The 113,667-nt window shown below is 31.7% G+C and overlaps 15 protein-coding genes and 1 long non-coding RNA gene across 23 annotated transcripts; 7 read left to right on the top strand and 9 right to left on the bottom strand.

The window, feature by feature from the left end:
* Positions 1-442: 442 nt before the first annotated feature.
* LOC108338256 (auxilin-like protein 1) lies at positions 443-6,752 on the bottom strand. Of its 2 annotated transcripts, XM_017575029.2 has the most exons (7): positions 6,230-6,752; positions 2,196-5,386; positions 1,968-2,065; positions 1,821-1,886; positions 1,650-1,739; positions 1,247-1,423; positions 443-678 (listed from the first exon to the last, which is right to left on the bottom strand). In XM_017575029.2, exons 1-7 carry the CDS (start codon positions 6,586-6,588, stop codon positions 643-645), a joined length of 4,017 nt encoding a protein of 1,338 aa, XP_017430518.2. In that variant the 5' UTR covers positions 6,589-6,752; the 3' UTR covers positions 443-642. The 2 variants fall into 2 exon arrangements, with proteins under 2 accessions (XP_017430518.2, XP_052736250.1); XM_052880290.1 differs by lacking the exon at positions 443-678 and having other exon boundaries at positions 1,030-1,423.
* A 4,688-nt stretch (positions 6,753-11,440) lies between these two features.
* On the top strand, positions 11,441-14,380 carry LOC108338733 (proteasome subunit alpha type-1-B). The gene is made up of 2 exons (XM_017575794.2): positions 11,441-11,902; positions 13,712-14,380. The coding sequence occupies exons 1-2, from the start codon at positions 11,552-11,554 to the stop codon at positions 14,198-14,200; spliced, it is 840 nt and encodes a 279-aa protein (XP_017431283.1). The 5' UTR covers positions 11,441-11,551; the 3' UTR covers positions 14,201-14,380.
* Positions 14,381-16,803: 2,423 nt separating this feature from the next.
* On the bottom strand, positions 16,804-20,598 carry LOC108337689 (uncharacterized). The gene is made up of 8 exons (XM_017574263.2): positions 20,314-20,598; positions 19,812-20,084; positions 19,515-19,586; positions 19,381-19,419; positions 19,007-19,114; positions 18,321-18,418; positions 18,060-18,174; positions 16,804-17,233 (listed from the first exon to the last, which is right to left on the bottom strand). Exons 1-8 carry the CDS (start codon positions 20,464-20,466, stop codon positions 16,985-16,987), a joined length of 1,107 nt encoding a protein of 368 aa, XP_017429752.1. The 5' UTR covers positions 20,467-20,598; the 3' UTR covers positions 16,804-16,984.
* Positions 20,599-30,792: 10,194 nt separating this feature from the next.
* LOC108337560 (uncharacterized) lies at positions 30,793-32,075 on the bottom strand. Its single transcript, XM_017574116.2, has 4 exons — positions 31,914-32,075; positions 31,629-31,747; positions 31,308-31,450; positions 30,793-31,184 (listed from the first exon to the last, which is right to left on the bottom strand). The coding sequence occupies exons 1-4, from the start codon at positions 31,963-31,965 to the stop codon at positions 31,049-31,051; spliced, it is 450 nt and encodes a 149-aa protein (XP_017429605.1). The 5' UTR covers positions 31,966-32,075; the 3' UTR covers positions 30,793-31,048.
* Positions 32,076-38,582: 6,507 nt separating this feature from the next.
* Positions 38,583-39,902, top strand: LOC108337045 (F-box protein PP2-B10). The gene is made up of 3 exons (XM_017573481.2): positions 38,583-38,886; positions 39,070-39,188; positions 39,351-39,902. The coding sequence occupies exons 1-3, from the start codon at positions 38,635-38,637 to the stop codon at positions 39,757-39,759; spliced, it is 780 nt and encodes a 259-aa protein (XP_017428970.2). The 5' UTR covers positions 38,583-38,634; the 3' UTR covers positions 39,760-39,902.
* Positions 39,903-46,543: 6,641 nt separating this feature from the next.
* Positions 46,544-47,937, top strand: LOC108337354 (F-box protein PP2-B10). Its single transcript, XM_017573859.2, has 3 exons — positions 46,544-46,915; positions 47,099-47,217; positions 47,380-47,937. The coding sequence occupies exons 1-3, from the start codon at positions 46,664-46,666 to the stop codon at positions 47,786-47,788; spliced, it is 780 nt and encodes a 259-aa protein (XP_017429348.1). The 5' UTR covers positions 46,544-46,663; the 3' UTR covers positions 47,789-47,937.
* Positions 47,938-57,486: 9,549 nt separating this feature from the next.
* On the top strand, positions 57,487-60,829 carry LOC108338224 (tubby-like F-box protein 5). 3 transcript variants are annotated; one of them, XM_052880344.1, is made up of 6 exons: positions 57,488-58,041; positions 58,366-58,481; positions 58,580-58,777; positions 58,894-58,981; positions 59,702-59,834; positions 59,923-60,829. In XM_052880344.1, the coding sequence occupies exons 2-6, from the start codon at positions 58,467-58,469 to the stop codon at positions 60,608-60,610; spliced, it is 1,122 nt and encodes a 373-aa protein (XP_052736304.1). In that variant the 5' UTR covers positions 57,488-58,041; positions 58,366-58,466; the 3' UTR covers positions 60,611-60,829. The 3 variants fall into 3 exon arrangements, with proteins under 3 accessions (XP_017430472.1, XP_052736304.1, XP_017430473.1); XM_017574983.2 differs by having other exon boundaries at positions 57,487-58,041; positions 58,366-58,777; XM_017574984.2 differs by having other exon boundaries at positions 57,488-58,481.
* An 81-nt stretch (positions 60,830-60,910) lies between these two features.
* Positions 60,911-63,114, bottom strand: LOC108338223 (uncharacterized). The gene is made up of 2 exons (XM_052880343.1): positions 62,944-63,114; positions 60,911-62,833 (listed from the first exon to the last, which is right to left on the bottom strand). Exon 2 carries the CDS (start codon positions 62,815-62,817, stop codon positions 61,063-61,065), a length of 1,755 nt encoding a protein of 584 aa, XP_052736303.1. The 5' UTR covers positions 62,818-62,833; positions 62,944-63,114; the 3' UTR covers positions 60,911-61,062.
* Positions 63,115-65,074: 1,960 nt separating this feature from the next.
* On the bottom strand, positions 65,075-67,607 carry LOC108338682 (pentatricopeptide repeat-containing protein At2g37230). The gene is made up of 2 exons (XM_017575717.2): positions 66,458-67,607; positions 65,075-66,262 (listed from the first exon to the last, which is right to left on the bottom strand). The coding sequence occupies exons 1-2, from the start codon at positions 67,481-67,483 to the stop codon at positions 65,222-65,224; spliced, it is 2,067 nt and encodes a 688-aa protein (XP_017431206.1). The 5' UTR covers positions 67,484-67,607; the 3' UTR covers positions 65,075-65,221.
* Positions 67,608-69,715: 2,108 nt separating this feature from the next.
* LOC108337799 (U-box domain-containing protein 5) lies at positions 69,716-72,021 on the bottom strand. Its single transcript, XM_017574394.2, has 4 exons — positions 71,602-72,021; positions 70,887-71,072; positions 70,612-70,719; positions 69,716-70,339 (listed from the first exon to the last, which is right to left on the bottom strand). The coding sequence occupies exons 1-4, from the start codon at positions 71,698-71,700 to the stop codon at positions 69,908-69,910; spliced, it is 825 nt and encodes a 274-aa protein (XP_017429883.1). The 5' UTR covers positions 71,701-72,021; the 3' UTR covers positions 69,716-69,907.
* LOC128197654 (uncharacterized) lies at positions 70,611-71,086 on the top strand. The gene is made up of 3 exons (XR_008250285.1): positions 70,611-70,739; positions 70,846-70,889; positions 71,000-71,086. It is a non-coding gene; the product is annotated as an uncharacterized LOC128197654 (long non-coding RNA).
* Positions 72,022-72,787: 766 nt separating the features above from the next.
* Positions 72,788-74,149, top strand: LOC108337885 (uncharacterized). Its single transcript, XM_017574481.2, has 2 exons — positions 72,788-73,349; positions 73,605-74,149. The coding sequence occupies exons 1-2, from the start codon at positions 73,105-73,107 to the stop codon at positions 73,813-73,815; spliced, it is 456 nt and encodes a 151-aa protein (XP_017429970.1). The 5' UTR covers positions 72,788-73,104; the 3' UTR covers positions 73,816-74,149.
* A 7,060-nt stretch (positions 74,150-81,209) lies between these two features.
* On the top strand, positions 81,210-86,201 carry LOC108337068 (sugar transporter ERD6-like 6). The gene is made up of 18 exons (XM_017573510.2): positions 81,210-81,519; positions 81,603-81,665; positions 81,767-81,856; positions 81,939-81,998; positions 82,147-82,212; positions 82,300-82,365; positions 82,442-82,517; positions 83,272-83,336; positions 83,853-83,945; positions 84,059-84,139; positions 84,223-84,307; positions 84,646-84,692; positions 84,779-84,841; positions 84,934-84,993; positions 85,109-85,174; positions 85,269-85,328; positions 85,543-85,657; positions 85,733-86,201. The coding sequence occupies exons 1-18, from the start codon at positions 81,328-81,330 to the stop codon at positions 85,843-85,845; spliced, it is 1,461 nt and encodes a 486-aa protein (XP_017428999.1). The 5' UTR covers positions 81,210-81,327; the 3' UTR covers positions 85,846-86,201.
* A 1,895-nt stretch (positions 86,202-88,096) lies between these two features.
* LOC108338049 (3-ketoacyl-CoA synthase 4) lies at positions 88,097-90,117 on the bottom strand. Its single transcript, XM_017574709.2, has one exon. The coding sequence runs from the start codon at positions 89,836-89,838 to the stop codon at positions 88,297-88,299; it is 1,542 nt and encodes a 513-aa protein (XP_017430198.1). The 5' UTR covers positions 89,839-90,117; the 3' UTR covers positions 88,097-88,296.
* A 6,097-nt stretch (positions 90,118-96,214) lies between these two features.
* Positions 96,215-101,536, bottom strand: LOC108338050 (uncharacterized). Of its 5 annotated transcripts, none has more exons than XM_017574712.2 (11): positions 101,356-101,536; positions 101,171-101,242; positions 101,029-101,103; positions 100,296-100,379; positions 99,510-99,590; positions 98,974-99,043; positions 98,756-98,847; positions 97,855-97,896; positions 97,648-97,728; positions 96,871-96,967; positions 96,215-96,290 (listed from the first exon to the last, which is right to left on the bottom strand). In XM_017574712.2, the coding sequence occupies exons 1-10, from the start codon at positions 101,380-101,382 to the stop codon at positions 96,896-96,898; spliced, it is 696 nt and encodes a 231-aa protein (XP_017430201.1). In that variant the 5' UTR covers positions 101,383-101,536; the 3' UTR covers positions 96,215-96,290; positions 96,871-96,895. The 5 variants fall into 5 exon arrangements, with proteins under 5 accessions (XP_017430201.1, XP_017430200.1, XP_017430199.1 ...); XM_017574711.1 differs by lacking the exon at positions 96,215-96,290 and adding an exon at positions 96,610-96,772; XM_017574710.1 differs by lacking the exon at positions 96,215-96,290 and having other exon boundaries at positions 96,610-96,967.
* A 4,323-nt stretch (positions 101,537-105,859) lies between these two features.
* LOC108337811 (protein RADIALIS-like 3) lies at positions 105,860-107,383 on the bottom strand. Its single transcript, XM_017574410.2, has 2 exons — positions 106,849-107,383; positions 105,860-106,359 (listed from the first exon to the last, which is right to left on the bottom strand). The coding sequence occupies exons 1-2, from the start codon at positions 107,118-107,120 to the stop codon at positions 106,335-106,337; spliced, it is 297 nt and encodes a 98-aa protein (XP_017429899.1). The 5' UTR covers positions 107,121-107,383; the 3' UTR covers positions 105,860-106,334.
* Between the last annotated feature and the right edge of the window lie 6,284 nt (positions 107,384-113,667).

Genomic DNA, 113,667 nt, shown 5'->3' with positions numbered 1-113,667 from the left:
TAATTTGATATACTTCTTTTTCAAGATTTAATTTCATTTACTTGCTTTCATAAGTAAAAGTAGCTATATAACAAACTTCGTCAGTTTTTAATGTTACCTATTTTTCAATACATCACAATTATTCGATAAATTACCTTTACACCGATTTATAATATTAACTTTCTGATAACCATTTATTTCCTCCAAACACAATAATTTATTCCATTCAACACACTTTTATAAGCAGCTCTCCCGAGAAATTTTTCTGTCAATTTGGGTAGACATGTTCTGTGACTTCTAAATTGAGAGAAACAGATGGTTGGCGAAGAATTATGTTCTAACAAAATCCAGAATAGTTTCTAGCATGTTTATACTGTCAACATTTTTCAAATTTGATATATGAAAATGGGGTTAAGACTGATTCAGCCAAGACTACTGTTACTTTGCTAATCAGCCAGCTATCTTCTGGATAAATTATTCTATAATTAATTAAAGGCCTGGAATTGGTGGAACTAAAAAATAAAAATGTAGTACAATAGATGTTGAGCTATACAATAAAGTTCCACTTGCAGACCATGCATATTTGCTGATTTCTGAGACTACTTTTCATACATATAGTAATAATGCACTTCAATCATGAGACAACCCAGCACTAAGCACTGTTTATCGTTCTTCCATGTTAAATCTGTTCCAAGCTTCCTGGGGACAATTAAACAAAAATTCAGAAACATGCATTCATAGACTTGAATCCTGCTCCAGTAAGAAAGATATCGTTTACAAAACTGGTCGTCTGATTCCTAACAGTGACAACGTGTCTTAGCTCAACCCAGGAAACACGGGAAAAATATACTTTGTTTTACCCTGTGAATTTATTTTGTGAGATGATTTTATTACAATTTAAACGATAAAAGGAATGTCTGATGTAATTAATGTTTTAGACTGATTATGGTAGCCAAGTTATGTACAGTATAAAATTAGATTTTGCACATGAATATAATTGTATACTTCTTAGAAAACATAAATTAAAATAATAGTTTTGCTTCAAGAAAATTTATTTTATATTACATGGAAACGATATCATATATTGAATGTTATTTACAAACTCAGGTCTCATGTTAGTAAAAGTACCATGGAAAGATTCAAAATCCCACTTACAACTACATATATTATGCAATAAAAAAGGTGCAAGGGAACTAAAAAGATTGTAGGTTGAAACCATGGTATCAGCAGAATTGTTAAGAACTAAAAAGAACAAATGAAGCCAAACCTTTAGAAGATCAAAAACCTTCTCGCAGATGTACTTTTGTTGAATGCTTGCTCCCCGCTGCTGCAGCTTGTCAGGATGCACAAAAAGTGTAGCTTTACGATAAGCTTTCTTTACTGCAGGGGTGGTTACTACATCTGTCAGAGGAATCGGTTGCCAACCACTGTCGGGGCCAAGAATCTGCATAAGACAAATTTGATAACGAGTAAGCAAAAATTTCCTCTAGGTCTTGAAACAACTGAGTGCTTTCAAAAACGATATATTTTTATGTCTTTATTTCCCTAGTTTAAAGTGATTAGTTGAGTATAGGAAAAGAAATATATAAATGGGAAGTTCTTATCTATCATTGCATAACAGTCACAAAATATGCACAGAGCTTAAACAAAGTTAGGATGTTTACACATACATATTGTAATGTAGAAAGCAATGCCCTCAAGTTTCCTGTTTTTCCACTTGACCATCTTTTAACATCTGCATCAAGAATTTCTGCTACCCTCTGCAAAAAAACAAAAAAAAAAAGATTTTGTAAGGCATAATTGGAAACATGTGAATCGCAAAACCTTGATAGAAAAATTACATTTCTCTCCTCTTGCTCCTTCTGCACAAGCCTGTCACGCATATTCTTTTCTGCAAGAGCATGTGCCTGCATCCGAAACAAAGAATGAACAAACAATTTGACAACTTAATTTGTACAAGAGATATTTGGCAAAACCAGGAAACATACCACGCGTTCCCCTATTCTCTGATGCCTCTCAAATCTAGCCTTACATCTCTGAGCAGAATCGCCATTAGCTCCATCAAATACATCAGTAGAATCACGAACTTCAGGAAAATACAATTTGTACAGAATCAATAAAAATTTAAACAGAAAGCACATAAATACAGAATATATGATACAAGATAAAAGATAGGGTCAACTACAGCGCAATCAGAACATGTTAACATTACATACCACCATGGCTGAAAGATTTTGATTGGAAGTTTTGCTTCATTGCATTATCACGGGAAGCCACAAAGCCTGCAACAGGTTTATCAGACTTATTTCTTGCATCAGAAGCAGCTCTCTCAGAAAGTGCCCTTTCTAGGGCCCGTGCCCGTGCCTCTGCAGTTGCTCTCTCCACAGCAGCACGCTCAGCTTTAAGTTTTGCCTCCAAAGCAGCCTTCTCAGCTGGGGTCTTCTCATTTGCCTGACTATTGGTTTTTCCTAGCCTTTCTCGTCCATCAGAAATGTTTTTCTGACGTGCTTCTGCAGCAGCTCTCTCTACTGCCGCCCTTTCTCTGGCATCAGCAAAAGCCCTTTCACGTGCTTCACGAATTGCTCTTTCTACAGCTAATTTCTCCTTTTCTCTTTCTCTTTCCCTCTCTTTTGCTGCATCGAGTTTTTTGAGGTGTTCCTTTTCCTGCTCTTCCTTATGCAAGTTGTCATTTGCTCCCTTCTCGTCCATTGCGGATACTTGATTACTCTCCCTTATATTGATGTGACTTGAATCAACCTTCTCTACTTCTTTGAAGGGACTCGATTTCCAATCAGATGTACTAGGTATCTGGGATTCATCTATAATGTCTTCATTGTCAAACAAAATTTCCCCATTAGAGGAATTAGACCTATTCTCATCCAAATCTTCCTTTAATGCATCTCTAGTCTCCTTTGCATCCTTGCAGATTTCAACAGACTCAGGAGTTGTGTCTTCAACAGGCATTTCCAGATTGCAGTAATTTTCTGACTTTTCCCAGCACTGATCTATGTTTTGCCTAGCCTTTATGTCGGTGTCACCACTATTTGTAGCAGCACCTTCGGAAGTCTCTCTTTCAAATATATTTTGTATTTGATTGTCTGCTTTGTTTAGTTCAACGGCAACTTGAGTGAAGGAATGAGTCTCATCTGTATGTTTATCACGGAAATCACTTGTCTCCTGAACGGGGTCTGTTTCTTCATATCTCTCTTGTTGAAATGAAGCACTACTTGCTTCCGACACACCATCTACCTCATCATATGAATGAACCTTTAGATTTACTTCCAAAGTTTCCTCATTTTCAGTGATTATATCAGCTCCCTGAGTTTTGTTCAACTTCTCAGTTTCATCTGGCTCATAGCTTGAACTGGTTTCTGTGGTATTGCCAGCTTTCTCTGCTTTTACCTCCTCGCAACAAGGATCAGATAGAGTTACTCTAATAACTTCAACTGGCTCCTCGTTGTCTATCCTTTCCCTCGTATTTCCATCCATCAGTTGAGTGGCTTCTTGAAATCCATTCTCACTTGCTTGGGCATCAAGAACCATGTCATTTCCATCCAATTTACTTTTCTTATTCTTACTATGAATATGGTCCACGATTTCCTCCTGCACATAGATACTGCCAAAGGTATTACCAGTGGCTTCTCTGGCTTCTCTCTGACAGGAATGTTCAGTGTCTTGACTGATATCCAGAAAACCAGAATCATTTCTTTTCTTTCTGTCCTCTAAACACCCAAAGTTCTCTGTCGCTTCCTCCATACTTGTCAAATTTATGGCATGATGACTGCACACACTCTCATTGTCAAGTGGCTCCAGAATTTCTGCTAGTTCACATTCTTCCAGCTCACTGAACAAATCAACTTTATTCTCACTTCCTTTTAGCTCTTCAGTAATATTCTTCTCAGCCTCTCGCGGTTCCTGAACAGCTCTCAAATTTATTTTGCATTCTTCCAGCTCAAAGGACCCTGCACATTTGTTGCCATCTTCTGGCTCACCAGAAACTTTTTTCCCATTACCTTCTATTAACCCTTGCCCACCGACATTGCTTCCATAGTCTTCCGGATTATAAAAAGATTTAACCCTATTCTCAACTTCCCCATTTTCATTAACCTTCGGACCATTGTCCATTAAACCATTTTCAAATACCTCCTGAATCAGTTTTGTCTCATCTACTACCGTTTGACTCCTATGTTTAGTTTCCCGGACAAGTTCTACATATGCACTTGCTTCATGGTCTGCATGAACCTTCTCTTCATTATTCTCCAGCCCCCAATATTCCCTAACCATTTCTATTTTTTCATCAGATTCTTCAGGTTTTTCAGGGGTATTCCTATCTGTTTTATTAAAGTACTGCTCTTTCTTGTTATTTTCTGCCTCTTTCTGCTCAAGTATTTTTCCCTTATGATTTGATTCTTTTTGTTCAACCTCTTTCTCATGTTTTGCTTGATCTGATTTCATCTTCTTCTGTGTTTCGCGTACAACTTCTTCAGCACCAGAGGTTTCTTTTGTCCCCAGATCTGGCCTCGCTTTCTCTATTCTCATAGTTGACCTCCCTACCTCAGAAGAAGAATTTAGAGAAGTATCCTTTTCTCTTAATGTTAGCTTTGCATCAAGTTTCGTTGTTCTAAGAGTGACTTTAGCGTCTCTTTTTCCATCAGCTTTCACTTCAATGTTAGACTTACGTTTCACACGATCAGGAAAACCTTCTTTCTTTCTTCTCATCAATTCTTTTGCAACCTTCATTCTTGCTTGAGCCTCTTCCATTGCCTTTCTTAAAGCAGCTACAGAAGCAGCTACCTCATCTGAGTATGGTGGCGAATCAGCACCAGCTACACCTTCGGATGAGCTACTCTTAGATGCCTGGAATTTGATTGGCGTTGATTTCAGAGCATCACCTTTTTGTTTATTTAAGTTAGATTCTGTAGTCTCTGATCGAGGAACTTTGACATTATTTGTTCCATTACTTCCATTACTGATCTCACATGCATCAAAAAACAGATCAATAGAACCAGATCTATTTTTAACTTTTACGCCATTGTTGGTGGAAGACTGTTGCTTAGAATTATCAGGTGAAGCACTAGTATACGAATTGGTAGAATGTGCAGCTTCTTTTATTCCCTCCTCGACATGGCTACCAGAATAAGTATCTTGTGCTACTGGTATAGACTTATTAGCTCTGTTTATCTTCATTGGCTTGACTTCTTCGATTAATCGAGTGTAAGCAGGGACAGCCTGGAGTTGAGCTATATGTGTTGTCCCACCTGTTCCATTTTCACTTCCTTGGTTAACTTTATGATAAGACATATTGACCTTTTTGGCATCATGGGATGACCACGATTTCACTGGAATTTCCTTCGAACAAGTATTAAGCTCTTGCTGGAAAGATTGGTTTTCTTCTTTGATCTTACTCCTACAGAATAATAAATGCCAGGAAAACAATTAATGTTAACATCGCCGTCCTAAGCAGCCTCTGAGAACTTGGTTAATTACCGATGCTACATAATAGATTTGCACAATAAAGGAATTTTTCCAAAGATCTCCATCCTCCCACAAATACCAATATATGAATTTGATTAATATTCACATCCAAGGCCCGTTGTTGGGAATTTTTCTAAATATCATATAAATGTGCACCAAATATGGTACAATACAAGCATAAATTCACCTTTAACGCGTACAAAACCCTATTAGTAAGATCGTGATGCCATACGCTAGCTTCCCTTTGCAACTAAAAACTGATTCGTATATTTCAAGTAGTTGTATTTGAAAAGTTGTCTAGATTCCGATTCCCGGCTTCAATTCCAAACTTTAAAATTATAAATCTACCATAAACCTTAACCTATAAGTTCTCCTCCACTGGTGAAGTAGAATAAAAGGAATGCCAAAAGGGCTCAACCAGTTCTGCGAAACACTAGATTCCCATTGATTCGTTTTTTTTAAGTGACTAAAAAGTAAGGTATTATTACCTTTGTTGCCCACTCACTTGCTCGAGAGCACGACAAGTAATTAAATAAATAAAAATAGCAAAAGAAAATGCAGTTTCTCTTCTCACAGAAAGAACTCACATGACCGACAGAGCGGTCAAAATGGAAAGGATGCATAAGCAAGGCCAGTTTTAAAAAACAAATATTCTCGAATCGAATCTGGATTCCAAGCAAAACACCAACACGCAAGCACATTCACTATTCCAAGTCACATTAAGTTAAAACCCTAACAAAAAATTAGAAAAAAAAAACGCAGCAAGCAAACTCACCGTATAGCGAAGCTATCTTTCTCCACAGGCTCAGCCACTAACTCCTCGAAAGGAACGGCAGCGTCTAGACTCCCAAACCCACCGAAGACCGTCGAGTAATCGACCCTCGAGCGCCCAACGTCGTCGATCTTTTTCTTGCTCTCGTTGAGTTCCGGAAGTTCCAGAATCGGAATAGAGGAACCGAGCGAAGCTCCGGCGGCGCCGAAAATCTCGCGGTAATCCTCGAATTGAGAGGAGAAAGTCGGAGCTCGGAGCTTGATTGGAGCGGCGAAAACGCCGTCGTACGCCGATCTTCCGGAGACGCCGTAGCCGTTAGAGAGCTTCTTCGTGAGAGTCGCGGCGGCAGTTCCGAACTCCATGACGGAGACGTTGACGGCGAAGTTCTTCTCTTTATTCTTCTTGCTTGCGTTGCTTCTCTGACTTTGCGAAACTGGTTCAGTAAGAGTCAGAGACACAAGAAGAAGAAAACTTGTGAGAGGAAGAAAAATGAGTGAGAAGAGTTTTTATTCCAACGGAATGAGAGGGAAAAAAAAATCGCAGTGTAACCGTCGAAAAAACACGATCAACGTGTGGGGCACGCACTTGCAACCGGCTGTTTCGGTCTCTAACTCGGAGCTGTTCTCCTCTGACTCTGGGCGGTGTTATCGATAGGTCCACGGGTGACTGGAGGAGCAGGTAAATGTCATAAATATTTTTAGGAAACAAGGGTATGTCTCCTGTGTTGTCGTTTTGCTGTGGAATAGTTCAGAGTCCAGTCAGTACTATATAACGTCACTAAGGGGTAGTTTCGGAACTTCAAGCAAAAAGTGAGGTAAGGCATCTTAATTTGAGTTTGGAGTTAAACTTTTTTTCTCTTAATTTATTGTAAAATGTTATGTTTTATTTTAAACTAAATAATAAAATATTTTATTTTTATTTTTTATGAATACTATATAAAAATAATTTTTAATAAATGGTTAAAAATGTTTTTGATTTTTTAATTTTTAATAAAAATTAGAATTAATCTCTTCAAAACGTTTGACTAATTTAGTTTATCATTTCTAGAACAATTTGAATTTAATTTTTTTAACCAAATTTTGTTAAATTTATTTAAGTTTTCATAAATATTTCTCAACTAACATGTAAGAAAAAATATGTCAGTGTAAACAACTTAAATACTATCATGAAATGCGTTTGAAATGTTAATTAAACTTAAAAAAATTTGATTAAAATAACTAAATCTATATATTTTTAAAATTGAGAGACTAAACTGGATCAAATTTTAAAGATAAACTAATTCCAATTTTCACTTAAAGTATTCTTTAGTGACTTTGACATTACATCAAACTACATATTTAAAACGTATTTATTATTAAGACTACGGAATATTTGCTAACTTTGACATTGAAGTACAAACGGAGTGATTTGATCCTATTAACCGAAAATTTAAAATGTCTCAATGAAACACGTAGTTATCTCTATAATGTTTGAGTGTATGTGTGTTCAAGCTTATACGAATATTTATTCATTTTTCATGGTTTACTATTTTAATTTTTTAAATACATTTGGTTTATTGAATAATTTATCAAATTTATATTAATTTTAATTTTATAACTTATTTTTAAAACACATATTTGATCCCTTCTAATTTTTTCTAATCTTTATATAATTGTTATATAAGATTTTAATTTAAAATATATACAATTATAATGTATGTATTAATATTTGATAATTAAAAAATATATTATTTTGACATTAAGTTGCTATGATATTACGTTTCATTTTATTATAATTTTTTACGTTTTTAATATTTAATTAATATTTGGAATAAAAAATTGTAAATATGAATATATCTAAAACCTCCTGGATGTCAAGAACCCTTAATAAAACCCTTCCAGTGATGCCCTTAACATATAAAGGGTAGTTTGGAGATTTTACATAAGAGTTGCTGTGTTCGTTGAACGGGATTTTATAGATGAGTTGGTATGGTTTCTTGGGTTGCTTGCTGAATACAGCTGTCGCTACCTAGTCATTCCATTATTCATTGTCAATGGACACAAACACCGACATCTTCTTGTTTTTTTCTTTTCTTTTTTAGATAAAATTAATTAATGTTACTTTTATTAACTAATTATTTAGAAGGTTAAATAACTTTTAAGTTTCAAAATTTTAATACACAATTTAATTAGTTTTTATTTTAACATATTTCAACTCAAATATAATGTAGAACATTAAATATAAAAAGAATTTAAAGTTGTTCAGTTATAAAAAAAATTATTATTTTTATTTTAGAGACTAAAATATAATAAAAAAATTAATTTTACATTTAAAAACTAAAAATATATTTAATTTATATGTAAATATCACATCAGCATGTATTTTAAGATATATAATTTTGTATAAAAGTGTCTCATCGTTAAAAAAAATTGTGAAAAAATGTAAAAGAACTTTGACGAAAATAAAAAGTTGTATAATTATAATATTTAAAACCTTTACTTTTTTTCTAACAGGTGAAAAACCAAAGTTACAAAATTAAGACATAAAAAATATTTGAATTTTTCATGATTGTATTTTTTTAATACATGACCATGTAACGGTGAGAAACAGTACAGCAATATTAATTATACACGGTAAAATATTGATTATATAATTATAACAACATTGATGAGTAACAAATATGATGAGATGATAATTAAATATTATTGATTGTGTGTTTAATTTTATTGTATGATTTAATGATTTAATGATTTACAGAAATAATTTATAAGGGGACATAAAGTATTCTATAAAAGGGTTTTTAATTTAGTAAGTTGAGTATTCAAATTCATAGTAAACAGTGCACACACGGTTGTCTTATTACAATACCTTGTTTTGCATGCACATGGTATTCAATAATCCATTACTATTTTAAATAATACAATAATTACCCTATTGAATAAATATTCTTGTAATACATTATTTTGAAAAAGACTTCATGCATAACCACTTAACTTCTTAATACATAATACATTTAAATTCACAAACAATTAAATGAATACGCATTAATAAAAGTTTATATAATGAAAATAATTATGGTTTCGGATGTTGGATTGAATTAACACTTCTTTATATTTTTCTTTCAATACTATACTTAAATTAATTATATAGACGAGTTTTAAATTCACAATAAATATAATAACTTATATATTTATAATTTAATATAGATTTTTAATTAAAATTAATCTAATCACAATTTAAAATTTAATAAATATATTTTACCTTTAAATACGTTAAATTTATAATATTAATATCTAATAATAAAATAACTGATTAGATTATTGAAAAAATGTTCAATTTGTAGAAACTTAGAATTTAAAATAACTTTTTTCTCTATAATTCTTTTAGAAACGTTGACCAATAATCAATAACTCATACAGTATAATTAATAAATATTTAATGTGCTTTCCTTTTTATATAACTTATAGATATATAAGACTGAAGTTACAAATATATAAATCGATCAGTTTATAATTAATATTATATTTCAGTTTACTTATGCTAATCTATTCATAAGTGAGTTATCTAAATATTACATCTTTATTTCAGGGTAGTTTTGGATGCAAACGTTTAAATACCAATAAATTATAGAAATGTATATTAAAAGGATATTGGTAAGAATTATTTTTCTTTTTTGGAAAACATTTATAACAGTTACAAAGTCTGCAATACCTTATCAAAAGTGTAATTATTGGCACCCAATTAGGAACAAAAACTATACCAAGAATAAAGGTATTGATAAAAAAAATATTAATACTTTGTAATTTATTTTAAAAATTATATATTTTTATTTATATTCATAAAACTAAAGTTCATGTTAAATAAATTAAATATATTTAAAATATAATAAGTTTGTTTGTACTAATTTTCTTGGTATGTCAATAAACAATGTGATATGTTACCTATTGATTAGTTGGTTAGACAAGCTTGATGAAAATGATGTTGCAATTTTGCCTAAAATTAAAGCTACCTTTCGTCCTCTCGTTTAATTTATTCTTCCTTAATTTTTATATACAAATATATATCATCACAACTTAAATGTACGCAAAATCACTCACTTCAACATAATGGATATTTGTTTTGATACAACTAAACTTTTGAAAGGTTTTTAAGTAAAAATTTTGTATTAGTTTTTATGATGCTGTTCTTGTTTTATCTTTAAAATACATTTATATTGATATATTAAAAAAGTTAACATATTTTAAAACGTCAAAACTAATGTCCATAAATAGAGGAAGAAAAACTAAAAGAATCTAAATTCCATTTTTTACCAATTTGCCTTATAAATTATATTTAAAGATAGTTTTGAAAAAACACAGAAATCAATAAAGGAAGGCACAACTACCATTCCACATGAATAATGCAATTCCAAAGAACATTATAACACACAGCTACCTAAATAAAAAATAAAAAAAACAAGACAGCAACAAAAACAAAGGAAATTCCAACCAACTAGTTAGATGTAATTGTAAAGTGAATTTTGTTTTCCTTGTAATTCTAAACATTTGAGAAAGTGGATACACAATAATGATGAATCAACATCATAAAGCTAATGAATGAAGAAGATACCAAGAAAAGAGTATTTGAGAATCTGGAATTAATGATAACATTGGTCGTGTCCAATGTCTAAAGCAGCAAAGCTCAATGCCACTTTCACTTTTCTTTTAATCAAAATAACATAAATAAAATAATGTTCCACATGCATGTGTGTGCCAAATGCTTTAATCAATAATTTATAAAAATATATTTTTTAAAAAATACTTCATGAAATGATAAAAAGAAACTAATCATAGTTTATACTTTTATATTTTTCTCCTAAAAAATTCATTCAAAATATATCCTTAATCCAAAGTCCGTAAGGCCCAATACTAAAAATATTCGGCCTTTTTCTTTTTACACCCTATTATTAAGATACTCTATTTCATTGCACTATGTTGTCATCATAATATATCTTGTAGCCTTTAGAAAAATACAAAATCAAAATTGGCTAAGTATAAATGATTTAGAATAGATTTGAAGCAATTTATATATTATTTTCAATTTTTCATTCTACAACCTGAAATGAGAAAAACAATAATTTTGGAGGTGCGGGAAGAAATGGCCAAATCTCAGTCTTTATTTTGGGCCGGCCTAATGTGTGGTAACCCAATGGGTTTGTGGGCTAAACAGTGAAAGGTGGGTTTTCTTGTCCAACAATGAAGGCAGAAGAGGAGAGAGAGTAAGAGTTCTTGAGAAAGAAGAAAGGTGATGTAATAAAGAGAGTGAAGAAGAAGAGCTTTTGGTTTTGGTTTTGATTTTGAATCGACAATGTTCAGAAATCAGTACGACACGGACGTGACTACATGGAGCCCGGCGGGGCGACTGTTCCAAGTGGAGTACGCGATGGAGGCGGTGAAGCAGGGCTCGGCGGCGATCGGTCTCCGATCCAAGACGCACGTGGTTCTCGCATGCGTCAACAAGGCCAACTCCGAACTCTCCTCGCACCAGAAGAAGATCTTCAAGGTCGACAACCACATCGGCGTCGCCATCGCCGGCCTCACTGCCGACGGCCGCGTCCTATCCCGATACATGCGATCCGAGTGCATCAACTATAACTACACCTACGAGTCTCCTCTTCCTGTAGGCAGACTTGTTGTTCAACTCGCCGACAAGGCACAGGTCCTCATTCCCTTCCCTTCCCTTCCACTTAGGGTTTTGTTTTCTTCAATAATTACTATCTCTGCGAGAATTGAAACTACACTTCTAGGGTTTGCTTTTCTTCAATAATTACTATGTATGTGAGAATTGAAACGGCTATTCTAGAGTTTCGTTGTTGAATTTCGATTTTAGGTCATGGGATTAAACTGGTGAATTGCGTTTGTTGAATTCGATTAAACTGTAAATGTCTGTTAGTTTCATCGTCATTTTTTTTTCATTGATGTTTTTGTTTCTATTGTTCCTAAATTGATGGTGATTCGTTGTGTAAACTATAACTTACTGTTTACAGCGAATTTCTTTTCTTATGTTTTATGGTGTGTAGTATAAATTATCTGATTTCTGTTATAATAATAATATTTAAAATAGTCGCCATCCTGCTATCTTGCTATAGCCTCTTGAAATTTTTTTGTGTGTGCTGCCCTTTCAGATTCTTACTGTATTTGAAATTTGTGTGGTAGAGGCTTTGGATTCTATTTCTGTCGGAAACTTAAGTAGCACACAGTACCACGGAGGTTTCTGCTTGCAGTGTGAAGGATGATAGTATTCCTGTTTACATCATTGCAAATTATGCAGTCGTGTCATAGTTATTCATGTTTATAAACTCTGCTTAACTTCAGAACACTATCCCTCAAAGATTGCTCTCTTCTCTGTCTATCTCTCAAAGGTTAGATCCTTCCCTATGTATAGGTGTGTCTGCCTCTAGTCATAACCGTCCCTCCCTCCCCACCCCCTCCCCCTCCTCATCCTCTTTAAGCTCAGGGTACTCTCGGTTTAACACCCAGAGCTCAGCCCCGACAGGTTGTGAATCTAACCCACATAATGTCGTACCCGAGCACACCGAGGTACCGAGGCTGGTTCCCATCTTAATGTTGATTCGCTCCCACAGGACACATCCAGTCATTGTATTTCAGATTTTTTGTGTGGTAGAGGCTTTGGGTTCTATTAGTGTTTGAAATTTAAGTAACACACAGTAGCACTAAGGTTTCTGTTTGCTGTGTGAAGGATGATAATATTCATGTTTACATCATTGCAAGTTATGCAGCCGTGTCATAGGTATTCTGTTATGCAAAATCTATGTTGAGAAGGCTGTTTTATGAAGTGAAGTAGAAAACAAATTATTGTGATGGTCAAGTTGTCATAACTGGCACGTAAAAGACCTAGTTGAATTAGGTTCAAGCTGTCGTATGTAAAAAAAGAACTTGGATTTTACTTACTGTGGTTGAAGGATCTTTCTGTACATAGAGATAGAAAATCTGTTGAACAAATTTTTTAGGAGAAGTAACCCTTCCCCTCTTTTTTTCAGGCTCTTGAATGTAGCTGCATTATTGGAATCTAGCCTGTTTAGTTCACAATCAACAAAATATTGGAATTGGATTAGCTAATCTACATTTTGTTTGGAGAAAACTTTTCCATAAGCGCTTATAGTGGAGAAAAGTTAAGAAGGAAAAAAAGTAGTTTCCCCATAAGCTTAAATTAGCTTATGCATTGGTTAAAAATCAAAATTTGGAAAAGTTAATTGGAAACAAATTCTACAAATTAGTTCCATGTGTAAACTAATTTTAACTTATAAAGAAGCAAAATTCCTTTTAACTTATTTTTTTTCCTCTTAAAAGTGTTCGAGGGAAGTTTATCCAAACATTATTTCTATTATATGCAGTTATACTTGTGTAATTTGTGCTTTAGTCATAAGAAGTTGAATAAATAAGGTATGGGTTCGAACTGAAAAGATATCTTTTTAATCAGTGTTCGTGATGCAATTTTGAGTTGCAGGTTTGCACGCAGCGATCATGGAAACGTCCTTATGGGGTTGGCCTCCTGGTAGCTGGATTAGATGAATCAGGAGCTCACCTCTATTACAACTGTCCCAGTGGAAACTATTTTGAATATCAGGCTTTTGCTATTGGATCTCGCTCTCAAGCTGCAAAGACATATTTGGAACGCAGGTTTGATAACTTCATGGGCTCTTCTCGAGAAGATCTGATCAAAGATGCACTTATCGCAACTAGGGAGTCCTTGCAAGGTGAAAAACTGAGGAGTTCTGTATGCACTATTGCTGTGGTTGGAGTTGGTGAACCATTCCACATTTTAGATCAAGAAACTGTTCAACAGCTGATTGATACTTTTGAGATTGTGAAGGAGGATGAACCTCCAGCTGAAGAAGCTCAGCCAGCAACCGAGCAGGATGCTCCCACCGACCAGGCATCTGGTGCAGATCAAGGTGCTGCTGGAGACCAAGGTGGTTCTCCAATGGAAATTTGATAATTTAAAATCAATTTCTAGAGGTCTTGAATACCAATATTTAAAAATGAGTAGGTTTCATATTGTTTGTGTCATGGGATAATCTTTCGTTAATCTGTTTGCTTCTGCAATTCATCCCTTAGTGATCACTGTAAACGATTTAATTGCTGTTTCATGACAATTTGCAACAATTTTCTGAAAGTCTGGCTGAAAAATGTTGGATAAAACTGTTCAAACTTAATTATTTAAGAAGTGTTTTATAACCCTTTTAGGTTCTTTTTAATGGTTAAAATTTGTTAAAAATCATTATTTTTCCACAATTTTTTATTTAAGGACACTTTCCAATGTTTGTATTTTTTAAAATAAATTTTATTGATTGTGAAATTAGAAAATGAATTAAAAAATGTGGTGTTATCCCTCATTTAATTATTTTAAGAACATTACATTTCAAATAGTTGAACTAAAACATTACATTTCAAATAGTTGAACTAAAAGTTTTCTGTGTTCAGTTAGTTGGTTTTTTAATGTTTGTTTAAATATTAATTCGGTTTGGATTGTTTAATTTAATTTTCATTTTATTTTCGTATTTTATTTCGTGTTTAATCAAATTTTAACTTTTGTTAATTTTGTTTAATTTAATATTTTTATTAATATTGTTTAAATAGTTAACTGTAAACGTGGTCTATGATAATATATGATATTATTATTTTTTTATTTCATGGTTTATTATGATATTATACTTTTTTTATTTCTTTATCAGCCTCATTTGTATTATTGTCTTTCTCAACTTTTTCTTTATCGTCTTTATTATTGAAATCTTATTTATTTTCACAATTTTCATAATAGAGGAGGAGACGAAATTGAGAAAAATACTTAAAAACACAATGAATGTGTAGATTTTTGCTTAAGAGGAAGCAACTTTATCACCAAATTTTGGTTACAATTGCAACATTCTATTCGATCATAGTTATTAGAAATGATTATGGAATGGTGTCCTTGAGAGAAAAGTTTAGGATTTTATGTATTTATATTTTCATATTCAATCTATAAATCACTCACTTATTCATTATAATTATTTGATTAACTGATTAGAAATAGAAAAAAATGGAAGAGATGATGAATGGTTGGATGAGAGGTATTTGAAAGGATGAAAGTAGATAAGTGATTAAGAAAAAATAAGAGAGAGTATGCGAGGAAGAGGATAATAGAGATGAATAGAGTGATAACGGAGAGATGATGAATGATTTGATTATGGAAATGATAATATGATTTGATTATGGAAATGGTAATAGAGGTGAGGAATATGATAATGATGAAGGTAAGAAAGATGATAATGTATGAAGGTGAGTGTGTGATAAAGAAACGAAGGAGGTGAAGTGTTATATTATAGTAATGGATCACTGTAGCGTTAACATGCATAACTTAGAAAGAAAAGAAAAGAAGAAGACAAAAATGGATATAAAATTAGTATTATTTATTTATTTACTTTATACATTGAATAAGAAACCAATGCATATTACAAACAAAGTTGGTGTTTCGGTTTGCGAGGTTGAGGTTAACAATCTTTCAAGTTTCGTTTGTCCAACTCCTTATCCTTATCACTGATCATCTTCATTCTGTTGGGTCGTAGTGGAAGATTACCTGCATAAGACACTCTTATGTCAAAGTTAGTAAAGATTCAACTGTTTTAGCAATAAATATGTGTTAAATGTAACTAACCTACCATAATACCTTAAACTTGTATTTATAGATTTCGGAATAGACTTTAGATTAATATTAGTCTAATTATGACTCAACTAATAATAATCATATTTTAGTTTAAATTAATCATCATCAATCATAATTGTTATATAAGATTGACCGCTCGATTGTCATCCGATCGACCAGTTCAATAGATGTTCTTGACTAATAAAGTCATTCAATCCTAAAGTGACTAGAGAATTATACATTAAAGTTGGTGTTTCCTATATATTAATTTTGAAATCCTATTTTTTTCTCTTCTTATATAATTATATAAGGCTATTAATCAATATTCAAAGACATGTTTACAAAAAGCTAATTTTTCTTTTATCAATAATGTGCAATATTTATTTATTTATTTTTCTAACTATTAAAAACAATTAATATTATTTCATTCCACCATATCTTTACTAAATCGCATTCACCAATAATTTTTTTAAAATTCATTTCCTGCGAAACCATAATGGTGTTGTAAAAATCGGGTTTTATGGCCCTTTGGCACATAGCAGTACAAATAATCATGTATTAGTTGAATTTTATAATAATAATTATTTCAATTTTACAATTAATATCAACAATACCTTATTATAATTAATTGATAACAGAGTTTATATACTGATCATGCATAACTATCAACAGAATGGAGGTGGCACTCAGATGCTAAATTTGTGAGAAGAATGACACTCAACAGCAGAGCAGGAATGTGTTGCTCAGCGCCATGTACTTTGACTGGTTTTCTCTTTTTGACATTCCTCTTGCTTTTAGGGTCTTTCAATTCTTTGTTGTGGTGTATAAGTTTTATTTAATTGTTCTTGGTACACTCTTTAACGTATGTTTGTTAAGATGTGATGGTGGATGTTTACATGGTTAAGTTGGACATGAAATGACTTGTGAGTATGTGATATATATATATAAAAATTTGAATCCATTTGTGTAGAACTTGCTTAGGCTTGCTTCATCCATTAATGAAAGCATTTCACATTTAGAAGAATACAATTGCTGGCATTTTCTGACAAGAGATGAAATGTAAAGGAAAAAAGGAAAAGAAAAGGAAGAAATTAGTGTTCATTTGGCAGTATTTGGCGTGAGAAGATTCATGATCTGCATGTGTTTGTACATCCAATGAAGATTGTCCAATGTGAGTTCACCCCCAAGAGAACGTACAACAGACCCACCACTGCATGCTCCCACTTGGCAGCACTCTTCAAGTGACATACCTTTTATCACTCCATACAAAAACCCACTTGCAAACAGATCCCCTGCTCCTGTTGCATCTTTTGCTTTTGCTTCTCCTATCACTGGAACACGTGCAATCTGACACATTCAAACACAACCTTAACTTTCATTACGATAATAATCATATCTTAACACAGATTGTTTAACAACATTTTCACCAATGATAGACAATTCATGGTGTCATAGTGCATAATATGTCAAGGTATGTGCAATTTATGTATTAGAGTAAGTATTGCAAAATGTAATGTATCATGATTGAAGAATGACTTCCACAATGGGAAGACTACTCTTTGACGAGACAGATGACTCGAACTACAACAATGAAAAGATCTTTGGAGTGATGGATGTTGAAAATCCCACATCGACTAAAGATAAGGCCGAATATATAAATGAGAACAAACCTCACCTTACAAGTCGGTTTTGTAGGATTGAGTTAAACTTAAAATCCACTTCTTAACAATGGACAATATCGAGAAACAGAAGTTGATGGTCTATACATTCATGTTAGCTGGGAAGGCAGAATATTGACGGAGGAGACAACATATGTATTGTATTAAAATATTTTTTTCCCTTCCTTTCATTAAGACTTCATCATTCCACCACTTTTCCTCCTACAACACCATTTTCTCATGCTTGCTTCCTTCCTTTCTTCCTAACTTTTCCTTCAACAGATATTATCAAACACTTTCCAGCACTATACTTGTTCCATTCTTAGTCTCATACTAATTTGATCAGCTTAATAAAGACATATTAAGGAATAAAGTGAAGTTTTCTAAATTTTAGTTAGCTTTCTTCACTTACATACACCTATTGTTTAATTTCCCTATGTAAGAGTTTACAATTTTCAATGGTGCCACTTGGCTAATGTGCAGATCAGAATAACTTTACAACATAATTTACAAACCTCGTTTCCATGTTTAGCAATGCATCCGTTAGAACCAAGTGTTACTACTGCCCATTGGCAGTACTTGGCAAGAAATTCTACTGCAGTTTCTGGATCAGCATTCTGTTCACCACCCCTGAATTAATCCATTGTGTAAAGTGACAGAATGTATATAAAAAAAGAAGAAAAAACTGCAGATTACTTAAGTGAAACTAAGACAATGAATAACATGGAAAATGAACATCTTGGAACAAAACTGGGTTAAGTAAAATTGACATTTACCTTAGAAGCTCTGTTGCCTCATCCTCATTGGCAAAACAAAGGTCAATGTTCCCTGACTCCAGTAGCTTCAGAAGTGGTTCTTTGAAATTCCTGACCATCTACCCAAAATAAAGAGGCTACATAAGATTAAATTTACATAGCTGATGCTAAGGAAACCACAACTTTCCATTTTTTTTTTCATGAGTTTGGAAAATTAAAAATGAAATTGGAATAGTTTATTCCGTAAATTACAAAAATGAGTTAATTGACTTAAAATTTACATATTTAAGATAAGTCGATACGAGTCGTGACAACTTTTTCATAAGATTTTGAAAATGTGACGCAGTTATGAATTACACCGACTTTGGTTCAATTAAAAGTTATTATTATTGTGAACAACATCTTATAAATTGAAAGTCATTGTTAGCGACTTTGGTTCAACATATTTACAAAGAAGGTGTTATGAGTTATAACGATTTCACTTTTTCAAAATTTTCTGAAAAAATCATCACGATTCATGATGACTTAGTCTTGATGTGTGAATTTTAAGTTAATTATCCAATTTTTGAAATTTACAGGGTAAACTACCCATTTTTTAAAATTTTCCCATGAATTTTGATATTTTCTACCTAATAACTTGTTTACACAAACATGAAACATGATATCACATTTCATAATTGTTTATGCAGATAGTTGCAGTAGAATACCTCAAAACTGGCCAAATCCAAAGAAACTAGAAGACCTTCCTGCTTTGCTAAAAGAATGGCTGCTTGAATTACTTCCAAATTAAATATACCATATCTTAACACCAACCACTGAAATGTCAATATATCGAAAACTAAGTTAAAGTGAATGCAGAGTATCAAAAACAAATTCACTCTTATCCTATGATCTATTATGCTGGAATTTACATTGCATGAACAATTAATTCAGTCCTAAAAGAAACTGATGAATGTAATTCCTATCATGACAACAAGAATCAGATCAATATTACAGTGACAAATGAAATATACATGATAACATAATAACACCAAAATGTTAAGCATCCATAATATTTCAATCAATTGACAAAGGCAACAACCTTGGAGCCCTTAAAATCTTCTTTGGTTAACTCTTCCGCCTGCAAAAAGAAAGCAGAGTAATTCTCAAACATAACACAATTCAACTCGAACTAAATGCATGTATATTTGAGACACACACAATGAAGTCATGTACCTGAACTTTCACAGCAGTAGAGAGACAGGGTCGCATGGTTCGGTTTCCCAAGTCATCAACCAAACAAACACACTGTGTCAGATAGCTAAGCTGTTAGATTTCTACTTTTGAACAAAACATTTACTGATACAATAAACTATACGACAAAACTTTGATATCGATCCTTGTAATCAGTATTCTGTTGCTGATCACCGAGGTTAAACTCTTACTTGGACTGAAAAACAACTCAACAATACCAAAAAGCATTTAAGAAAATGTTTCTAAGTTTTAAGCAAATATTTGTGATGTTGAGCAAACCTGTGCTGTATGTCCTTTCTTCTTCCTGAGTCTAGAGAGGTCAACACCATTGAAATTCATGTTATGGACAAAGAACTCTCCTTGGTCATCATCTCCACAAGCCCCAATAATTCCACTAGAAATCCCAAACCCACTTCTCAGCCCTCGAACCGTGTTTGCAACACTACCTCCAGCCAAGGTCTTAACATTTGCAGCAGAAGGGTCATCATCATGGCATGAGAGAACATGGATTTTCACCTCCCTCAGTATATTTTCAAGCTCTACAAGCTCAACCTACCATCATGAAACAGATTTTCATGTCATGTCATGTGATGAAGGATCACAGCAGAATACTTTAACAGAAAAGCTATGCTTTGAAAATGTAAGCATAAAAAAAAGAGAAGATTGTAAGAACCCACCTAGCGAAAGTGATAATAAAAGCGAAAAAAGTTAAGAGTGAGAGTGAGGAAATGAAAAGGAAGTAAATTGGTGATGAGGGGTGTGTGAGTAGTAGTAGTAGTACAGGTATGGAGCCTCCATGTTCACCGGAAATTTGATGAAGCAAAGACCAATCCACTCTTGCCACGTGGTCAATCATGGCTGAGGGTTGCAGTCCCAGAACAATGGGTGCCTCTGCAACTGCAACATCCTTCTTCAACAATGCTCCTACTCCCATCTCACACTCTTCTTCTTTGCTTCTCTCTCTGATCCTTTCTTCTCTTCTCTTCTCACCCTTTTCTGGATTCTCACACACACACACCTATATATATATAGTAACAGCACGATGACGCCGCAGCATTTTCCGGAAATCGCGGCGTTCACTTTGTAAATTTTGTTGAGTTGATGCAATCTATAAAATATACTAAACTAGCCTGTAGCCTGTGAGCCGTGCGTACGCATAATAATAATAACCATACTGATAATAATAATAATAATATTAAAAAATAACAATAATAAAAAATAACAGGCCTAGTACTTCTTTTTGATCCGGATTATGTTCAAAATTGTCTTATATTTTTTAAAAAATAACAAATGATCCCAACATAGACAAAACATGATGAGGTGTCCAATTTTAATGATTGCGTGGCATTGTCAAGAGGTATAAAATAAAAAATTGAATAATTCTTTAAAGAAAAATAAATAATTATTAAAAAATTAAATAATTACTAAAATGTTGAATTGGGCGAAGATTCCTTTTAATTTATAATTAAAAAAATGTATGAAGAGTTAGGGTTTCATTAACCAATGTAAATAGCAATTTCTAATTACCTCTAATCTTAATAGGTCATTTAATTAAAATCACTTTAACTCTAATTAAATTTCTAAAAGTTAATTTATCATCAGAAACCTAGTCAAGAACTTGTCTTTTTCTTCACAATTTTCTTTTGTTTCTTTCACGCTAACAACCTAACCCTGAGTTCTTCTTTCTCGCGGACAACTCTACTCTGAGAGTTATCCTTGTCTCGAGCAAAGGCAGAAGCCTTGTGGCGGCAAAGACGACAGAGATGAGGGAGCGCAACGCAGACGGCGTTTTTGTCTTCTGTGGTGGCTGGCGGTAAGTTTGCGAGGGACCGTGTGAGGAGATCATGTAAAAGAAGGTCGTGGTGGCTCGCGGTGACACAATCTGACGAGTACTGTGGCGGAATCGCGAGGCCCTTCGTGGCGCAAGGAAAACCCTCTTCTTCTTCTTCTCTGTTTTGGGTTGTTTCGCAGGAAGCGCAAACACGACCTCTTCGCAGCGCAATGGTCATGGCAAAGGCGGGTTGTTTCTTCGCAGAGGCGAGTTGTTTCTTGACCACTTTTTTCTTACACGAAAATTGAACTCCTCCACTTCTCAAATAAATGAAATATTTTGACAGATTTGTGGTATTTCAAAATTTGGCGGATGATTGAAGATCTTGTGAAAAGTAACTCCATAAATAGATTAATAATTAATAATCTTCTAAAGAAATGAAATTAATATTACATAAATGAACAACTCATAAATGTATGAGGGATTTTTATTTGGAATGCAGAATAGAGAATCTGAGACAAAGAAGTAGATTGAGTGGAAAGTTGTTTACTCCTGAATCTGAACCGTCTCAAAACTCCTTTGAATGGAAGCCTTAACAACATCCAATCTATTTTTTTTGTTACAATTTTAACCTCACTGCCACGCAACACCGTTTAATTTTTGACGTCGTTAGCAAAAAGGATTGACTTGACCCGTTTTTTCAAAAGTTTGGATCATTTGTTACTTTTTAAAAAAAGGTAGAACCATTTTGAATACAACCCCTATTTCGAGGGACCAAAAGAGGTATTAAGCCATGATAATAATAATAATCATACTGATGATATTGATAATAACAATGTTAATTGTAATATGAATGCTAATAATAATAATATTAATAACGATCCAGGAAGAGAGTACACACATCTGATTCAATCCCAAAATAATTTATACAAAATTAGTACAGAATGTTAAGGCTGATGCCCTGGATCATTTTGATAGGCGAAGTGCCAAGGCTGATGAAAATTTGAGATTGATAAGATCGTCTCTTCCTAAGGCAGTTGAAGCTTGTGTTGATGTTGCAGGTCATGAATTTGACATTTCACACCAGCGAACTGATGAAAATCTGTTATGATCGATCGCCTGATTAATGCTCACCAACATCTGCTTGCTCTGAAAATATCAGAATATCTTGGAATGAATCAAGAGGTGGTGATAATGCACTGGGCATGCTCAAAGATAACTGCTTCATTGGCAATTCCTGATGTCTTATTGGGAACTCGGGAAAAATCCGATGGCAAGCAAAGGATCTCCACTTCATGCTCCTCGAATAAAACTTATTGAGCAGACATAAAGCCTTTTTGCTAAAACCTTGAATACAAACAAAGTCCCACATCGGATAAAATACGAAATAAACATGAGTTTATGTACACATAAGATATCTTCCTTAATAAGAGACCTCAGACAATATCTTACTAGTATGAAAATCTATAGATATGTGTGTATATTGAACCTACACAACAAAACAATAGAGCATATCTTTGAATCTAAGGCAGCTGAGGACCATGCAAAACTATTAAGAATTCAGCATGAACTTGTGTACATTGTGAAAAAAAAAATAATGTATCTTATATGCTTTAACTAGGGTTCTTCCTCTTAAGGAATTTTAGCGAGGGTGCAAAACACGTAAATTCTTCTGTATTTGATTGAAAATTTGGGAAAGGGAAAATAAAAAATGTTAAAAATCATTCGTTTAACACACATAAATCTTTTATATTTCATAATATTCTTACTTACTTTTTACTTTCTTTTTTTTCTTAAAAATTACAAAACTTTATACTTTTAAAACCATTTCACCGTTGTTAAATTAACTCATGTTATCATTTCTCTACAGCTAAATCAGTTTTTTCATGGACAGAGTTAAAAAAGTGGACTACGAGAAAAGAGAAAAACGGAAATGACAAAAAGAGCATAAAAAAGGACAGCTGTCATCAAAATAAGAATGGGTACAGGAGTAATTTTCATAATATATTATTTTCTTATATGTATAGTAGATTGTATTTTGGTAATATATTATTAAGCACAGTCTGCATGAAATAAAATATGAATGTGAAGAATGAAAATTAATTTCAGGTGTTTATTTAATTTATTTAAATTTTAAGACTAAACTAAATTTTTCATATGCATAAGAAAAATCGAAAGAGAATTTTGACTTTTTTTCAAAAATTATAAATCTCAAAAAGAATTTCAATTTTTTAAAGAACAATAAAATAAACATAAAAATAAAACAAAGTATATTTAAAAAAATAGATCTATTATAGAAAATTTATTTCCAATAAAGGCATCTTAGAGAAACTAAAGTGATTTTGCTATTGATAGTGGATTTATAGAAACAATAATCCTCAAAATATAGTTAAATGTCAAATCTTTACAAGAATAAAGATAAAAGTTTCGGCATGGAATTAGTCGTTTTGAATTTTATGTATGTTAAATTTATGCTATTTGAATATTATATTTATATTTCATAATAAAGATAAAAAATTTTAAGTATTTATACAAAATACGATATGCTATTTGATTATTTTATTTTCTTTTTTAAAACTTATTATTGTTAATAATTCACTTTACATATTTTATCTGAGATAATGTCTTTTTTATGAATGTCTGTAAGTATTTCCATTTTATGAAAATTTGACATAGATATATGAGGAGGAATATAGCAGATAGAATGAAATGTCTTTAAAGAAAGTATTTATCATTTTATATTATAAAGAAACATTTTTTTTTTCTCTTTTCAATTGTGAAGTGACGTTGTTTCTACACTTATTTAATATAAATATATTTGTTATGTAATTCCATTAGATAAAAATATTTTAGAGGTCTTAATATTTAAGATTTTATTATTTTTATACTAAAAAAATGTATACATACTTTATATTAATTAATTATTTTTATAAATATAAAAATTTACTTTTTAATAATTATTATTGAAATATTCACATTAATTAAAAATAATATTAATTTATAATATATAAGTAAATGTAAATTTTATATTATAAGTTAAGTTTATAACGTTGAGTTTGACTTTAAATTCATTTTTTAATATAGAAAATCATAAGTTAAAATATAAATTTGTAAAATTTTTTATTTATTAATTAAGTTGTGTGGAAGTTCCATAATTAAATATCAAAACTTATTTTTAATAAATAGATAGATACAAATCAAGTGGTAATTTTTTTAAGAATTGAATTAGATTTAAGTTTAAACTTTGTTTTTTAAGTATTATATTACTTTTTAAAAGTGATTGTTAAGTATTTGTATTATGTATAAAAAAAATATTTATGGTGAAATATCAGAAAGTATAAATTTGTCACACGTGATCATATTTGATTACACCCTTTAACGTAAGTAAACAATAACATTGATACCGTTGTGATTATTTGAAAAAACATTATTTTCTGTGTGGTAATATAATAAAATAAACCAGCAGAAATCAAGGACCAACTTTTTGTGCTTTTGTCCAACCTTTTTAGATTCCCATCAAATTGTACCCTATAATAACACAATAATTTTGTATACACATTTAGACAATTTTATTTAATTTTAACTAAGCAGCGTATTATTTATTATTGGATATTATTATTATACACTTTCATGATGAACCTTTATCATTTTCTGGAAAGTGATCAATAACTCCTTTTAGTCTTTGACTATAGGAATTTGGCACATGGCTCCTATTAGTCACATTTAAAAACAAACGAGCATTGAAATATATATATATATATATATATATATATATATATATATATATATATATATATATATATATATATATATATATATATATATATATATATATATATATATATATATATATATATATATATTAAAAATTGGGTGATTCGATAACGGGTGAAATAGAAATGTCCAATAAACAGAAAATATCATTAGGATAGACTCTAACCTGGCTTTGATACCATATTATAAGTGGACTTTAAGCATAACTCAACTCCACAAAACCTTATAAGGTGAAGTTTGTATGTCACTTATATATTATAAGTTGGTCTATCTTTAGTCGACGTGGAACTTTCAATAATGTAGTAAATACAAAATCATATACCTCTTTCATTTCTAAGTCTTTCATTACTTATAAATTTTGAGATTGATTTTTTATTAATGTTGGCTAATCACAATTCAATTACGAATAATTATATTTTATGTTGATCAATATTAAAATTAATATATTTTAATTTAATTTGTTTGATGATCAACTAGATTCACTCGTGACTTATCAGATAATTCAAACTATGATTAATTATTGGATTCGTAATTGATCGCACAATCATAGGATAATTTACGAGTGAGACTACGAAATAATTTCACCAAACTATATGAGTGTTTTTGAAAAAAAAAATTGAGATTCAAATTACCTTATATTTGTTTATGAGAATTTGGCTCGATGCTTGTTGGAATATTTGTTTCTGACAAATAAACTCTGAATATTTGTCGATTTTTTCACCTAAAAAAAATGTGATGAAAATTTCTGTAGAAAAAGTTGAAAGAATTTGAAAGTGGAATCTCTTTATGGATATGGGGTGGTGAGTGGTGTGTTTGAGAGAAGCACGATGAATGATTAATAGGCCGAAATGGATCTCAATGATTCTACTTAAGATTCGTGCCACGTCACTTAAACCTACCTTTTGGATTCTTCCACAGTACTTTAGTCAAAAAAGTAAACAAATAAGAGACTGAGACAGAAACGTACCACTGCTGCGCCGAAAACAAATTATTATTTAATTTTACAATTAATAGCTACTTCCATACATATATTTTGTTAATTTTAGTATATAAATTTGACTTTTTCTTAATTTTTTAAATTCGTTAAAGTAATTGAAGAAATGTATGATATTTAATAATTATTATGCTTGTTTATTAAAAAAAGTTAACTTCCATTCTTAATGAAGAAAATTTTCACTTAGACAATTAAACCTAAATGATATAAGTGAGTTTGGAAAAATTGGTTCTTTTGCATCACAAGCCTTTTGGGATATATATATCTATATATATCTATATCTATATATATATATATTATAAAAATAATAACAAAAAGAAAATCAAAATAACAACAAATCTAAAATTTGGAAATATATAAATTAATTATAAAATTAATAATTTCTGTTTCATGTAAATATTAGTGTTACATAAATTATAAATGAATTAACTAATCATACCTATTGTAACATTTTCAATATCTCACACTTGAAATTTCATATATTATATATTGTAACATTACATTTACGGTAGGTCCCGTAATTTCACACTTAAAAATTCATAATTGATATATGAATTTTACATATTTTACGCTCATATTTGCAAATTCTTAATCATAACTTGAGTTCTTCTATCTCTCCCTTCTTGGGCACTGAGTCAGACGACGTTCCTTCATCTGCTCCCGTATAACGAATTATACGATCATCGCACATATCCAAACACAAACAAGTAGGGGTGAGCTAGACATAAAAGCATGTTATACAACCTTACACGACATACAAAAATAATTCAAACATGGTAAAATGACATAATAGGACTTGTTACTTTATAAACCGACTCGACTTGTTACTTTATAAACCGACTCGTCCGGACTAGAATGATTACCGAGCTATGGCGGGTCTTGCACTCTTGGTGGCTTATGAAACTTGGGCTCCCCCACCTTACCACACTCACGAGGTTAATCCGTTATCACTCACCCTGGGCCATACTGGAAGCACCCAAGACTAGGACCTCCTGCTACTCCTCACCACATGGTTCAATCCTCTCTACGTGAGAAGAAAGACCATTGGAGTTTCAGGATGACCCCCAAGACTGAGCTACCATGCAATCATTCTACACACCACCACCATGTATCCTCTCCTTGAGGATCATGGAATTACGTCAATGAACCATACTGTTACTTTGAAACTTAACCCACGACATGAATAACCAGATACAATCATATTATCACAATGAATCCAACATATCTCATATATTCACATACTTCCCACATAAATCACATCATACTATGCATTTCAAACATTCCACTCTTCAAAATACAACTACACATACAATTTAAGAATATAATTATTCAAGAATTTACTCAATTCCAATAAATTTACTATTTCGTAAAATCATTAATCATCACTCATATCATTAATTAAATATCTGAACCCATCAAACTAATTAACAACATGTTTAGATCATGTGGTAAAATGTTTAGTCAAATCCAACGGTTAATAAGGTAGAACTCATAATTTTTGTATAAATGGTCCAAAACAGAAATTAAGCAATCTTGAGATCCTTGAGAAGATACGAAATTAATATCTCTAAATCTGTAACCCTAATTTCCAATCAGAACGGTCAACGTAATTCACTATGTGTTAGACACTACATATTAAAATTTCAGGTTGATCTAACGGTTAGCTAGATAGATATTGAGGTTTTACCGAGGTAACTCAGGGACAGAATTTTAAGTGGTTTTCGGTTATACTCAAAATGCGGAACGAATTTCTCTAAGCACTGACATCTAATTACAAATCTGAACGGCGAAGATGACTTAATATGTCTTATGAACTATATACTAAAGTGTGGGCTCAATGTAACGGTAAATGAAATATATATGAAATTTTTACCATTATAACTTAAGAACAGAAATATAGTGTTCATCAGATATTTCAAACTTTCGAAATTTCTTTCTCTAAACATAGACCACAAACTACAAATCTGATCGGTCAAATTGTATTAATATGTCTTAGGGATCATATATCAATTTTTGAAGTTGATCTAACGGTCAAATAAGTCAGAATCTATATTTTACCGAGACAACTTAGTAACAGAACTACAGGGGTAACTAATTTACTCAAACATACAAGATTTATTTCTCCAAGTACAGACTTCTATTTTCAAATCCGAACGGTCAAAGTGTAGTAATAGGTCTTAGGATTCACATATTAAAATTGTAGCTAAATCCAACGGTGAAAACAATTAATAGAAAACTTTCACCACAATAACTCGAAAATAAGAAATTATAATCATGAAAACCAAATTTACACAAGTCAATAGATAACTACCATTACCAAAATTTTAACATATTCATAACTCATATTCATGATCATAACATGTATACAAATCATAGATAAGAAGGATTTAGCTCCCCTACCTCAAGACTTCATCTCGTGCTTAGAAATTGTTCCCCGAAAACTTCCAGAATTTTCTCTTTGCAACTAGAATTTCCTCAACTCTCTTCTCTCAAAATTTTTCTAAATTTTTGGTACAAGTTTTAGCCTTCACATGCTTGCAATTTATAGTCCAAAAATTTTACTATTCATCATTTTTTTTAATATTATTTACTATTTTAATTTCACCACTTACATAATGGATTCACCACTTACATAATAGATTCACCACTTACATAATGGATTCATCACTTACATAATGGATTCACCACTTACATAATGGATTTCTTAATAATGATTTCACATTTTATAAACTTATTATATTTTTCATTCACAAAGAAATTTACTACTATTAGTAATAAAATTGTTACTATTACGGTAAATATTTTTATGGGTCTTACACCTATTGTTTCGATTCGATACATGAAATGTGTTTTGATTCGATACATGAAATGTGTTTCGATTCGATTAAGTAGATATATTTCAATTGTAAGTTTATTTCTATTGGCATAATTACAACATTTTAAATAAAAATTACAAAATTTATTTCTATTGGCATAATTATTGCAATACCTTTTAGAATAAATCAAATCATAACGTGTGCATTGAAAGTTCAAATTAAAATATGTCACGATAAATTAAATATTGAGTTATAATATTTAGTTATGAAATATTAATTCATTTTACAGTAGTAGTATTATTATTATTATTATTATTAAAATTAAAGCTTGGCACATAGCTTGACGAATATAATACACATCTCTTATTTGAATTCTTATTTGAATAATATATTTGAATTTATGATTTATTATTACTTACTAATATGGGTTGTGCTTGATATTTATAGCAAAATGTTTTTAACGTGTTTACTGATTTATTTGAAATGAAAATCAAGTCGACATCTTAATGTGATTCACTATGTTTGAAAATGCGAAAGCAATAGCCCATAAACAACTTGAATCCATTGTGGGAACCATCAACCTTTCGGAGAGTTACTTTTTACACCACCACACATTACTTCCTATACCACCACATTTTTTTTAAATTTTAAATTTTTTTTTTATATTTTAAAATATCCTATACTTCCTCTTTTTTTCTTGAACGGACGTCGACATCTGAAGAAAAAATTCTTCAACGAATGTACCACATCCATTTAGTTTTTTTTTTAAGTTTTTATTTTTTTTAAATTTTTAAATTAATATATAAATGTTATTTATTTTTTTTTAAAAATTATTACTTAATTATTTATAAATTAATTTTATTTTATTTAACAAAATAATTATTATTAATTTAATTTATCTAGTGTTATTTTAAATAATAATTAAATACTTTTTAAAAACTTATTAAAACAGATACGGATGTAGTAACATCCGTGAAGATTTTTTTTTAAAGTTTGTAGTTTTTTATTTTTTTATATTTTAAATTAATATATAAATATTATTTAATTTTTTTAAAATTATTATTTAATTAATTATTAATTAATTTTATTTTATTTAATAAAATAATTATTATTAATTTAATTAATGTATTATTATTTAAACAATAAAATAGTTTTTAAAAATTTATTAAAACGGATGTGCCAACATCCATGAAATTTTTTTCTTTTTAAATTTTTAGTTTTTATTTTATTATATTTTAAATTAATATATAAATATTATTTAATTAATTTAAAATTATTACTTAATTATTTATGAATTAATTTTATTTTATTTAATAAAATAATAATTATTAATTTAATTTATATATTATTATTTAAATAATAATCAAAATAATTTTAAAAATTTTATTAAAACGGATGTGACAATTCGTTAACGGATGTCGTCACATCCGTTGAAGATTTTTTTTTTTTTTAAATAAAAATAATAAATTAAAATATAAAATATATGAATGTACAGATGTTAACTTTCGTTGAAAGTGAAACGGATGTTAACATCCGTTTTAGAGAAAGACAAAATTGATATGAAGTAGTGTAAGAAACATCCAGTAGTGGTGGAGGAAGCCAACCTTTCGTATACATGGACAGCCCAAGCCCAATCATTTAATTAAACGAGTGAAGAGGCGTCATCATGAAAACAAACTTAATTAATAAGCTATAATAGAAATTATTTTATTAATACTCTTTCATCCTAAATAATTATTTTATTCATACATGATATTTAAATTTATTAAAACATTAACTATAACTTCGAAAATGATAAATAAGCCAACAATTTTTTTTTTAATTTTTTTTCTCAAAAGAATGAAAAGGAAAGTAACATAAAATTTCCAGAAGGATAACAAAGAAGTTATATATAGCAGTAAATAATTAGCAGATCAAAGTCATTCATTAATTGTTCAGATCATTCCATTACCATCTTCAAACAAACCAAACATTTCAACTTCAGAAGTTCTTTCTCCATTTGTGCCTTCAATTCTCCCAAACCAAAAACACACACCAAATCTCTCATAACATATAGTTCACTCAACATGAACAACACCAACTAAACCCACTAATAACATCATGTTATATATATTATATAGTTTTTTATGCAGACACCAACACCAACATCATGATATATATATCAAGCACTAATTCCATTTTGAGGGTTAAATTTTGATGATTCCATGTTGGCAACATGAAACTGTGATGTGTACTTGTATGATGCAGCTTCATTCACTGGAGGTTCATTCAGAAATGCCCAGCTACTCCTGGTCCACCTGCATGCATGCATGCATATACATCCACATATTAAAACCATAATTAATTAATTAACTAATAACAGTATAAAATTGGATTAGTTCTACAATTAATATTGCAAAAGAAAAGGTTCATATCATTACCAGCCATTTTTCTCGATAAGCTGCTCCAAACTTGTATCAAAAATCTCCTTATTTACGTTTTCACGTACACGTGTCACTGGCATGCTCACTGATTTCTGAAACTTCCTCTCAGACTCTGTGTTGTTCATCCTGCCCTGTTCATTCTGCATCAGAAAAATCACAAACCAGAAAAGGGAGAAGTTAACAGACATGTATAAATACTACCATAAACTGATATGATCATGCAGTTTAAAGTTTATATGCAGAGATGCAGAATCATAAAAAGTTTCTTTCTTTATCTGATAAATGCATTTAACAAAAACTTATGCAGAAGTTTGAAACCTGAACAGTGTGTGGTGAAGTGGAAATAGCAGTAAGGTGTTCTTCCTCTATCTTCTTCTTCGATTTCCAGAAAGCGTTAATTTCATCTTTGGTCAGTGAACGGTTCCTCTTAAGTGTGGCTGAAACATTCAACAAAACCTCATCAAAAATCACCATTTTTTACCATTATTAAACAGGCTTAAACACAAAGCATAAAATTTATCAGATATTAATATAAATTATGGATCTTTGTTTAAGTTAATCCGACACGACACGAAATCAAAAATTGAATTATAAGTTAATTACCTGACTTAGGATCCACATGGGTAGAGTCCCATCCTGCCATGAGAGAACCCATTGTGTTGTGAAACTGTGAGTGAAACTGTGAGTAATATATCTAAAAGGATAATTAACCTACTTGCTCATCATCACGGCTTTCTAATATTTTTATATTGTTCTTGATGACAGTGATGATATGTTTCTTTTTCCTTTGTTCTTATCTCTTCTTGATTTTTTCAAGCGTGATGAGAAAAGATGAAGTGGGTCCCACATCTTATATAATACTTTTTCATCCTATGATTTGATGAATAGAGTAAATGAATGTTCTGGACTTCAATTAATGTCGCCCATAGAATAGAATACAAGGTGGCGATATTAACGCTAATGTTTTTGTTTTGATCAACCTTAAACTGAATGTTCTATATTTTAACTGTTTTTTTCTTGTTTGGAACTGGTCATGGAGACACATCTGAAGTGTATATTGTGATTATATTTTATTTTCACAATAAAATAGATAAATAAATGTCATATACTTTTGAGAAAAAAATATAAATAATAACATTATCTGATAAGGCTTTGTCATTGGATATCTGAATCTGCACATACGACAAACAAACATTAATAATAACATTTCTTTATCGATAAGATAATAAAACATTTTTCAATAAATTAAGATCTATAAAAAGATTTAGGTCCCACCTTAATTAATTCACAAAGTATCTAAATAAATATAAGCTATATATTGTTAAAAATAAAGAATAGGTTAAAATATTTCAAAATGTATTATTATTGTAATTGTTTAAAGTTTCATTAAAAGGAACTATGTTGGTGCAAGTATGATCTATGATAATTGAGGTATATGCAAATGGAACCCACTTGAATAAAAAATCTTATCTTCAAGAAAATATCCTTAGGGGCAGTCCCCACCTCCCTTTCTTTTTTTCTTATTTTTGTTTTTACTTAGTTTTAAATGTATAATTATCAACTTGATCTATTATCTAAATTATATTTTGAAATAAAGTTGTGTAAGAGGTTATTATTCACTTAAAAATTTAACAGATAAACAAAATATAGTGAACCAAAAAAAAAATCATATAATAGAATTTATGAAATAATAATAATAAAAAGTTAAGATTATTTGCAAAAGAAAAAGAAGAAGACAAAATTAGATTCATTTTTTATTGATTAAAAGATAAAAATTAAAATGATTATATGAGAAAAATTTTGTAAATTAACTTTTGTGTTTTTTTTTATAAAGAAATGAGTTCAATGTTCTGAATTTATTCATTTTTTCATAACATTTAAATACAAAATATTAATTGGAAGATACTTATCATTAAATAGTCAAAGGAGGAAAGTAAACTATCAATTAGTTAAGTTGGGAAAGGGGAATTTGCTTAATTGTGCTTTTATTTGTGAGAAAGATGAATGTAAATTTTCTTAGATTGTATATCTTTTGAAAATATAAAAGATTAAATTTTAATTTTATTCTAAAAAAGCTTTAATTTAAATATTTTGATATTTCTCATATGGGATTAAAGGCATTATAGGGATGACAACGGGTCGGGTCGGACACGGATAGTGTCTATCCGCAACTCGACCCGACAAAAATAAATCCATCCACTATCCGATCCGTTACTCGCACGGATACCCGCTTAAAAAATATCCGCGGGTATTTTAAAACCCGCGGATACCCGTGGATATCCGCGGATACCCGCAAATATTTAAAAAAAAATATTTTAATAAATTATTAAAATAATTTAAATAGAATTACAAAAAATATATAAAATATAATATAAATTAAATTAAATATAAATATAAATTCAATTTTAATTAAATTTAATCTTGTAAAATATAAATTAATGTTAATTTTAATTAAATTTAACTTAATAAAATATAAATTAAATTTTTATTTTTTATTTTTTGCGGGTAGCGGGTATCCGCGGATACGGATAGTATAATACCCGTACCCGACCCGTTTATAAGCGGGTATTAAAATATCCACTACCCACGGGTTGCAGGTAGTAAATATCCGCGGGTATCAACTATCCATCGCCGATTTTATCCGCAGATATCTGCGGGCACGAATTTTTTTGCCATCCCTAAGGACATTCCTTTTTTTTTTAATTTAACTAATATATATATATATATATATATATATATATATATATATAATTAATTAATTAATTTTATAGAAATTTTTGAATTATAGCATTTTTTTTTAAATTGCATAAACCATTCATATAATTCTTTACAAATTAATGTAAAAGAGAAGATGAAGAGAATTTAATAATACTAGGTGATTCCATTCATTGATAAAACCATATTGTCACCAAATCACATACTTAAACCCTCTTTTATTTTAATCAAACTTAAAAGTTACTATAAAAAATAATAAATTTAAATTTTAAAAAAAAAGTAGTTTAAAAGGAAGTAAAGTATAAATATTTTATTAATTAAATTAAAAAGCTTATAAGTGAGTTCATTTAATTATTTGATTTAATACTTATTTTGTCCTTCGATTTGTAGGATGTGTTCAAAGTTATCTTATTTTTTTTCAAAAATTCACTAACATTTTATATTTTGCAAAAAGGGTTCACGTTAGTTCTTTTTGCTTACGACGTTAAAAAAGCTAACGATAGACTTGCCTATTGTCAAAAACTTGATGACTTGTATAATTATTGTTGACATGGTAGTGTGAGGTGTTTAGCCCCTATTTGACCAATGAGAAGATGCCACGTGGCAAATCCCTTTCCACCCAAAGTTAGGGCTTCACAATTGCAGAATGGGCAAGTGCTTTCTCTGCGTCGTCATGAGAACTTGAGGTTCTATCACGAATTGCCATGGAAGCGTGATTCAAGTATTCACAACTGCAGTGTGATTGCTACGCAAAGGAGAATGTTATGGCACTACGATTCGGTCCTCACGATGTAAATGAGTTTCTGGTTCTATTTTGGATGCAGGTTTGATGGCGACACTTGCGAGGAGAATGGGTTTCGTGCATTTGCAGGTTACACAAGAATGATGAACTCACGAGGAAAAAGATGCGATTTAGGGCTTCTGTTTCTGAATTTTTGTGTTTGATTTGCAGGTAGTGGAGATTGGTGGAGGAGCTTGCGGTGTGGTTGGCATGGTGGCGACGCTAGGGTTCATGGCTACAGCGCTCGCGAGCTAGGGTTCATGGCAGCGGTGCGATTGGGTTGCTCTGCTATGCAATTTGGGAGTTCAAAAATTGGGAATTTTTCTGAGTTTTGTTGTGTCTGAATCGCGAGGAAGAAGAAGATGTTGATGGTGTCCTCACGACAACCTGAAAGGTGTTTTAGATTTTCCACGTCATTTTAACCCTAAATGTAATTAACACCTCAAATGACCTCATAGTGTCACGTCAATAATAACTGAACAGGTCATCAAGCTTTTGCCAGGGGAGCAAGTCTGTCGTTAGCATTTTTAACACCGTAAGCAAAAAGAACTAACGTAAATCGTTTTTGCAAAAATGTAGGAAGTTAGTGAACTTTTGAAAAGAAATATGATAACTTTGAACACACTCTACAAACGGAGGGACCAAAATAGATATTAAACCTAATTATTTTTTATAAGATTTATTATTTTTCATGGATAAATTAGTGAGAAAATTCAATAACAATTAAGATGAATCAAATTCATAGAAAACAATTAACATAATCTCTACTCAAATTAAATAATCTAGTTCGACTTGAGTTAAAAATGACATTTTAAATGTTTGAAAGTTTATTAAGTAGAGATTAACTTAAAAGGAGTCAAATTGTTCGATCAAAGCTCAAAGGGCAAGCTTTGGATGCTGATACAATGTTGAACGTCATTGTAGTGCCATCGGGCACCACTAAGGTAGTGACCACTGACTTAGGGGAATCAAACACCACTTTTGGATTGTTCGATGCACTCAAATCAATGGGTTCCTGGGGATTATAACATTGGGTGCCACCCAATTTTTTTGGTTTGTGTCATCTTAAAAAAAAAGAAGAGATTTTCGCTTTGTTAACCATTGAATCGAACTGAAATTTTGACACTTGTTCCTTGACACATGAATTGTTACTTTGACCTATGAGATATTTATTTTAAGGTATATAGTTAGAAAAATTAGAAATTTATGTTTATCTTATTTTTTAAGGTTTATCTTTTGTGAAAATAATTTTTTATTTGTGATTTTGGTTAGATCTTTGATTAAAAGAATGTATGTTTAATTATAGAATTGTTTATGGATTCATTAATGAATATGCATGTGTATAATGATGTATGAAACTGTGATGATGATTGATTTTTTAATGATATGATCATGTATGAAAATATATGATGCTTGTAATTAATCATGGACATGATATTACTTAATATGGATGAATACAAATATGGGTGATTGTTTGGTATATGAAATTTGATGTGGAATCATGTTTAGGGATGAAAGTTTGAGTTTGATGTAATTCACAAAATCTTACAAGGAGATTCTATGGTAGCATTCCTTTAATGTATGCATTAATGTATGCATTAATGTAAGGATTCAAGTAAGGAGATATTCTAGTATTTTAATAATTATTCACGCTTATATAAAGTAGAATGTTTTATATGATAAAAGTCATAGGAAATACTAATCTAAAGGCAGAATAATCATCTGAGATGTAAAAAGGAATTAACCTTATAACTGATATAATAAAATTCATTGACAATTATTTTGTAAAACAGTAAAAACCATTATAAGTGCATTATAAGTGCATGTCTCTAGTTATTCTAACATTAAATACATATATCATAATAATTTAGTAGAAAAAAGTCTTTTGATTATATGATTTGTATCTATATAATTGTTTGAATTGTTTGAAGGACATGAAATTGTGGTACAGTGTTATTAATATATGATACTTTTTATGTAAACTAGTTTAGCTTCTTTGTCTTGTTTATGTTTATCTTTTTATTTTATAATAATTATTTTATGGGTGTGAGTAAATGAAAATACATGTATAGAGATAATATATAAAAATACCATTAGAGATGAAAAATTAAGAATTAGAGTTAGAAAATACTTCAAGAGAAAAGTGATTAGATTGGTATAGACATTTTTATTGTTTTAGTATAGTTGAATAAATAATATATATTTGTTGTATTAATATATTTTATACATGTTTAAATATTATTATAAAATATCTTATTTTATAGTTTTATCATTTTACAAAATTTATAGAATACTTTAATTATTGTCGGGATCATTTGATAATACCTAACTCTCATAAACATGAAGAAATTATCACTGCACCGGAGTTTGTATTAGATTAAAAACAACAACACCTTTGTGGAATTAAAAATATTTTCGCGATTCATAATTTAAAACTAAAAAGTTTAGTGTCGAATTTATTGTCGAATAAATTCACTACAGAAGTTTAAATAATAAAGCTTAAATAATAAAGCGCTACAGAAGTTTATTGTCGAATTTATTTATGCACAATAATATTCATTAAAAAAATTAATATCCAAAAAAGTTCTATTAAAATCAAACATGAAAAATAATTGATTTTAGAAATAATAATAATTCTTAAGAATGTTCTTTTCGATGCAAAAATATATTTTTCCAAAATATAAAAATTTTATGCAACCAAAAAAGTTAAATAATTCCCAAGATCCGTGATTCTCAAAATTAAAGTTCATCAAACAGATTCATTGACTTTTGATGTATACTTTAGACTAAATTGCAATTTAAGGTGAAACTTTTGATACTTTAAAATAGTTTTATGCGTTTAATTTTGTATTTAATGAGTATTATTTCTTAATTGAAAATTTAGTTGTTAGAGGAATTCCTCCTTATCCATATTCTTACTTAATGATTTTTTTTTCGTCTTCCAACTATAAATAAAATAAAAATCGCCATTAAATCTTCAAAGCATTTGAAAATGGATTCTGAGTGGAGGCTCACGATACCTTTCTTTCTTTGGGGAAGAAGAAATAAAGTAAAAAAATAAATGGGAAACTCTTTGAAAATGTTTAATAAAGAAATAAATAAGAGAGAGAGAGAGCAATTTAAAAGTACAAAATTGACTATTATTTTATGTTTTTATTACTTTACATGTTTATCTTATTTTACTCATATGTTTCCTAAAAACAGGCCGGGCCCACCGATTTCTGCCATAACGTAATATGGAATGCCTTATCCAAGATGCTAACCTACCCACAGTTTCTTTCAAGTTAAAAATTGGAATAACTATTTTTTAATTCTCAAATTGAATTTTGACAAAGAAAGCTCAAAACATGCACCGGGAAGAGTTTTACAAAGAATGTATCCATTTATCTATAGGATATAGGAAGATGGCACTTTAATATCATACTTTTTTATATCTATTTGATATCATTTTTCACCATTTTTTTTACTTTTTTTTAATATAAAAAATACATTTTATCTTTATAAAGATTTTGAAAATGCTGGTGAAATGGATGAAAGAAACTTTTTCCTAATCTATAAATTCAAGTACATAAATGCTCAACTCATTAACATAATTGTCAAAGCTGTACAACAGCAATTGAATAGCTGACCAAGTGAAGTACTCAAACAAAGAAGAAAAAGGCAACTGATATAAGCAATAGAGGTACAAGCATCAGCATCATCATTCTTAGTTGATATATATATATATATATATATATATATATATATATATATATATATATATATATATATATATATATATATATATATATATATATCTCCATTACTGGAAGGAAAAAGAAGAAGTCAATGGAGTTTGAAGATTTAGCAGAGGGATGCATTGCAGAGATACTGTCACACACGTCTCCCATGGATGCATGCAAGCTCTCCTTAGTTTCCAGAGGCTTTTGTTCTGCAGCTGAATCTGATTTTGTGTGGTCTGCTTTTCTCCTCAACTTGACCTCAATCATTCCTCCTTCTTCCATTCCCTCATCCAGTTCTAAGAAGGGTCTCTATTTCAATCTCTGCAACCACCCCACCATCATTGATCAGGGCAAAAAGGTCAGTACATAACACTTTATTATATTCTTTGAGTAATCCTTGTTCATGATTTTGATCAAACATAATTTGATGATCTGGGGTCATGTAATAATTTCTCATGAATTTGGTTTTGATGTTTTTAACAAAACCAAGCATTTCTGGTTTCAAACTGAATGAAATGTGTTGTCTCCGAAATTAATACAGAGTGTTCAGCTGGACAAAAGGACAGGGAAGAAGTGTTACATGCTTTCTGCTAGAAATCTGGACATTGAATGGGGTGATGATGTTCACCATTGGGATTGGACAAGCCTGCCGGAGTCCAGGTAAATTGATTGATTAAAGTTTCGAGAAACATTTTGTTTGACACCTTAATTTTAAGGTTTTACAAGTGTTTGTTGTAACTACCTCGGCTATGTTTGATTGTGGTATGAAAAAACACAACTTTGATCAGAATTTAGGACATTGAGCAATTGTTGTGTTAGCAGGTTCGAAGCGGTTGCTGTTCTTCGTGCTGTGTGCTGGTTTGACATCAGTGGGAAGATAAGCACGGTTGGTCTGTCATCAGACACTCATTATGCAGTATTTCTGGTGTTCAAGATGATCAATGCAAGTGGGTTTCACTACCATCCGACAGTGATATCAGTTGGTGTTTCTGGAGGCAGTACCAACTCCAAATATGTTTGTTTGGATCTGAACTTGAAAGATAATCGCTTAATAAAACTACCATGTCCTAAAGTGAGAAGTGATGGGTGGTTGGAGATTGAGATGGGAGAGTTCTTCAATTCAGGCCTAAAAGAAGAACAAGTGCATGTGAAAGTCATGGAGACAACAAGCCATATTTGGAAGTGTGGTTTTGTTCTTGAAGGAATAGAAATTAGGCCTAAACATGTCTGATATGTGAAGGATGAAAACTTCAAAAGAATGCAGAATTCTCAGTTTATTCTTTGCTTTGACATCTTTTTTCCCATAAGCATTGTACAAATATGCAAAGTATTATTTTATTGTAACATTTTATTTAATATTTATTGTTAGAAAAATGATCTTCTAACAACTTTGTTTTGACAATTTTTATAACATAATCTATTATCAAAAAATGGTTAAAAAAAATGTTATAATTCGGAGTCCTTATTGTTATTAGTTTAATATAATGTTTGAAGTAGTTGTAAAGTAGATGTTTGTTAAAGAAAAAACTGATGTATTTCAACAAACTGGTGAAGTCACCAAGTGGTTAATCTTTGACATTATTAAATGGTTTTTTTTCCATCAAATGGGTTTGGTGTGTTGCGATGATTGGGCCAGTGATTGGACCGCACCGCAGCACAATCAAATGCACTGAATCAAAGAAGTTACTTTCTGCACCCCCTTCAATTTCTATCCGCACCAGACAATATTTGGAATTTCAATTTTTATTTGAAGACATTATGTTGTGCTGGTGGCTGAAACTTGGAAGAGAATTACCCGACAAGGGGTGGTGGAGCTCATGAGAATGTTTCAAAATGGTAAAGTTTAGATTAATATGCTTCCAGATTGGTATTTCTGGAAGTGTTGGAAGAACATTCTAGAAAAGAAAATCTATATACAATCCAATAAAAACATTCTAAAAGTATATATTTAATTTGTTCTCTTATTTACCAAAATCCGAAATAATAAATGTGTTTTTTCTAGAACACTCTAATTCTTACACATTAAAAGAATTTAATACATTTTTAAATATTAAATTATGTATTTTAAAGTTACAATAAAGATACCATAGAACAAAATAGAAAATCCAAATTCCCAGCATCATTGATTGGTTTGGATTTCGACGTCGGTGGGGATGATAAAAAAAATCATGTTTCTTGTTTTTCCAACCAAGCAATTGCGACAACATAAGAAAAAGAAAATTCCCAAACTCTGAATCTGACTGTTGAAAAAGAAAATTCATCTTTGTAAATTGGAAAAGTGAAGCATCAAAGCAAGCAAGAAAACCAAATATACAAATACAAAAGGTCTATTTCTGAAAAAAAAAGTTGAAAAATGATGATTTGACAACTATTTCTCTATATATAATCAATTAACACGTTTTTTATGACAACAATATTATTTAAAATAATTAATAGAAAAATAAAAGGTAATTAAATAAATAATTGAAAAATTTAAGCATTAAATTCGAAATAGAGATAAGTTCGAGCCAAGTTCCTTGATGTTATTGTTGAAAATATGGAAAATGGCAATATGAGGTACACTAGCATGCTGAATACAACGAATGAGAAAGCTACAAAGAAACGAGGTATGAATGGGACGTAAAGTAAAAGGCATCTTAATGAAAAACATTTTGGGGTGTTCTGACAGCAAGCATATGTTTGTTTTAATAAAGGATTTAAGTGATACTATAAAACGGAAAAAATAATGAAGAATAAAAAAATTAAATATGTTTGTAGTTTTTAAATTTAGACTTCATATTTTAGTATAATAATGTTAAATTATTTTTACTTTTGATAATTAAATAACATTTTAAGTTAATATTTAGATTAAAACATGTTAAATAGTAAATGTAAATAAATTAAATATAAATCTGAAATATATTTTGACAAATTAAATTAAAAATGTCTAATACAAATTGATTAAAAAATTATATTTATTTATTTTTAAATTCAAGGATAAACTGTATTAAAATTTAAGACAAATAAATTCAAATTTTATGTTAAATATTAAAAACTAAAAACATATTTATCCTATTAAAAAATAAAGATAAAATATGTTTATAGAATTTGGTTGTGTTTCAAATTTTAATATTTTTTAACTTGAAATTTTAAAAATAAATATTAATATAAATTCTAATGAAAAGCTTAAAAAACCTATAATTTGTTTTAAAACATTTTATTAAACCTACTAATAACATTAATGTTTCGATCTTAAATTTCGTAAATGATATTATTCAAATCAATTATCCTTTATTTCAACCTCTTTAAAATATTTGTTCGTCATAATTTAATAAATATTTATAAATATTGTTGATAGAAACAAACATATTAAAAGTAAATTAAACTTTTTTATCTTTTATTTCCTTCATGATCTTTAAATAAATTTGTATATAATTGATTATAACAAAATCTAATTGATTACAAAAATGTATAATCGATTTCGTCAAACCTGTACAATTGATTATTAGTTTATATACTTAGTTATTATTATACTTTATTAAATATCTATATTTTATTATAAGAAAATAAATATCTATCATTATAACCTTTTTATCTAAATCTTCCTATTTTAATAATTTTATTTATTTATAAAAGCACACCTTAATGACAAAAGAAAGAAAAGTAAACAAATAGTACATCTTAGTATAGTAACGCAATGTAACAATGAAGCTGTATTATTATTATTCAGGAAAATAATATTTTGATAACATTTTTTTATAATATTTTAATATATTATTATTATATTGATTAATGTTAATATTTATAATTATTATTATTGATTTTGTAGAATAATTTTAGACTAATCATATAATGATACCATGTTAAAATATTGTCAAAAAAGTATTTTGAAATTAGTGTTATTCTATTATTAATTGTGGTTGAAGGATCACTGTCCTACTCAAGCGATGAATGAATTTACTCTGTCCTACACTGCCATCACTCTCCTTCACACAATGAATTTCAGTACTTTTTTCTAACTTCAAAATTGAATGTCACATACCTATAAGAATGAAATAATTATAAAAAGAAGTAAAATTTTATACTTTCAAAAAATAAAAATATTAAATAAATATAAAAAAAATTGTGTATGTTAAAAATATCATTTCTGCCGGCAGAAAATGAAGACATCCATCCTAGTTAAGGATATTATTCTTAAAGCAAGAATCCACTCTAGAAAGGTTTATTCTTGATTTTTTTTTTTGGAGAAAAGAATGACATTATTGTAAGAACTTGAAGAAGTTTTTAAGAAATATATCGAGTATTTCATTAGAGTTATCGTATGAAAAACATAAAATAATTAATACAATCCTATTTGTTACAAAAGAAAATGGAATCACTGTTCCACACCGAATGTTCCAGCCACAAAAAACATAAAACGTAAAAATAAAATCCCTAACAAAAATAAAGAAGATAAGATATACTAATATTAGCAAATATAGCAAAAATAGCAAAAATAATAATACTTAATGTTGAATGATTTCGTTTAATCTAACAAAAAAGAGTTTAACTACATATAATGACATAACAACAATATGACACAAACTATATGAGAACGTTTTGAAATTTCTTCGTTCAATGATCTTTTGTATGTTACTGAAACTTCTTATTTTGTCTTCTTTAAAAGTCTCCTTCCAAGGGCTGGAAAGTTCCAAAACCAGTACTAAAGTATGTGATAATAAAAAGTGTATTTTTTCAATTTAAAAAAATCTAGTCACGATTTCTAATATTTTAGATAGGTACATTGATATATAATATATTGATTGAATATATTAAACTTGTTAAGAATAATAAACCTAAGTTTAACTTTTACATTACATAAAAAAAAAAAATTCAACCGTTTATGAGTTAATAATTAAACGAGAGTAAAAACATGTATTTCTTTTGAAAGAAAAAACGATGGAACAGACACTATATATATGGAGAACCGGAAAAAGATGTAAAGTGTTCTTCCTCTTTCATTTTCTATTTCCAGAAAAGAACATTTCATTCCTAAAACATTCTTAAAGCTTACCTTCATCAGAAATTAGCATCTTTTTATTAAAATATTAAATATGAGTCTAAGTTTTACAGTAACATTTTGTTCACTTAAATGGATTTGGAAGAGAATGATTGAATGAATTTGACAGGATTTGAAGATAAATTTTTTGTTGTTTATTTGAGTGTATTTGGAGATAAATAAGAATAAATTTGGAAGTAAATTTTTTTAATTTCTCACATCAATCAAATCCTACACTAATTCTTATAAATTTTACTTCCAAATCCACTTTCACTTACTTTCAAATTCACTTAAATAAATAACAAAAAATTTACCTTCAAATCCTTTCAAATTCATTTAATTATTCCTTCAAATCTATTCAAGTGAACAAAATCTAAATAAAATTAAAAAAAAATAGAGTATCATATAAAGTTAAGATTTATTTACCTGTTGTGTTAAAGTTTTAGATAAAATGTTATATAAATCTTTTATATGATTGGAGTAAAATTTAATTGATGTTATGTGAACTTCCTTTTCAGTAATATCAAAACTTCTCTCATGGATTAATGGCTAACTTTACAACAACAAAAAAACACAGCCTTAAATTTATTGACACCTTCGAGTACATGTTTGGTTAGTTGTATGAAACTTGCAATAAATGTTTCAAACAATTTTAACACAAAGTCAGACATTGACTTATAATTTACCTGACTTAGGATCCACATCTGCAACAAGAGAACGAAAGCATAGTACTGTGAGTAAAACCATAATGTCTGAATTTCTGAAAAGATAATTAACCTACTTTTTCATCTTCAAAGGTGTATACTAACTTTATATAGTTCTTGATGGCAGTGACGAGATTCTCTTTCTGTTCATTGTTCTTATCGCTTCTTAGATTTTTTTATGATGAGAAAAAAAGATGAAGTGGGTCCCAATTGATGTGTAACACGATAATATGAATCCAGTAATTGAATAGTCAGCAATCCACTTAAAACATGGGCAGCCAGAAATCAATAACTTTTTTTCAACCTTTTGAATTTTCATTAATTGCTTTACCAATATAACAAGAGTATCACGTGATATTATTAATATTATGTGTAATTAAAATTCACATTATAGTTAAGGTGATGAGGAGTTTATAAAATTATAATTTATTTGATATTTAATTGAATTTAGATGAATAGATGAATATGAGTGTAATCAATGTAAGATATCTGCATAAAACAAATGTTTTTAATTAAAATTTATTTAACCAAAAAAGTGAAAGGTTTAGAGTGGAAAATAGGTTTAATTTTTAATTTAATTCGAATTTTATTTTAATTAAAATTAGAGATGACAAATGAACCATTTCTTTTTTTTTAACCTATTTCACTATTGATATTGATATATAAAAATGAGTTGTGTACCAGATGACTCTGGACAGCACGAGACAAACACATGGGACGGACGATACCTCTCAATATATCCAAACTGGACGGTCGTGACAAGTAGGTCTCCAGGTGTGATTAAGGTAAAATACAGATTAGAGGATTAAACTCTTGATTGGGCCGTGATTAAGGTCTTGCTAATCCTAGGCTCATGACCAAAATTATAAATACAGGTCAAAGTAAGAGGTATGTAGATTCATTAATTACACATTTATTGCAGCACCTAAACAACTGATCGAACCTTTCACCTTTAACAGGTACACTCCCAGGCGTACAGGACGCACGAATTTTGATCAACGGAAGAAAGGATCACGGAAATACCGAACGAGGCAGTGGAAAATACACGGATTTAGGTGACTCGACTCCATAAAAAACAAGTTAATTGAGTTGTTTTGTCATAATAAAATAAGTTAAAATTTGTGAATTTTTTATTAACGAATTGATTAAAAAGTTATATGATAATTTATTTTTAATTTCTTTTCAATTTATTTATTTATATAAATAAATATTACAAATATATTAAATAATATAAATATTTTTAAACTTTTAATTGTTTAATTAATATTTTTAATTAGATAAATTAAAATTATTGTATTTATATATAATTATTTTATTATAACTGATAATTAATACTATTGTATATTTTTATCTTTAAAAAGATATAATATACAAAATATAATATTTTTTAAATAAAGGAAGTTCACCGAAATTTGTTTTTGACCTATCAATTTGATAGATTAAGGGATCATATTTAAATAAGTTAACAGATTAAACATTTTTATCTGACCTGTTTATTTTGGACAAACTGACATACTAATCCAGAAATATTGGTCCACTTTAAAAACTCTAATTAAAATACCAAATAGCAAGAAAGTGAATGAGTACTAAAAAAAATAATTTTAATTACGTTTGTTTTAATTGGATACTAATTAATATTATTCACAATACACATATTAAAGTAAATTTTCAATTATATTAATTTTTAATTAGATCTATATTCTATATGAATTGAATTCGTCTATATAAATAGGTATTACAGTGGGCAGTTTTAAAAAACACAATAATTTACGATTTGTTCGATTATCTAATACATAAGTTTAAATTAGAAAATAAAATATACAATCCTAATATCTTAACGTAATGTTATGAAAAATGCAAGAGTTTTTATACGTTAATAAAAAGATAGAATATATAATCTCTTTGATTAAAAAGAGTTGAGAGTAATTTATTAAAACTAAATACCATTAAAAATATTTATCATTAAGGTGTTAATATTACATTATGACTAATTAAAGTTTGTTGGAAGAAAGCTTGACCATGACAGGTGTAGGAGTTATCAGGAATGGTAATTCGTCAACATCAGTACGAAGGTGGGACCCACCAAAATAAAAGAATCTTATCTCCAACAAAATATCCTCTTAGCCACCGGTCGCCACCTAACTATGCTCTTTTCTTGTTGTTTTTCTTTTACTTTCTTTTCAAAATAAAAAAGATAATTTTCATTTCATTCACTATTTTTAATATATTATTATATTATTTATAAAATGCTATGATGTATAAAAAGTGAATTTCTTTAAAATTTATTAATAAATCCCAAAGAGATTATTAGAAATGCCGTGTCCCCCACATTTTGTTCTGAGAAACATGCCAAACAAGTTAACAGAATTTTGAGTCAGAAATAGATTTTATCTGGAAAAGCTTGATAGATATCAATGGAGTTTGAAGATTTGGCAGAGGGATGCATTGCAGAGATACTGTCACACACGTCTCCCATGGATGCATGCAAGCTCTCCTTAGTTTCCAGAGGCTTTTGTTCTGCAGCTGAATCTGATTTTGTGTGGTCTTCTTTTCTCCTCAACTTGACCTCAATCATTCCTCCTTCTTCCATTCCCTCATCCAGTTCTAAGAAGGGTCTCTATTTCAATCTCTGCAACCACCCCACCATCATTGATCAGGGCAAAAAGGTCAGTACATAACACTTTATTATATTCTTTGAGTAATCCTTGTTCATGATTTTGATCAAACATAATTTGATGATCTGGGCTCATGTAATAATTTCTCATGAATTTGGTTTTGGTGGTTTTAACAAAACCAAGCATTTCTGGTTTCAAACTGAATGAAATGTGTTGTCTCCGAAATTAATGCAGAGTGTTCAGCTCGACAAAAGGACAGGGAAGAAGTGTTACATGCTTTCTGCTAGAAATCTGGACATTATATGGGGTGATGCTGCTCAACATTGGGATTGGACAAGCCTGCCAGAGTCCAGGTAAATTGATTGATTAAGGTTTCAAGAAACATTTTATTTGACACCTTAATTTTAAGGTTTTACAAGTGTTTGTTGAAACTAGCTCAGCTATGTTTGATTGTGGTATGAAAAAACACAACTTTGATCAGAATTTAGGACATTGAGGAATTGTTGTGTTAGCAGGTTCGAAGCGGTTGCTGTGCTTCGTGCTGTGTGCTGGTTTGATATCAGTGGGAAGATAAGCACAGTTGGTCTGTCATCAGACACTCATTATGCAGTATTTCTGGTGTTCAAGATGATCAATGCAAGTGGGTTTCACTACCATCCGACAGTGATATCAGTTGGTGTTTCTGGAGGTAGTACCAACACCAAATACGTTTGTTTGGATCTGAACGTGAAAGATAATTGTTTGAGAGAACTACAATGTCCTAAAGTGAGAAGTGATGGGTGGTTGGAGATTGAGATGGGAGAGTTCTTCAATTCAGGCCTAAAAGAAGAGCAATTGCAAATAAAAGTGATGGAGACAACAAGTCATATACAGAAGTGCGGTTTCATTCTTGAAGGAATAGAACTTAGGCCTAAATATGTCTGATATGTGAAACGAGTTGTTTGGCCAAAGAAGAGTGAAATTACAAAGAATTCATACTTGCTGTTACCCAATTTTTTTTTTCATATTTGTATTTTTGTATACCCTTACATTGAGTTACCCTTTTACCAGAGTGGAAGATTTTTTATTACCCATGTTTTGTTTTGCTCCAGAGCTTTACTTTCCTTGCACATAGCATCATGGCATTGAGGATCATTCATGGCATCTTTGTAGGTTAGAGGTTCAACACTTGTAGTACTAACAGATAAATCAGAACACAGTAACATAATTAGCTATGGGATAAGAAAGAGGTATGAGTTGTCACCCTTTGTCCTCCATAAAAGGAAAAGCATAAACTTTGTTGAGCAATTGTTCCATTGGAGGGTGAGAGGTGGATCAAAGTAAGGAATAAAGGTACATCCTTTAACAAAAGGGTAAACATCTTATGAGACTTGACATTGGATGAGTTTCAAGATAGACCCCACCATTTCTGATAATGGGGACATTCAAGGAAGATGCATTTTCTCTGAAATGTGTGTGTAATTTGGCAAGCTGTGAAATAGCATCTCTTATGGAATTGGCTTTATGAGATGAATTACAGTAAGCACACATTTTCAAAAAACCTTGGGGGAATCAAAGTGTAAGTCTTCTCAAATTGTGAAAAATTGTGTAAGAGAATCACTCAGGTCTCATTTGGTGCTCTGTCTGGGAATTCTTTCCTCTAAAGAACCCTAAAAACTGACAGAAAAATGAGCTTACAGGTCTGATATACCATTCCTTATCATACAAGTTTAACTACAGAGACTTCTGTAAATTTTATTTGTGAAATTGTGTTCTTAACATTGATAGAAATCTTTTAACCAATGCAACAGTCTCAGTTTTGTTATCATGTTGCAATGAGTTCATGGTAAGGACTTACTGCACCCTATCGAATTTCTTGGTGCACCCTTTCAAAAGCCTCCTGAAATATTTTCAGGATTTGTTTTAATGATAGAGTGTTGGAATATGGTGCAGGAAGTAATAGCCCGAGTTCAAATTTCTCACTGCAATAATTGGGCTTGGGCTATAACAGCCCAAACATCAATAGGCTATTTCTTAATTTCCTTCGCTCCCACATAAAAAACTTTCCCATTTTCCCCTTTTTAGAAATCATTCGGAAGTCCTTATTCACTTTTGGATGGTGAAATTTAAAAGTCAAAAATAAATTTTGAATTATACAACGTAAACAGCTATTTTTTCCCCTAAAAAAACCTTCCAAATTATATAATTTGTAAGTAAAAAATAACTTTTAAATTATGCAATCTAGAAGTTAAATAACTTTCAAATTACAATTTAGAAACCAAATGGCTTTTGGATTGTGCTATCGCAAATATGTAATCCAAAGGATATTTTTAAGAAAAAATGAGTTCCGAATTTATAGTTTGAAAGATATTTTTAGCTTTTATATTACACAATCTAAAATTCATTTTTCACTTGGATTGTATGATCTAGAAATCATTCTTTTAAAAAAATATACTTTCAAATTGCATAATTTAAAAATAGTTTTTTATCTTTAGATTGTAAAAGGACAAAATGGGAAGGTTTTATATGAAAATATAGAATGAAGTTTATGAAAATTTAGGAAGAAATGACCACATCAATAATAATATATAATAATAATTATTATTATGGAGAATTTAATTAAAGAAATAGGATGGAGCCATGCGGGAAAATATAGTAAAAATGAAAAGAAAGCAAGAACATTTAACCAAATATATAGAAACAGAATTTTGTTGTGTGTTGTCTGTTGAAGGTAGCAAAAATCCGAGGATGTGTCCTGAAGAAAAGTGGTATTAGATATATGGAAGAAATTGTTTGTTGGATGTTCAACAGAAATCAAACAATGAATAGATGGATCACACAACATGGTCGTCAATGGCTTCGTGATGTAGTGTATGTCTAGTCACTGTAACAGGCCATTGTAAATTTCATCCTCTCTCACAAAATGCCACTTTTTAAAATTTAAAATAGTATTTTATGATACTATTCCTTTTCTGTTTCTTATTTTGCCTTATTAGTCATTTGGAAACAAAATTAATGAAAAATTAGGTAACTTGATTGATGGAAAAATACTATATTATTTCAAATATTCATACAGAAAAGAAAAGAAAGGAAACAAGCAATTTTTAATGAATTATAAATTTATCCTTGTTTTCTTTAAAATATGATAGAATTTTTTTAATAAAATTTTGTTCAGATGAAATAGAGAGAAAAAAATATATAGATAGATTTTTTTTTAAACGTGTTTAGTTTGAATAAAAGAAGGCAATAAAAATATTTTTTTTCCACATTTTAACTTGTATAATTAAATTATGATATTAGGTTAAGAAATCGATTTTAATTTAATTTAGTTTTATTAAATTAGTTTACAAAATGAAGTTTCCAACCATTCACATATTATAAAATTATTATATTTTTAATTGACATATTTACATCATTGTTTTTACATATCTTCTATTATACATTGCACTAAACAAAGGATTCGTGAATCGCCATGTTATGATTGTTGGGGTATTGATGTTAGACCTTACAATTTCATATTTAGAATTTCCTTTAAGGATGTCCCATGGTTTTTCTAGTGAACAAGCAAAGTTACCCATATAATGTGTCAATAGAGGAAGCGAGTTTTGTTAGGATGAACGGCAATTGAAAATGGTTATTTGTAGTTGTGATTGGTTAGAAATGCTTCCACTGAAGGAAGAATTTATCTATGTGGAAGGGATTCATCCTTGAAGGGGAGATTGTTGGGAATCTAAGTCTCACATTGAATAGAAATGAGAAAGTAGGAAACAATATAAAGATGATAGACCCATTAATCCATTACCTTAAGATTTTGGATAAAAAGTGGTGTCAATCTTTCATATGATTGGATTCAGATTTTATTGGTGTTTGTGACTATATAGTGAACCTCCTTCTTAATATATTGATTGTACCCAATTTCATTTGTTTCAATCTCATGTCTAGAATATTTATAACATGTAACTCCTATACTTGTCTTCCTTACCCTGCATCTTTTTATTTCTTTCTTCTTTCAATTATTTAGTGACAAGTGTGTTCGATAAGAGTTAATCTACGTATATTTATATATAAATTTTTTTAATAATTAAACCAGTATGATAATTAGTTTATAACATATATTATAATTAACGTAGACATAGACAATTGTGCCACAATTATTTCCAGCATAGAGGACAAGCTAATGTCTTGAGCAGGTCGCAGAATCTATCAAAGATTAGGTTGGAAATTTGGTAAAAGGGGCCATCTTTCTTGCTTTCTTATGACACAATTTTTTGAATCACCGAATCTCTTCTAGAAGAGATTAATTTAAAAAGAATATGGCAACTTAAAATTTAATTTTGAGGTAACTTTCAAAAATAATGTATACTTCTTAACTTTTATAATTTATATTATTTTTAATTTTTAGAATTAATTAATAACTTATTTTCTATAATTAGTTCTTTTCATTTGTTTTATTCTTTATGTTTTTTATTTAATTAATTTTTAATAAAACTTTATATAATTTTTTATTTTAAATTTACATTAACATTATTTAGGAAGTGCTACCTGTAAAATTCTGAATCATGTGACGAGAGGTGAGAGGTGAGATGAAGAGATAGAAGAAATGGAAGAAGTATTAGAAGATAAATGAAGGCAACGAGAAACTATAAAAATATATATGAATATTTTAATATTCGATTTAGAAAATGATATTGACATCACTAAAGAAAGATAAGAACATGAGTGATAAATTTATATAAAAAAATATTCTTTATAATTATATTTTCCTTCCTATTTGTTTTTTTTTTATTTCTTTCTTTTCCTTTTCTCTTATATTTTTTTTTCTCGAATTTCTTTTTCTATCAACTTCTTTTCTTTTATTTCTTTTTCTCTAACACCTTCCTTCAATTTTTTTCTCTTCAATTTCTCTAAACTATTTTTCTCTCAACTATTTTTCTCTATTTCTCTCTCTCTTTCAGTATGATTTGAGCATGTTTTTGCATTACAATTGTATTCTTTTATAAGATGAATCAAATAAAACTATTTATATTCCAAAATAATTCTCAATGACTAATATCTACTACCCACTAATGTTGGATGTAATCATTATATGATGAATGATTATTTCTTATATTTAATTTAAAGATAAAAATTATAAGAAAATTCGAAAGATTCATCAAGAAGAAAAAAAAAGAATTTCAAGATAGAAAATAACTTATATTTAAACAAATAACATATTTCAAATGACGTTGATGTTAATTTAACTGAAGAAATATATTATGTATTTAAAAACAATACGAAATTATATTAATTTTTTTATTCTTAAAATAGAGATTGAATTGAGTTAAATAAATATTAAACTAAAACAAATAAAAAAATTAAATATGGATCAAATTACTAAACTGAATTTTTAAGAGTATGATATAGTAGTATTATTTTTTTAGAATATGTTGAAGAAGAGAGATGTATTTAAAGAATAATATTTTGATATACACGTCAATATTATGACAATAAATACGATACTAAATATACAATAAATGTCTTATACTCTGAGACGATTATTGTAGTCCGTATATTAATTCTTACTTTTATGTATTTCGAAGATAAAATCTCATTCTTTAAGTTTGGTTTAGTCATTCTCAAATGCAACTATTGATAAGTATAAATACGTAATTCTCATGCTAATAAATAAATTTGAGGAGTGATGACTATTTTGAAAAGTTCTTGATAATTTGAAAGCTAAATATATTGTTCCATTAACCTTTTGTTAAAAAGTTGTTCCATTAACCTTTTGTTAAAAAGATAAGTAAGCTATTACATAGCCTTTTGAAATTTAGCAATTATAGTAAAAAACTACTAAAAAGTTACAAATGATCTTTGAGTTTGACCGTTAATCTCTTCACATATAAAACAAAATTTCTAGCAAGTGTTTTTACATTGTGTTCACATACAATATAACAATTTTTTTTATGATATCTTGGTAGAAAGTGAAATCTTCCATTATTATTCATAGCACACTATTATCACAAGAAGGAAGTTTTGTTTTTATTTTATGCAAGAAAAAAACAATAGAAAGTAGGATAAAAATTATGGGTAATGATTCACTTACATGGGAGCTAGGAAAACAGTTTGTGAATGGACTGAAAAGTCAAAAAAATTGTATTATGAAAATAATGAGAGTTGGTGAGGGGAGAGAGATTAGGGTTAGGGTTAGGGTTTGGCTGCCCAATCATATCCATCATGCATGCCATGCTACTCAAAATTCATATCAAATTAAAAAAATAAGGACCAAAGTCTCTTGTTTCAACACAATTATATCTTCCAACGTAATGTCATCATGGTCTATCATGTCCAATACCATCTAAAACTTTATCAACATTAAGAATAATTAAGAGTAAACATATATGATTAAGAAAATGTCAAGAGGTTACTGTTTACAAAATAGACCAGAAATATTAAAAGAATGTTTTGATTAATGTTGCTTTCCTTTTTAAAACATTTTGTTCAAATTTTGCTTTTCTACTTAAAAACATTTTTTAAAAATTGTAAATATTAAGATAAAGGGTAGGAATGGTAATGCACTCTAACCTTTTGGCCTACCTGCATTTGGTATGTAAAAGCTCATTTCATATAAGAATTACAAATTAATTTTGTTGGTTAATCTTGTATAATGATTAGTCTAAATTATAAAAATATTGTAGCAATAATTATGTTTTAATTTTTCACATCTTTCTGCACTCCATAAATCATTTATTGATAATAAAATTGTAATAAACATTAAATTAATATCCACGTCAAATAAAGATGTCAAAATTAAACATTTCATAAAAAAATAAACATAAAAATAAATTATTGTGTAATCAATCAATGCTAAATGCATACATGAGAAATGGCTTAGAGATTCAAGCACAGAGTAAAACAAAATAAAATGTAATAAAAGAGTTTTTTCACGTTCATGCTAGACATTCTTGCTATCACATGAAAATTTTACTAAAAAAATAAAAATAAAGAATCATATCAAATATATGATAATTTTTTGTAATAAATTCTTTAAATAAAATCTTCATATTTAAGATAGCTCTTCATATTCACTTTGGAATAGAATATTTAAGTGTTTTATCTTAATGGACTTTGTTCCTTTATTGAATATTTTGACATTTCAATAAATTTATATAACCAATTGACACATTTTATCATGTCCTCCCCTCCTTTTTATTTTTTACTTTTTCAGAATTATAAAAGTTTATTTTTGTTACCACATTACCTTTAAAAACTCGTAATCAGGTGCTTTTGTTTGATGTAAAAAAATGATTTTACTTCTTTATAAGCACTTACATTATGTTTTGGAATTCAAAACAAATTGTAGCAATCAACTAGCATCGCAGTAAGCTTAACCTCTCAGCAACATTTATCATCACCAACTAATCTTAATCAATTATTTAACTTAATGTCAGCCACAATTTCTATAGTTACAAAAAGACTACAAGAAGGTGACAGGGAGTGAGTGAACTAACACACAAACACCTTGTTTTATTATCTTACTTTTTTATTTTGATTGACACGAACGATCAAACACTGCAATAAATTCAGAAAAAACTAGGATTTACTCATATCTGTTGCCACTGTAATGAAATTGGATTCTCTCCTTAGTTTTTCTGTGTTGTTGCCAATGTAATTGTCCCCATAATTTAGCTAAACTGACCTGCCGAATGATTATTGCCAGGATCATTTTTTAGTTATTGTGTCTCGTTGTCTAGAAGTAGTGTTCGTCATAAATTGATATTATTCTTTATCCAAAACCTTAAGACAACATGTTAATAGTTCTTTTACTTCTATATAATATTCTATATAATGTTCTATATAATGTTCTATATAATGTTCTGTTTTTTTATTTTTATCCAATGTAAGATTTGGACTTACTTAGATTTTAAGTATTTCAGTATCTTTTTCACATCGAGAATACTCATTTTTTAAAGCAAAAATTTAACCTAAATCTTATAATACTTTATTGCAAGAGTATAAGAAGAATAAATACAAACTTAAAATGTTTTTGAATTGAAGTGTTTGAAATTATGAACTCAGAATCCATTATATAATTATCTTAGATACCATAAAACTTCTGAAGATGTATTATTTTTAGGTTAACTAGAAAAACAAGGGAAGGGTTTGTAGAGGATGAAAATGATATACCAAAAGTGGATAATGGTTTTGCCACACATATATGATTGATGGATCCATATTAGGATTCATTCCATGCAGAGCTGACACACATGATCCAGTTGGTTGGTGGAATGTAATGTCTGTATTTTAGTTTGTGACGTCCATTTGGTGAACTGTAAAAAGCCTATTAAGGCACAGCTAGGTAGATAAACATACGGTTTTGAGAAAAATGAGAAAGAAGAAATGGAAAATGGGATGAAACTAGAAAGCAATAATTGATTGCATGATGCAAGAGTTTAAGAAGGAGGGTACGTAGATAGAATAGATGCATAGAATAGAAAATGGATGTAGCAAAAGAATGAGGAGGGAGAGTGAATAAGAGGTTCTTGTGGGGACATGGTGATGAGAACAAGTACTTCTCCATCAATGAATTTGAGTTGTATTATTGCAGAGAGCAAGTTGGTGAGTGGACCATGCTGTACAATTACGCTAACTCATCTATCTGTCAGCTACCTTTCCAAACTTTTCGATAAAGATACTCATTCCCATTGCACAAAATGTTATAATGCACTTCTTCATTTTTAATACATTTTGACACTAACAGTCACAATTAGAACTCATGCACTGCAAATTATCTTCTTTTTTTTGCTACCATCACTAGAAGTTCATTTTTTTATAACTGGGTGGTTAAATAAAAAGTGAGAGTTCTCACAAGAAGGGTTATAGATAGTTGATTCCTATAATATGTTAAGAAAATAGCTTATTTCACTATGTCAATGAAAATGACTTTGTTAAAAGAAACAAAATTCACTTTACTGAGAGATTAGTCTCATGACTTTCAACTTTGATACGAGATACTTTATTCTTAGAAAGAGAGAGGAAGTCACAATAAATGTGTAATTTTAACAAATTTGCTAGCTAAAGTATTCCATTTTGTTTATAAAACAACAAACGGTTTTTAAGAAATTCTATCTAAGTTTAGTCCATAACAAAACTTTTATCTTCAGCATACAATAAATATAGCTCTAATACTATGTTCAGCAAACGGTTTTTAAGAAATTCTATGTAAGTTTAGTCCATGACTCAGCAAACAATAAATATAACTCTGATACTGTATTCAGTTTTTAAGAAATTTTATTAAGTTTAGTCCATGACAGAAAACTTTTATTATCAGCAAACAATAAATATAACTTAATTTAATCTTATAAAACCATTTACACTTATTTATATACTTTAAATTGGCTTTGTCTATGATACTTTCAATAATAACTGAAGAATTTGTTTGAAGAATTTGAGTTTTGTTGCAGAGAAAGTATTTCTGTAAATTTTGTGACAGTAATGAAGTGGGGTATGGGGCGGGCACGTGTGTAAGAAACATTTTTAGGAGTGGTGAAAGTGACACAGCTATCATCAACTACAAGTCATTTGTAGAGAAAGTCTCTTCAATTAAGGACGCGTAGATAATGTGTCTCTTCAAGATAGCAATGCTCATATGTGGCCATAGGATCCATCTACCAACAACACCTAAATCCAGGAGGAAGAAGAAATTTTTAGAATGAATCAGTGAAGAGGTTAGAGAAGAAAGGGACATCAATCATCGTCCATATATGCTTCCATCTTTTTCCACACTCATCAACTTTTTCGCATGCAAACATCTTAAGGGTCAGTCTCTACTTTTTGACCATAAATAAAGGAGATCAAACTGTGTAACATTAAAGACCAAGGACTTCTACATACACTGGTGGTTTTGTCTAATAAAACTACGTAACATGGAATTGGTATAGTGTAGTGGTAGCAGTAGTTGGTTGATTTTGACACTTGGTCTATTTCATCAAACACAATGCTGCACAACTTTCTTTTACGTACTTCCATTCCTGCTGCCACATAAATTCCCAATTATGGTGAATCCATCGAGCTCTTCAAAACCTGCTGCAAACTTTTAATGTGGCCAAGCCCACCCCATCTAATATTATTCTTTGATTTTGAATATACTATAATAAACTGATATAACAAACTATGTTACATGTTTATAAATCTTAAAATTTGAGCTTGGATACTGACATCCACGGATTATAGCGAGTGAGTTAAGAAATTCAAACGTGTCCAAGTCCTACGTTAAATAAAAATAATAAAATAAAATATTATATAAAGATGAAAAATCTATTAACTCACTCTGTTTTAAGGTGTTTTAAGATTTTAAATAGAAAATTATATAATTTTTTTACACGGTGTCTGTGTTGTAAACCTCGCAGTAAGAGGAAAAACTAGAAAAAGAAGACAGAAACAGCTGTTCACAGTTTACACTGTGACCAAACCATAGAACTGAGATATTCGGTGCACGTTTGGCTATGAGCCAGTGACCGTTGGATTGGTCTTTGATTGATTCAAAGTTCATGATGGCAATTATGGAAAAATAAAATATCCAGGTGGGGCCCTCTTAGCTTAACTATTTTTGTGCCAGAACTTGTTAGGTGTGATCTTGGGCATAGTTAAAGCAAGAGAATAAAATAAAAGGAAATATTAGTCTGCCAAAGAAATTTTCTAGAAAAAGTAGCATAGTGAAATCCTACTCATTTAATGGTAACTGAAAGAAGGAATTTGTATGGTGCAACTGCAAGCAAGCAGTGAGTGATGAAGATGAAAAGTGGTTTCCATTTAATGGAAGTGGTAGGCTTGGTAGCATTTACATTTTCTTTGAGGTGTGGCACTGCAAAGATCAAAAGTCTTGTCTGTGTGGCTGTGAGGAAGGGATGCTTTGCTTGATGCTTGGAAAAACAAAACCAAAAGGCATGAAGATGTGATGCCCATTTTTATAGTTTTAGTTTTATCCACAAGCTTTTGTTTTGTGACTTATAACTTTGTAACCTATAAACCCACACAAGCTCAACCTCCACCACCACTCTCATCATCTCTTACTCTTTTTTCTTTTGTTTTCTTTGTCCAAGACATTGGCTTTGGAGTCTGAGGTACAGTCTTGGAAGGATTCACCACATTCCTCACCACCCTTTGTGTCCTCCAACTTCTCTGCAAGATTTCCTCGCTTTCTAGGCCCTTGTCTCACGGTACACGCATCTGCCTCTAAATCTTTGAGCTTTTCATTCATTTATTTTTTGTTTCTTCGAAATCTCAACATGGGAATCCGTGTTTTGGATCAAGGCTTTGATTCTTGAAACACAACTTGTCTTTCAAGTTAAACCTCCCATCACTGCAGCAACACATATGTGTCTCACTCCATCATTGTTTGTAATTAGTATTGCTTCACGTTCACCACTTTTGTCATCAATAAATCCACTCACCTCATGCAAAGTGGTGTTAGTGTTGTTGTACTTTCTCAATTATTATACTTGATGTCTGATTTTTCTCTTCAAACACAATGGCTGTGATAGTTCCACACTTATCATAATGCCATTCAGAAGCATAGTGCGTGAGCTCAAGGAGATTGGAGAGGGTATCAGCAACATGTATAGAAGAGGGGGAGAGGGAAAGCATGTGCATCGCCATGGTAAATCTCACATTGCACCAGAATGTTCTCTACCACCATCCTCCTCCTCCTCCTCCTCCTCATCATCATCATCATCTTCTTCCTCTTCTTCATCACAGAGCCGGTGGGCTAACTTACCACCAGAGTTGCTTTTAGACATAATTCAAAGGTTGGAAGCCAGTGAAACCTCATGGCCTGCACGTAGAGCACTTGTGGCATGTTCCTCAGTTTGTAGGCTGTGGAGAGAGATAACAAAGGATGTGGTCAAGACACCAGAACAGTGTGGTTTGCTCACTTTTTCTATATCACTGAAGCAGGTAATTTTAACTCAGACAATATTTATACATTATTTACTTCAGGATTGGTAGTACATGATACTAATATGTGATTTCTTTTGTTCATTTTACTTGTGTTGATCCCTTTCGTTTATCAGCCTGGCCCAAGAGACTCACCAATCCAGTGTTTTATTAGGAGAGAAAGAGTGTCTTCAACATATTGTTTATATCTCGGCCTGAGCCCTGGTAATTTCTGTATTCACACAATCCATTCTGCACTTGAATATACTTCTGTAAGAATTTCAGTAAAATTTTGAGTTTTCTGGGAAACTAAAATCAGATTTTGGATCTTGAATGAATCACCCTCTGGGGATCTTTTCTTTTGTAGTTTCTTCCTTAGACATGCTATGGTGAAGCATGACTTAATTTTTCATCCATGAAAATTTATTATAGGTTGGATCATTGCTTTGGCATGATAAATTAGTGATAATAAAAAAACCTTGTTTTATCTTGTTGTATATAACTTGTACTGAGAAATGAAGATTCAAGGATGTTTGCTATAAATGTAACTGTAGCAACGGTGATGAAATTTGATAATATCTGTGTTCACATAATTTTCCCTTGTTTTTCTTATTGCAAAGCACTTCAGTTGAGGGTGATGATTCAAGACTATTTGTTATAACTTGTAAATGTACTGTAGCAGTGGATGGGATAGATTTTTATATGGACAAAACTGAGATGTAGTTTTGTACTTTTTTTTATTACCTAGTATGAAAATTATTTTTGATTTAGAGACTTGTTTTAATGTTCTAGTTAACTTTTGCTTCATATGCTCATTAAATCACCTTATTGGAAGTGAATCACTGTATGCTACTGCTGAGATATGTTTGACTGGAATCTGTTTTCCTTTTCAATTTCTACTTTTTCGTTGCACTTTGTTTGAGAATTGTAATTTTGTATTTGCAGCACTTTCTGGTGATATGAGCAAACTGTTACTAGCAGCAAAGAAGATTCGAAGGGCAACATGTACAGAATTTTTAATATCATTGGTTGCTGATGATTTCTCTCGATCAAGCAACACTTACATTGGAAAGTTGAGGTTAGTCTCACATCTCTCTGCTCTTATCTTCATGGCTGATACTCTATTCTACTTTCTATTGTTGACTTGATCTGTACGCAATGAACAGGTCTAATTTTCTTGGCACCAAGTTCATGATTCTGGATGGCGACTCCCCACATGATTCTTCACTTCCATTGAACTGCAAGTTGCAGCAAAGAGTCCATCTGAAGCAGGTACTTCCCAAGGTTGCTGCTGCTGCTAACTACAAAGTAGCCACAGTATCTTATGAACTCAATGTCCTCCGAACAAGAGGTCCAAGGCGAATGCGGTGTACGATGCACTTGATACCCATATCTGCAATCCAAGAAGGAGGAAGTGCTCCAACTCCTTTGAAGTTTACAAATTATCTTCATGAGCATGTATCTACCAACACCACCACCTCAGATTCAAAAGGAAGGAAGCCAGAAATTGTTGAGTTTGACACAAATGACACTGAAAATACTCAAGAATCAAGCCAGAGGGCAAGGGAACCATTGGTTTTGAAAAACAAGGCCCCTAGATGGCATGAACAACTACAATGCTGGTGCTTGAATTTCAAGGGAAGGGTTACAGTGGCCTCTGTGAAGAACTTCCAGCTCGTGGCAGCTGCTGAACCATGCCAAAATGTTTCAGCTGCTGAACAAGAAAAAGTGATACTACAATTTGGAAAAATTGGGAAGGACATATTCACCATGGATTACCGATACCCCCTCTCAGCTTTTCAAGCCTTTGCAATATGTTTGAGCAGCTTTGACACAAAACCAGCTTGTGAATGATTGATATCACGACTTGTGCCTACACCATTGTTGTCGTGTCACTCTTCCTTGATATAAAATGTACATATTTTCGTAAGGAAGGAGAGAAGAAGCTGGAACAAACAGCTCTCATTCTAATGAGTACTTTAATTCTGCATGCACAAGTTTAATTTGTGTAATGCTATCTATTAGGATTCATGTTTAATGGAAACTCTACTGTAAACAAGTTTGTTAACGTAATTTCATCAGGCATCACCCACATAAAAGAACATAACCATCTTCGTAATTTTCTTATAAGCTAAATGAACAACCCAATGAAAATATCACAAGCATAACATAAAAATGACATGATATATGACAAATTACATGACGTGGATGTTGTTAACACTTATTTTTGCTACTAAGAGTGTTTGTTACAATATTCCACCACAGTTTATTTTGGATTTTTGAAGGGAATCTGTGTGCTTGTTTCTTCACATTATCTCAATGTCTTCAATATCCTTGTCACAACTGAACTTGCAACTTTGACGGCGACGTTTATCATGCGATTCGAGGAAGGGCCCTCTGATGCTTCTTCCAACAGTCGGCTGGTACATTGACTTCTCGGCCCGGTTGATGTTGAACTGAGTCCTCTGAGTTTCCAAGCCCGGTTTAGGCTTATCATGGGGCCTGATGGGTTCAGTGGGCTTTTGTGGAAGAGTAATTTGAACACCAGGGTCTCTTTCAGTGATTGAACCATGAAACATGAGTGAGTTATTGATACTTTGTATGTTGCTGTTGACATATGCCATCCCCAGCTCTTCTTCTTCTTCTTCTTCTTCATTGGTGTTTTCTTCTCCATCAGTGGTCACCTCGTTGGTCTCTTCAGGATCACTCTTGTAGGCTCGGTGTATGTGGATTGAATCCTCTTTCTTAGCTGACTCAGAACCTAAGTGCATTGTGGCTCCTCTATTGTCACCAACCAAGGTTATGACACTAAACTGTTTGTCATCCATGTGTTGTGTAGGGTGAACAGTGGATGTTAGTTTGTGCACAAACTTTGTGATATCATCTTTGATGCCTTTTTGTAGTGGAGGAGCCTTTTCACCACTGGATGAGACAGCTTTTTCAGGTGATATGCTTGAGCTTGACACATTTTTTGTGCCTTCATCTGTTGAAGTCACAACTCTTGTGTCTTTCTCGATGGGGTTGGTTGTGGAAAACATCAGTTTTCTCTCCACAGTTTCTCGTACTCCATGATGCTTCTTATCTCCACGAAACGCCTTGCCAAATGAATCTTTAGCCTTTGTTGTTGTTGTTGTTCCTGAAGCAGAAGCTATGGTGCGTTGTTCACTTGGTTGTCCTGTGGCTGTTGTTGTTGTATCTTTGCCTTTTCCTCGTTCCTTAGAGGTTTCTGGCACCACTTTTTCCTTTTTTTCAGATTTAAGGGACTTGCTATTTGGTGTTGTTGATCTGTGCTCAATTGCGGGAAGCTGTGTGGACAGATTCTCTGGTTGAGAAGAGGTCTGCTGCGGTGACTTGGTGATGGTTTTCAAAGGTGAATTTATCTTTGGTTTTTCTTGTTCTGGTACTGGCTCTTCCATCTTCTCCTTTTCTTCTTGAGGAATGGTTTCTTCAGTTTTGACGTCCTTTGAGGCCAAAGGAGATGATGGATGAGTGGCAAGTTCAAATTTTGAAACCGGGGATGAATAGGGCACAGAAGAAACTTGTTGTTCGGTGTCTGCAGGCTGAGTTGATGACATCCTCGCCGGTTGAAAAGATGTTTCTGGTGACTTGGAGATTGTTCTCAATGGTGCTTCTACCTTCGACTCAGCTTCTTGTGATGTTGGTTCAGACAAGATCATCTTTTTCTTTTCTTCTTCAGAGGAAGATGATGTAGGAGAAGTGGATGCTTTCAAGGCTGAGGTCAAACTAGTTTTGGGGGATGAGGGAGCAATGTGGGGCTTAGATGGTGAATCTGCATGAGGTGAAGGTTGAAGTGGTGGCTGTGGAGAAGATGGTGAAAGTTTTTGAGGTTCAGCTCTTGAGGCTTCTTCAGTTTTTGTAGGACTAGAAGGAGATGGCTCTGAAGGTGCCACCAAAGAAGGCTTAGATGATCTATGAATAGGTACACTTGTGTCTGAGTGGGGAGGAGATTTTGGTGTATCCCTTACACGACGGGCAAATGATTCAGAAGGTACTGATAGCCATGGGATCCTAAACCGAAATGACTTACTCCTTTGTGCCATGGATGGTTGATAATATCTGATTCAACAGAAGGAAAATGGGTGATGTTCTTGAGGTGTTCTAGCTTAATGCAATCTGCATGTTGCAATCATAGGATTCTTATATATACACAATTCAAGTGTTTATACCTTGGATGTGCAATGGGGCTTTCTTTAGACCTGATCTAGCAAATTCTTATTGCTTCATACAGAACATTTCACATTGATTCCCCTTGAGAAGTTCTCCTTTGTTTCTTGCCTTAATGTTCTAATCAAACGTTTGCCACCCTTTCAAATAAGAAATATTGTCATAGCAGAGAAAAGAAATTTCTATTACCTCTCACAGAAGAAATTCTGACATATACTTTACCCTTGATTCAGGTTATGGAGCTATTGTTTTAGTCATACGTTCACTTTCTAGGAACTAATTTCAACGATTCCATGTAAAATCAACCAAAAAGTGCCTTTCTTAATATCTTCTTTAAGAAAATTATTTCAGAGACAAGATAATCACAGTACAACTTCACGAAGTAAGCGGTTATAGCAAGCTATTCTCTTATCTTCATGACACTGCCATTGTGAGAAACCAACCGTGTGTGGTAGGAACTTCTTTAGATAAAAACTATAATTTAAAATCGTTATAATCTTTGTCATTCCTACTGTGATTTTAATTTTAATATTTAACATATCATGTTAATAAAGATGGTTTCTTAATTCAAATATTCCTTCTTTTTTGTTTCAAGCAAAACTTTAATACTAAAACAAGACCAGAAAATGCCTTGCTTCTATAAAGCAAGTGCAGGATAACGTAGACGAGAAGTGTATGACGTATTGTAAACTGTAGCTTAGTTTTCCAATATTAGACACATTTATTTCTGATTTGTGAGTGCAAAGTGACACTTCAGGTCTAGAGTGGAGTCTGCTGCAGAATTTGTTCTTGCTTGTGAATGCAAAGTCATCTCAGATTTAAAGTAAAACTCTGCTGTATTTTCCAGTTTCAATACAAATTGTTCTTTCAATTTTTCTTAATTCCAAATTACTTTCTGCATTTCTTTAAATTCTTGCCCGATTAAATTTCCATTTACCGCTTTCTTTACTGCTTTCTTGCACTGCCTTTTATTGTTCTCACATAATTCTACTCAATTCCTGCCCAGTTACAATTTAATTTTGTTCTTGTCTTGTTAATTCATGCTCTGCACTTTACTTTCCAGCACAATTTTATTGCTTTTTGATTTATAATTCCAGCTGTTACGATTTTGCTGTATGGGTTAATTTCTTCAACTTTGTATTATGATTTCAGATATAATTTTCTTAGTTGTAGTTGATTAAATTGAATTTTTAAAACTCTGCATAATTATGATTTTGTTTTCAAATCCAAGCAACCCAAAATGGGTCTTACTTAACCAGAGGTCTTCTTGAGCAGAGTGGGATTTGATTAACAATTATAACCAGTTTTTTTCAATTCTTGAATTGCAATTCGGGTATTCTTTGTTTGAGCTCTATTGTTCAATTTGCATTTTACTTTTCTTGTTATGCCTCTGAACTTTAAAGCTTTCTTTACTTCAGTGCATGTTTACATTCCTGTTAACTGCTAAGTCAAGTCTGTCATTCCAGTTTAGTCTATATAGTTGAATCTTTGTTTCATAAGTTTAGTTGTAAATGTTCATTCTGCATTTGTGCATTGATGGTAAAGTCTAATTTCTGCATCTTTAAAAGCTCATATAGGTTGTTTTAGCATTTTACCCAATTTGATATTTTTCGTTTTGCCAGTTCTTTGGTTCAATTAGATGTTCATTGTATTAGTAGCATCTTATTTAGATCAATTCATATTACATTAAGCATGATTGCATTAGTAGCATCTTATTTAGATCATTGTAGTGTATAAATACTGCATTCACAGTCTAGACTAGGATGCTCTCACGCTAGTTGCTACCAACTTTAGCTTTAATATGTGATTTTGAAATATCAGCGTTGTTTACTTTGGGCATTGCATTTTCTGTACTATCTCAATATTAAAGACTAGCTTGAACCATCCCATCTGCATTTCCTATCCATTTATATTAGTTTGCATCTTGTGATCAGTATAGTATACCGCATACAAGTTTAAAAATCCTGATAGGGGGCATCAGTGCTGTCAGATTTGCCTAACAAAAGTGATGATCACACCACAAGAATATTGAATAATTGGAAATGAAAATTCCATGAACATGCCACAGAAGACATTTGTATATACAAACAACTAAAGTTCAAAAGAAAAAAAAAATTGCGTAAATTCAGAATCTGAGCAATGGAAAAATCCATAAACAAATTCATTCTTATTTGTTACATGGTATGATAAATCATGCAGACATTGCTTCCTATATAAGGTAATACATTTGTAACTCACTTGCAGAGAAAGACTAAAATGTCCCAATTCATGACCACTAAACTATCTCATACGAGGTCCTCTAGAGACAGGCTTCAAAAGGTTGACCTTAACCTTTGATGCATCGAAACCCTGCGCCTCCATGATCCCACATATTCGTTGGGCATCTTGCCGAAACCCACCATCAATAAGGCCACTTATAATTCTCTCAAAATCAGCTTTTCCTAATTCATCCTTCCTAGATTCCAGTACACCTAGAATTTGAAGGGCCTTCTTCTCATTTCGAACCCTTGCATACATATCACAGAGACTTACTTGAAGCTTAAAAGGAGGAGCCTCACCCAGCAAAGCTATTTTTCCTAAAATCTGCTCAACTTCATCAACAAGCTGCAACTTACCCAACCAGTCCACAAGAACAGAATAAGTGGCTACCCCAGGCTCAAACCCATCGCTCTCTAACTGCACAAGAAGCTCCAATGCATCGTCCAAGTAGTTTTTCTTCTCATAAGCTGCAATCATGCTAGCAGCACAGCGATCATCAGGCTTATGCCCAAGTTTTATCATGTAGTTAAAATGGCTTTTTGCCTGATAAGGGTCACCAATGTGTGCATTTGCCTCAATAAGTAGGGTGTATGCCTCCATACTCTGCTGGAATCCTGCAAACTGCATAGCTAATGAAATTCGGTCAGCTCCTTTAGTATCACCTTGTTGAGAAAAAGATCGGAGCAACGCCATGTATATTTCCTCCGTGGGTTTAATATTTCCTGAATCCATCTCCCTCATCAATTTCTCACCCAAATTAGGCTGGCCATTATTCACATATGCCATGATCATTGAATTGAAGACTTGGAAGTCCGGTTTGAAACCCAGTCCCTTCAAGGTTTCAAATGCTTCGTTTGCACGGTCATGATTGCCTACCTTGCAGTACATGTGGACCAACACACTGGCCGTTGCAGCATCTAGTTGTATACCATTTTCGCTCATCTTCTTCAGCAATCTCTCAACATCATCAAAGCAGTCCTCTTTAGCATAGATATCAATAAGCCTAGAGTAGTCAGAGACAATTGTTTGGAAAGAATCTTCAGCCAATAACATTTCAGCCACCTATGTTGAATCAAAGTAATTCACTTAAAAAGCGTGTTTTGCATGAAAGTTCCTAAAATTTTCACTAGCAGCATACGGAAACATATCCTTAGGATCATTCCAAGTTCTCAAATAAGTAATTCATATAACCACATAACCATAAAATACATGACAAAATTAAGAAGTTCATATAAGAATTGTCGTGCATATACATACCTTTGAGTACAGACTACGATTCTGCTCTTTCAGGTTGTCAAGTAAATCTATCCATTCCACCCTGCTAGGTTGAACAAGTTCCGCCCACTCATTCAACAGGCTTTGCAAACCATCATCATCATCATCCTTCCACGACAGAATCTTCGACCTAACCATCTTGGCTTTCCCTATAATTGCCTTCGGCTCCTGCGGCCAAAACACCTGCTCTGCCTCATGGATCCTATCAGCCACTTGTGCCCACTTGGGATCAGAGAGATCAAGCCCATAAATCTTGTACCTTATCTTCCCTCTCCTCTTGGGAAGTCCAACAGCAACATTCTCCTTCTTCCCCTCCTCACCAACACCACTTTCCTTCCCCTCAGTCTGTGCCTCCTTCCTCATTTTCTCCAAACCCTCGTAGAACTCATGCTCCTCCATCTTCTCACGCGCCCACTTGAACCTAAGCTCCCTAAGCAAATCGCCGCGAATGCCAACTTCACCGGCGAATCTGCACATTTCCTTAACCTCTTCGCACTGCAAGAAGCCCTTCATTTTCTCCTTCTTCCTCTCCTTGTCCATATCCGCCAACACCATATTGCTCACCTCCCACACCGTTCCCCACAAATCCTCGCTGAAATCCCCCGAACCCAACGATGCCGTTTCAACTCCCCTGCCCTTTTCCATCTCCGCCGTAACCCTCTCCACGATCCCCACGAGCATGCCATCCACGGTGGCCTTGTCGGATTCCGGGTACGCTTCCTTCACCTTCTTCCGCATTATCCACACAAATCGCGATAGAAACTCGTTCGTTGCGTCTTCGTTGTCGTCGACGGCGTCGTTTTGCGTCACATGGACTTTGGGGTCGATGAGGGCGTTGGTGGGTTGGGAGGAGTGAAGGGTGGTGGTGGTGAACGGCGCGTGGAGGAAGGCGGCAAAGGAGGCGCGTGAGTGCTGCGGAGAAGGGAAGGTGGCGCAATGGGATCGGAAGATGGAATTGAGTCTCTTGAACGTGTGTCTTGAAGTGGAAGCTATAGTTCTCCAACTCATGCTTTCTCAGATTGAAATTTGAAGAACTGAATGGGACTGTGTAAGGGTTTTAGGTTTATCGAGCTTCACTCTGCAATAGTAACTTGCTTACTCAACGACAACAACGTGAAGAAGAAAGTGAAATTAAGACATAGGCCCAAAGTCTTTGTAAGGGACTTTCATCCTCTAACTCCATTTTTTCTTACTACACCTTCAACTTTTATTCCTGCACTTCTAAATTTCAATCTGATGTCAAATATATCCTTAAAATATGCATATTTATATATAAATTAAATAAATTTATCAAATGTATGTATTTACTGTACATCCTATTTACTAAGACCTTGCATTCTTAGTTATTTTCGAAGTAACTCTGTCTTTCTCTTAGTTTTCTTTTTCTTTTATCTACATTCAACTTTTTTTTTTCCTTCGTTTTTTATTTATTTTCATTCATCTCATCTTATTTGAAATTGTGTTCATCTTCGTTCAAATACAAATATTTTATTCATTTTTATTAGTTACATTTTTTTCATCTTTATTTGATATTTATTTTTATTATATTTTACATGAACTTGAAATAAACTCTAGTTTCAGTTATTTAAATTTAAATATAATAAAATTCCTAAACTAAAATAAATAAGAAACATCAATTCAAAAAATAAGAATTTATAAAGAACCAAAAAATTAGTAACAATGAGTCAATCTAATTTGATTAACTTATTAATAGGTTCAAAAAATTCGAATTTGACTAAATCCATCATAGTTAGTGAATTAAACAGGTTAGCTCAATTTATTTAATTATAGTTTTTTTTCTCAATAAAAAAATAATTTTTTCTACTTAAAATCTAAATAAAGTTAATTCAAATTATGTTAATAATATAACTTAATGTCTCATGGGTCTAAAAAACTAATAAATTTTATAATATAATAATACGCTTAATACCTATTTTGATCTTTATATTCTTCACTTTTGTTTAAATGGTCCTCAAGTTTTTTTATGTATAAATACCTATAAAAATTAATTCATTTTGTTGTAACATTTGTTCAATTTGATCATTTTAAACGAGATAGTGTCCACTAAGCTAATATTAAATGAATTGTCAATTTTGAATATACATGCCAAGTTCAGGGAAATGACATGACAATGTTAAATTAAAGATGTTTATGTAAAAAGAGATTAATATTGGTTTCGAAGGGACTATTCAATTTGGGTTGAAGAAATTGGTGAAATTGTTGTTCAATTTGTGTTCATTGTTCGTTGAAATTACAATTGGAGGAGCGTAGGTCAGGTAAGTATTCTTAACTTGTGTTTGTTGTATTGAGGTTTTAGGGTTCGTTCTTGCTCTGGTGCAATGTTCCTCAACATATTTGTATGTGCTGCAGGTTTTTGATGATGAAGGAGGTGGAAGGAGAACAATGACAAATGTTTGATGCATCATGGTGGTCTATTGGTGGCGATTAAAAAGATTTTGCGATGGTGGTTTCATGATTAACGGTGGTTGCGATTTGGGGTTTTGAGGAAATGAAGGCGCAAGAGATGCTTGTTAGCGGTGATTGCTGTTCTTGGGTTGTGTTTCTTCTATTTTCAGGTGCCACGATTGACATGGTTGACATAGGCGCGAGGTTTCGTGGTGGCGCTGTGTTGACGGAGGTTGGCGCTGCGAAGATGGTGTTGCCATCGATTGATTTTCACGGTGGCGTGAACCTGGGTTCACGGTGGTAAACTATTGTGGTCAGGATGGAAATGATGAAGTGGGCAGCCACGTCAGATAAAATGGGCCACGTTATTTATTGATGGCCGACCTTGACTCTGTGTCGTTAACAATTTAGACGTCGTGAACAAAAATGATCAAATTAAACAAATTTTACATAAAAATGGATCACTTTGAAAGCCGAAAAAACTCGAAGATCACTTCGAACAAAAATAACGAATATAAGAACCAAAATAAGTATTAAGTCTGTAATAATATAATTTAAAAAATTGGATAGTTGGTGAACCAACCTAACTTACCACGAAATCAACCTGAGTAAACTGGATTTTTAGTGAGTCGAGTTCAAAATTAACTTATATCGAAATTTTAATTTTTTTTAAACCAAACTCAATCCGAACCTATGATAAACCGAATTGACTCACGAGTTTCAACCATGACAACTGTATTTTTTATTTTATTTTTACATTTGTTTGTTTGTTAGACCAAAGATTGCTTCGTCCTTTTTAGGTGAAGAATGTTGCATCTTAGCTGCTGCTATGACTAAAGGAATATAGAAAATGTAATAAATGTTCTGATCACAAATTCCAAAATGTTCCGACCCCTAATTTCTGATAGGGGTCATTGTTTCTGAGATTAGATAATTACATAAAAACAAAAACTGAATTCCTAAAACTTATTCCACTCTGCTACTCTGGGACAAAGCACAAGTAAGACAACCTGAAGAATCAAATGATCATAAATCTCCAACTTCATCATTGACTTTTTTCTCACATAATGCTTCTTCAACAACCAACTCATGCTCAAAGGATTGATCATGAAAATCATGTGTTGGTGAGTGGTCTCCATCTTCAAACTGACAAATAGATTTCCTATTTTTGATCAAGAGATACAAAAGGTATTCTAGAAGCTCCTTCTCCTTTGGGTTTGTTTCATTCACTTCATCAAGTTGATTCTTAATAGTTGCTTTCTCTACTAAGATTGATAATGCAGATTTGATCTCCAATCTAGAAGTTGCAATCTGTATAGCTTCAAGTTCTTCCTTTTCCATAGAAGCTTTATCTGAGAAATTCTTCTCAAACAGTGAAAGTAGTACCTTCCTAGCCTCTTCTTCTGTAAATTCCAGGGAAAATTTTGCACTCCTAAGGTCATGTAGTATTGCAGATATCTGTATTCCAATTCCCAGTCTCAGATATTACCAAGTTTCAAAAATCACAAGTCACACTAATACAAAGAAAAATCTTAAATTTGTTTACATAAACTTCTCTATGAACTAGAAAAGAAAATACAAATGAAGAATTAAAACTAAAACTTATGCTTATCTCCTTTATTACTTCTTCTAAAACTATAGTTTTAATTCAATAAGTGTTTCATAAGAAGTTAACTCAAACATATTCATGTTATGCAGATGCAAGAGGCTAATCAAAAAGTGTAACCAACCTTATCAGCCAAGGGTATTGTAACTGCACCTTGAATCTCTGTCAAGTACAGCTCAAAAGCGTTTCTTAGTTTTTGACATTTTGAAAGTATCCTGCGGGATGTGATTGCCTAAGCAGTTTGTAATCCAGGTTAGTCATTTCAGACCAACATTTCAAAGCATGAACAGTGTAAAGTATTCAAAGATTATGGCAGACAATTTATACGTATCAAACTAATTTTGAATTGATCTATCAGTATCATCAGAGTGAAGGTTTCAAGTTCAAAAGGGTGCCTACCAGGTAAAGTTTACTGCATTTTGAACAATCTTTGATAACTGATTTGGCTCTAGCCAAAGTGAGATTTAATGAGCACAATGCCTCCATCGCTAACTTGCAATTTGGTCTTGCAGATTCAATATCTAAAATTATAAGTGAAATTCTATCGATGAGTCTTTGAAGCTCTAAGCACAAAGAATGGTGTACCTGCACAAATGAAAATATGAATGAAGTGTAAAATCACATAAAGGTTTCTATCTATTATACCTATGTTTTACATAATTTCATCTCATGTAACACTTCCTCAATAAACAAAATAATTGATCAGCTAGTTTAGCTGCACTTATTCAGCATCTTGAAAGAGAACCTTACTATTACTAACAGAACACTGCTATTTCTGTAATCAGATGAACTTTTTTCTTCACTTGGTTATCTTCAATCTTCAAATTGAAGGACATAACTTGGTGTTTTTTTTACCAGAATTTTCACAAAGATAATTCCCATGTTAAGGCTTGAAATAGATTAAAACAGTGTTCTGATTAAAGAATGACACTAAAAACACCAACACAGAACTGGTTCAAAGTTTTATCTGAATTTAAATTCCTGAAAACCATCTGGAATTATCAGAAGGTCATTTGAGACTGTTGGTCCAAAATCTGATAACTGAGGCACACCCTTTAAAAACTTGTTGGTGATGGTGACATTCATGATAACCATAACAGAGATAAGATGGTACCTTATCTTTACAATTGCTTACAATTGGAATCTCCAAAACTGTTGCACAGTTTCTTGACATCATAAAAGTAGAGTTGAGCTCAGAGACAGCACAAGACATGCGCAACAAAGAGAAGAAGAAATGTGATCATATACTGCAGAACTAAACAGATATCTTGAGCAGCCGGCACACACATTAAAGAGAAGGACCCATTTTATAGCAGCAGCTACCTATCTTAATCAATAATTGAGTCATTTTGCAATTAAACAAAAAAGAAAATGGTACCCTTTTGATTCTTTTGCTCTTGGACCTTGTTCACATTAGATAAGACGTGTAAAGAAGGGTTGTTCCTGTAGGATTGTTCAACCATTGACCATATCATGTTGACGAAAAAATGAAGATTTTGACAGCAACCCACTAAGCATCAACAGCTTACACATGAAAAAAAGTATGTTTTGGTCAGAAATTTTCTTTCTTTTGCTCAAAAGTTTTCTCATAGGGTGGCTCGTATTTGTTGACTTTTATCTCAGTGTATTTGTTGACTTTTATCTCAGTGTGTGGGGGATTTGATAAGAAAAATTTAAACCCAGGTTTATAAGAAAGTATAAAAATTATCATTTTTTAATATTTTTTTATAATATTCTTAAATTTTTTAAATATCATTTATTACATCCTATATTTTTTCTCAACTTTAAAATCTGGTTTATATAGCATTTACTTTCTTAGATTTATTAAGCAATGTGATTGGTGGAATTAAACGACTAATAATCATGAGCAAAAGGAAGAGGGTCCACAGAAACAACAACGAGAATGACAGAAGAAAGTTCTTCTAGCAAAAAACAAAGTAAAGTCTGTGAAAAGTGCAAAAAAGAAAAAAGAACATGGAGGGCCCCACAGGTGAAACTGTGTTCCCTAGACATGGTCAAATAGGTTTGTGAAAATGATAAGAAAAAATCATTAGTTGCATATTTATTCCTATTACGAATTTAAATATTAAAAATATTCTTATAATAATTTCACTTCGTAATTTCTACAACCATCACTCGTACAAATAAGTAAATTAATTTAAATAAAATCATACTTTTCCTTATAACCAACCAAAAGAAGAAGAAATTGCTAATATTATTACTTAACCTCAACCTTTTATAAAAATTGTAACAATCTTGTAGGAAGCTATACTAAGAGATTAGAGTGTATAATTAGAAAAGCCGCAAATGAAGGTTTTGCAAAAGAAACATAGCAAGATGGTTGATGCTGAATAGTTGAAAAGATAGAACACATAAAATTGACCAATTGTAGCAAATTTGGATGTGAGAGCTGAAAAGTTTACACTTGTATGAACCCAATTTCAACCCAAGAAAGCACTTTTATGATCCTCGTTAAGTCAATTATATCCAATGATTTTGCACGATATATAAGGACCCAAATAGATAAAAGTTTCAGTAAATTGTTTCTGCCTTGAGATATTGTACTGTCGTGAAGGTGTTTGTTGAATTGTCTATAAGGAATCAGCAAAACAGGGAAATGGCAAAGCTATCATTAGGGTTGGTATTCGCATTGGTGTTGAGTGTGGCATTGCATTCAGTTTTGTGTGATGATAATCCTTGGCTGAGTGTGATTGAGCAAGCAAAAAGTGAAGCAACCAAAGCAGGTTTATCTGAAGACACAATATTTGGGGCTGAGAAGGCTGTAGCAGATGGTTCTGCTCAAAAGGCTGCTGAGGAGGCCATGAATTCAGGATCTTTCAATGATTGGGTTCAACAAGCTGGGTAAGAACATGTGTCTCATTCTTATCTCCTTTTCTGTGCCTAATTTAATTACTTCTTATATTACAATGATAATGTGATTAGATTTATCTTCTGAAAACCATGTCCAGTGTTACTTTTATAAGGAAAGTATGATCTTAGAAGGTAATTTGAAATATTTATGAAACAAAAGTAAGTTGATGTTGGTATGTGTTTACAAGATTGAAATATAAAACTAGTCAAAAGTTGATTATGATTGTTGCTGTTATGACAAAGCAGTGTTATGGTGAACGAGGGTTCATCAGCACAGAATCTTCCTGATGATGAAGAGGAAGACAATTTAGGAGAACTAGAATTTGCACCAAAAAGATTCACATCAGAGGCACCAGCAGAGGCACCAACAGAGCAAATATTAATAGAGGAAGTAACAATGGAACTATCAGAGGAACCATCAGAGGGACCCCAAGCACAATCGCCCTCTGCAGAATGAGATATCATACAGAATTGGTTTCACCAAATACTTGTAGGTTAAGTCAATATTAGTATTAAGTAAATACTCTGTATTATATAATTATGCTTTTGCAAAATAATGCCAGTTAATTATTGCCTTAATTGTAATATGTCAATTGATTATTGGCTTAATTTACACAAACTTTGTCATCAAAGAGTGAAGAAGAATCATTCCCAAAGACAAGGTGAGGGAGGAAAGAAATGTTAGCACAAAATACAAAATGTACAGAATGATCACAATCTGGTGCCTGTTAACATAAAAAGTGTTGCATTTAAGATTTGTGATGAGGATGCACACTAATCATTTTATTTTTTCTGACCAATACATTGATGTACATGAAGATAAAGTTTGATTGTTTTTTTATGGAATGAATAGTTTTGAATTTATTAAAATTGTATTTCAATATGTTGGAATTCAAGTAAGTTATACACTCAATGACAATAGAGTTAAACCTAATACTCAAATTTATTGAGTTGGAGGAAATTTCAATCTTTTATTTAAGTTGGACTAATATTTTATTGTATTCTATTCTTCCAATAAATCTCCTTAAGAGATCATAATCTAATTAAATTCATCCACAATTTTTATATTAGATTTTTCTTTTTTCTTTTTAAAGTTGAAACCTTAATTACAACACTCAAGTCTTTAGAATAAAAAAACATTCATTCTCGTACAAAGTTTATTCCATTGTTGTTATGTGAATTAGAAGGAAAAAAAACCTGCTTAGTTTGTTATTTGTTCAATTAAAAAGCACAAGTAAAAAGAATTAAGAATGGTTAAAAGTCATCAGTAACTAAATGCAATGATTCGATACCTAGATGATGAAATGTAATAATCCATAGAAAATATATTTGACATAATTTAATTTTTATATTTAAATTTATAATTCATTTTGATTTTGATTTTTTTTCTTTTTATTTAATTGAATTTCAATATTTATTAAATAAAATTAATTTAGTCCATTATTATGTTAAACTGATATTAATATCCATTAAAATTGTATGTGTCAAAATTTTGTTTATCTTCGGAATCATTTATTTTCTTTTTAATCTTCCTTCGTTTTACTTGATCTCCCTCACCTCTATCACCTTTCTTCACCTTCCTCATGTCAACTTTCACTAAATATTCATTTTGCACTATTTTTTGATAATAAATTCTACATCAAAATAATAATCCTATTTATACAATAACAAAACAAAATTTCCACCAGAGCATAATAGAGCAAGGTGACAAACTTTGAAATTTCAATTAATTTAAAGAAATATCATCTCTGATACAACCACTACACAATGAACTTTAAAAAAAAATATTTTTTCAACATAATTCAAATGATAACCAATCCAAGCTGGATCATGAAGACGTCCTTGAAATCTCCTCAACGTCATTGAGCTAGATGACTCTAATCATGACTTATCCGACCTAATAGAAGCAAAGTAATACGGTGACAAGCAGCGTTCTATATCGTAAAGAATGGGGAACTCCTCAGAATAGGCTGTGTTACCCTTCTACTTAAATGCCTAGATCAAGAACAGACTCGATACATACTTACTGAGATGCATCATGACATATGCGGTATGCACTTTAGAACCTGATGCATGGCTGCAAGAGTACTAAGAGTCGGGTACTACTTGCCCACTTTGAGAAAGGATGCCCATAAGTACATTAAGAGATGCCAAGAATGCCAACAATTTGTTCTGTTGCATCAAGTATCCCCCAAGAAGCTACACAAAATAACCTCCCCTTGGCCATTCACTACATGGGCATGGACATACTTGACCCCTTTTCCCTAGTAAAGGTACAAGTTAAATTCCTCATCGTGGGTGTAAAATATTTCATCAAATGGATAAAAGCAGAACCGTGGCCACAATCTTAGCTCAACAAGTTAAAAAGTTTTGTTGAAAAATATTATCTGCTATCATGGGCTATCACACACCTTAATCACTAATAATGGTTGACAATTCATCAATGTCAACTTCAAACAGTTCCTCAGCCAGCTCAGCATAAAACATAAGCTCTCATCAGTTGAGCACCCTCAATCAAACGGCAGACCGAAGCTGCCAAGAAAGTAATCCTTACCAAGCTAGGAAGAAGGTGAGGAAAGTCAAAGGACTATAAGTCGAGGAGATATCAGCCATATTACGGGGTTGCCATTGCACCCCACAATTATCAACAAAAGAAACACCCTTTCTATTATGGCACTGATGCCATGATTTCATACACGAGATTTAAGAAGAAGCTTGAATGAGAGAAGTGACAACCAAACAAAGAGCAGCTTGATGCCACAACACCTAAGTTCTTGAAAGATCCTTCCAGATAGAAGATCTAGGCTAGAGAATGCTCGATGAAGCCTACAGAACTAGAGGCAAACTCACTCCCAATTGGAAGGGATCCTTCCATGTGACAGATTCTCTCCATAATGGCGCCTACAAACTAGAAGAGCTTAGAGGAAAACTCGTCCCAAGAATATGGAATGTCTCACACTTAAAGATGTATTATACTTAAACATTTTGAGGATGTGTGTACTCTCTTTCCTTCACTTAGATTTTATCCCTAAGTTGGGTTTTGTCGGGCAAGGTTTTAATGAGGGACAACTTAATTTCTAATAAAAATCCTCTTTTCAAATCATATTCATGTCTCTTATTTTGTACAAAGTCCTTCAGGTGAGGCACCAAGTTATCTAAATGTAAAAGTTCCTTAAAGCGAGGCACCAAGCTACTTCAACAAGTAACATTCCTAAAAAGCCCTTTAGGCGAGACACCGAGTTACTTCAACAAGTAACATGCATAAAATTCCCTCCAGGCAAGACACCGAGTTACTTCACCAAATAACATGCATAAAAAGTCCTTTAGTCGAGGCACCAATTTACTTCAACAAGTAACAATAACCAAAAAGTCCTTCAGGTGAGACACTGAGTTACTTCAATAAGTAAGATTCATAAAAAGCTCTTCAAGCGAGGCACCGAGTTACTTCAACAAAGTAACATTCATAAGAAGTCTTCCAAATGAGGCATTGAAACTATCTCAATGAATAAAAGCTCTTCAAGCGAGACACCAATTAACTTAAATAAGTGAATAAAAAAGCGAGACACCAAGTCACTCAAACAAATAAGAAGGAGACATCAGGCTATTAGAGTAAAAGCAAGCAATTCAAAGCATAAAACCAGGTAAAACACACTTGGCCAAAAATACTCATTGCATTAATCATAAGTCTTTTACAAAAGGTACTATAGAGGTAAAATAAAGGAGTAAACAAAAAGTATCCTTAGACAACAACACTCGAATAGCCCAAGGCCAATCCACTTGCAAACTCTTGAGACTCGGATGACTTACATACCTACTCAATCCAATAGATATACTAACGAATGAGACCCAACAAGACTCGTTAAGCCTCTTCTTCTTGAAACAACCCAAAATACATCTATTGGAAGAATGTTTACATATTAACGACAATATTGTAACTAAGCTCGTCAGTTTGATATTATGGTTATTATTTACTATAAGGTATCACCTTGTTATTATTATCTATTGGAAGTAAGTATTATTTCAACGATATTTGATATCACAACATAGCTTCACGATCCATGTTAATTATATAAATACAACTGGTATTTCTCAAGAATACTCACTCATTTTCATACTTATTCTCTCTTATTCACAAGATCTCAATTTTCTTACTAATTTAAATGTCAGAGTGTCTTTTGTAAGTCATTTTCTCTCATGTTCCAACCTTCAGAAGCACATACCCGAAACTTAAAACCATTTAATAAAACCTATTATTAGTTTGTTAAATCATAGATTCACTTGTGTAACCTCCTATAATGTTGGATAGTTATATAAGTCACTTTCAAAACTTTTTTACAAGTACTTAACTCTAAATGTAATGGTCTTTTTTAAGAAATTTTTTTTACTCAAATTAGTTTGACCTTCCCGACATAGACCAAGTTGTCAATACTTTTATCGAAACTTAAGCAACGTTATTATGGCTCATGAGTCTGTCTCATAACCTAATATAATTGCCCAAATAAAATCATATTACGACTAAACTTTGATACTTAATATAATTGTCAACATGAACCTTATTATTAAGTATATGTAAAATTCTACTTGTTTCACTTGTAAGAACAAAAGATGTGTTTATGTATTTGAAGTGAACAACAAATTTTGAAACTTTGGGAGGAGATTTTGAAGTTATTGTTCATTATGTTGATTTCAAATAAACATTTAGTATTATCTGTCCACTAAAAAAGAGTTTATTTGTTAGAATCTCATATTTATTAAAAGAGATAAATATATGCAGTGACAGACCTTCGGGGTGTCAAAACATATATATACAAAAAAATTATATATATATATATATAAAATATACTAAAATTAAAATAAATTATTATTTTTTATATATTAATTTAAATATATTGAAAAAAAATTGGGGCCACAGCTCCCTGTAATACTAAAGAGCTTCGCAACTGAATATATGATATAATTTAGTTCAAGGAGAAGAATTGTTAAGTTTATTTTAGATATTTTATTTATAACTTATTTCTAGAAAGTTATGTATATACCTAACAATTCTCTTTTTGTCTCACTCTATTATATAAAACATATATATATAATCAAATCAATTTGTCTAATAGTAGAATTATTATTTTTATCTCCTAATTTTCTCCTTTTTCGATTTAGTCTATTTTTGTTTTTTTTATGTAACCACTATTATTATTTTTATTTTCTCAGAAGATATAGAGAATAATAGTGTCTCTTTCCCTTATAACTTCTTTTACACAACACAAATTTTATATAATAAGTACTCTATTTTTTATAATAAGATGTACTATTTTTATGGTTGGTAATCTTAATTAATGATAATGCTATTGGTTTTGCCTATGACTTAACAATAAACATATTCCAACCAGAAAAAGTGACAAGTCTAGATAATATATAATAATATAAACAAACGAAAACCATGGTTTTTCTCGTATAAACAATAGCAACACATGGAAAACTTAGGGTATTAAAAAATATAGGAGTGTAGATCACATGTTCAATTCTCTAAGCTAATCCAACTTACTACCAATTAAAGATGAGATTACATGAGGTTGATGTGATATTATTTATAATAAAATATCAAAACATAAACGTAATTAGTTGACTTTAAGTGTTTAAATTAATGAAAATTATAAAAATAATATATATTTAAAATTAATATGATATAGATTGTAATAAATAATGAGTTATATAGTAATACTTTTGGTATTAAGAAGTTGTTGAAATAAATAAATATGAAATTGAACTTGTATCTTTTAAATAGATATGAAAAATAAGTAAATTTGGCTCATATAAGTTGGTAAAATATAGAATGAGATTTTTTTATCCCGATTTAAAAATTTTGTAATCTAACTCTTTATCTAGATTGACTCAATTAACTATGCATATTATTTCTTGTTTTATTTCATCTACCAGTTATTAATTTTCAGTTTCATTTCGAATAAAAAAAACATTATAAAGATGCTGAAGCTGTATTGAATTTGAATTTAAATAAGCAAAATTATTCTAATAAATTTAAGAATTTAAATAGAAGATAAATACCACTAACTTAATTTGAACTCATTTAACCAAATTAAATGAATTGAGTTTATTTTTACTCAATTGGTAAGTGCTTAATTTCTTTTTTAAGTTAAGTCAGCTCAATTGAAACTTATTTGATTTTTCTACTTTCAAGTATTTAAGAGATTTCATTAAAAGTAATTAATAGCTGAAAAAAATAAACTTTATTATATATCTCTTTATAAAGGGAAAAGAAAATTGCATTTGGAGAGTTTTATGAAGATAATTCATATTAGATATACCTACCACAAATAACATCACATGACAAAAAAGAAAATAGTCAGGTATGCATTAATTATTATAATTAATGATTATAAGGTACGGTTCTCTTTAATTGTCATTAAATAACTTTTGCAGTAAATAAAATTGTATTGTTTATGTTTTTTTTTTTGTAACAAATTTTCAAAGATATTTCTTGGAGATTACTATATTCTTCACTGAAAACAACATAATTGTTTGTCTAACTTTGTGTTTGATGAGAACTTTGTCTCTTTCTGAAACCCACCAAATGCAGAAATTTAGAAGAAAGAAGATTTGGTGCACAAGATATTGAACAGCAGCCAAAATAATTGAGTCTTGCAGTTGAAAAGTTTGGCCAAATAAATGAAAATTATTTATTATCATAATTAGCTTGGTCATGGTGCCTCTTATGAGAAAAATAAAAGTGAACATTTAAATTTTCAATTAAATACCTATATCCTCAAAATCTTGAATGCAATTAATTTAGTTAAAATTAGACTTGAATCCTTTATTTTATTAATTTTTTTTTCTTTAATTTTGAAGACTGGATCTATATTTTTCTTTTGCTTTTATTGATTTTAATGGCTAAAAATTAATTTTTTGATCAAAAAGTGATTAAACCAAACAACTTATATATATAAAAAAAACTAATTTAGTCTTCTATTCTTTAACATTTTGTCGAGATATTTTTTATTTGGAAAAAATATATATTTTTAATATTTATATTTTGGTTAACTTTTATTTAGTCCCTTTTTTAATTCATGAATTATGTCTAATTTTTTTGAAAACATATAAAACTAATCCGTTTCTTTTACAACGAAATTCAGCATTAAGTATTTTTTTTTTCCTCTTTAAAGTTAGAAGAGAGATAATTAATATATTTTTTATTTTAGAAACTAATTTATCGAATTCAAAATATAGAGAGTAAAATCAAGTTTCAAAAAATGAATAAAAAGGACTAAAAACTCCTTTTTTTTGCTCTTAAAACTGTCATTAATATTGCAAACCTCAATAAACATATAATAACCAATTATCCTATTTAGGGTGAGAATCATTATAAAGGGTAAAATTTATTAAGTATCTTAATTGTGTTGTAAAAAGAAGTAAAGATAATATTGAAAATTGTATAATAATAAATAAAACAATATGTGTAACATGTTGATGAAGTAACAATTAACGAATATTTTAATCATTAATATGAAGTTAGGGTACATAAAATTTTATGCAAATGCATCTTTAAGGTAAAACCTTTGTAAAGTATGCATTAATTAATAAAAGGATTGCATATAATCTCTTATACTTTTGACTATTTTTGAGATATGTATGGACATGACGTGTTTCCATATAATGTGTTGAAAAATCTACAAAATGGATAACCATTAAGTAAATAATGACGTTAAATAAAAGTAAAATAATATAAATTAAAAATTTCTTATAATTTTAAATATAAAATCTTAAATAAAAATAAATAAATTAGTATATCTGAAAATACAAAAGATGAAAATTAGAAGTATTCTAAAAAAGCACGTTTAAAAAACATTGTGTTTGTTTCTGATATCTAATTTTCATCTTATGCAGGTGTGTGTTGGATAGAAGAAAGAGTTTGACCTTTAAGAAGTAACAGCAGAAACAGAAAAAGAGACAGAAAGAAAAGATGAGTTTGAGAGAGGAAAATGAAGAGGGAAGGGATCTGAAGAAGCCATTTCTTCACACAGGAAGTTGGTATCGTATGAGTGGGAGACAATCCAGTGTGTTTGGTTCCACACAGGCCATTCGTGATTCCTCCATCTCAGTCATTGCTTGTGTTCTGATCGTTGCTTTGGGTCCTCTTCAGTTTGGTTTCACTGTAAGAATCTATTTTTCTTGCAAAATCAATGGCATAAACAAAAGGGTAACTCACAAAACATGATCTTGATCATTTTCTGACAGGCTGGTTATACCTCACCTACCCAAGCTGCTATAATCACTGATCTAGGCCTCTCGGTCTCCGAGGTATGCGTGAATGGGAACTTGAGAATGATCAAGTGTTGAATAGTTTGATCATGGTTCCTTATTTTTGTGTTCCACAACTTCACTTTGTGTTTGTTGGGCAGTTTTCTTTGTTTGGTTCTTTGTCCAATGTCGGTGCCATGGTTGGAGCAATAGCTAGTGGTCAGATTGCGGAGTATATAGGGCGTAAAGGGGTACCCTTTTATTTACTTTCTCCTTTTTCTTGTGTAAAAGTGAGCTTTTGCTTCAATTTCAGTTTCTTGTCTGTAATTGCAGTCTTTGATGATTGCATCCATTCCGAATATTATTGGTTGGCTCGCTATCTCTTTTGCAAATGTAAGCTTGAATCATTGTAATATTTTATTTACCTAGAATCACATTAGTTATGTTTCAATGTGAATCCAAACACGCAATTGTTCATTAAATAAATTGGTCTTGAGCTTGAACTTGAGCCTGCCTTGTTGACATGTTCTTCATTTTTCAGGATTCCTCTTTTCTTTATATGGGAAGATTGTTGGAAGGGTTTGGAGTAGGGATAATATCTTACACGGTAATTATAAAATGTTTTTCATTATGCCAATGTGGGATTAAGTTATGTATGGCACAATTATTAAGTGTTCAAACTTCAAATTTACAGGTGCCGGTGTATATAGCTGAGATATCACCGCCAAACTTGAGGGGTGGTTTGGTTGCAGTTCACCAGGTTGGCTGATGTGATATAATGACAAATAGTTAACATTTCTTAGATTAGTGATCCTTATTGTTTCTTTTCTGCGTAGCTCTCTGTCACCCTTGGAATCATGGTGGCGTATCTGCTGGGGATTTTTGTTGAATGGAGAATCCTTGCAATTTTAGGTAATACCCTCTGAGACTTGGCTAAGTGGGAAATTACCCTCTGCCTTCGAATGAATTTATGGTTCTTGTTATCAAATGTCATAAAATAACTAAATTTGGAGACTCTGTGAAGATGAATGTGATCCTTAACTCAAATTTTAAGTTGGATTCAGATTGTATCCTATGACTATTATTGGGCCCATGTTTTTCTATGCTCTAGATGTCTATTACTAGGCTTGAATGGGTTTTGGTACTGGGCTTATGCATATGCATTTGCCCATGCTGTGTGTGAGGGGAGTGTTTAGGCGTCCAGATTCTCAACTGGGCTTTTTGGTAATGTCTCTGCTGAGTATTAAAAATACACTGATGTTGGTATATTATAATTCTTTTTAATAGGTTTTAAAACATCAAAATAAGTTCAATCAGTATATTTTGAAGGCATAGTAGATAGACAAACACCAAAAATACAAGAGAGAATCTAAATTCGTGTTTGAGATCCCTAAATTGACTAGAGATATGATCAATGTAGTCCTTATGATAAAGTTTGAGTAATTCTCATCTTAGAAGACAGTTTTGTGAAGTTGAATTACATCTTGATCCCAAATTCTAAGATCATTCAATTCAGGTTTGATTATATCACAATCAGAACATGTCTTATATATTTATTCTAAGCTTGGAGTGTTGAGAAGGTTTAAACCCCATTCACTGTTTCAGATTAACTAAAGAAAGACATTATTTAAGCATAAATTACTCCTCTATGTTCTTACTCTTGCAGGAATTTTACCATGTACAATATTGATACCTGGCCTATTTTTCATTCCTGAATCTCCTAGATGGCTGGTAAGTGTTGCGAATCAGTATTCATAAGTGTCATCAATACGGATCTTAAAACAATATTTGAATTGAACTAAATTAACACTGAATTGAATCAAAGTGTATGAAAGAACTGAACTGTTTAAAAAAACTGTATTGAATTGTCATATAAATTTGGCTTTCAAAAATTGAATTGCTCCCAAATAGGACTATTTGAACTATAACTTATGAGATGAATAAATCTAATTTAAAATAGGATGAAGTCCATTGGTAATAACAGGCAATTCAAGCAAATAGAAAACAATTTAGAGTAGTTAAATTTCATTGGTTCACTCAAACTACGATACAGTTCAATTCAGTTCGTCTAAACCAGTATACAATTTAGTTCAGTTCGCTCTAATCACTTTTAAAAATTAGTTTAGTTTTATAATAATTTTGTTTAATTCATGCATTTGGTCTTCCCCTAGTCATCAAATTTGCCTTGATAGTAATCAAATTTGTGTTGATAGTTTATTCAAAGTGTGGATGCTTTACTGAATATAGGCAAAAATGGGAATGACAGAAGAATTTGAAACTTCCTTGCAAGTACTCCGAGGCTTTGACACTGATATTTCTGCTGAAGTGAATGAAATTAAGGTAATAAGCATTCACCAGTTTTATTCCAATGTATGACCCTCATATTTCCTATATTTTTATTGCCATTTAATGTATCCTAAAATTGACAATTTGTGTGGAGTCATGTTATTCAGAGGGCTGTTGCTTCAAGCAACAGAAGAACAACAATTCGATTTGCAGATCTCAAACAAAGAAGATATTGGCTGCCTTTAATGGTATTTCAAAAATCTATCTTCCTTATGGAGTTGGGTTGCATAACAAATTAACATTGACCATTAGAGTCTAACTAATCTTGCAGATTGGCATTGGACTACTTATGTTGCAACAGCTTTCTGGAATTAATGGTGTTCTTTTTTATTCCAGTACCATCTTTCGAAGTGCTGGTATGCTATGCTGATTTCTTATAATAGTCTGAAGTACTGTATCAGGAGTATATAAGTTTATATCTCATGTTTGTATGACTTTCAATAACACTACTTTCTGTCCAAACCCATGAACTAAAATCATTGAAGTGATGAATTCAAATTTTTGAAAAATATTTAATGAAGCCTACAGTTGGTCAATTGTATGACAATGAATAATCACCTTAATATCAGAACTTTCTTTTATGGAATGGGGTTATGACAAAAACTTATTTCTCCTGATTATTTCTTGGAATATTCTCATGCTATTACATATGAAGTTATCCTTTATTCTCATCATTTCAACACACATTAAACAGGAATTAGTTCAAGTGATTCAGCAACATTAGGAGTTGGTGCTGTTCAGGTTCAGCTGAAATGAAATTTTTAATATCCTTTTTCCTGTCCACTATTCTCAATTCATTACCTGATAAATATTTAAATGTCACCCAGGTTCTTGCCACCAGTTTAACTTTGTGGTTGGCCGACAAATCTGGCCGTCGTCTTCTACTTATTGTGGGTCTAAACTTTTCTATCATGTTTGTTTAATGTGACTATCTGTTTGGAGGATTAGAATAAAAATGGTCAAATTTTCCATTGCATTGCAGGTCTCTGCAACTGGAATGACTTTTAGTCTCTTGCTTGTTGCAATCTCATTCTATGTAAAGGTAATAATATTTTATTTTGCTGCTAGCTACACATCATGAACTGTTTTATTAAAAGTATGTACGTGTCTGAAATTTGCCACCTGTTATTTATATATTTTCTGAAATTTTCTCCCAGGATATTGTATCAGAAACTTCTTCCTTGTATGGGATATTGAGCACCTTGTCAGTGGTTGGAGTTATGGTATGTGAATACATGTAAATTCATTATTCAAATAATGTTTTTGATTGCTTGTTTGTTATCTGACTGTTGAGTTTCAAATTTCCAATTCTTTCAGGCCATGGTTATTGCATTCTCTCTGGGAATGGGAGCTATGCCATGGATTATAATTTCTGAGGTACGTTTCTGTCGTTTTACATTTTAGGCTTTTATTTCATAACTAAAGGAATATGCTGCAACTATGAACGATCAACATTATACTTCTGAAATGGAGAATTGCATGATTGCTTTTGCTTGTAACATAAACTGTCGAAATAAAATTAGTAGTGTGCTTTACTGGTTGCATTTGAAGTCACTGTCAAAGTTAATTTGTTCAATAAATCATATCACAGATTCTTCCATTAAACATCAAAGGCTTAGCGGGGAGTGTTGCAACACTTGCCAATTGGTTAATTTCTTGGCTGGTTACACTAACAGCTAATATGCTCTTGGATTGGAGTTCTGGAGGTTTGTATGCATTGCCTATATTTTCCTCTGAAAATTTGTCATTTGTTAACCTGAAGCCACCTTTGTTCTTCTCAGGTACCTTCACCATATATGCATTAGTATGTGCCTTCACTGTAGGATTTGTTACCATTTGGGTCCCTGAGACCAAGGGAAGATCCATTGAAGAAATCCAAATGTCTTTCAGATGAAGTTTCTCCTCTAGCAGTTTTCTTTCCCCTTCTTCACGAGTTGATTTCAGAGTTTCTCATTTCAAGGGATTTGACATTATCGTGTGGTTCATGTATTATTCATTTGATTCCATCCCTTGAAATTGGGAATCCTCTCGCAAGTTCTTGGAGGTTTTTGTGTGAATTGGCTCCTTCCTTAGACATTCAATTAGATTAGTCCATCCTGTATGCACCCTGTAATTGTTCCTTATTAATTATTCATTATGTTCTTTTGGTTTGTGGAAAATGTAAGCCAAATTAGTATAACTGTTTATGGCCCCTTTGCAATTGTGTTGCTATTCATTATAAATGTCAACTTATTAGCAGTTTCAGTTCAATTTTTTTCATCTACCAAGATCACAGACTGCCAAAGGAATTGATTATTGTTTTTTAAAAATGGAGCTGCAGACACTAGTTAGCCACAGTTCTGGTGAAGCTCAAAACCTGACAGATTATAAGCAGGGAAATTGTTAATTGTAGTATTTACATGGATTTCCATGTAATTCATGCATACATACATATATAATGTATATATACATACATGTATCATATATATAAATATAAATAATGCAAAAAAAGAATCTTTTCAGTACTTTCTTGTGTCATGACTAGTTTTGGGCTGTGATTTTTGGGTGGTTGTGACGAGTGAAAAAGGAAAATGCTGCATGGACCACCAACCCATGCTATTCTACACGTACAATCTGGTAGGATGGAGATAGCAACAAAGGAAGAGAATGAAATTCTACACGTACAATTTGGTAAGATAGATAGCAAGAAAGGAAGGGAATGGGAGAGAAATAGAAACGTACACTCTCTTTGGTAGGACAGAGACAGCTAGAATAGAAAAGAAATAGGAAGAATGTATAAATTTGTGATTGTTTTATACATGATAAATAACAGAAAGGCTTCTATTACGTAGTAAACCTCCTTTCTACTGTAGTGAATCTCACTTTCCTTTTTCATTGCTCCATGTTGCCTTCACACTCTAGCACATACAATACTACTCTTGATGCTCAATGACTGATCAAGCAATCAATACTTCTTTTGTAATGGATACAATTTATTAGAAATAAATAAAACTTATTAAAAAAATACAAAAATCACCAATGAAACTTGTTAAAAAAAGAATGAGAGCCATCAAATTCACAAGCTGTGTTCTCAACAAACTTTGACAATATGTTTAAAGAAATTATTTTGAAGTATGTTTCAATATATTTTTTTATTGATGATTGTGGCAAGTACAATCACAACGTGTATGTCCTTCATTTATGGGTTCAGCAAGTAAAAAATAAAACAAATGGGCTTTGAGCATGGGTTTGGTATACAATTGTTTAAACAATCAACAGGATCGAAAAAGAAAGAAGACGCTACAATGGTTAAATGTGATTGGGATGTGTGTTTCAATTGCTTTCAGCTAGAGTTCACGTGAAATGTACGTCACAGTTGCTTAATGCGTAGTCAAAGACGAGAACTAGAAATACGAGTTGCAACTTCTTTTAAAGGACATGCAACGTACCCTCAAACGAGGATCACCACGTCCTTCTCACAACGTAAATCTCATCCTCATTTCCAATGACTATGCTTCTTTTCACTCAATATTCCATTGGTATGCCAAAATGCTAGTTCCTATAGTTTTTGGGGCAGTGCATGCTCCACTTGGCTGCTAAAAATTAATTGAAAGTTTGAATAAACTATATAGATAGAGACCAACTTTCAAAAGAAATTGTGTACTTCATCAAAGAAATTGATCAAAGATCAAGCACTTTGTTCAGTTTACAAAAAATACTCTTATATAATGGAGGCTTATGTAACATATAACTACACTGCTACTTTGATGTTAATATGATATTTAAGCACTTAAATCTTAAGTGTGGCAAAGACAAACTGATTTGGCCAAAATGTTTCAGAAAATTGCAGATGAAAGTGCAATATTAACAATGAATGCAAGAAAATTCTAAAGAACTGAACAAGAAATTACCAGCATTGCTGCACATTTTTAGGATTGGAAAACCCTTCAAGAAACCAGGTACGAGACATCTTTTAGAAGATTATAATGCACTTGCAGAAATTATCCAGCGAGAACCACGACTTTTGAAGGCTAAGAAATTTAAGAAAAGAATATATACATACCTACAAACATACATATATACATATATATATATATATATATATATATATATATATACACGTGTGTATGATATATTTCTTTAGATATAAAGAGCATCAACAGGAATAAAAAAATTCAGGTATTCCCATATAATAATTACTCCAGATACATGAATTTGACCAAATGGAAAATCCACAATCATCAAACACAAAAGAGGCAGTGAAATACACTATGAAATCTACAACATAGATAGACAGTGGATCTGGAAACTAATGAAGGGTACCCTGAATTCAATTGTAACAACCAGAGTATGTAACTGAACTGAACTATGTGACAATTTCCACAGGATACTTATCGATGCAATCTTCCCATGGTCCATTAGGAGAAGGCTTAATATTTCTCAGTGCCTGCCAAACAGCACTGTTACATTTGAAACCACTTCCAAATGCAATTTGCCAAACCCTGTTGCCCTTCCTCACCCTCCCTTTGGCTTCAATGTAAGCCAACTCATACCAAATGGAGCTAGAGGAAGTGTTCCCAAATCGGTGCAGGGTCATCCTAGAAGCCTCCACATGCTCAGGACGCAGCTGCAGGTTCTTCTCCAGCTCATCAATCACAGCCCTGCCTCCAGCATGTATGCAAAAGTGATCAAAAGCAAGCTTGAAATCCGGTATGTAAGGCTTCACATCAGCCTTGAATAACTTCTTCATCAGCAAAGTCACAAAAAACAGAAGCTGCTCACTAATTGGTAGCACCAAAGGACCGAGTGTGGTGATGTTGGTTTTCAATGCTCCACCAGCAATTGCCATCAAATCCTTTGACAAAGAAACTCCAGTCTTGCCAGCATCATCCTGCTCCTGGTAAACACACCGGAACGCCTTGTCATCGGCACCGCGATGAGTTCTCACAACATGGACAAGCCGGTACTTCGCCCGCCTCCGATCGGCCAGCTTGTTCGACAGCAGCAGTGCGGAGCAGCCCACCCGGAAGAGGCAATTGGGGATGAGCATGGACTTCTTGTTCCCAAAGTACCAATTCTGAGTAATGTTCTCAGTGCTAACAACCACGGCATAAGTGTTCCTATGAATCTGCAAAAGGTCCTTTGCAAGATCAACCGCAATAACCCCAGCACTGCACCCCATCCCTCCCAAATTAAAGCTCCTAATGTTCCCTCTCAATTTGTACTTATTAACAATCATCGCCGAGAGCGAGGGCGTAGGGTTAAACAAGCTACAATTCACAATAAGAATACCAATATCCTTAGGCTTAAGGCTGGTGTTTTGGAAGAGATTATCCAAGGCACCAAACATGACTTGTTCCGCCTCCGCTCTGGCCGCAGCCATCGACGGCTGCGGCGGAATAGAGTGCATGGCCTCGGGGACGTAGGTCTCCTCCCCGAGCCCAGAGCGTTCCAGGATCTTGCGCTGGAAATCCAGGGACGACTCCTCGAAGTCTCCCGTGAGGCGGGAGTGGTCCATGAAACTCCGGAAGGGCGCTTTGAGGTGGTCGGCGGGGCGGAAGCAGGCAGAGTCTACAAGGTAGACAGCGCGTGGGCGCGTGACGGCGTAAAGCGTGAGGCCGAAGACGAGGACGCCGGAGCAGGTAAGGATGGTGAGGAGGTTGTACTGGAGGTGGAGCCAGAGGTGGTGGAGGTCGGTGGTCTGGGAGACCTGGATTAGCGTGATGAGGATCAAAGGAACTAGAAATAGGGTTAAGAGGTTGGAGATCAAGTAGTGGTAACCTAATTTCACGTACTTGAGATTCACGCTCTGAAGGAAATCTGGGAGCGCCATTCGGCTCTGCTGCTGGATCCGAACTCCCACTGCGGAGTCGCCGGCGCCTGCTCCTCCTCCTCCTCCGGTGGTCATCGGAATGTGAATGTGGATGCGGTGTTAGTGAATGAAGTAATGAAGAAATGAAGAAATGAAGGAACGTTGGTTTGTGTTGTTTGTTATATATATGGATAGTGTGGTGAGTCGAAAGAGGGTTACGTTGTAATGCTATGCGTTGGGAAGGTTCGGAGTTTAGAGTGTTGGGAAAACGGTTATTTCAGTGTTCCGTACACTGGCACCAACACCTGGGACTGGGACTCAACACAAGGAGAGAGCAACCAATGTACACCTCGCTGCTGCTGAACGCAATTCATCTCTTCTTTCTCACACCTTTAAATAAAAGACAAAACTTTCATACATTATTATTCTATGTCCCGTCTATTCTCTTCATATTTCAATCTCAATATTATAACGTTCATTAATTCAGACAACTCGTTAAAACCTCACTGTTATTTTTTACTATTATTATTTTGTTTTTTAAATTATATTTTAATTTTATTAATGGTGGCAAATTCGTATTATATTTTGAGTAAAAACTTTACGCTCCATGATGATTGGTTCCTTCTTAATATAATTTTCTCCTATGGAAGATGGATGTTATTTGGGTAAAAAGAACAAAAATATGTCAGAGACACGTTTTTAACACTCATTACTATTGATTAGTGATACAATTTCAGAAAATGCAGAAATGTTGGCTTAGAGACTGGTTGGTAGCGGGCATTAACATGTCGAAAAACACATGCTTTTGCTAAGAAACTAAACTCCTCATTTTAACCCTTCAAGTAATTCACTTTGATCAATTATTTGAATTGAATAATCAAATAAGTTGTTTTCCTGTGACCTAATTTTTATAAATTTAACTAATTATGTGCAATCAGCATCTATTAAACTTAACATGCAAAAATAGCATTATATTTTAAAGGTTTAATGTCTACAAAGGTCCTTATTTTGGTTTCAAATCTTAAATAGGTCCATTTTCTTTTCAGCATATCAATTGGGTCCCTTTTATTGTAAAATTGATTCAATTAAAGGTCTGCCGTCAAATTCAACAAACGGTCGTTTAAGTTTTGATAACGTGGCATGGTCAGTTGAATGAGTTATCACACGTGGCATTAAAATTGAGTTTTCTATTAAAAAATTTATATGGAGAGAGGTGAAATCAGATTGAGAGAAAGGCAGAAGCACAAAGGGGGAAAAATGAAAAGAATTTAAGGACAGTCCCTTTAATTGAGATATGCAACTCAGATTTATCAGGGTTCGTTTGAAGGGTAAAAATCGCGTTCTTTGTTCGATTGGAAGTGCCAAGGTTCGTGGGTGAAGAATCCATAACATACATGATTCGATCCCAAAATAGCACCAAACAGAATTTGACGAATACTGTGATGCAAATTTTTTAATACAGTTGGAAAAGCAGAAGAAGTGAAGAGACAAAGCACGAAGAAGACAACCTAACTGAGGCAGTATAGCAACAAGAAGCAGAAGATGAAAGGAGAATACATAAATAAAAAATGAATTAAAAAAAAAGACGTTAAAGTGAAACGCAGGTTAGTTTGTACAATTTTTTATATCCTCTGTGACGTTCTCTCTTCATCGCACACCAGATCTCTCTCTCTTTCTCTCTCTCTATGAACAATTTAGATGGTCTCTTAACCAGCGATTTCGGGTTCAAATCCCAAGGAAAATCGGCACCAATGGCAGCATCTAAAGCTTCGTCCAACAATTCATCTTCTGTCAACTTCGATTTAGGTTCGCTGTCCGCTCGAGCTTCCAATTCTTTGGTTGGCCACGACTTTGTCAACGTCGCTTCCTTTGACGATCTCTTCAGCGGTGGCAAGTCAAATGTGTCCTATGACTTCGACTCCATGTTTCAAGGCTCCGCCGATTTCCGCTCCACAAACCTATGCATGACGACGACGACATTCTTGACAGCGTTCCCGGCCTCAACAGCTCCTCCAAGTTCTCCTACGATGACGTTTTCGCTCCGGCTGCGTTTGATGATCTTCTCGACGGGATAGGTAAATCGAAGCCTTCGGAGAAGGAAGAGCGAGGTGTCGCAGATTTTGATCCACTTGATCCCTGGATTCGGCAGCGAGTGCCCTTAAATTTTTTTTCATTTTCCCCTTTCCCTTCCCTTAATATGATTTCACCTCTCTCCATACAAATTTTTTAATAAAAAAACTCAATTTTAATGCCACTTATGATTACTCATTCAATCGACCATGCCAAGTTAGCATCACTTAAACTACTCATTCAATCGACCATGCCACATTAGCATCACTTAAACGACCGTTTGTTGAATTTAACGGTAGGTATCTAATTGAATCAATTTTACAATAAGGATCCAATTGATACGCTGAAAAGAAAAAGGACTTATTTAAGATTTCGGACCAAAATAAGGACATATGGAGACATTAAACCTATTTTAAATTAGTTTATTACCAGAATTGTGCAATGACAATCAATTTAATAGGTTAATACAAAGCAAGTTTCAAATTTCGTATGTCAATGACAGGGATACTACAGTCAACTTGTCCATATACTTTACATTTTAACAAATTAATTTACATTTCCGCGAAAACATTTTTTCACTCTATTTCTAATTTTACTATACTAATTAACTGAACATTCAAGTTTTTTTTTTTTTACTTTTCCGTTCTTCTTTTTCTCACCACAAATAATGAAATCAGAGGTAAATAATATGTAGGCTAATTAATGATCAAGTCAGAGGCAAACTGATTAGTATGTCATAGGAACTCAACTGAGCCAACCCTATATATTTAAATCAGTGGTCAAAAAATGTGTATGACAATTAATGACCGAGTCAGAGACAACCTGATTATTATGTCATATAATTCCACTGAGCCAACCCTGATTTTTATTATTAAAGAAAGGTGATGATAAATAAACACTTCATTTTCCAATACAAACTCACAAAAATCAATGATATGACATTTAAAAAAAAAAGAAATAGATAGAGATGAATCAATATAAAAGGATAATATTTTTTTAAGTATTAGAGGGTGTAAGAAAATTGAAGAGCGTAGAAATACAATATTCCTACCATTCAAATCAAGAGTTTTGAAATTGAAAGCATTAGATGGGATGATGGGAGGGCGTTAAACCCTGACCAGCAGAAATGGGTGATTCAAATCAAATGGCCAAACGAGAAAAATTAAATTCTTGATTCAAAGGACAAATTGATTTTTTCAATCCATTGGATGGCAAGTTATCGACGTTACGTCTTTCATGTCATTTTCAATAAGTATTATCTAATTAATGCATGCACCACACTTTTTTTGGGGGATATCTATTTTTACTGAAAAATGGTATTTGCACATTCGTTTAGGTTCATAAAACTCTTCACAGGCTAGGTTTTTCTGAACTACTCGAAACATTTATGAGAAATTAATTAAACTAATTGTTATAAGTTTTGTTCCTTCAATTTCTAATATTCTATTTATTTTTCTATTTTTAGATCATTTTAATAAGCCGTCAACTTTGTATGTGCTTATTTATATTGATTAAATCACAACTAATAAGGACTATCACAAATATAATATTAGGATTCAATAGATACATAATTACAAAAATAAACATGTGCATAATTAATACAATATTATATAAACAATAATAATAACATAATTATTTTATACATACAAGACCTAATAATAGTTATATTGAATATATCATGATATATATTTGTTGGTGTACTCAGATTATTGAAATTAGTTATGTACAGTTAATATATGAATATTTACACAAATAAATATATTTTAAAATATTTTTTAACCATGTTTGGTTAATGAAGTATATTGAGCCTAGTTGAACTATACTATTCAACAAATCTATTGAACTAGATATGTATATAAGTTTTTCTAGTTTTGGAAGTTTAATTATCGTGTGAAAGGTGTTGTTGTGATTATGACTGACCCTCTAATCGAGTTGTGGCCGACTTTTAGGGTTTTGTAGGTAGGTTGGCCGTTAAGTCAAGTTGTAAGAGGTCGTTTTTTACCATGGACGTTATTTTGTGCACTTTGAATTGTTGACTTGAGTAGGATTTGATGTTACTTATCAAGCTTTGTGTTTCCAACTTAGGTAAGTTTTGTTATATGTTATCAACATAAGTAGACTTTGCTCTATGTTGTCGGTTTTGGTAGACTTTTCTCAATGTTGTCATTGTCGACCTAGGCAAGCTTGGTTTTGTGTTGCCAACTTATGAAGACTTCGTTTTGTGTTGTCAACTTATGAAGACTTAGTTTTATGTTGTCGGCTTAGGCAGACTATTAATAACTTTATAGATAACTACAAGGCATGAATGAAAAGTTTCTTTTGAAACCTTGTGATGATTGTGTCGCTCTGCAAAGCATTTTGTCGCATTAAATGTATCATGTGTTTGGCAACTCTTTTCCTCAAGTTATCTATATGTTATTTGGCTTTTCTATAAATAGGGAATCAAAGAAAGGTTTGGATTGGAGAACACATATCAAGGAATGCATGATCACTGATAGAGTAAGGTCCATAATCGTGGTTGTTCCAACTATGAACCTTTCTATGAAGTGTTTGAGGGTCTTGTTTTCCCCTTACTCTATGTATTTCCAGGCAATCAATGTGGTAGGCACTATTTTGCCATTCACAAAAGCTTTAAACATGGCAATTAACATGTCAATAGAGTCCACCGAGTACGGGGACAACATATAATATCAGTCTAAAGTTGATTCGTCCAAGGTGGTAGGTAACAACTTACAAAAAACACTTTTATCCTGAGTGTGATTACTAACCTGGATCAAATAAGCTTTCAAATCGGAGGTCAGGTTGTTCCATGGTACTTGTAGATATTAATGAGAATCCCCTTTAGGATGTTGGCCCAGGCTACATCTATTGTGAAAAGATGAAAATTCTTAACGTTAGGTGGGCATTTAAAGTTGATCTTATCTTATAAATTTTGAGCGTGTACCTAGGAAGTCTGACATTTTTCCTGATTTACCCGCCAATTAGGATGTCCAGTAGAATTTTGAGACTTCCCTAACTCCCCATCCTGGCAAGGGTTGTGATGCCTTTGTTTATCGTTATTTCGCTTTGATTAGTAGGATCGACTGGAAGTCTCTCCAATTTTGTATCAGGTTTACTTACTTTGATCTCTTTGAGGATATGTGTCAAGTTGACTGAGCACGACTCTCACGAGAATCCCACTAAGATGGCGGACTACATGAGCCTTCCTCTTAAAGGTTTTCCTTATGTGTAAAGGTCCAACCTTTTTCGCAATGCCCTCATTGTGGGACCTCCCTACTTATCAACGAGTGTCGATAAAAGGGTCCTTTATCAAGGACATTGAGGGGACTTCCCGTTTTCTAGGCTGATTAGCTTCTAGTTCAAAGCTTAGAAGTCCACCTGATGTTGAGCGTGTAAGGCTTCAAGCTCAGAGTCATAGCATTTGTGTTGCTCCTTATTTTGCTAGATTAGTGCCTACATTTGATTTTGAAGGGCTAGCACTGGGTTAGGCTCCATGTCGTGAGATAATTGGGCTTAGCTATGGGTGGTGACCATAAAAAAGCGAGGTCGGGACAAAGTTTTATTAGGGCCTACGATGGATACCAAATGTTCTTATCGGGATCTTAAGCGTTGTATATATGATAATTAATGAAATAATATCAATAATGTGACACCTTACCTGATTCACGATGGACGTCAATGTTAGGATCTTAAGTCTACCAAGTAATATCGTTAGAGTTAATCACCTGTCATTTGATTGTCCACTTTGAAACATGTGCTCTATCACGATTTTGTCATTAAAAGACGTCTCAAAGGATGAAAGGAGTATGTAAATTATCTTTGGCCTCGACTCCTAAACGATGTGAGACTATTAGACATGGTAGGAACATAAGATCCTAGTCAAGGTATAAGAGAAATGATTGTTCATCCCCAATAGATAGCATAAGAGACTGATGGTTTGTGTTAGAACCTTGTTATTGTGGAAATTGTTGGATGTGGTAGGAACATAAGTTTTCTTGAATTGAAATATAAGGGGAATGATTGTTCATCTCCAGTGGAGGACTAAGAGACCGATGATTTGTCTTAGAACCTCGTTATCAACACCACATTGAACGTTAATGTTTCAATCTCAAGTATGTCAAGTGATATAGTTAAAATCAATTACTCCTCATTCGAGATATTGTCAATTTTAAAGTTTATACTCTGTCACAATTTTGTCATTAAAAGATATTTCCAAAAATGGAATGAAGACAATATTTAAAGTGTCTTTAGTCTCAATGCCTAAATGATGTCAGAGAATTAAATGCCATAAAAACATATTTTAATTTGATAAGGACTGAAAATAAATTACTTACTAAAAAGCAAGGATATTTTACAAGTGCAGGAAATAAAATACAGGTCACCTCATTAAATTACGGAGGATTCCTGACAACGAACAAGCCATGCTTTACAAGTCAGTCCAGGGGAAAGCCAACAACTGGCGGCAATGTTGGCAATACCTTCATAATTCAAATGCATAAAAAAACAATGTAAAATGATTAAAAAGGGATCGTGATTAATATACAGAACCCAAAATCAAAGATTTGGGTTATTTACATGCCGTCAGTGGATCTTTAAATACATAAGTTATTCTTGAATTTTCTATAATTAAATCATGCTTTGCATTTTCACACTCAATGACATAAGATAAGCGACTAACAACTTCGCAGCCAAAAGTGTCCATGAAGAAAAATATTACAGCAGATGTCACCCTTAATTTCAGAATGAAATTTTCAACAACCCGGGACACCATGTTTTCACTATGTATTAGAATCTGAATAAATTCAATGTCAAAATGCGATTATTATTCTAAGGAAACAATGCATAGTCATCATACAGACATGTTGCTGATAAAAGATGGGCCAATCGATTAACTTGGATCAGAATACCCAATAAAAGTTCAGACATAGCTGCCACACCGTACATCCCAGCTTACACATAACTAACACCAGAAAAGACAGAACTGAGTTTAGAGAAAATGTTACGATTAAAGGTTAAGATTCACAGTTTAAGCTATTACTTAGCCCCTGACAATCTTACAAGGTGGAAGGGTAGGAAAAGTAAGCTACAGAGCCTCCTTCAACAGTTTTTCGGTCAGACTTTTTGGGAGTCCCATCACACTGTCGGTTGTTCCCACCTGCAAATATACAATCATTTAGGATTCATTTACGGTCGATAGGAACTAGAAAGTAAAATGCCAGCAATCGTGTCCCAACAGGAAATCAGCTAGCCACATCACCAGCATTAGACTTCCGCATGCCATCAGTAGTAGTATACATATACCAATTAACTTAAACTGCTAATTTAGGTAAACATAGAAGTTTTCACCAAGATTTGAGGATAATCAGCATGCAAATTCATTCGTGCAGTCAATCCCAGCTAGTGGGGAACCCATTGGTCGTTGTCATTGTTGTAGTTTTGCTTTAGTTTGAGCAGTAAGGAAATTCTAAACAAAACTAGATATGGTCTACAGATTTCTAAATCGGTTTTCTAGCTTTTGGTCAAGTCCAAACACAAATCTCTAACCAGCGAACATAAGTGAATTACAGATTCTCTTTTCGTGACAATAAATGAATAGTTCTAAGTGGTGAACATTGAATAATGGAATGCTGCCACTTCATACTGAAGAACAGCTAAACGTAACTAATAGACCAGACCAGATATACGATGGCAATATCTATAAACTAAACTAGACAGGGACATGAGTCTGACTTGTCCTTGTCCTTGTCCCCCAAGACCAACCCAGCATGTCCACCAATCTATAGCTATTATTAAGATGCACTGATATTCCTAAGTATGAAAGAGGAGTCAACCAACCACTTCTTTGACAAATGGCAGTATTGAAGGATGCTCTATTATCAGCCCACCAGCAACATTGAGAGTAATTCCCTCGTCAACCTAAACACAAAGAATAAGGATTAAAGGCAGATTAGCTACTCAGCAACAGAAGATAGCTCCGCACTGAAGCACTGTCTGTATAAGAAACATCCACAAAAAAAACAAATTGCAAGAAACAATGCATACCAGCTTCTCAATGATTTCATCAGGTATTTCATTGAAATATATCTGTAAAACATCACAAGACAAAATCATTTTACACAATAAACAGTAGAGAATGCACACTCATGTGACCATGAACATCACTGTGCCAAGAAACAAAAAAATGAAGGTTCAGGTCCAAGTTTGAAAAAAACAGGTTCCTCACTGGTATTGATAAAATGTCAGAATAATCAAGAATAATAAAACAAGTTTTGAAAGTGTCATGGAAAAAAATCAGCAGGAAGCATATCTTATAAGGTAGTACTTCTTTCACATGGTATCAATTGGATAGTCATCTGGCATACAGCAATACTTGAAAATTGTTGATAATTGATATTGTACTCTTGTCACTCAGGCTTCATAAACTAGTTGTCAATTTTTTGCACCAATTAAGAAACTGACTCAACTCATAATCCTTCTAAGGTTTTAGCAATGGACTACCAACTAATGCCATCCTTCCATGCTTCACTACTAATGACTTGTCATGGTAGCCAATCCTTAGCAAGTTTTATCCCCCAAAAAATGAAAAAAGTGTAGTGCAAAGCTCATCTTAGATTAAATTAATGTAATGTAGGTAATACAAGGCAAATGTGCATCCTAACCAAGAATCATTCAGAGCTAGTTATTTGGAAATGGATATTTTAAATACAAATAAAAGGTTAGAACCACTTTTGATTTTTGATGTCACTGTTTTACTGGAAAATGGGGGAAACTTTTTACCTAATAATTAGCATAGTTGAGAGTAAAGATCATGAAGTAAGAATTCCCTGATTGTTTTTTGGACATTTATAGGTATCACATTCGATTTTGGACTTTGGTCAGACAAAACAGGAGACCGACTAAAATAATAATCATCAAGAAAACCAAAGGTAGGGAAGAAATATACCTCCACACGATCTGAATCTCCTTTTCTAAATCCTGTTTTGAGGTTAGTAACTAGTACAGATCCCACAGTTGCAGCATGCCTTCCAGAATAATCTAAAATTGTACAAAAGTCCAGTAAATATGAATATATAGGTGTTTAGAAGTTCATAATCACATGAGAGGTGAGAGAGAAAACTATTTATTAGTTGAAAGATGGTAGGACTATAACATTAAGCAGACCTTTCAAGAATTGTCGAGCTTCTTCTTTGCTTGTTGGCTTTTCCCTAATCACACCTTCGTACACCACCACCTCCAAATCACATTTGACAATGAATGTAAGACAAAAGCAAACTTTCACTCAGAAGAAAAGAAACTTGACAGTTTCTGCTACAAACTAGTCTAGTCACCGTAAGGCCATTTATTTCAGGTAACAAGCACAAACTTGCCAATTTGAGCATTAGAGAGAATGGAACTCATTTAGGCTTTCTTACAAGGAATCAAATTGTTTGGACAGGACATATTTTAGAGTTTTAATAAACATTAAACACTAGTCTAGAACAGTCCATGAACCAAAAAGAAAAGCTTTACTATTAACATTCACATGAAGCATGGGAGAGGAGGAAATTGTTTGGAAAGAAGCACACATAGCCTTACTGAATTTTTATGGAATTCACCTTCAATCTTTTTTCTTAATCATGTTTCTTATGCATGGCGATATTTTGAAGATTTACAATAGTAAACTAGAAACGAAATATTCAGAAGAATATGATGTATACTTGGTCAGAGGTAATTAATAGTGTTGGCTCCGCATCCTTTAAGTAGTCATCAACAGGGAGCCTTTGCAAGATGGCTTCTGCCTAAGGAAAAGATTGAGAGCAACTAATATAAGGGCCAGAGTGTCAGCTGCACAACTATAACAGAACAGTTCACTAATAATTACATGACCTAACCAGGCAACAACTTCAAACAGAGGATGACAAACTGAAACCATGTTATCACTTTTTTGAAAAAATAGGAACCACTGACATGATTGTCAAAACTATGAGCCACATGATACCCAACAAATTACTCCTATTACGTATTGTTCACACTTTATTTTATAAGAAGAGGAGTAGACAATAATACAAACACATCTTACACAAAAGTAGAAGCACATGGAATCAGAACCCAAATATTAACAATATAGAGCATAAAACCTCCACTTTTGTATTCAATTTTAACATTCCAATATTTGTTAAAATGTTAGAAAGATAGTTGCTCAATGATACTATCAAGAGTTTGGTAGTTCCCTCAAATAGTCAGATAAGAACTGAAAACAAGGAAGAAGATAAAAACTGAAGGTTCTATGGCAATTTCACTATGACAGCATTCAGCCTGGACTTAAGAAATGGGCAAGTTTTGTATTTTGTGATTTCTTCCTAAGAATGATCAAAGAAGCCGGATCTGTAATCTACAAACTGGAGTACACTTCATCCTTAACAAACTGTATATCCTCAATAAATGGCCCAGGTGACAGAGAATCGAATAACAACCAACACTTAGCTAAGGGGAACGCAACATACTGTGTCTGCTGCAATTAAAATAGTTGGTTCAACAACCCTCTCTTGATTACTGGTAGATTGCAGTTTGGATATAATGGCATTGGCCTGATACATATAATTCGCATTCATTAAAACACAGTCTTCCACAAAGAAAAGGCACCAAGACAATTCACAACAGAAAGCAGTTATTGGATATCTTTCTAAGGTGTCTCTACACTCAAGAAAAAATACAGCTCAATAGTAAACCACCATCTCGGAGTTTGTGCGACAAAAAAGTAATATTACAAAACCTATTGATGACATACAGGCTTAACAAATACTATTAACACAACAATAATTTAACATTTCAACATCATAAGAAAGCGATATAGCAAGTCAAAAAATAAAACGTAACAGTACATTAATACTAAATAAGATCAAATTACAAAATTTACCACATTATGTATAAATAAATGAAAACATAAGTTATTAAAGTGAAAACTCCTTAAAAATGAGCTAATTCAAATCATTTAAGTCATAGTAAAACACTGCCATTATAGGGTTAATTAATAGGAACAAAAATTACAGTTAATTTAAAAATTGTTGACTCGCTTCTTAGGTGAAGTACACATGAATTTACTTGAGTTTACCGGAATCTACAAAAAGTGTTTAGTACAGAATTAACTCATTTTATCTAACTAAAATCATAAAAGTTTAAGATTTAAATTGAGAGCACAAAAAATAGAACACAAGCACAATCCAATCCCACACAGACCTTGGCTTCGGCCAGAGCCATAACCAACTCTTCTGGAGTTTCCTTTCGGATGCTCTTCTCATCAATATCCGCAGTCTACACGAAACAGACACCGAAGATTAGAGCTAAACCTGAAAGCACGATGAAACAAACATGAACGAACCATTAATGTGAATTGGTATCCCATTTCGGATAATATCTTGCGGCGTGCGACGGAAGACGAACCCAATATAATCTGCAATTAACCATTAGCGCGAGTTAATCAACAAGGAGAACGACTGATTACTGAAGAAACAAATGTAAGTGGAGAAAATTGAAGTGAAACCCTAGGTCGAACGCAAAGAGTACCTTGTAGGAAGAAGTGGAAGCTTCCATCGCAACCTCTCCGATGGAATCAAATGGATGGCGGGAAATTATGCAAAACGGATTAGAACTACTCAAACACGCTAACCAAATTCAAATTCTGTTTGGAATTTCGGAAATGCAAATTACAACTTTTTTTCCCTGCGCTCGTTTCTTTTTTCTAGTATGTAAGTGCTTTCTTTATAGTAATTTATAATAAAGCTTAATTAAGTTTCGTTTTTAATTGACTTCTAAAAAAAATATTCATTACTTTAAATTTTTATATTTTTAATTAAATTTTTACTATTTGTTCTTTTGGTAATTGAATTATTATATTCCATCTTTTTGGTAATTTTTTGATTAAATTATTATTCATTTTTGGTAATTATTTATTTTTTACTATTCGCCAATCTTGGACACAATGTTTTGATATTCCCTTTACTTTGCTTTCTCTCAATGTTTCGGTAAATGTTCACATTAAGAAAAGTAAGATAACAATGTAAGAATTTTGTTTCCTTTATCAAAGGAAACATGTGTTATCAAAATCTAAATATTATTATGCTTTGTTTAGGGTTGGTGGCTGAAGATCAATCGTCCCTTCTTTGTCTGAAGGTTATGTTAAGATGTAATTAATATGTAATTTATTTTTTTATTCTAACATTTAATTTATAATTTTTTAAAAAAAAATTAATTAAAGTTGATCTAATCATGGCACAAACATAAATAATTATATTTTTTAATCGGTTTTAGAGTTTATCTATTTTACTATTGTTAAGATGATTCAATCTAATGAATTATTCTTCCGTTTGTCAGATACACCTGAGTTATGTTATCGTTCTACTCAAACAGTTCGGTTTAATAAGTTATCATTATGGTTTGAATTTAAAGACTTATAGTATTGATCTTTGATTGGTTGTCTAAACTCGTGATTTGTCACTAACTTAATTGTTGATCGTTTGATTCGTAATTGATATATGATTATACAATATAATAATAATTTTACATATTATGATAAATTTTAAATAAACTATATTGACACCAAAGTACATTATCTATGATTCATTTATTATCAATCTTCAGATATTTAGTTGGTAAAACTTAATATTATTTCAAATATATATACATATATTTGTTCAACATGAAAACAAAAATTAATGATAATCACATTTTTTTATACTTAAACGGAAAATCAAGATGATTGCATTTTACCTCATATTCTTTTAAAATTTAATTACTCTAAACATTTTTAAACTAAAAAAGAAAGATAAAATTTTACATGACTAAAGTTTTGAATTGTCTGTATATTACATTATAGAAAAATACGTAATGTATATTTCACTGTATAAATGGAGTATATTTAAAAGGGAATGTTCACTGTAACATCCCAAAATATATAGTATAAGCTATATTAAAGAGAAGTTATGTGCATGATAAAGTATTACAATTATTCATCTAAAATATAAAGTGTTACCTTTACAGTCATCCAAAAACAACTATAAATTTAAAATTTTATATACATACTATAGATACTCCAAAACTATACACAAGCGTCTACTATACCAACTACTCTGCAGCATCACCTCCATCCAATGCCTGCTCCAGAGACACCTCTTCTTCCGCTGCTCACACCTAAAGGATGATCATTGCAGAAGAAGAACACCAGAACATACAAAATACAAGCACACAACAGAGTAAGCTAGTTTATACCAAGATTAATCATACACTAATTTAATTAACTTCATACAATCATATTATTCATTCACATCACACAAACTCTTCACACATAACACCACACTAACTTTGACTATCCAGACTTAGAATGATTGCCGAGCTATGGCGGGTCGTGCACTCGTGGTGGCTTCTACTGCTTTGCAAAGCCATTGTCAATGGATTTCACCCTACCACACTCACGAGATTAGTCCGTTATCACTCACCTTGGGCCATACTGGAAGCACCCAAGACTAGGACCTCCTGCTACTCCTCACGACATGGATCAATCCTCTGTACTTGAGAATGAAAGACCATTGGAGTTTCAGGATAACCCCTAAGACTAAGTTCCTGCATTCATTCTAAACTTACTTGAATCTCAACAAGAGATTACACTTTGAATCACAACATAGGGCACCACCATGTATCCTCTCCTTGAGGATCATGGAATTACGTCCATTGACCATACTTTGAACTTTGCACTTTGAAATCACCAACTTACATCACTAACCAATGATATCACATAATACAACTCCAACATACTTCATATAGCACTAAATGTTTCATGTAAAACAACTTAAGATCAAAAGAAAAGTGAAATAGAACTGAACCCCTCGCACAACGCACACATATTCGCATAGCGAAACTAGAGGCTTCTCGCACAGCGACACAGCTCGTTGTGTGAATCCTCAGACAGAGACCCAACCCTCTAAACCATTTGCATAGCGGTTAGACTCGCTATGTGAATAAACCGCGACTTGAATCAGACCCCAGACCCCTCGCATAGCGTCCCAGCTCGTTATGCTAGAACCTCATACAGTGGCTCATGCTTCTTAAGCACTCGCAGAGCGAAGCCCATTCGTTGTTCGAATAAAAAGAATAATTGTTTCAGACCCCAACCAGTCGCATAGCGACCTGATTCGCTATGCGAATCATCAAACAGAGAGCAACCCTCTCAATTCATTCGCACAACGCACCCATTCGCTGTGCGAATGCCTTGGCAGAAAGCATCTCGCCAAGGTGACTCGCTATGCGAATCCATTCGCACAGCGAGTCTGCATAATCTGCAGAAGGAAATTCTGCAGAACGAAATTCTGCAGAATTATGCAACTCAAACACAACTTACCAATTCCAAACATTATTCCCAACTTCTAACACCCCTAGATTGTTGTGCATACTTAATTAGACCTGACTAAGTGATTCTAAACCTTCCTAACATCAATCTAAAGTGTTTATACACCAATTCCTACTCTAAAACATCAATTTCATCAACCTAGAGACTCAAATTCCAATTTACCACTTTGAACTTGTTTTTGACCATTTTGATGACTCAAACAAGTCACATATGACTTATCTAGACTGCCCAAACAGACCCTATCAGCACTTGACCTTTAATACTCAAATTCACTACCTCACTTCCTCCAAAATGACTTTAAACAAGCATAATTCACCTCACTTCCTACCTCATCACTACCACAACAAATTACTCACATCAAATACCTTCAACATGCACAATCACAATATTTAAATTCATCCAAACCAGTTCATAATTATCACACTGCAGTTTCACAGGTCAACCCTTTCAATACATTCAATTCACCTTACCCTAAAAACTCAAATTTGTGACTTAATCAGTAAAATACCACCACATTCAACATATATACAGATCATCCAATAAATTAAAACAGTAGCTAGCTCCCCTTACCTAAGAGAGAAACAGCCCAGCTCACAGAAATCACCGACAATGCCTTGCAACGCAAGGAAACTCAATAGAAATCTACAACTCACCAATTGGTGATATAAAACAGCTCTTAGAACCGAAATTGAGCTAGAAATGGAAGGAAGAACTGATAACCACATGCAAGACAGAAACGTTGCATGCTCACAGTCCAAGAATACACAGATAAAAGGAGAAATGACTTACCAGCTGAGAAACACGAAATTGATCGGTCAAGATCGAAGCCCTCTACACCATGGACATTTGGGCACCTCCTGATCGTCAATAAAACAACTCAGTAGTGAGAGATGGTAGAGAAAAGTCAGAGAACTCTGAGGAATAGTGTTATAGAGAGATGAAGTGTTCTTAGAATAATGAGATGTGTTAATAAAAATTCTATTTATATTATAAGATTATTTTAAAGTAAAATAATCTGTCTCATTATTTTAATACATCTATCTGCTCTAATACTTTATTTTCTAGGTCCTTACATTCACGACCTTCTAGAAATATTTCTCCAACTCATGAACATCAAATTTATATATTTTTGAAATCTTAATATCTTTTAATATAGTACTAAATACTAAAATTAATAATACACTTAATATTTTTGAAATCTTAATATTTAATGTAATTGCATTTAATACACTACTAAATACTAAAATTAATAATTTCATTAATATATATTAAAAAATTAAAAATAAATAGTTTAAATGAACAGGGCACTTGGAGAGTTTAAAATGTAGTTATACATATATACATGAATAACCTTTTGCAAAAGTAGTCAACTTTTATAAATTCTTTCTTATATTTTTTTTATCATATCACATATACTTATAATATTTATATTCTTTTTCACATATATATTATATGTGATTTACCATTTGAGATGTTGATACTGATTTGAGTATTATTGTTTGGACACCTAACAAATTTTTATACATATTTTATTCTTTAATTTATTTTTTTTATAAATACAAAATTTTAATAACCAAAATACTCTTAAAAATAGATTGTTAAATGGTGCATATATACAGTGTAAAAAGGCATACTGATTTTTCATTGATTTACACTAAAATGTCAGAGTGCTTAAAGTTGTGAGAGTAATGATAGTGCAGAATGTAAGGTGCACTGTTCTTGCATCAGCATTTCGAAAGTAGCGTATTTTTTGACTTAGACAACCTTTTCATGTGGTTCCAAACCTTCCTGACACTAACGATGAATCCAAGTTATGGTCGGTGGATAGAGTTAGAAACTTGCATGTACTACCATTTTTTAATAAGCACTTTCTTCTTTCTCTTAAACTCATCTTTAAGCACTTTTTCATCTCAGTTTTGAAGGTCGTTTCCATCATTTATCTTCACCCAAAACAGAAATCAAAAAGAACTTCACACAAACCACTGCTCCATATCAATATATATGATTTACCTTCAAAAGGTTAACTTGATAGCTTTTACATTTAAAGGCACAGATACATGACATTTGTAGAAAAAAAATATACTAAAAAGTTTCACCTAGCTTGATTGGTTGGTAATAAGCTAATATGTCTCTTTCTTACACTTCACCTGAGGCTTAGGACTTTCATCCTGCATGGCAATGAAAACACAGAATTAGACTCAACCCAAATTAGTTAACAAAGAAAATTTTTCTGTATTGGAAAATGTTCTGCAGAAAAGTCAGTCTCATATCTCGTACGATTTTAAATCAAGTATAAGTGTAGTTTATAAACTAATTTAGAGTTAAAACAAGTTCATAGTATATAAATAGATACAGACCTTATCTTATGGACCCAGTAAGATTAAACTAGGCTTAAAGGTTCAGTAAGATTAAAACAGGCTTAAAGATTCACTTTTTTTAACAATTTCTGTTAAAAATAATGTCTTGATTGCTTGAAAGTAAAGATATTTATAAATCTGTCAGTGATTTCTACTCCTATGTGAGAGTTTTAGGTGGTGTGAAACAAGGTAACCAAACATCAATGGTGAAGCAGAAAAAGTCTAACTGTGCATGACTCATTCTGCAGCATAGCTGAAGCAAAATTTATATGCAAGAGGTTGATAAGGTTTGATTTTAACCTTTGTTCTTCATTCATGTAACTGTAACCTCTGATGCTGCCTGCTTCTGTTGCAGCAACTTTTCTGTAATTGGGCAAGGGCACACGACCTTCTTCAATCTGCTTCAAATCATCAACAAGCATCTCATAGTGCCTTTTCACTTCTTCCACTGTTTTTCCTCCCACTGCCCTGGCCAAGTTCTGCCACCGATCTGGGGTGTCCTTGTCGTAGATGGCCAAAGCATTCTCAAACTTCTTGTTCTGCTTTGTTGTCCAAACTGAGCTTGAGGCCATTGTCACAAGTGTAGCAATAGAAATGATAACAATAATAATCAAAAGATAAATAATGGTAATGAAAGTTCAATGGTGTTATGGCTAAGCTACGAGGATGAGGAAACTGTCATTGGTGATACCCTTTATATACTGGTGGATGATGGATGGCCTTGGGAGAAAGTGTGTGAGTTGTGGGTTGTGTACTTTATGCTAGCTGTTGCTTTCTACCAACTAATATTTTCAAAATTTTCACTTGAACATGCTAATCTCAGTTAATTCCTTTCATTTTTATATGCATGAAAAAGTCTTCAATGCATGAAAAGGTGTTTACTTTAGTGATTTCTATGTCTGTTTAAGGAATAATCTTCAAGTAGTCTGCAGAAACCAGAAATACCCTTTGATTTATTAACTTAATGGTAAGACAAGTTGTGAAAAATCAGACCACATTTTGGGTAACTTACACCAGTTTAAGAAATCTAGCATTTAAAAAGTCTCTAAGAAATAGTACTCTTACTGAATTTCAGTAACCAATAAAGTTATTGCATACAGTAAGTTTCACTATTTCTTCTAATTATTTTTCACATGCATACTTGGCATTTGTTGGAAGTTAGAGGCATTTGGACTGTACACAGAATTCTAGTAATAATAAACTAAAATTGCCATCACCCCTAATCTACCATACCAAGTGTCTTTGAAATTGAAATAAGAAAAGTTTGAAATCTGTCACAGCATGCAAAATCAATTTTTACCTACACTAATTTCCTTCAAAAATCACTTTTGCTAATAGTTAAAAGCTTGTTTCTTTGTAAATCTCTCATGGTTTGAAAATTACCAAGTGAAAGAAAAAAATGACCTCATCTCTGTTTCTAGTTGATACGAGACTTCCAATCTGATGACACTTTTATATGATAATTTTATCTGTAGTAGTGAGACTTGTAATAATATATAAAATGAAAAATCAGTATATTTGTTTTTTTTTAAGTTGTTCTTATCATGAGATTTCTATTGTCTCTTGTGCTGTATTGAAATGGTACTGTTACAGAGGACAAGATGGGTCCATTAAACGTTCACGGGCGCAGGTATCATGCAGCAGTGTAGAAAATTTCATGCCAAGATCTTCTGTGTATGGATCAGACAGCAAAAACACAAAAGCACCTTTTTACATTTGGATGTTTTCAAATTTCTCTTTCAGTGTTTGTGGTTATGCCACAAAAGTGGCTTCCATTCATACAAGTCCTCACTCCCCAACAATCTTCCATGAAAATCTCAGGCTTTTGTTCAATAAATTATTTGTTTGTTCTGAACTATCACTGAGTAGTTCTACCAGTTTCTACATGACAGAGTAATTAAATATCATTAATTACTTTGTTTTAAATTTAGAAACTTAAAAACATGTCACTTAGAGATGAATCAAGATTACACAACTGGTGATGATCAAGGACTAGTAACATTTTTTGGCTTAGCTGTCTACCATTCTAGCAAATGTTAATTAGTCCATTCCAGTCATCATGGTTTTTGACATTGTACACATCTGAATATATATATATATATATATATATATATATATATATATATATATATATATATATATATATATATATATATATATATATATATATATATATATCAGCAGTTTGTTCAGAGATATGGTGAAGATGAAAAAAAACATGGCTAGCTGTATTTATCTTGTTGTCGAGTTGAATCTTACCTTACGAAAAGGAAAAAAGCTATGTGCTGCAAAGTGTACCTCAAAGATTGAGCTTAAGGCACTTTCCATCTGTTTCACATTTACATAAGGTGTGTTTGATTTATGGTTGACAAATAAAGACAATTTTTCATGGAAAAACATTGTTTTTTCCTTTACTTTATCTTGAAGCTTGGTTTGGAGGACATGGATCAACTCTAGCCAATTGCACCTTATCTCATGTCTCTTTCTCTTCAAAATTTTAGTTTTTACACAATTCTATCTAGAAATTCTCTTCAAAATTTTAGTTTTTACACAATTATATCTAGAAACTAATGGGTCTTTCAAGGAGATTAAGATAATAAGTTTAAGCTAATCACAAGTACCTTGTACCAACTCACATACTCTACTCACCAAGATGAACATTTTGCTCTAATGCTAGTGATAGATCTTTTGATAATACAATATCAAATGAAACATGAGTTCAATTCACGTAAGAAATTGAAATCACTTCCAATCCATAATTTTAAAAACAATGAGTTAATGTAAGATTTAGACTCTCGCTTCAATTTCCAAATAAAAACTAGTTCATGAAACAAGGATTATGCGAAAAAGGCTAATTCATGTAATAAGGGATAATCGTATTAACTTATGTTACTATACTCACAATGTAAAAAATACATTCTTTCATGTAGACAAAATGGTTGTAAGCTTTATAATATACAATTTAATCCATTTCAAAACTTAGTTTTTGATGAAAATCTTATATTGATTAGAAATAACGATGAAAGTCTTATAAGACTGGTTTAGTTTCATAGTAAAAACAAACAGTCTATGTAAGATAAATCAAACATGTTATCATGAAACAAAAACTTAGTTCATACAGAACCAATAAAAAGTTGTGACAAGTGTGTATGGTTAAATTGAAATCTAGTTTGGAGTGTTTAAACCATAGTTGGTATGCAAACTGTTAACTAACTAGACATTCAGTGAATTAGATGGAATGAATGTGACAGGAACAGAAAGTTATGTGTGAGGAAGAACAGAATCTTTATATCTTTAGACTCGTGCTACTTTGTCTAAGCCTACATTATGCATGGAATATATAACTAGGGTTGTCAATTGGTGAGTGAATTTAATCCATGGAGGCACCAACAGTGATCATTGGAGACTAAACAAATTGATTTTCTGAAGACAAAAATCAAGGTGGAAGTGATGCGATGCTGATACATTTGGAATCCTTATCATCCACGTATATCCCAAGCTCTATTTATCTCTCAAAAGAGTATCCAGTTTCTACTTCACAAGCTTTATACAACTTGGAATTGGGACCACACCACTCATTTGTAACCGCAGATTTGGAGATCCATGTTCTGGTTCCAAACTCTTGATGCTTTGTCTCACACTAGTCAAAGAGAATTGCTCTCAAAAATTATTCCAAAATTGTTATTTCAACCTCTGATTGACACTGTATAGACTCACACTTAGAATTCTAAGAATCTCCTCCGTCAAGGTGAGTCTCTTCTGCATTGATACACTTCACCTCTAACATAAGCATTTTGAACCATGAATACCCTTTCTCGTCTGAGCCTAACCTAGAAGGGATTAACGAGTCTTCACATCAGATTTTCACGCTTTTTCTTACATAAATCTTAGCCTAACCACATAAGGAATACTCAGAATTTTCACTTCACACTTTTTCTTACATATACAAGACCAATACAATCTAAGTCTAACCACGTAAAGAATGCCAAAAACCTTAAGGCAATGACCTAACCATATAAGAAATTGATATCACTCTCTATCCAAAATGTTAAGATAATAGATTAATAGATCTTCACCTTATACAATATTCTACTTTTTCATCTTTATCTAATATGAAACTTAGACTCACTTTGAAATTCTATCAACCATAACTTTCAATGACTTTTTTTTACCTGGGCATCAAGTTTTAGCATATCATAACTTTTCTGAGGGAATATTTGAATTTTTTTTAAAAGAAGAGACATAAAGTCACATACCCAAAAGAAAAAATTCTGATGCAGAAATTCGTATAAATTTTCTGGAGCAAGAAGGAATGAAGATTAGTTTAATATTTGCTTTGGTTTTGCTGAAAAACATGACAGTGTGGTTATGTCATGAACGAATTAATTCGCATTCCTTCACAATTTTTTCGTACTCTTTAATATAACATTAGTGTTTATAAATGAATGAGATTAATATATATTTCAATGATCCTAAAGAAAGAACACACATACATAATATTATATATTCTGCCAGGTTGTAATAGATAAGTAGAATCTTATATTGTGATAAGAAGTGATAGTTTGATACTACATACTTTAGATTCGAATATAAAGGATTGAATTAAATTTGATAGATGATGAGATATATTCTGGCACCTTCTTGTACTTATTGGATGTCATTTTTGCTATATATTCTCAATAAAAGGCAAGCCATAAATAGAACAAAAGCTTGCTGGAAAATACTTTTATCCTTCTAATTATGTCATATTTCAATCTATTTATACTAACCTTTTGCCCATTCTCCTAAAGTGTGTTAGGAAATTTAAGTTATATTAGAAATATATTCTTTAATTATTAGAATTGCATATTGAGTTGAAATCATGATATAAATTATCATGTGTATTTATTATAATATAAATTAACATTAATTTACAATTAACCTCAAAGGAATCATTTAGAACTATAAATTTATAAAGAAAAAAAAAAGTTCCTAAAATCTAAATCTTAAACTTTAAACCATAAACCACACATATTCAATTATCTTTATCATTAATGGATTTCAAACAAAATTAATCAAATAAAAAAGTTTACTCTAAAACTGTAACTTTTTCTTTTACACTTAAAAAAATAAATATGCCAATACTAGCTGTTATAAACTGAATATTTAATCAACTTTTATAATCAAACTTTTTATATATTAATAACTGCAAAGTGTTTTTCTGAGAAAGAAAACTCATAGCTAAACATTTTAAATTTATTATATTAATTTGTAATTATTGTTATTGTTATACACTGATTTCTTTCTTTTATATTTATCATCTCTTTAAAAAATTAATATATATCAATACTTAAACAAATATTTGGAACTATCGAATCAATTAATAAGATAAAAACATTAAGCTTAACAAAAATTATATCTACTCTACTTTGGTATAAGTAAGTGGATCCAAATGTTAAGACTCACATCTAGTTGGGCTTCCTTGGGCCACACTCAAGATATTTCTTTTACCACCTCTATGTCTTTGTCTTATACTTTGATAGGTGTCGAAAAAGTTCAAATAATTATGAATTGAACAAATTTTAAATTGTATAATTCAAAAAGAAATTTTTAATTCGTAATTTGAATCTAAAAAATGTATTGTAACTGTATAATTTAAAAATATTAATATATTTATAAATTAAAAAATGTATCATGAAAAATGCACACATTAACGTTTCAGTTTTCATATATGATTTTGATAACATAAACTTAATTTATTAAACATAATTTGGTTGTGAAGGATGATATAATAAGCCAGATACTAATAATGTTTATTTGAAAAAAAAAATCTTATTATCCATTTGCTATTTGTACATATATTCGTTTAAAAAATACTTAATGAATATTTTAAAATCTACAAATATTTTAAAACTTGTGTTTGTAAGTACATGCTAATATTTAAAAAATATATTTTTATAAATTTTTAAAATGAATTTTGAATAAAATTATATAAAATATAATATAATATAAATTAAATATTAATTTAATAAAATATAAATTAATTTTAATTTTAATTAAATTTACTTAATAAAATATAAATTAAATTTTTATTATAATTGAGAAGTATTGGTATGTCAGCCCTTGTGAATTGTCAAAGGGGTTGTTAGAATATTGGAAGCCACATGAAGGGGATATTAAAATTTAAAAGTTTATGATTAATATTTAAATAGGACGAAGAAGATATTGTGAAAGTGGAAACCAATAATTTATACGTAGATTATCGATAAGAAGAACACGAACACACGTGTATGTAAGGCCAAACTAAGATGGCATTGCAATGAATGAGATTTTTGCAAAACCACTCATCAACAATGAAGACACAAAAGTGCCTTTCAAGACCTAAATAATTGAACCATGACAAATCATCAATTAATAATTCATTCCTACTTTTTTATTCCGTGTCAACTATTCATTACCATTTGCTCTGATTCATATTATAAACAGTTGTCTATATTAATTAAGTTCTAAATTTCTTATAAATTTAAATATTTTCAATTAAACCTTTTAGTATAATGAGTAGCCAATTTTTTATACTTTTTAATTAAATTTATGTGGTTTATTTTTTTTTTCATTAAATGACTGTCGTGATTATTTTATTGTATTGTTATCTTATTTGTTTTTTTTATATATTAAAAAAATATGAAGTTTTGCCGTTAATATAAGATGATATTTTGGTTTATGTAAGTGATATAAATTTTTATTGTATTTATTCAAAACGTGTTGGATAATAAGAATGATATTGTCGAGGGTAGAGTCAAAGATAATTTGTTGATCGTTAATTGATATTATAGAAGTCATTGAAACACATAATGACTTTGTTATCTAATATGTTTCAATAAGAATAAAAATTACTCATTTTATATTAAATTCTATATTCTTTTATATTAATAACACAATTTTTAATCCGTAAAAACAAATAAACTAAACAAGTGACGGATAAAATAAAACGTTATAAAATTAATAAAATAAAACATATTTATCTCAAATTATAAATACATTATTAATATATTATAAAAATAATTATATTAATAAATATATTTAAAACAACTACAAATAACTATTAGACGATTAAGAAAAAAACAACGGTTACATCACCAT

The sequence above is a fragment of the Vigna angularis genome, chromosome 7 (assembly GCF_016808095.1).
Source record: "Vigna angularis cultivar LongXiaoDou No.4 chromosome 7, ASM1680809v1, whole genome shotgun sequence".
Lineage (NCBI taxonomy): Eukaryota > Viridiplantae > Streptophyta > Magnoliopsida > Fabales > Fabaceae > Vigna > Vigna angularis.
The sequence above is the reverse complement of the archived record's forward strand: the minus strand, read 5'-3'. Positions and strand labels throughout refer to the sequence as shown.

Coding starts and splice junctions, on each gene's coding strand:
- LOC108337354 (XM_017573859.2), top strand. CDS start 46,664: ATGGAGTTTGAAGATTTGGCAGAGGGATGCATTGCAGAGATACTGTCA. Junction 46,916..47,098: donor TCATTGATCAGGGCAAAAAG/GTCAGTACATAA, acceptor AAATTAATGCAG/AGTGTTCAGCTCGACAAAAG. Junction 47,218..47,379: donor ACAAGCCTGCCAGAGTCCAG/GTAAATTGATTG, acceptor TTGTGTTAGCAG/GTTCGAAGCGGTTGCTGTGC.
- LOC108337045 (XM_017573481.2), top strand. CDS start 38,635: ATGGAGTTTGAAGATTTAGCAGAGGGATGCATTGCAGAGATACTGTCA. Junction 38,887..39,069: donor TCATTGATCAGGGCAAAAAG/GTCAGTACATAA, acceptor AAATTAATACAG/AGTGTTCAGCTGGACAAAAG. Junction 39,189..39,350: donor ACAAGCCTGCCGGAGTCCAG/GTAAATTGATTG, acceptor TTGTGTTAGCAG/GTTCGAAGCGGTTGCTGTTC.
- LOC108337811 (XM_017574410.2), bottom strand. CDS start 107,120: ATGGCCTCAAGCTCAGTTTGGACAACAAAGCAGAACAAGAAGTTTGAG. Junction 106,360..106,848: donor TACATGAATGAAGAACAAAG/GTTAAAATCAAA, acceptor ATTGCCATGCAG/GATGAAAGTCCTAAGCCTCA.
- LOC108338256 (XM_052880290.1), bottom strand. CDS start 6,588: ATGGAGTTCGGAACTGCCGCCGCGACTCTCACGAAGAAGCTCTCTAAC. Junction 5,387..6,229: donor AAAGATAGCTTCGCTATACG/GTGAGTTTGCTT, acceptor ATTATTCTGTAG/GAGTAAGATCAAAGAAGAAA. Junction 1,740..1,820: donor AGGAGCAAGAGGAGAGAAAT/GTAATTTTTCTA, acceptor GTTTTTTTGCAG/AGGGTAGCAGAAATTCTTGA.
- LOC108338049 (XM_017574709.2), bottom strand. CDS start 89,838: ATGACCACCGGAGGAGGAGGAGGAGCAGGCGCCGGCGACTCCGCAGTG.
- LOC108338733 (XM_017575794.2), top strand. CDS start 11,552: ATGTTCAGAAATCAGTACGACACGGACGTGACTACATGGAGCCCGGCG. Junction 11,903..13,711: donor AACTCGCCGACAAGGCACAG/GTCCTCATTCCC, acceptor TTTGAGTTGCAG/GTTTGCACGCAGCGATCATG.
- LOC108337885 (XM_017574481.2), top strand. CDS start 73,105: ATGGCAAAGCTATCATTAGGGTTGGTATTCGCATTGGTGTTGAGTGTG. Junction 73,350..73,604: donor GATTGGGTTCAACAAGCTGG/GTAAGAACATGT, acceptor ATGACAAAGCAG/TGTTATGGTGAACGAGGGTT.
- LOC108337560 (XM_017574116.2), bottom strand. CDS start 31,965: ATGGGTTCTCTCATGGCAGGATGGGACTCTACCCATGTGGATCCTAAG. Junction 31,748..31,913: donor CCATGTGGATCCTAAGTCAG/GTAATTAACTTA, acceptor TGAATGTTTCAG/CCACACTTAAGAGGAACCGT. Junction 31,185..31,307: donor CTTATCGAGAAAAATGGCTG/GTAATGATATGA, acceptor GCATGCATGCAG/GTGGACCAGGAGTAGCTGGG.
- LOC108338050 (XM_017574712.2), bottom strand. CDS start 101,382: ATGGAAGCTTCCACTTCTTCCTACAAG. Junction 101,243..101,355: donor CTTCCACTTCTTCCTACAAG/GTACTCTTTGCG, acceptor GGTTAATTGCAG/ATTATATTGGGTTCGTCTTC. Junction 97,729..97,854: donor ATGAAATCATTGAGAAGCTG/GTATGCATTGTT, acceptor CTTTGTGTTTAG/GTTGACGAGGGAATTACTCT.
- LOC108337689 (XM_017574263.2), bottom strand. CDS start 20,466: ATGGGAGTAGGAGCATTGTTGAAGAAGGATGTTGCAGTTGCAGAGGCA. Junction 19,115..19,380: donor AAGATTTTAAGGGCTCCAAG/GTTGTTGCCTTT, acceptor TTGACATTTCAG/TGGTTGGTGTTAAGATATGG. Junction 17,234..18,059: donor TTGCTAAACATGGAAACGAG/GTTTGTAAATTA, acceptor TGAATGTGTCAG/ATTGCACGTGTTCCAGTGAT.
- LOC108338682 (XM_017575717.2), bottom strand. CDS start 67,483: ATGAGTTGGAGAACTATAGCTTCCACTTCAAGACACACGTTCAAGAGA. Junction 66,263..66,457: donor ATCGTAGTCTGTACTCAAAG/GTATGTATATGC, acceptor GATTCAACATAG/GTGGCTGAAATGTTATTGGC.
- LOC108337068 (XM_017573510.2), top strand. CDS start 81,328: ATGAGTTTGAGAGAGGAAAATGAAGAGGGAAGGGATCTGAAGAAGCCA. Junction 81,857..81,938: donor AGTATATAGGGCGTAAAGGG/GTACCCTTTTAT, acceptor CTGTAATTGCAG/TCTTTGATGATTGCATCCAT. Junction 82,213..82,299: donor TAGGGATAATATCTTACACG/GTAATTATAAAA, acceptor TCAAATTTACAG/GTGCCGGTGTATATAGCTGA.
- LOC108337799 (XM_017574394.2), bottom strand. CDS start 71,700: ATGTCTTGTGCTGTCTCTGAGCTCAACTCTACTTTTATGATGTCAAGA. Junction 71,073..71,601: donor TAAGCAATTGTAAAGATAAG/GTACCATCTTAT, acceptor TCATTTGTGCAG/GTACACCATTCTTTGTGCTT. Junction 70,340..70,611: donor CAATACCCTTGGCTGATAAG/GTTGGTTACACT, acceptor ATTGGAATACAG/ATATCTGCAATACTACATGA.
- LOC108338223 (XM_052880343.1), bottom strand. CDS start 62,817: ATGGCACAAAGGAGTAAGTCATTTCGGTTTAGGATCCCATGGCTATCA.
- LOC108338224 (XM_017574983.2), top strand. CDS start 58,382: ATGCCATTCAGAAGCATAGTGCGTGAGCTCAAGGAGATTGGAGAGGGT. Junction 58,982..59,701: donor ATATCTCGGCCTGAGCCCTG/GTAATTTCTGTA, acceptor TTGTATTTGCAG/CACTTTCTGGTGATATGAGC. Junction 59,835..59,922: donor ACTTACATTGGAAAGTTGAG/GTTAGTCTCACA, acceptor CGCAATGAACAG/GTCTAATTTTCTTGGCACCA.